This window comes from Lagopus leucura, unplaced genomic scaffold, assembly GCF_019238085.1.
Source record: "Lagopus leucura isolate 7727_CA_CO unplaced genomic scaffold, USGS_WTPT01 Super-Scaffold_100024, whole genome shotgun sequence".
NCBI classification, from domain to species: Eukaryota; Metazoa; Chordata; class Aves; order Galliformes; family Phasianidae; genus Lagopus; species Lagopus leucura.
Genome location: NW_024962276.1, coordinates 3,609,678 through 3,753,856, shown reverse-complemented (window position 1 = coordinate 3,753,856; position 144,179 = coordinate 3,609,678). Strand labels below are relative to the sequence as shown.

At 42.7% G+C, this 144,179-nt stretch overlaps 2 protein-coding genes and 1 long non-coding RNA gene across 3 annotated transcripts in view; 1 reads left to right on the top strand and 2 right to left on the bottom strand.

Annotated features, from left to right (window-relative positions):
* Positions 1-25,500: 25,500 nt before the first annotated feature.
* Positions 25,501-46,005, bottom strand: LOC122184502. The gene is made up of 2 exons (XR_006180572.1): positions 45,733-46,005; positions 25,501-33,371 (listed from the first exon to the last, which is right to left on the bottom strand). It is a non-coding gene; the product is annotated as an uncharacterized LOC122184502 (long non-coding RNA).
* Positions 46,006-63,490: 17,485 nt separating this feature from the next.
* MYL10 (myosin light chain 10) lies at positions 63,491-84,256 on the top strand. The gene is made up of 7 exons (XM_042879756.1): positions 63,491-63,539; positions 70,773-70,859; positions 73,499-73,574; positions 74,961-75,065; positions 78,695-78,773; positions 82,903-82,951; positions 83,692-84,256. The coding sequence occupies exons 1-7, from the start codon at positions 63,537-63,539 to the stop codon at positions 83,788-83,790; spliced, it is 498 nt and encodes a 165-aa protein (XP_042735690.1). The 5' UTR covers positions 63,491-63,536; the 3' UTR covers positions 83,791-84,256.
* Positions 84,257-137,866: 53,610 nt separating this feature from the next.
* HSD3B7 (hydroxy-delta-5-steroid dehydrogenase, 3 beta- and steroid delta-isomerase 7) overlaps positions 137,867-144,179 on the bottom strand; it is a 12,128-nt gene continuing 5,815 nt past the window's right edge. Inside the window, exons 4-6 of the mRNA XM_042879797.1 lie at positions 141,044-141,143; positions 140,336-140,498; positions 137,867-139,103 (exon numbers count right to left, since the gene is read on the bottom strand). Coding sequence (XP_042735731.1) covers positions 138,685-139,103; positions 140,336-140,498; positions 141,044-141,143 — 682 coding nt within the window. The 3' untranslated portion in view covers positions 137,867-138,684. The remainder of the gene's footprint in view (positions 139,104-140,335; positions 140,499-141,043; positions 141,144-144,179) is intronic.

Genomic DNA, 144,179 nt, shown 5'->3' with positions numbered 1-144,179 from the left:
CCTGGTGTTCAGGCTGTTGCTGTACCAGCTTTGCAGTGAATGAAAACACCCTTCCCCCAGGGACTGGAAGCAAGGAGATAAAACAACAGAAGTAAGAAATGAATTGTGTCCTATTTGCGCACTGGATTTTAATATGATCAACTGAAATCAAAGCAGCTAGGATGGAGCATGTTCTGTTCGAACCCAATTTTCTGTATCACGGTAGAAAATTTAGCCCTTCCAAATGCAAGACCCATACAATACTTTAACCATCAAAATAGTCTTTTTGTTATTGTCCAGAGATGTCTACAGTCTAAATGTCTACAGTCTAGAAACATCTGTGGTTAAATGAGGCTTTGCAAAAAATCACACTGGTGAGATGCTGTAGCTTTCTCATACAGTTGGTTTGTGATACATTTCAGTCACGCATTTCATTCATGTGCTATAGCACACAGCTCTTCCCAAGGTGAATTCCTTGCAGACAGAAACACCCCCCACCTTTTCTTTTCCCCTTTGAAGCGTCTCTGTTTCTGTTACTCAAAGCAATCTGCTAATATTAATCTCCCAACTAGATACTGCAGGGCAAATTCTGCCCTTATGCATGTTGCATTTGATTAAAACTGGTTTATATATATATGCATATAAAGCTGGTAATAGCAAAGCTCTTCCAGGCCTCGATACCATATCTGATTCACATCAGAGACAATACGACAATAAAAAATACTCATTGCAAAAATGGCTTCTTCCACTTTGGCTGATATCAGAAAGGAAGAGTTGGCATTTAGTTTCAGTATTTGGATTCAGCCTAAAGATTTATCCAGTGACTCAAACACTACTTCTTCAAACTGTTTGGAAAAGGGTCTTTGGGATCTCAGCAGAATAGGATGATTTCTGCTTTTTCTTGCTTCCTCTCGGGCCATAAATGCAGCAAGAAGGGCCTTTTGCAGAAGACCTTGAACCTCTGTGCAGGAAGTTCAAATCTATGTGCAAGGGAAAAATAGTTTAGCAAATATTCCATATCATTCCTCCCCCCAAAGATGAGAGAAGAGGAGGTATATTTGAGGTAGTATTTTCTCTGGTCTCCTTTCATAATCTCTAGGTATGCCATCACTCCATCATGTATCTTGAAAAATATGTGCATGGAAAGAAGTAGTTTAGATTGTTTTATCCTTTCTGATACTTTTTTCTCTTTTACTCCCCTCTCCCTTTTTCCTTCCTCTGTTCCTCTGCAGCTCCCATTAGGAACAAGTCAGTGACTCATAAAGGCACATTTTCACTCATTCACTACATCACAGCCCTACATGCTCAGCCACGACAGGGTTCCTTGACGCTTGATCTTTGCCACCAGGAGCATCCAATTCTTTGGCCAGTTTTAAGGCCAAAGGGAACTCTACAAACCAGTTGTTCTCTGTTTCCCCCAGGAACAAAACTGTGGCTATGTTACTGCCCTCTAAAGATGTGTGGATCAGCATTAAAGCGCTGACCTGTTCAACGCTTCTAGGACCCTTTGAACCGTGGGTCTTTGAAGCAAAGGCTGTAACAAACTGGTGTATAATAAGCTGCTGCCCCATGCCGGGAAAGGCAGAGGTATCAGGGACTGGTGGAAGCTTTTGAAGGCACAGAATGCTATTAAAAACTGCGAGAGACTGGAGAAAAAGAGACAGTGGAAAACAAATCTCTTTTCCAAGCAGTGGTACATCTAAGTTTGGCAAGTTAAAGCTAGGATCACTAAGCCAGATTTGACTCTGACAGAATTTTGGGGTGGCTGGCTTATGGCTTTGGCTTAGATGCGCTTTTGCTGAAATCGCATCTTTTTACTTTACTTAGTTCAGTTTTGGGCTCTTCTTACCTTTCTGCACCAATAAGATGGTAGGGAGGGGAGAACCGGTCTGCATAGCAATAATTATTATCAATTGTATTGTGTTTTTTTATCTTCAAAGTGCTTTACAGAGACAAACTAATTATTTCTCTGCAACACCCCTGTGAAGAAGATGGTAAGTATCATTATCTCTGTTTTACCAATGGGGAGCCTGAGCCAGAGCATTTAAGTGATTAGCCTGGGGCCACAGGGGCAGTTAGTGTCAGGGCTGGGAATGCAGGAGTGTCTCTGCTCCCAGTCAGCACCAGGCAACATATCTCCTCAGGAGGAACAAAAGGGAACCTTTCTCCAGACTTGGAACCTAAAAGAAGCTTTTTTTTTTTTTTTTTTTTTTTTTTTGGCAGACGATTATAAACTCTTCCTTTAAAATGTAATCATCATTGGAAAAAAAAGTCTGTGGAGTAATGGCACTAGAGAGGGTTGAAAATCGGCACGTCTGCTTTATAGGCAATCCTGGAATTTGAAAAAATGGGGAAATTCCTGGAAAATGTGTGCTTATGAGGGAGGGTGATGTGTTCTATTTCACTGCAAAAAAAGTGACATATTTGAAATTTCCCATGGAAGGGAAAATAAATTACAATGATTTTTAAATATCAAAATGTTTCGTTGCAGACATTTCAAAATGAAACTGAACCTGAAAGTCTGTGCTCTGAAGTTCCTGGTTCAGACATGGCTTCAGGGCTTCTAAATTCCTGCATGCCTATCGGCTCTCAGTGAGGTTCTCAGGGCTTCCACAGGTATGTTAGTCGTCACCTCCCCTGAGCACAATGTGGGCTGTGGAGTGCCTCTGCTCTAGGGAAAAAAAAAAATCATTTAAAACCACCAATAGTTTGGCTGTCTGACTTTGCTCTGGAACAGAAAGAGAGCAGTCATACTAGACCAGATGGGAAGCAAAAAGTACACAAAAGCAAGAGGTCACTTTCTGGGCCAAATCTGCAATGGGAACTTTCCCACTAACATGATATTGCCAGCTGCATAGCTCCCTGACCAGCCTGCTGTCGTGGAGAAGCTGTCACAAGTCCACATCCTGAAACCTGTGCTCCGTGATACCTTATGGGGCAAGCTTACTTGGCCAGGATCAGTCAGGATTCCTTCTGTGTCTAAGAAGCCAGTAAGTTTCTTGAGTTTCAAGGACACTGTCACTTTTGAGACACAAATAATTTTCAGCAGTGAATTCTTATCCAGTTCTGCGAGACATCGCCAGCAGTTGAGTTGTTATCCCTGTGCATTAGATCCTGATCTGTTGATTTTGGAGATCAGTGGGGAATTCTCTTCCTTCCTCTCCTCCATCCCCTTTCCCCATAGTGCTGCTGTGCCAACCCAGCTCAGAGATGTGCTATTAGGTATCAGCCTGGTAATTAAATGCCAAGAGTAGTGTTCTGCAAACATGCCAGAGAGCACAGAGCAGTTGCTGACAGCCTGTCAATGCTTGCAAGGAGCCTTGATGGCTTTTGGCATGAGACAGAAGGACCTCCTAGGCCTCCTCCACAGCCAGATGTTCCTTGGTGCCCTACTGTGGGGTGAAGGAGGGATGGAGCTGAGCAGGCGGTTGGTAGGCAAGTTAGAGCTGTCCTGTCTCATTCAAGGAGAAAGCTGGAGTCCTAAGTGACAATCCATCCTGCTTGCCTTCCTGAGATTAAGATGAGATATTAAGTTGGGACAGTGGAGAGGAAACTGCAGAGCTAGCACTTTTTTTTCTATGGGATTTTCTTTTTCCTGGATATGACCCTTAGAATTCTGAAGCACAATCACTGACCTCGGGTGCTGCCTAAGGACTGGGGCTAGAGAAAAGATGAGATTTCAGGGCAGGAGAACGGGCAAAAAAACCAAACATCTTTCTTCTTCTGGTTTTGTTTGGAATTTTTGTTTGGAATGAACAGATGTTGAAGAACACAACTCTTTTTTACATGGTTTATACTGCAATACTGACAGGAGCTAAAATGCATGAAAAGAAATTAGAATACTCAACATCACATCCAGGAGAGACTTATCACATAGCTCTGGTTCCATTTCATCCTGAAGAGCTGAGCCAGATCCTCAAATGCTCAGAAGCTGCCATGAGGGCTGGATTTGCTAAAGAGTACTGTAGCCCGCCAGCTTGGCAGTTTTGAAAATCTAGATACTGGTTTTGGTTCTTAAATGAGAGCTGAGCTCTTTTGCAAATCCGCTTCTGATCGTGCATGCTGAGCTGTTCTGCAAATTCTGGCTATCATTGCACTGCATTCTTGTACTTCCTGGTTGTGAGTTGTGCTGGGAGCAAAACTATCAAAGCACCGCAAGGAAACCACTCCTGCTCTAATCAGGAAGCACAAGAAATCTCAGGAGCCAAACTTTTCAGCCTTTTATTACCTTTTGGGTGACGGTTGTATGTCTGAGGCTGCTTTATCCTTATATGGATCAGAGCTGTGCCACGGCAGGTGCTATAAAAACCTCTAAAAAGAAACAATCCCAGCACTGATTAGTTTGTAATCAAAATATAAGACAAGGCAGAAAGTGTGCGCAACAGATGGATAGATCTGGCATAAGGAAAACATGGGGTAAGTGTTCTGGTGAATGTCTCCAGCATAGTCTGCACAGCAGAAAAGAGCAGTCAAGGATAAGCTGAGCTGCTTACCTTACATGACCCCCTAAACCTTTTGAGATTTGCCCACAACAATTAATTATTCTTTTGACTGGCCAAGATGACTCACAGCTGCTCATGCCATCCCAAAGCTCAAGATCTAAGTAAATTTATTGAAATTAGTGGTGGCTCCGTTCCAGGAAACTTGCATTTCGTTTTGACTCAAAGAAGATCCGCACCCTTCCCACCTTCCAGTCTTAGCTACACAGCTTCGATCTCCTAGTGATTAAGACTCAGGAATGGGAGTCATGAGGTCTGAGTCCTATTCCTGTTTCTAATACAGGGTGTTTTTCAGTGAGTCACTTCCTCTCTCTCTTCCTCAATATCCTTGTCTGTAAAATGGGGTTAAGAACACTGACCCATCCCACTGAAAAGTCGTGAATTCATTAATAATTGTGAGCAGTCGAGTAGCCTATATTCTAGAGACTTCCTCTGGCTTTAGTTGCTTTGTATCTGGCACTAAACACATGGTTGCATAGAGCAAAGGAAGTTCGGGCTGTCAATTAATGAGAGTGTTATGGTTTGTTAGAGTTTTTATTTCTAAATTGACTTACACCTCCTTAATAATTGATACTTCCAGGAGGGCAGAGAAGAGGGAAAGCATGTAAATGGAAAAAAACCAGTTCTCATTTGGGAAAGACAGTTTACCAGTTTCTTAAAGAGTGAACTTACTCACTTTGGTGTTTACTACTACAGTGCTGTCTGCAGTTTCTGAGATACCTTTCTTCTGTAGGTTTCAAGTACAAGCAGATTCAGGGTTGTGTCACCACCAGACCTAGCTGTTGTGTCCATTTAGTGATGCTAATGCAGAGGTGCAAATAGGTGAAGTCACTTGCGTGTGCGTCCACACTCACTGGGTCAGCTGTGTTGGGAATCATCCTTCCCACAGTGACAGGCATCCATTTCACAAAGTCCAGTCTCTGCTTTCCTTTGATGCCTGGACATCGGAGGAGAACTGCAAATGATCGATGCCAGACCCTAGTGAATTTTGGAAATGGGCATTTCAGACTCAAGTACTCAAATAATATTGTTCTTATAGCCTTGATCTCAGTTCCTCCTTGGTTGGAGATTAACCTACAGCTCTTAGAACAGAGTTCAACCTTTTTCTACCTCCAGCAAGATCTTTCCCAGTAAAAACTGACACTGTATCAATCTCTACTTCTTTTAACTATGTTGTCCCATCTTGGGTCAGTGGGCCAGACAGCTCTGAAGCTTGCCTTGCCTAATTGTACACAGGTCTTCTGAACAGAAAACCTACTGTTAGTGTGCTGGGAGGGCTGCACCACGACTGGGACAAGTGTCTGCCCTACTCCTGTAGGAAGGTGGAGGAAAATCCCTTGGGGCTCTTGAAAAACTGAAAACTTTTGTTTTTACAAGGAAGGTTGTGCCTATTGCACAGCTGGGCAGGCCTTCCTGTGTACTTCTCCTTTCCTCTGAAAGATGCCACCCAGTAACCATGGCTAGCTGGGAGCTCCCTGCAGCTGCACCAACTGCCAGCTTCAGTGTCCCCTCTTGATGGAGGGGTTGATAGACTGCAAGGACAGGAAGGAGAAACCTGCAGAGTCATCGCCTTATGCAGCAGCTGAAGCCACAACTGCCTGCAGAAACAGAAGAATGCAGTGGGGGCCTGGACTTCCTGAAGCAGCCTCCTAGAAACTGTGGGGAGAGAATAATCATAGGGAGGAAAGGCAGGCAGAGGAACTGGAACTAGTGGTTTGGGCCTCCCCCCAGCCCGGAGAAACCATGGTGCTTTTCTTCTGACACTGCCTCCCTCTGCTGAACTGCAGTCCTGAAACAGTAATACTGCAGCCTGGGGTTTTGAAGCACATAGCAGGAAGGAATAGGAGGTACCCCGATGTAATACAACGCGTTTGCTTCTTACTGGAAAAGTGCATAAGCAAAAAAAAAAAAAAAAAAAAAAAAAAAAAAAAAAAAAGGTATGAAAATGATACACAACTTTTTCTTTGATCAGAAATTGCTGTTTTTACCATCTCACTTCTAGACTTGCTGCATACTAGAAATTTTTATCTGTTTTCTGTGTGTATTCAGGAACAGAGCTGCAGTCACTGCTTCATCAAGCAATAGCAGAGAGCTGTTCAAGAGGCTTCACATGCATGGCTGATTTTTTTAGCTGGTGCGGTGAGACACGTGGAGCCATGCTGCAGTAATGTGCATTTGGCACTGCTTTCTCTCACCTGATTACACCATCTTTCCCCTCTAGTGAGACTGGCACAGCTTAGCTTCCTTGCCTGAATTCATGGCTCCCACAAACTGGGCAAGCTTCCAACCCATTATTAATTACCTTATGTCTATGTTCTCGAGATCAACTGCCCCACTCTTTCTTTATCCTTTCTTATTTATCATATGTTATTTGGAAGACAAACTTTTCATGTGAAGGATCATGCTTGCCTTGCATTTCTTCATTCCACAGCGCATAAGAAACATTAATATAAGAGCAATATTGCAATCAATCACAGATCCACAGGAACACTGCAGTTAATGTTCCTTAAGATCCTATGTCAGTTTGTTGAAGTAAAAGCAAACATATTTGGTACACGAACTAAAGGACTCATGATTGCCAAGACTCTAAGCCAGATCACAGGTTCGCATTTCTCTAACACTGCTGCTCTATCTAGACCTCCAACAGAAGTGCATGGTGGGCACTCTTTGCCAAGACCTGCAGCTAGAGATGCTGGAGAATGTAAGAAATACAGATAGACAAACAAAAGAGCTAGGATATGGTTTAAAGGAATCACTGATTTTATGCAAGTTTTGAAGGGTGCATATTTCATGTTTTTAAGATTGACTTTTGGATGTCTGCATATTGGGAACATGAAAAGAGGATATTTAACTAATACTTCATCCACCTATAAACAGAAGACTGTATTCTCAAAGGATCTCAAAGAATTTCTGCTGGTACAAGTTGGTATAGCTCTGCTGACTTGAAAGAGGAAGGAGACAAGAAGGATGTCCTGGCTGGGGGTAGGTTAATCCCCCCAGGGTTGCTAGACTGATGTGTTATTCCTTGTTTTGCTACAGATTTCTTGCGTGACCTTGGGCAAATCACTCTCCCTCTCAGTATCACAGTTTCCCATCTGTAAACTGGTGAGAGCAACAACCGCCCTGCCCCAGAGGGGTGTTTGGAGGATAAATATGTTAGAGGCTTGGAGCCGCGGGAGTACAATAGTGACAAGGCTCCAACAAATACTGAAGATAGATGGAAGCTGACAATCAGGAGACTGCTATTAGCAGCTGATTCATTCTCTCTGGTTAATGCATATTTTTAACAGGCGGTTATTGACTAGACAGGCACACAAGTCTGTCAATTAAGAATGTTATAATGAAGTAAATCTCTGTACTGGTAGCCTTTGGAGGGTGAATTCAAAACTCCCAAACCCTGTGGCACAGCACCTGCACTACTAATAAAGGCTGAAGATTTTCCTGTAAGTCAAGGGGAGATACCATACACTGGGAAGCAAGTGCCCAAGTGCCATTGGCATTTTCACTGTAGAGTCCTGAGCCGCTTCACCATCAGCACAGTGACAAATAAGAAGTCTTAGGTGACCACGGATTTATTACAGTGTGCTCATAAAACCTTGTCAAGGCACCATTTGAGTACAACTCCTGGCCAGGCATTCCAGTGATTGATGCTTAGAGCCCCACTTACGACCTGCCCTGCAATATGATCAGTGAACACTGCTTAATTGTATTTCTTTTACAAAGTGATGAAACGTAAAACTCAGCTCTCGGCATGCTGGCTGGCACAGGAGTCTCAGCAAATATGTGATTCTCACACTGCAGCTGGACTCTAATGACACGAAAGGTGCTAATGCAATGCAACTGGAACCTTTAATTATCCTAGTGACTAATAGGAAATCTCTCAAAGTGTCTGGGAGAAAGAGCCTTACTCTTTAGAGAGAGTTCCTCAAATTGTGCTTAGAAAAGGGGACATGCAAACAGCAAATGTAGGAGCAGATATAAGTCCCAAAGCTGCAGTGTCTGGGAGTGGGTTTCTCTTTCCTCTGACAATTAGGTTGACAGACAAAGTAAAGAGAGGGAGAATAACACTGAGCCTATTATTGACTTATACATGTTGGTACCTAAACTTGTTCTGCATCCTACAGGTAACTGGATGAACCTGCTGATGAAACAAAAAGATTTGGATTGACTTTGAATATGTTTGTGTTCAAGGAAGGGAAAGAGTGACAGGCAACTGTTTCCCACTTGCTAATTGAATGGAGACTGTCAGATCTTAATGCACCTTGGGGATTATTTCTGTTTGATACAGTTTCAGACCCTATTTCTTAATCCTTTTTTTTTTTTAATTTTAAAATAAGCATTATTTTTTCCTCAACCACGCAAGGTATGAAAACCATACAGACCATATTGCCTGGATGTTTTGGAACAGTGTGCAATACATGTAGGGTTAGGTAGTTCATATCATTGCTCTGCTGCCTGGTTTTCAGACTGATACAGATTCAGCCTTGTATCAATCCCTTTTCACTAATTTTGGCAGCCACGGGTAGATAGCGAGCAAGGGCTAATATAACTTACATGATATTACCTAGCAGCTCAGAGGTGCAGATAGTTCCCAGACAAGAGAAAAACTTTGTCTATTTATTTATTCACCCTTTATCTCCAGGCCTTGACAAAACTGATGCTTGGCAATGCAAGATAATGCAACGGCATTTACAGAGGCCCTAAGCTAAACCAAACAAAAAGAATAATTTTGCTGAAAAGTAGCAATCACCCATTACCAGTCAGTTCTAATCACAAGTCCCTCAAATGCAGAAGCAGATTTATCAGTGCCTTTGAAGCATGTAAACTTATTTGTTGCTGCCACCATACAAGCCCAGGCAGTCCCAGGTCTGTTACTTCTTTCTGTTCCTGCTTTTCTGGTTAAATGCACCTGGGAATATGTAATTGTCTTAAAACATTCATCATAAACAAACGGGATGGGCAAGCCAGCTGAGCTAATGCTGGGGAAATGACTTAAAAAACCTTGAGATTGGTGTAATTGGTAGCGTGCTTCTTGTGAGCGGGATGAAAGATGCATGTTTTATATGGAAGTACAGGGGACAGGCGCTCTGTGTGCCTGGAGAGAGAAAGCATTCCATGTGTAACTGTGGCTTGGCAAAAGCTTGGGCACTGTTGTTACAAACACAGAGAACAGATCACTGGCGGAGCAGAGGAGTGATGTGATAAGAAATGTAAAGGCCCGTGTTAAATCTCTTCCAGTGATCTCTGATTTGCATCAGTGCAAACAAGGGCAGAGACATGGCCTAAGTCAGAGCTGTAGGCATTGTTCAACTGTCTTGGTTGTTTTGTTTTTGTTTTGTTTCCTATATAGATAAAAGATAAAGAAAGCATATATTCTTTGTTAAATAATGCTCAGTGCTAAGGGACTTTCCAGGTCTAAAAGTTTGGGCTGAAGAAGTTAGCTTACATGTGGAATTGCAGCTGATCCAAGAGCACAGAAAATAAACAATACCTCCATCCCTTGAACTCTGTGAGCTAGTTTTGTGGTTACTGTTCCCTTTGGTATTGCCTTATCTCTTGCCATGTTTACAGGATTCACCTTGTCTGCTACCCTGAGCCTGCCTGCCAATCACAGAGCATCTGAAAGTACCCAGAAAAGCTGGTTAGTGTGGGAGCAGTGGACACTGCACTGGTAGTGCTGAACAAAGTGGTGAGGAGACCACAATCTGAAATGTCAGTGTGAGTGTGTGGTCGTAAAACAGAAGGCCATTAACAGGAGGAGTTTGTGTAGGGGAGCACCTGTGAGCTATCTGATACTCTGTGCTCCAGCTTTTTTTTTCAGCTGTAGTCAGCTGCAGCATGATTAGATTTAGGCCATTTCTTTGTTGTTCCATTAGTAAGCAATAAAGCACAATGAGTGTGTATAAAGGAAAATAGACCTCTCATCTAAAATGCACAATCATTTTTGCAAAAATAGGCCCTTCCAGAGCAGATAGGGGACTTCAACCCCTCTTTGTTTTTCTTTTCCTTCCTCTCTGGGTCAGATAAAACTTTTGTTACGGATGTTCACTCTTTGCACTGTAGCAGAGCTGCCCACTGGCAGCAGCCTGTTGCAACCTGTTGGCCAGTCCTAGGCTGCTAGGATTCTGTCACACCTGTCTTGGTCCCAAATGGACAGAGATGCACATACAATGCTGTAAACACTTTTCTCAGCAATTAAGCATTCTGGCCAGGAAACAACCCAGTGGCAATATTACATGAACTGAAGTTACGTATGAGACAGTCCAAAATTTACTCTTTGGCCACCTGACATTTTGGATTGAATGGCAAGACGTTGTGTCATTACTGCATGGTACAGTTGTGTAACAGTGAAAAGGCCACAAAAAGCACACTGAGCCTCACTGTCACTTGTGGCTGTTTGCTCACATCGCTCTCCGTGTTATCTCTGCTTTGCTCTGTGCTTCTAATGAACAACATTCTAAACTATCCCAAGTCACTGCAGTGTTGCTCTTACAACACAGCTTTCTGTTGGATTCCAACCTCTTGTGTTAGGTAGTTTCCTTAAGCAGCCAGCTCCTGGACACAAAATGACTAGCTGAAAATGTCCCCTTTCCCAAGAAAAAGGTCCCTCAAAGGCTGTTTAAGTGCTTAAAACCATGGCCTACTTCAAAACCAACAAATAAGCCAGAAAACTTTAATTTAACCTGGAGATTATGATTTTTCCTCAGCCTCTCGGTTGCTGGTGAGCCTGACGCACGATTTTTGAAGGCTTAAGACTTGCAGTGCCACGTGAGGTAGATACAACCGCTACAGGACAGGTCCAAACGGTCCCTTAAAAATCATATACTAGGTCTCTCTTCCGTTGTACTCCCATTCGTTGGGTGCATTTATTTAATTAATTTCACATGCTCTTTTTGCCTGTCATATGAGAAAGAAAAAATACTTGTGGATTCAGGGCGGCAATAGAAAAACCTTTTATTTTAAAATTGAAAGATGAAAACGAGCATAATGAACTTGCCACTTCCTTAGAGTTCTGGTAACTTGGGTGTGATCTGATGGTACAGAATGATTCATGGGATAAAATTATAGACTTATGCAGGTGTGTACAAGAGCCTGGGTGGGGTGTAGGCAAACAGGGAATTTTATATGGCTATAAACATGGGCATGTGGTATAAAGAAACTGCACAGACTTAAAAAAACTTTATTTTAATTTGATAAGGGCAAATTGAATGAACTTTCTGGTCAAAGGTAAGGACACCCCATTGCTCATCTCCTGCCAGATTCCAGCAGAGATAACACAGTGTATCTTTGAGCAGGTGGAAATCTTGTCTGATTCTTAAAACCATGCAAAAGCAAAGGGCTTATGTAGATTCTCCTTATGCTTGAAGTCGGCCTTTGTTGAAATGGGATAACGTGGCATTATTTAAGCTCATGTAAGCCCTGTGCTTTCTTCTGAACAGGGAGGCTTGGGGGCTTTCTCCTTGCAGTCTCCTTTACTGCTCTCTATCAGTGGCGGACAGGGTAGGCCCTGTGTCATCGGGCTGCTGGACAAGTGAGAAAGCCCTGCAGCTCCAAGCAGCGAGCTCCTATCTCACACCTGATCGTAGTGCCAGATACAGTGAAGGTCAGAAGGCCAAAGGTTGAGAAATCTGGTTTGCAAAGCAAACAGAAATGTTTCTGTTTGCAGACAGAAATGCTGACTGTACATAGAGCCACAGGAACTTCCAAACCACAAGAATTGCCTCTCACTGTTTCCCTCTTCATCTTCTGTTCTTCCACCACCAACCTTTTCTCTTTCTTGCCGTTGTTGGCCTGAGATTCTTCTTGCCTGAAGCCCCTGCAGTCTGAGACAGCCTACACAAGTCTGCCTGAACACCTCTGCTGATTTCAGAGCTCGTCAGAAGAAAGATGAAATAAAAAGAGCCTGACTTCGAAGCCGGTGTAAAGTCATGCAGCTCTTCTGAAATCCGGCAAATTAGGCAAATGAGAGTTTTTGAAATGTCACTGACAGATATTTTGTTTTTTTTTTTTTTTTCTCAAGTGATTTCTCCCTCGCTCTGTGGTTTGTTACCATTCAGCTCTACAAGGCTTTGTTTAACTCTGGAAAAGGCCATAGGAGTTGGAATTAGGTCCAATGTTGTTTGCACAGGAGTGTGTGGCTAAGGCTGGGCCTTTGAAAGGGCACATTATACACTCTGAAGGTTTTGGAAGATTGTCGTAACTACTCCTTGAGGGTCAGGCTGTGCCGGGCTCATTCTTCCCTTATAATGTCTTACTCCACAGACAAGTCTGGTTTGCCTGGAGTGAAGGGCACAGTAAGATTCTTCTGAACAAAGATAGCTGTTGCTTCTCCTTTCGCAGCCCTAGCAGAGCGTGCTCTGTGAGATGTGTGGGGCTCTGGCACACAGGTGATTCTAGCACAAGGAACATTATAAATGTAAATGCCAGTATTCCCTAGATCCTGCCTAGAGCTGCATGTAGGTGGGAGTCCGGGGGTCCTTACCAAAGAGAGGACAGCACAATTTGACAAAGCTAGCATGGGTATTAGGTGTGCTCATCTGCAGAGGCTGATGAATGTGATCTACACAAAGAATTTGAGCTGTTCCTGATAGCTGGGCACCTTGTGCCAGGAAGAGAGACGGGTGCCAAAGGGCACAAGTGGTAACATTCAGAAGTACAGATCTCCTGTCATCTCACTGCTACCAGCTCAGCATAAATCCCATCTATTCAAGTGAGCAGTAAAGCCCACCCCAGACTGTCCAGAAAACAAAATCAGAATGCAGTACTTTCTCTGCATAAATAGCTAGCAATTCCTGAGGAAATGGGTCCCAGATTTCCCTGTGAATTGGGGCCTTAAGTTCTGACATAGGGAGCTATTCATGGAGGAAATTCTAATTGAGTCAGGTTGTGCTTTTTCCACAAATTGTTTACCCTCTGTCTGGGTCTTTACTGGGTTCCTAAAGGGACCTGTGTTGCACCCAGATGCTCTGGTGGTTAGGCACATTCAGGTGAGCACTCTTTGTATGCAGAAGTCAAATACTAAGGAAAAGAAATGTGTCCATGGTCCGTAAGAGGGACAGATCATATGGTCACCATCTGGGGCTCAGGGATGGCTCTGTGCACTGAATTAGCAGTTGCTGTGCCTTGCTGTGTTTCCACAACAGAAACCAAAGATGGTGACACGGAGGAAATTAATGCCAACTGCCCACTCATTTCCTGATTCTTTGTTATACATGCTCCAGTTGTTTTAAAAAGAGAGGCTGCAGCATACAGAATCTGGAGTCTCATCTCTGACAGGTGTGGACTGAAGTCAATGGAATTATGCTGGTGTAATCCAGGTTAAAAGGAAGAAACAGGCCCTGCACTCTATGCTAAAATTCTCTCATGAAACGTTTCCCAGAAATATCAAAGAATATTAAAGTTCTTTGGGAGCAGGGACTGTCTCATACTGTGTGTGAACGGTGTCCAACACAATGGGGCTTGCTCTTGGCAGAGACCTCTAGGAGCTGGAGCAGTACATGTAATAACATCTAACTACACCTTCAAGACACGGTGTAGGGAAGTACATTGTGTTAAGGCAGTTGAGTGCCTGCCTAACCTGTGATTTAGAGGTGCCCCTCCCTCAGCGTTCAAAGGAGGAAATGAAATCTTCCCCAGGGAAGCATTCTGACCTTTCAGCAGCAGGGTCTGTGCACACTGGCTCCAAAGGAGGAGCGGGAATTGGGACGCTTAGGATCAGTTCCCCAGTTTGGCTACCTGGCCTTTGGCAAGCCACTTAATTACCCTGTTCTACAATTGCTCAATTGTCATAATTCTTCTTTTCTTTCCCATAGCAGGGTGGGGATGGACGGAAGGGAAGCAAATTCTTCCTATATTTATGATCACAGAGTGCTTTGAGGTGCACTGGTGAAAGGGCAAAGAGACATAATAGATCACGTTCAGCTCTGCTAGCTGGTCCCTAAAAAGCATTTATTTAGAGACTGAGGCTTGCTCGCTGGCCTTAGTGGTAATTCTTTCAGGAAACAATTGCTTAAGGTAATATTTTCCAAAGCATCCAAGTGAGTCTCCCAAATCCCTTTGAAAGTGGAGGAATCTCAGACATTACACTTAAAAAATACTCCTGAGCCCCTACAAAATTTGAAAACATCTGCACCAGTATTTCCCATGTGCAGAACATGAAACTATAGAGCCATCAACTGACCAAAGGAACTTAACATACATTTTAGTAAAACGTAGAAAATACATATCTCATCACTGACATATCACTAAGCAAAACAGATTTCTCTTTATTGTAAAGATCGTATTGAGACCCTCAACAGACTCGCCTGGTTCACTAGCCATGAAATCTTGGTCTTTGATCTTTCTTCAGATACTACTTCATGTAAAATAAGGTAGACTCCCCTGGCTTGCCTCCAGCGGGGAGAGACTGAGGGTTTCTGTGCTTTTTCAGGCTAATTAGCTGCTTGTAGTACCCCGGAGAGGTGCAGTGCACTATTTTCCTTCTCTGCATCCATTCCTGTAGAAGCCTCGATCCTGAGCTTTACTTTGACACTGAATAGTAGGGTTGATAGAGATTTCTAATCCCCAAATTAAAATAAACTTTTGGCAAGGCCCAGTTCTAGTAAAGGAGCTGCACCATTGAGCCAGATTGAGCCAGATAAGTAGTGGCTGAGGAGGTTTGTAGCTACTGAGGTATCAGCTGGTCAGGAGGCACAAAGGGTTAACTTTTTCTTCCTCTCTTTTTTGCAGTCACTCCATAGTCTGCATGTGGATGTTTCAGGGATGGAAGAGGAAAAAGCACAGAAACTGTGGGAAAAGTTGCATTCCATGTCCTGAACCTCCACTATGCAAAGTTTTTTCTGCCTCCCTCGGAGTTATTTTGCTTTCTTGCTGTATATGTAACTCCCAAGGAAAAGACCTTGTCGACTCAGCCTGAATCTTTTTATGTTGAGTCACCCCTCCAGCTTCCAAATTAAACGGCCAGTAATTGCTCATATAGGAAGATTTAGACAACTGCTGTCTTATACCACATCTCACTGTGAACTGCATGTGGAATTTCTCCTCTTGTACGTGAAAAGACAAGCTTAAGTGAGATTTTATTTACAGACTGAGCCATTGGGTGAGCTGTTCTGCCCTGCCCACGTGGTACCAGGGCTCCAGACATCCAGGTCTCTCACTGCAAGATGAACCTTACTGGAATGCTGCATCCTGAACCAAAGACTGCTCGAGAAAGCTAAGATCTAATACAAGTTAAGAGCAGGAATGTATCTAATGGCAGGCAAAGGACAACCTGACTCTCTCCGCTGTGAGCTGTTTGTGCCTCACATTCTCTGCAACGCGTGCTTAGCCAACTTCCCCCAGTTGTGCTACTGGGATCATTGAATAGTGCCTCTTCCCCTTCCCAGGAATCTCAAGCTTTCTTCAGTGATAACTTCCTCCTGCTAAAACCTTATTCCCACTGCTTTTACTCTGCAAGGCAAGATTTATTATTCTCAAGGGACGTTAACGCAGAACACGAACGTCTTCATTCATTTAACCCCTTGACATTGTTTTGCTGCTGCGTTGCATTGGGGCAGGTGATACTGCCATCTACAATATGGAAGTGGGAGGAAGGACATGCTTAAGACAGTGAGCAAAGAAGACTTCCAGTCTGTGTTTGTACTTCAACTTCTTTCTGCTTCTGCTTCCCAACTGTAGGAAAATTATATGACGTTTCTCTTCCTGCCCTCAGTGCTGTGGAAAATAATAAGTAAAGCATGGTGGTGTCTTGAGATAACATCAGGGTGCAGCAGGCATCTGCTGTTCCCAAAGAGACTGGGAGTTGAAGGGATAATGGGTCTCCTACAGGGACTGGAGACTTGGGCTGAGCTTAAATGGGGCTCCTGGGCCCATGGGCAGAAGATGCAAGTTCCAGGTTAGGCTAGTTGGAGCCATTACGTCTGGGCAGAGACCTCACAGATGGGCACTGTATCTGTCACTGATTTCCTATTGATCTTGAACAAATCCTTTCCGCTGTGTTTCTACATCTTCCCTGAGTTTCAATTGAAAGAAGTACCAGAGCTGTGTTCTCTGAATCTTTAAATCAGTAGAAAAGAGCAGTGAACATAACATTAATTTTTAGTACACTTGTGATTGCAAGATGCACACAATAGCTCTTCCACACAATAATCTTTTACTGTTCATGTGCGTAAATACTCTTATTTTCATCTAACAAGCTTCTGAGTATTTCTGACAGAATTCCTGTGAGATTAAACATCATATAAAACGTATTTATCTCACACAAGATATGACTTGCTCTTGAACCCCCAGCAGTTGCTGGGGTGTACAGCTATATTTTTTAGTGTTATTACTGTTTTTCTGCTTTTTGTCCTGGATCTTGTAAGATACCTATCCTATCTCTAATTATGCTAACGAGGTCCTGAGGTTGATTTAGAGGCTCTGTTATAATGCCAGCCTCCCAGTTTATATCTCAAGTATCAGCATGTTTGTTGCAGATGTCAGTTAAGAGAAGCTTCTCTTTCTGTGCTTGCGTGGAGAGTAAGAACAGGAGCTGGAGCTGGAGGGGAGTAGCATAAAGTAACAGAAATGAGATTGAACAGTGATCTCTGCTGTATCTGCATGAGGGCTGACTTTTCAGTGGGGCACAGGCAGCTTGCCTGTATCTTCTTATGGACATGCAACATTTGGTTTCATACGTTCTTTCCCCAGACACACAACAAATTGACTCATGAAACAAAATAGTTCGTTTCTGAAGGCCAGCACCGTGTTAGGTATGTTGATAATTTTCCAGAGCTGATGTGTGTGTTAGTCAGCCTTGCTGGTTCACTGCTGATCTGAAAGAAGTTAAATCATTGCGAAAGCAAAGCTGATGTCATCATGGCGCCTGCTGGACCTGGAGCTTGGGAGCTGGTGAAGGAGGTGCTTCTTCCGTGCTTCTGCTTGGGGAAAGGGTCAGGCTGAGCTGTGGGTGTGCAGTCAAGGGCCCAATGTCTGTGGCTCCCTCCCAAACCCCAGACTCACAAGCTTGTCAAGAGTGCAGACATCTATCCACTATTGCAGTTTTACATGGGTGTGAATGATACTGAAAGCTGGAATGTGGTCAGAATCAAAGAAGATTCAGAGCTCAGAGGGTTGTGATCAGTAGTGCAGAGTCTGGCTGGAGGCCTGTCCCTATCAGTGCTCCCCAGGGATCAGTGCTGGGTCTGGCCTTGTTAAACATCTTCATCAATGACCTGGCTGATGGGATAGAGTCTCAGCAAGTGTGCTGACGATATGAAGCTGGGAGGAGTGGCTGACACACCAGAAGTCGGCTGCCATTCAGCAGCACGGGGCAGGCTCAAGGGCTGGGCAGAGAGGAACCTTACAAGATTTAACAGGAGCAAGTGTAGAGTCCTACACGTGGGGAGGAATAATTGTGTGCATCAGTATACGTTAGAGGCTGACCTGTGGGAAAGGAGCTCTGCAAAGGACCTGAGTGTTCTGGTGGCCACAGTGACCATGAGCAGCAGTGTGCCCTGGTGGCCAGGAATGCCAATGGTACCTGGGACGTGTTAAAAGGAACGTGGCCAGTAGGGAGAAGACTGAGGGGGGATCTTATCAATGCTTCTAAATATCCAAAGGGCAAGGGTCAAGTGGATGAGGCCAGGCTCTTTTCAGTGGGGTCTAGTGACAGAACAAGGGGTAATGAGCACAAATTGGAACGGATCAAGTCCCATCTGAACATGATGAAAAACTTCTTTACTTTGAGGATAGCAGCACTGGAACAGGATGCCCATAGGGGTGGTGGAGTCTCCTTCTCTGGACATACTCAGAACCCACCTGGATACTTTTTCTGTGTAACCTACTTGAGGTAATCTGCGTTAGCTGGGTTGGGCTGGAGGATCTCCAGACGTCATTATCATTTGGTGAGCTTCATGCAGAGGACTCCTGCTGCACACCTTTTTTTGCTCTGCTCTTTGCTATTTCTCCCAATCTGATTGGATCCTGATGGTGCTTTTATAAACGAGAGACATGCATGCACATTTTCAAGGACCTCCTTTATATATATATTGCACCATGTCTGTATGCCCAAGCACGTAAATCAGGATCTGTTTTACTGTGTATGAATAGACGGGTATGTTGCACAGGCCTGTTTTACTGACAATATTGTGTGTATCAGACATAAGCTATCATATATCCTTTAAACTTCTATAGGAGTGTGGGCATTTCCTACTTACTTTTTAACACTGAAACAACGACTTGGCACTGTGTGAGACACTGAAAAATAAAGAGACCCTGCACTGAAGAGTTTGTACTCTAAATGTCAAACAGGATGCGCTGTGGTGAGGAAGATTTCTGATGTGTTTGTAACTTAAATAGGAAAAAAACCTAAATTTGTTTCACAGGAAAAGAGCATGTGCGTGTTTGTTTTGAAAAAGAGCTTAGAAAAGAAGAAGCAACAGCTTTGTGACAGTTTGCTGGGGAGAGGTTTCTCTTACCACCTGCACAGAGGTCCAGAGAAGGAAATGGGTGCACATATCTGTGTGGTCTCAATTGCCTGTGCCTTGTTGTTCCTCTGCTCAGTGAGCGAGGTTCAGCTGTGCCTCTGGAGGTGCAGCTGGCAGCAGGACAGGCTCCGTCAGCACGTGTGCCAGCCCTTGGGCTCCCTGAACTCTTCCTCATGGCTCCGCTGCGATCGCCTGCCTCTGTGTCTAATTCCTATCTTGCGTTGTGCTTTATGCTTTTAATGACAAGGGATAGACAGCAAAGCAAAGCTTCCATGCTGTGATCGTAGGAGAGGAGCTGTTTATGCCCAGTGATGGGCAGCAGGTCAGAGATATTAGAAATAGGTACATTTTTCCAGGTTTAAATCATTTTGAACTCTTACGACTTGTCAGCATTTTTATTACACGTGTGCATATTTGTATTTTAAGAAAAGGAAGTGCCGGGTGTGGATATGTGCAAATACTATAAAGAAGACACAATGATATGAAGCCTCCTAGAGCCTTAAATGTCAGAAGTGTATGACTCCAAAGTGTGGGGCTGAAGAGGTATGTGGAGAAGCTTTGGTCCACTTTGCTGCTAAAGACAGAAACATCTCACAGGTTCAATTCAAGGTGATCAAGACTTACCCAGGAAAACTGTGTGCTCACAACACTTTGATGCCACGGCTGGGAGCCTCTTGTGATGTGATGGGGATATAATGCCATGCCAGGGAGCTGCTGCATGCTGCTGGAGCCCATTAGTTGGCTGATTTCCCTCTGCAGTGTCAAGACAGAGAAGCCCCATATTCCAGTCTATCTAAACAGCCTTCGTGTTGGCATTTTCTCTGGTTTTACTGTGGAGAGAGACTCAGTTTCCCAGCTTAATCTCACACTGCATCCCCAAGGAAAGTGTGAACACAGTGTATGTGACACTGTGACCTCAAAATTCAGCACAGCTTCCCAAAGTGAAGTGTGTTTGTAGGGACTCCAGACCAACCATGCTACAGATTTAATAGTAATGACAGCAACAACATTCTTAGCACTTGCAAAAGAAAGCAATGGTGACAGGAGCTGAAGCAGGTTATTGTCACTTATTCTAGCAAAGCAGCAAAAATACAGAGCTGTTCTGACCACAGCCTTTCTTGTACCTGCAGTGATGGACGACCACCTGCCTGGGAAATGGCTGAGCACTTTAGGGGAGGATGCCACTTTGAAGGGGCAATATAAAGAAATTTTCTTTCTGTTAGTAAATTCTGTTTTTTTTTTCTCCCTGTGTTCACATCTGCTACCCTCGAATATACAATTCAATCCTGTAAAGGTAAATGGGTTACTGAAAATAGTACTTAAGGCCAGTTTTGATTCTTTTCATACATTTTAAAGCAATTCATAAGACTCTTTGCACGAATAACTGAAATTAACCTTCATTTGTGCCTTAATTTGAAGTTCAAACTTAACATAATCGATATTTTGTGGTCTTCTGCAATCTGTTCAGTCTGTTTATCCAAGGAAATTATTTGTTCCACTTCTGCATTTGAGGTAGAAATGGGCATAATTAAATCCATGAGCTGTAAGAAACTGAAAGAACCGGAACTCTGAAGATAGATAAATATACCATGTCCAAATTCCAGGCTTTTGAAGTACATCACACACACTCTCCACTTAACCTTACAGTGTATAATATATCCAATATTTCTCATCAAACTGTCCCAGTTCAGCTTCCTGTAAAATCACAGCTCTTCAGCATCTGTTGTAAAGTCTTTTCTTTTTCTTCCCCAGAGAAAATGATTGTCTAAGGTGAAAATAATCTTATTTGCTGTAATCAGAATGTGAAATCAGAAATGAGAGCAGACGTATACTACCGAATAAAATCCTTCACATTGTTCCTGTAATGATGTGTTTTTGGATGAGCTCCGTTTATAACCAAGTAATTTGCTATCAATGCTTCATTGTAATTTACTCTCTAAAGAATTCATCATGTCATAAACTTCAGTAGGTACAAGATCAGTTTGTTCTAATTTTAAGATCGTATCATAAGAAACATTTAGCACATTGTGAAATAAATTCAAGTAGCATTTAATCACGGCAAGTCTCTCTGTCATGCCCATCTTTGTCATCCTTAACAGACTTAAAAACTGCAACTGGGCAATTCTCAGCTAATGTAAAAAGTAACATCTAATAGCTTTCAACTGCAAGTCAGACAGATAATCATCTTGTGGGGACGTGCCTCAACGTTTCTGTGCATTGAAGGTTGACAAAATGATACAGCTTCCGTAATTCTGAAACTCGTGGCAGCCAAGGAGAAGTGATTGAAAACTTTGGTTACACAGACCTCAAGATCAAATGATTGTTTGATCAAACGCTTCTTTATAAAATACTGCAGTGTTTTACAGGAGATGAGGATGCTTATTTTGCTTCCAGCTAATTGCCCAGCTCATTTTCCATTAATTTATAGATAGCAATGCCTGTGAACGCTAACATTAGTCTTATTAGCTGCATGTGAATAACAAAGTTCAGATCATCTGACTTTTTTCAATACTTCTTCCCATTTCAGATATTGTCCAACAGTTTCACTGGTACCTTGCACTAACAAGAAAACAGATTTTCTTCATTACAGCACGGCAGAGAGGCAAATGACTATCAAGCACACTGTTATTTCTGTGGTTTGAAAGTTGGTGCGTGTGGAGTAATACTAATGCAAATTGTCTAGAGTTATTCAAACTTTTTTTTTTCACTTTTAGTTGTTATTTTCTGTTCATAATTTCAGCGACTTTTTTGAGAGAACAAATTTCCTGGTTGAATGAATGGATGGAATTTGATCTCAAGCAAAGTGAGCAGAAGACAGAAAGATTCCTCATTTTGCTTTTTACATCCAAGGGCTGGAGATAAAATTGAGGTTGTGTACACAAGGCTTTTACCCCAGCAGGGAGCTGGGCCAACAGCATTCCCTCTGGTTATAGGTGGAGAAGCAAGAAATGGGGTGCAGGGGACCTTCACAGTGCTTTGCTCTGCTGGATTCGGGATGTAGAGCTGACATGAGTTTGCTCACATTCCTGATCTTTCAGGAAAATGACACCTGAGTTGTACCCAGCTTCAAAGTTCTGCATTATGCACACCTAAGCAGATTCGTGGTTTTGTGTTTTCTCTTGACTTTTCTCTTGCAGCTGGTAAAAAAAAAAATAAATATCAAAGGATAGTAAAAGGAAACTGCAAGCAGGCAATTCTGTCAGCCCGAAGTGTTCAAAACAGGGCAAACTGGATTTAGGGAAGGATGCAAAATGGGAGCAAATGTGATAATTGTAAGACCTGTACGAGAGAGGCAGGGAAACCCCTTGGGTGCAAGAGTAAAGTCATCATCACATTATGTGAGTATTCTGTTGTGACTGCTCTCTGATATGAGATAGAGTGAAAAGTGGTAGGATATTTTTTCCTTTAATTTACTGGAAATTACAGTGGCTGAGTTTTGCTTTAACATATTTTTTATCTGCTTTGTTTAGAGTGTGCTCTGAACAGGGCTTTCTGTTCTTGTACTTCTGTAGATTTTGCTCCTTGCTCCTCTTATTTTATTTTTAATTTGCTCCTAGAGGTTTGACTGAAAAGCAGCCATAACATTTCTGATACACATTCCTTTAAAGCCAGGGATGGTGGAACTTGAAAACGTGTCAGGGTCACCCAAGACGATGTGCACATGAGAACTAAGCCAGGCTTTTCTTCCAGCCCTCCTGGATGTTACCAGATGGGCAGCCTGGAACCCCAGAGCTCTTTCAGCACCAAACCCATTCCCTCTGCTGGCTTTCTGTCCTGTTGGCTATCGGAGGATCCCACTGCTTGAAAACTAGCATCTGAAATGGCTTCATTGGTGAATAAGCAGCACTCTGGTCAGCTGAGAGCCAGGCTGCTGTGCTTATGGAAGATGAGGAAGGTGGGTGACTCACATTCAGATGGAAGGTGACCTCAGGGCCAGCCCTCACCGCACAGTGAAATGTCATCTTGGTGCCGGATGGGCTGAGCAGCTCAGAGTGAGTTTGTGTCCAGCTCCGAGTGCTTGGGTAGAAATCAGATGACATGCAGCTTAAGGCTGAGTTTGTGTTTAATTAGGAGATTATCTCAAATCTGAAATGGAGCCACTTTGAAGTGTGTGAACTGAAGCTAGAGAGACTCCCACCAACCCCTGCAATCAGTTTCACTCTGCATTTATTTGCCGAGGTGCTCAGTTTGGGGTGAGAGGTGCAGCTTGGCTGCCACAGCTGGACTTCTCTTTTTGGGTCCATGTTTTCTCTCAGTCTGCTGCTCCAGTCTGTAAGCAGATCAGCTGCACTGGAACCGTACTGCTCCGCTCCCCCAGCAGCACGCCAGGTCCGAGAGGTGTCTGGCTGTAATGAAATGAGCTGACTGGCACTTTAGTGCTCCCCTGTGTAGGAGCGTCTTAGGAGTAAGACACTTAATTATTATTAACGTTCTAATTGGCCTGTGCAAGTGCAGATGTGCGTGGAAGTGCTGCCTGGCTCTCTGTACCGTGTGCATCCCGATCCCACTCCAAACCACGCCGAGCCCCATGCTTTTGCAGTCCCTATCTGTTAACCTTCAGCTGTTTCCAGAAGCCAAACCACAAACAGACTAAATGTGAAGGGAGGGGAGAAGAAAGCAACTGTAATAAAGAAACATTAACAGGAAAAGTACATCTTGGTAAGGTCTCCAGATAAGAACGCTAAGAATCGTTGTCTCTGAGCATTGTCTGCAGTACAACATGTCCTCCCTATATGCTGGCACAGCTAAAGCATACAGGACATTAGCTCTTAATGGGAAACATTAGGTGTTTAAATCAAGAACATTTTTCCACCACACGAAATTCTGTCAGGTGACTGCTGCAAGCCTTGAAGGCTCTGCTCCCAGAAGTTCCTTCTTTGTTAGAGGCTTGCCACCTAGTGCTGCGCTTCGGTACTGCTCTCCGCGTCCTATTGCCGGCCTCACTGCTGGAAAAGCTGATTCTTAGAATTGCTTATTTGATGTAAGTGGCAGTTACTGCACGCATGGACTGTTTTGCTTTTAGAACAATATTTGGTCTGAGACAAGCAGCAGTGCTTGCTGTTCCAGCTGCTTGTGCTGACAAACTGCATCCAAACGGGGTTGTTGTGTGTGGTGTCCCTTTACCCCACTTTGCCAGAGAAGCAGCCTAAAAATGGATGGCCATCATTCATAGCAGGGTGCTGCCTTAGCGTGAAACTGCAAATGACAGTCAGTTCTGCAGGGTACAGAGATTTTTTTGATGCGTCCACGATTGTCTGGCAGAGAACAAACATTATTCTAAAAAACTCACACTTTAGAAAAACATAAAAGAAATGGGCAAATTAAAATAGTTTCCTTTGTGCTCAGGCCATCTTTCTGAAAGACATAATCTGATCATTCAACTGTATTTACAGCTGTCCCCTTCTGGTGAGTTATTATAAAAGCAGAAGCAAGATCCTTAGCTTCCTGTATCTGCACTTAATTTAGCATTAACATAAAAACCATCCCATTCTTCTACAGTGATTTCTTCCACCTTTCTCCTGCTTAAGAGCAGCATCTCACACCACGAGTTGTTTTGCCAGAAATCAGTAGGACAGCTGTCCTTACGGTGAAGTTCCTGGTGCCACAACCTGACCCAAAGTTATTTTGCTAATGGAGAGCTCTGCTTTGGCAGTGCCACTTCCCTATGTTGAGCTTGGGCTGCATGGTGCTGAGTGGCTACAGCTCCCAGCAGAGCTGGTTGCTGTTCAATACGCTTTGCATCAGTCCAGGCTCTGCTCATCATGTTTATTTGACAGGCAATAACCTTTTTATTGAACCCAGCACATTACACTGATGATCCACCCTTCAGCAAATACGATTGTAATAATCACTTGGTATTTATTTAACAGCCAATTGCTGTCTTTTGAGAAAGAGTCAATTTACATAGTTCCAAATTACAATTAATACGTTTTCTAATGGTTATTTAATAAAGGCAGACATGGAGGAGTAGCATATTGGTGAGAGGTGAGGACATGAGATGGGACTTCATTCTGCCACTGCCTCGCTTGGTGACCTTGGGCAAATCACTTTGCCGCTACATGCTTTTATTTATTTCCTTGTAAAACTGGTATAATAATAGCCCGGTGCCATGAAGCCTAATTACTGTTTGTGAGGGATTTTGACCTCTCAAGCAAGGAGCTGTGTGAGTTATACTATAGCCAGCCCATTGACCCTGAGTGAAGGAAACGTATGCAGCTGTTTATCTAGAGGAATGTCGAGACAGAAATGCATTTTGGGCCAGTGAAGTATCTTTCATTAAAGAACACCTCCCTCCTACGCGCTCCACCAAATGTCAGAGCTTCCTATTGCTCTGAAGTACAAAGTCTAATTTTCTCTGTATGAATGCATTCAGGAGCCCAGCCAACTCCTGGATATTGGTTTCATTGGCTAATTGATGAGGCGTGGAGGGATTTTCTCTAATGCCGAACTTGGGCCTTCCCCATGTTGTAGCGTCAGACTCTGAATCCTTGTCCTGTTTCTTCCCTCCCCCTCTCCTGCTCCTCCTTAGGAAATTTAAAGCACTTCAGAGAGAGGACTAGATTTGTAATAAGTTACTTTAATTGGATTTCTTTTTTTTTTTGTATTGGTATGCACAGGTTATCTTTAAATGATTTACGGACGTACTGCCAAGCACTGCTCATTTAACCTCCTTCCTTCTCACTTGTATATGGATTCTTCTAACAATACTGGCAAACAATCTCTTAGAGAACATGCAACACATTTCTGCAATGAACATCCCAAACAAAAGCTAGGAGACACTGCCATTTCAAAGACTGTGCTCCATCCTACAGGTTGGGGCACTGAGGCTCAAATCTTGGTGGGCACCCCTCACTGTGGGACACTTACCCACCCCCTTCCTGGGAGGATAAAAGGGAATCCAGGGGTTTCTTTTCTGCCTTTTTCTTTCTTTCTTTCTTTTTTTCCCTGTGATCGTTGAGCCACTCCGACATGAATTTATGTGTGTAATCATCTGTGTTGTAATTGGCAGCCTGGCATATGAGTCACTAACCAAATTAACTGAAGTTTCCTTTGGGGAAAAATGTAATCAGTTACTACACTGAGATACATTGCAAGAAATTAACTCTTACTGTTGGTGGGGGTTGGAGCTGGCTGGCTGAGGGTTTCCTTCCCCAAACCAAATGGGAGCCAATGGGGGAAGGGGACGAGAACAGAGAAGGGGAAAAAGCCCAGAGGGTGGAAGTATCTGGGAAGTCATTTCCAGTATTGTCTACCCGAAGAGTTAAAAAATCACAAATAAGACCCATCTCAAACCATGAGTTTTGTTTTTTTTTTTAAATTAGTAAGATGGGAAAATAATTTTTTGCTTGTTTAGGAGCTATAAGCCTCTGGAGCTCCAGTCTGTGACTGTTTGCAGTCCAGATTATCAGACATTCACTTTCTGTGCTAATGAAGGCTGAGATGTGATCTCGTGATTCAAGAAGCTGGAGCTTTAAGAAAAAATCCACTATTGCAGAACTAAGACTTAATTGGTCATAGTTAGCATTACAGCACTTGATTGTTTTTCCTCTGTACTGAAATCTATTGAGAGCCCAAATATAAGCAGCACTCTGTAAATGACTGATCTTTTTTTTGTTGTGCTGGATGAATCAAAACACTAAGAAAAGTTTTGTTTCAAATCAAATGAAATATTTTATCTGAGCTGAAATGAAAGCTTCATGTTCAAAGCTCATTTGCTTAAAAAATATCAGATATTTTATTTTTGAATAAAATGCCCTCATCTCACTGTGTGTGTTTTTCTACAAGCCTGGTACAGAATTCCATTTGAGCCTGGTTACAGCTGTCTGAAAACAGATGTCTAAAAAGGTCATACTGGCCCACCTGAAAGGCTCCAGTCCTGTGGGTGACTGAGATGGTGAAACTCACAGCTATTAAGTGATAATCCCTATGTATTGGTCACAAGGGCCCAAATATACAACCATGGAGATGCCACGATCTTAATTTTGATCTCTAAGTGTTGATATTGTTTGTTTGTTTGTCTTGCTACTGCCTGAGGACTTTTCCTTGGTGAAATATTGGTAGAAGGTATGTAAAACCAGATGCGCAGTAATGCATCGAGGAAGGAGGAAAATGGTACCTGAGGGACCAAGGCAGCTTTCAGAAGGACTTTCTGGGAAGTCTAAGTGCTCTTGCCTGAACAGGTAAGATTTGTAGTGTCTTCTGTGTAGGACTGAGCTTGGTCAGTTAGAGAAAAATGGTGCATGGTGTCTGGTGGGAGAGAGCAGAGGAAGGCTGTTTGAATATGTTTGAATATGATGGGCAAAATCTGCAATTTAGACATGAAAAACCCATACTGATCAGTGAATGCACTGACACTCCTGGAGGGAAAACAGGAGGTTAAAAACTCTTGGCCCATTCTTTCTCCCTCGGAAGTCAATCACTCAGTGCAGTGTAGATTGTCAGGATAAATTATGACATCTGCTACATGGCAGCCTCTCATTTTAACCTTAAACTGCCTCCACAAAGACTCTCAGAAGAGGGCTGTAGGTGCATATGGTTTTTGTTTCTTTGTTTATTTCTTTGTTTATTTCTTGCATAAATATAGCACAAGTGTCTTAGTACCACTGCAATTCTTTGGCACGACTCTGTGGCTTCTGACTACATTAGCATTTCCTTTTTCTTTTATCTCCTTCATTTTTATTTTTCATATATTTATTTTAATAACTAGAACAATCTATTTCTGCAGCTGGAGGAGTGCAAAATTCAATTTATCTCACAGAACACCTAAAATTAATTCACGCAGAAAGGGGGTGGTGGAAGATTTAGGTCCTGACTGCAAGCTTTTGACTGGAGTCATTTGTCATTTTGCTTCACGGATTGGAGCAATGAAGGTTTTATAGTGTAAGTCTTTAGAGTGACAGAGCTGCATGGGATTTCACACTGCTGTGTCAGGATTTCCTTTTGCGGGCCTTCATAAGCAGCCTATACAAATTCACATCTGCTTGAGCCTGGTGTGGAGAGGAGCTGGATTGGACACAACCCTTCTGTCTTTGATACTTGGCCTCTGCATTGCTTGTGCTCTGCCAGTGGCTAGAAGTTGTTACAGTCCTTGTGCACATGGGATGTTCATGTGAACTTCTCAGTGGTCTGCCTCAGTTCTATGAAATGGTCACTGCTCTGGTATTGCTGCAGAAATCAGAACAAATCGCTGCCTGGAGTTGAGCTTGATGTTGTATTCATTCAGATCTATGATCAGAGGTTGGATAATCCTTTGTAGGAGCTGGATGCTCTCTACCTCCTGCTGGCTGATTGCGCTTTCAGATGCTACAAAGCTTGATAGGGAAAAGCAGTGCTGGGGGCAAGAAGCAGTGTCAGTGGAGTCAGGACTTACTGATGGTAGCAGTGGGCTGGGCATATCTTCAAGGTACGTGCTGTCAGAAAACCTCATGGGCAGAAGGCTTGGAAGGACCAGGCAGTAGGGCTGGCATGCAGAACCTCACCAAAATGCCCTTTCAGTGGAAAGGGTCATGCACAGAATATGAAGGCTGTGATGTGGGGGTGCTTTAAGGCTGCTGAGGCAGTGGGGAGAGCTGTGTGAGCAGGTTCCTGGTCCATCCAGTTACTTTCCACAAGTCCCTGCTTGTCAACACCATTTTTCCAAAGTTATTTATCTTGCTGTCTTCTGCTGAGTTCTTTTGGATCCAAATGAACTGCATTCATTCACACCTGCCATGTAACCCAGCAATACTGTACTGAGTGAGTAGGCTTCACTGCTGAGAGCTGTGTTTCAATGCAGTGCGAATCTATGCTCATCTCTGCTTCTCTCTCAGAGAAAGAGAAAGCAGGGAAGCAAGGCTTTGCAGAGACAATGGGAGAACCAGAGTGGCTTCAGAGACCTTCTTTCTCCCCATCGTTTTCACAGACCTACTGCTCACCTTGGAGCAGTGATGGCAGGGAATGCAGAACAGCAGTTGTTTGCTTCATAACATCACAGAACAGCTGAGCTTGGCAGAATCTCTGGGTCCATCCGAAAGAGCTGGGCAGCAGCCAGGAGATGCTCAGGAATGGTCCCTTACTATTACAGCCTCTGTTGTGTTGCAGCTTTCAGCCTCTCCAGCTCTTTCTAGTGTTTGCTTATCAGGATGTGCTGAGGGGAGAGGGACACACCACTTGACCCTGCATGGAGTGGCTGTCCATAGCCCTGCTGCTTCTATCTCCCAGTGCTGTGTGAAGTTAGTGTTACACCAAAGCTTCGGAAGGATCTTTGAAATGTGTTATAATCGAAGTAAGGCAAAAGTGGCATTTGGTGTGGTATAAATAGTGCATAAATATCCTTCTTGCTGTCTGCATTGAGGTGAGTCTCGTCTCCAGAGCTTCCAGTGTTTTTATTGCTTTTATTTTTCTTCCCAATACTGAATTGTGAAGAATTACCTGGGCACTTTCTGCATCTTGCCAAAGAAACTCAAAATGGCTTTCAGAGGTTCATTTCAGATGGATTTTCAGTGCCAATGAAAGAAGAGATGGTCTTTTTAAAGAATGCAATTTATTTTACCCACTTTCATCCTGAATGGATGAAATGGGCCATTAGCTGCCAACTGAGTGGTAAACACATAACTGGTGATGGTACTGCCTACATCTTGGATCCACTTTCTCCCCTCCAAAAGCTCTTCCCTTCTCTCTAGCTATGGTTATGAGCTAGTAAACCTCTCTTAACTCTTTTTCAGTAGCAGAATTAACTTCCTTCTGTTAATGTTACAAGTGCTTCAGGCAAAAGAGCTTTATTCTGTTGCACCTCCTTTGGGATGCCTCCTTTACAGCCTTGAATAGGTTGAATGACAAAGCAGTCATTAAAACAACTGTTTGAAGATCATTTACCAAGAAAGAGTAGTCACATAGCGAAGTCACTGGGGAAGAGGAAGGCCTAAATTCGTATCTCCACTCTTTAGCAGTTTCTTGGCAAGGCCCTGGAATGTGCAATCTCTGGTTTTCCTGACCTTCATCTTTTTTGTAGCAACTTATTCCTCTCGAAAAGGCTATCAGTGAGCTGTGCTGGGTGAATAGCAGTGGAAAATGTAGTCCTCTATCTCCCTGAACTCTAACTCCTTGTTTGTGAAGTAGGACAGAACACTGCTTCCTTGTGCACTGTCAGCCCCTTGTTCAGAGAGGGAGACCTGATCTCATTTGGGAGTGTAAAATATAATACAAATATATAATATAATATATAATCTGCAAACAGATGTCAGGGCTTTCTAATCTATTGTCCACGGGTCCTTGCAATTTCATAGCTAACTGGTATTGGTAGAGACTGCAATCTCATACTCAGCTCTGTAGGTCACGTTTATGTGGAAGTCTCATTGAATTTCTGCACAGTTAGGAGGTCTTGAGGAATAACCTGAGCCCGTTTTACTTAGCAGTGGAGTAGGTTGCGAATAGGTATGCTGTTGAAGCATTTATTGTTTTTCAACTTAAGTCATGGTTTTGTATAAATAATATATGTAGCTAGTCAATGCTTGGGAAATGCATTCTTTTCCTTGTGAAATATTTATGGACATCAGTGCCTACTTAGTATCCAGTCAACTTGGAGAATACAGTTCGAGTAAGAAGGCTTGGTTGCCTTTAATATCTTGGATGGGACAGACTTTCTAGCTGGAAGGTACTGCATATCTGCCATTTTATCTATCAGCTCCTCCTTCCCTCTCCTGGGACTTCAAATGGACAGCATAGAGAATGAAATCCTCTGCTATGCTGAGGGACAGGCTCTGTATGAACAGTAGTAAGGCTGCTTTCTTTTGTGCCTGCAGACAGCCTCTTGGAGAAGAAGCAAAGAGTCTATTCAGGTCTGACTCAGTCCTGAGCTGGCCAAGGGCAAACCTGGTAATGAGAATAATTCATTCTACAAGTGAGGTCTCTTGGGATTGCCATTTGCAGTCAATCAAAATGATGTGAATAGTTTCTATAACATATTACAACCTCTGAAATACTGTCACTTTCCATACACAGTGCATTTTATCCATTCAGACACAGTGCATTTTGCCCATTGTGGAATTCCCAGCTGTGACTTCTGCATTTTTCAAGTCTGCAGAATGGAAATGATATGGGACAACTGGTATAATAATTCCATGGGGCATACATAGTAGTGCTTACCTGAAGTCTTTCTAGCTTGTTAAGAGGTGGCCTCAGTCTTTACCTTAGATGATATTTCAGTCTTTAGATTCACTGTTGGAAATCTCATCCCTTTTGTCACATTCTTTGACCAGAAAACCAGAAGTCTTTGTATGGGAGGGGTATGTCCACTTCTTTGAAGTCTGATTTTTTTTTCAATAAATCAGCATGCCAGTCTCTGAACATGATTCAGACACATGAGGTGGGCAGGCACATGGGAGAATTTGAGCTTTTTGTTGGCAGCCATAAAGGAGAGGTGGCCAAAAATCTTCTGTGATGGAGTTCTAGTCCTGAAAAATCCACCCAGATTTGCAGATCTGTTTGAACTGACTCAAACCATCTTAACCACTTACCAAGTAATACCATTTTTGTCCAGTTCTGACTCCTACAGGCTGCAGGGAGATGTGCTTTGTGCTGACTGATGGAAAGGAGCTTTTGTGATGCTTGCTGCAGATCCTGCTCTGTTGGCCTATGATAGATGATTTTCTTTTCTTTGCTTAATAACCAACCCGTGTGTATCTGTCTGAAACTCACACCATTAAAGTCTTAACTCAGCAATCTAAAATGGTTTATTTTTTCATTTTCCTTACCTACATGTCAAAACATAAGCATGAGCTTTACTAATAAATATTTCTATTTTATATGCATATTTTTATGCCATTGTCCCAGTTGTATTTTCAAGGCTAAGGGCTTCAGTATGAGATTCTTCCTGCATGTTTAACAAACAAATACTGAAAAATAAGATATGCTGATGTGGAGATTATTATACATAAATCATTGAAAAATGCTCTTTTTAGAGAAGGGAATCGCAAAAGGAGTCATTGACCTGAATAAAAGAAGCTCAGCCATACTCCAGAGGATTTGCCATTTTGATACACGTTAGTGCTTGCTAACAATTGTAATTTATTAATCCTGCTCTCTCTTCTTTTCCCCTCTCCTTGCACATTCGCTTTTTATTGTAAACAAGAATTGTATTTATTTTCTAAGAGTGTAAATTGATCTTGTGGTCACTGATTACCACTAAAAGCTACTTGGTAGTCAAAACAGCCCCTCAAAAGCCCCATAACCAAAATAGGTAGAACAGCTCTCCTCACTGGATCATTCAATTTTAATATTTTGAAGAGAAAAAGCAGCATTTGCATCCTGAAACAGAGCCAAGGATATTCTGGACTGATTTGTGGGTCGTAACTCTCTCATGGTCTGTTTGGAAACAGAAGCTCGCTGCCTAGCGCAAATTGGTGGAGCTCTGCTCCTGCAGATGAAATACTGTTAGCTATGCTGATGGATTCCAGGATATAGATTGGTGATAGCCAGGATTTTTCCTCCTCTCTGGAAAACCAAGATGCCTTGTTTGATTTTAAGTGGCAGTTGAACACTTGGAAACTTCTCCTCATGCTGAGAAACTGGAACTGGAGTCCAGACAGCACAGCGAGGTTGCTGTGTGTTATTGCTTGTTACATCTCTCTTATATCTGCAGTACAGAAGTTTTACTTACAGAGCTGTCAGGTCTCTTATTCTATCCTCAGCATCCCAAAGCTTCCATCCATGTTCAGTATTAGCCAGATGTATTCATATGCATGTACTCACAGATGTTCATGCCTACCTGCACAACAGATGTGATTATTTTTTCTATTACCTCTGCTTTCCAAATGAGGATGCAATAGTTGAGTGTTTTATATCCCAGCAACCAGAACTACATTCTGCAAGAAATCTATAAATAATCCAGGGCTAGGTAATCTTATCAGTAAATATCCAGTTCTAATTTGTAATCACCAGGTGTAGGTCAGAAGCACAAGTTTTCTCTCTCCCAGTACTTCCCGGTTACTGCTAACATTTCCTGGCTTTGCTTCAAACCGAGCTGGAGTCTCAGCACCATGTTTTCTTTCATTTAACAAATGTTGACTTTTTAATAAGATCTGTTTCTTCCTTTGTCAAAATGCTCGGAATTTGTCTAAGGAGTCCTTTTGTACATCGTCCCTGTGGTATGCTGTAAACACACTGGCAGAAGCAATAGAGTACTTAAACCATCCTTACTCCTCAAGTTTCCCCTTCAGCTGCAGCTGTTCTGTTTCTGAAGGTAGATTGCAATATGCCTCTAGCTGCCTTCAAGTTTTAAATCTGACTGAGATGCAGAAGGTGCCATGCAGAGCTGAGTTCTTGCAAAGTCTGGAAATGATTTTTTTCCTCTTTTTTCCCCTCACTTATATTGGTAAGATGAGGTGCCTGTTTGCTAGAATGCTTTTTTCCTTTTCCTCTGCAGTCTATCAATTTTTTTGTGGAAAAAATACTGTCGGGGAAAAAAAGATATGAAATAAGTCATTGTGCAGAGAGAAATAACAAAAAAATATACAGCATATTTGAGTGATACATTTTGGGAAATTCTTACCATGGACACACAAATATCTGACTTTCTAAATAAATTCCTGTATTCTTAGCATTTATTGAATCAGCAGTGCACCCATCTGTTATGTAACGCTAGCAGCTGGTCACCCTTCTCTGTGATGTACAGTTTCCTTTTCTTCTTGTAGTAGTGATAGAATAATGCTATTATTCTTCAGCACCTTTCAGTTAATGTTCCCTTAGGTTGTCATCCAGCTCCCAGTTACTTAAATGTAAATACAGATGGGTTCAGTTCCTAATTTAGAAGAAGAATTAGCTTCGAGCAAAGCATTAATTTATACTGATGGATTAGAAAAGAGCTTCTTTTCCAAATGAAAACTGTTGGACTGGTTAAAGAAACAATTGTCAGCATCGCTCCTCCTATGTGCCCAAGTAATTTCAGGAAGTGGGTTCTCATAATTGGTCTCAGGAAAAGAGAGGAATAGACAAGCCGGGGTTTCACTATCTTCCTCTCCATCACAGGTACGTCTCTGCTCATCTGATAGCTGCAAAGCTGTGGCAAAAGGATCTGTGCAAATATATACACGGGTCCTGTCAGGATATCTCAGAGAGTAGGAATGGAAAAACAAGGTATTAAAGAACAGCCGTGTGCAGAAGGCAAAATGTGAGATCACTGGCACTGCCAGTGTGGTCTCCTGCCATCATTCTTTAAATAATTATTTATTGTAAGGAATATATATATATGTGTGGTTTTTTCTGTCGACAACACACAAGTTTTGGGGGACATATCAAAGAATTTGAGGTCTGGTTTGCAGTCTTGAGGTCAATAGAAAGTATTTCTCATCGTGTATATGTTGGCCATGCTTTTTGAAATGGCTGTGGTGGAAAACCTGAAGTCAGGCAGATGTTAAACATCTGGTATCAAACCAAGGACTCTCTTCTACAGAACGCTGAGTAAAGCTGGCCAGAAAGTGAAACATCTGTTTTAGGAAAAATGTGAAATTTTTAGAATTTTTGTCTGATCGAAATAAAAATAAGACCTCTTGCTATGGAGAGAGCAAGTGAACTTAGAACTTAGAGCTTAGAGTACAGCAAAGCCCAGCTCTGAGGCCATTCCTGTAAGATACGGGAAACCAGGGTTCAATCTATGGTCTACAACATCTCCTTGGCTAGGATCAATGCAAAATTGCTCCCAGTGGATTGGTTTTGACTCAATGAAATCCCATTTCTTGGGGCAGAGGAGAGACTATGCTCCACAACCCAGACATTAGGGCATTCGTAAGGTCTGTGGGAAGACTACGTTAAATCCTTGCCCTGCTTTATTTGGAGTCATCTCAATCTTTCCTGTATCACACAGTATAAATCCACATCACTAGGGAATGTGTTAACCACTGGGCTTCTGGCTGTGCTAGGATCCTTTCCCAATCAGATTTTGACCATCAGCCTTTAGTCAGATTGGAAGATGCTTCCCAGAAGGCATTTTGTTGAAACTGATGTTTCCCACAAAGATTTTTCAGTTCAGAGAGATCAGCATTTTCTGTCCAAAAAAAAAAAAATTGTTGGAAAATTCCTGACTAGCACCACCAGGGCTGAGCACTGTTGAGGTCAACTGACTGCTTGCATCCTTTCTAATGTTTATATCTTTGTATTTCAAAAGAGTTAGAGAGCTGCTCTTCTGGGCAGGAAATTGCAAGAAGGCCAGGGGCTGCATTTAAATAGTGCATTCAACTGTAACTTGCACTGAGTGCAAATTTGAAATAATCTTTATATAGAAGTTGTTGTCTCTACCTACTGAACATGTTGAACCTCCCAGATGCCCAATCTGCCTGCTTTTCACAAAACAGAACATTTCTTTCGTAAGTACCAGAGCCAATACTGTAAAAGAAGAGGTCTGGAAAAAGAAACTTTAGTAATATAGCTCATAAGTTCAGCCCAAATGGACTTTCACTGTCAGATGAAGCCAAACTCGGAATGTATAAGTTAAAAAGGGAGGGGAAGGAGAGATAAGGAGATCAGAGAGTTCTAAACAACTCTTGCATGAGCAGAAGGACAAAGAATGCTAAACAAAGATTTTACTGGCATTAGAAATGTGATGATTACAGGCAGCATGTAGTTGGGGCAGCTCTCTTACTTGGCACATTGCTGCTCGTATTCCTACCTCTGCTGTTGGTCTCTTGAGGGATTCCCAACCAAATAACTTTCCCCTTTCTGCTCCTATTTCCCTTGCAGTAAAATGGTGTCAGTGACGTTTTTGTTGCTTTTGCAAAGTACTTTGAGATCTGGGGACAAAAGGGATATTTTAGTGGTGTTATTCATTCAGCAAGGGATACAGCTGTAAAACTGAAGTTTGAAATCATCCCTACCTTCCTACGCTTCTTTCCTCTTATAGAAGGATTTTTAAAATTATTGTTTCTTTTTCTGTTGGGGAAAACCTACTGATTGTAAACTGATGAACATAGAAAACTCCTCCTACAGTCTTGACTTCTGAGCCAAGTCTCAAACCTTCCCATGGCTTTGTTATCGGATGCAGGTTATGTGCTCTGAAGAGCTGTATTTGGAAAGCAGTGTACAAGTGGCAGATGGTGGTAATCCTCCAGGTGTCCCACTGCAAAATGTTGGGTTAAATGCAAAGCTGGGTCAGAGGCAAGCCATAGGTGCTGGCCTAAGAGCAAGCATCTTTACCCAGCTGGAGCTCCAGTGCACCCAGCACTGACTGCTGCTGGTCACAGTTTATCCTGTCTCTGGCTACCTGTTAACACAACGCAGCATAAAGCCCCAAACTGGTCAGCCATGGGGTAACTCTTACTCACATTGCTCTGTCCTTCAGGTTATCATTGCTTGTGCTTCCTTATGTGGTCTTAGCAGTTAACTATCTCAACACGCAGTGACTGTCCTCAGAAGCTTCTAAGCACAAAATTGTGCTTATTACTATGTTTTGCTCATCAGTACAACAGGACTGAAGTAAATATTCTGTGTGTTAAATAGAAATCATATTTTTTTAAAAGTAGTTTCCTATACACAAGTATCGGCATTCAGGTCACAATAAAAAATCATTTGAATGTCTTTTAGCCCTTATCACCTATTGCATGGGCCTTACAGGCAATCAACAATGCAGTCAAAGCAGCTGTATGTAGTGACTTTGTTTGATTCCTGAAAAGATTTTTCATGACCAAGACAAAGATTGGAACAACTGACTATTCAAGAAATCTCGTTATAGAATGAGATCCATACTCCAGTCCCACAGTTTATTGTCCACATGGATATCCAGCTGAGAAATTCAGCATTGCTTTATCAGCAAAGTTACAAATATTTATGAAGGAACAGAAGTCAAATGGGAAGGATTGTCTAATCCAAGCTATGTATGCTTATAACTGCCCTGAGCATGAAAACAACTGCTTTTTCTCAATTTTTCTTGCTTTATGGGTGGTCTGCAGTGTTATCCATAAATAATCTTTTTTTTTCCTTTTCTTCACTTTGTACAGGATAGAAAGGATAATAACCGTACCAGCTTCACCAACCCATGGAGAGAACAGCTGAAGAGAGCCTGTGAAATTGCTATGATGAATAGCAGAAGAAGGGAAGGTTTCTTGCAGTGAGAGAGATCTGAGCAGCACTTCAGGCTGGAAGGCAAAGTGAGAAAAACCTTTTTTGGATGTAGCTAGGTAGTTTCCTTGGATCATATTAGAAGTCTGTTATTAGAGAATAAGAAACCAAGACGATTTCCCTTCTCTATGCTAGAGAAAAACAAAGAAAAACGAAACGTATTGGGAAACATATCTAGCTTAAGAAAGGCAAACTGAAATGTTATCCCAAAGAAAGAGCTTGAAGTCAATCAAAGAAAAGAAATTCTAAAAAAAAAGCGGTCTGTAGTTTAATACGGACACAGCAGTGAGAATTTTACCTTACAAAATCAATTGCAATTTCTGAAATAGTTCCTCCCTAGCTATATCATAATATCTAATATTCCAACCAGTGTTCTAGTCTGATATGCTAGGCACTATCCATCCTGCCAGCACTGCAGACTGTTATCAATTCCAGATTCAGTCTCCTCAAGACTCACCAAAACAAGCAAACAAACAACAACAACAACAACAAAACAGTTCAAAAGAGTTCAGTCTTCTGACCAATTATGCACCAGACTAGGGCTACAGATTCAATACACAGCAGTCTTTCCTAAATTCAGAGCCACCAGGAACTTCTTTTTCTTCTAGAGATGCATGATCACAGTTCATTAGATTCAAAGGAGCTGCATGAAACTGCTGCATATAAAACTGTCTCAAGTTTTTCCGCAGGAACACTGACACAGAAAATAGTATGTATCTTTCTGTTCAAAATATGTCTTGCCAAGGAGAAGCAAGGCCTGAAACCAGTATTGCTATTTCAAACATGTCAGCATCACTGTTGTTTGGGCTTCATCTCTATGTACAGTAATGGTTACAAATGGTGGCTGGCTGCTTCTTGGGAGCTTAGGAAGCAGTGACCTAGAAATCTCTGCTCCAGAGGCAAGGTTGAGCTGTTCTGTCTGTCAAAGGCATTGATCACATCTATAGCATCCAGGCCTCCATACTGCCTTTAATATCTATAAACACATGATATATAAGTTGACTGACCCTTTTAGCTCCAGATGCCATTGGTAGAAAGGCTTGCTAGGCTTTAATCTATGACTGGTCAGACATCTCGTAAAGACCTCAGGCTGGTTGAACTGTATTTGCTACCAGCAGCAGACTACAGCTCAGCAAATATTAACAGAAGTTCAGTCCAACAGTTCAGCAGTCAAGGCCTGCCATGTGTTGAGATGTTCTTTCCTGATCTATAGCTGTCAATGGTGTGAGTTTACAGTACTGGCCCCCTTCTCCATTTCCCTAATGACAGCTGTGAGCCTCCTATATCAACAAGGTGGCTTAAACCATGACATGATTGGCTTTGCCCATCTCTCTGTACACTTAACAAACTCCTCCTCCAAAGTGTTTTGGCAGCTCACATGCTGTATGGCATGATATTGAATCTATTGCTGGCTTAGTGATGAACAGATGTCAGGGAAAAATGGTAACAGGAGAAAGGCTGAAAAAACTATTTTCCTATGAGGGCTTTCCACCTAGCAGAGGCATTAATAAAATGCAAGAGAGTCTTTCTTCAGGTTTTTCAATGGAGATAAAGTTTGGTGTTTAGGTCATTCTTGAACTGAATTTCCCTAAGGCAACAAATATAAGAAGTTATTCTTTCACCGCAGTGTTGGTGGAGCTTGAGTACATGAGAGCTTGATCAAACTTGGACAAGCATTTAGGTACACTGAATACATAATATCGCAACTCCCTCTGAGGAGAGCCTAGAACTCTAGGGAAATATATTATTAAAAATCGTATTTGTGTATCATTTACCAAAATAATTATATATTTCAGAAGATATTTGATTTTTTAAAAGTAGTTCTTGGATTTCCAGGTGCTTTCCCTCACCATGGACTGGAGTGCTTTTCATTTTCATTACTGGAAATACTGGCTCTTCAATCAGATGCTTTTTCAAGTCGCTTTTCAAGTCAAGATGCTTTTTCTCTGGATTTTTGCCTTATGTTCCTCTTTGGGCACTTAAGTGATTTTATAAAGGCACTGATCAGACGTAGATTGCTTTGAAGTTGCTGACAGTTTGAATAGTTGGCACCTCAGGAGAAGCTGAGAAGTTTGGTGCATCAGCTCGTGTCCCTCTGTTTTAAAACGATGGCCTTTGCATCGACTGACTTTGAGACAGGTGAAGTTAATAAAAGTGAAGGAGTATAAAAAAGCTAAGTGCAGCAAAGGATTAAAAAAGGAGGGAAGATAACGAGAAGAGAGATCGTGGCCTAGATTAAAAGGCAGAATTTCATTGGGATGTTTTCCTTATGTCAAGGCTTCCTTTTTATTGCCCTTTCTTCTTTATACAGAGCTGCTCTGAAAACGCTGCATCCTGACTCTCCCACATCCCTGTATTTTATCTTGGTCAACGATGTACATCCTTGTAAAAAGTAAGTTAAATATTTCTGTGGTTAAATGTCACCTGGCTTGGTGGACACAGAAGGCTCACGTATAGAGCTGGTGGAAGTGAGTCACTTTGTAAGTTGCAGTCCCTGCTGCTCCCCCTCGTCTGGACTTGTTCTCATCCTAACCCTAGCAAGGTCCTGTCACTGAATTCACTTAAAACCTGGAATGGAGAGTTCCTGCTATAGCATCCTGTACTTGTATTCTGCAAACATCAGCTCTGTACTGGGACTGTGTTCCCTGTCTGCAGTTGCTTATTCTCAGACTCCTCTGAGACTTAACAGTGTTTCACATTTAATTTTGGAGGTCTGCACGATCCTACTGCTCAGATCTTGCAAGATAAACAGGGTCAGACCCGCTTAGTTATTGGATGGGGTCACCTCCAAGGAAAACACAGGTGCTAGCCTGCAGGAAGTGTGATGGTGATTCAGAGGCGGCTCCAATCCCTCCGTGCCTCTCGTGTGCCAGAGTGCAGCACTGGCAGGGATGACTTCTTCCAAAGGTCAGGGCAGGATGGAAAACCGCTGCCTCTTTATTTTGTTTACAGGGGCATGAGTGAAAGTTCCTACCCTAGAAATGGGGCACATCTGATGTGGTTAAAAAGTCAGCAGATCTCTACTTCTTTACAACTGGGAACAGACCCTCTGAAAAGATCACACCTATGGTATTCCAGGAGGCCCTTTGTCCTTACTGCACAAAACCCCAATTCTTTCATAGCCCTGCTGCCCACAGAGAGTCAGTTCTGCTCTACAAGCGAGGAATGTTCCTTTTGTCACACTTTCACATGGTAGATTGGCTTAGAATGGAATCCTCTCTCTTTTCACTAAGTTAGAATGTTTGCACTTTAGTTATTTTGGGTCAAAATTCCTTTGAGCTTAGAACTTAAGTTTCCCAATAGCACTGAATGAGAGTTCTTATGACAGGTACATTCCTACCTCTTTGGATTCAGCCACGTATCTTACACCTGGCTCAAAATTTCAGTTCTCTAAATGACGCTGTAGCTCATCCTGCTCTAAAACTAGACAGTGATCTCATGGACATCAAAGTTACTCCTTTGAAACAACATCTTTCTCTGTGCCTTTTTATAATAAAATGCCTTAAGGTGAAATCTATCTTTAGGATAGATTTTGCCTCATAAGAATGGAGAACTCTTTTTTTCAGAAGAATTATTGTTGTTCTCAATTGCATTACTATGGTCTATTGACCAGGAATTTATTGTGTCTTTATTTGGGACTGAACTGAATGCATGTTTCATTATAATGTTGAGGCACTTTTCATCACAGATTTACTGATGTCTGTAGTCTCAACAGAGTGAAACAGTGCTAAGTATTTTCTAAAATGAAGTCAAGTGAATGCAAAGCATATGTTTAATGGAGTGCCTGCTTAAATGGCGTCCCAAAAGAAGGATAGATTTCTCATCCTTAAGCATTTTGCATTAAATCATACGGGATAAAATTCAACATTCATTTCAATGAATCAGTCAACTCAGTATGACTTAGCTCTTTGCTGATCAACCACTGACAGTGCTTTCCATTCAGACCTGCTCTGGGATGCTCCATTTCATTGGCAGCTTGTTTTGGCTAATCCTGGAGTACTTTAAATACACTTTTGCCAATTGCAGTTGGAATTGTCACTTGCTTTTTGAGGGGAGAAGCGAGGAGCAAGTACAATTTCTAGATTTTTGTGGGTTTTGGCATCTTCATGACAGTTTTATTGAGCTTGCACGTATTATGCTCTTGCTGACATTTCCTCCTTTTGAAGTCATTAAAACCAATTTCATATTTATAAATAAAATGTCCTAATGCATCTAGTATTTGATGAGGTCTGGCTGCTGCCTGCTTTTCTTTTTAATGTTTAAACCAGGTGCCTCTTGCTATCAAGGAACCAAGCAATGAATAAATTTAACAGATATTTCTTTTAATTAGCCCCCAAAGAGCTAGCAACGAAAAACACTATCAGAAACATTTACTGCTATAGAAAATACAAGACTTCTTCTCAAAGCCACTACACAGAACTACAGAGCAGCAGTAAAATCATCACTTGGATGCAGACATAGATTGTTTACATAGGGATCTTGTATGAACCATGCATTTATTAGTATTAACTTCTAAGCATGCAAACACTTCCACACATGCATCTGAGTAGAGCTATTGAAGCCAGTGGGATAGCTGTGCTGCCTAGCATTAGGCACATGCATTAAAGTTTGTGGGATTAAGGCTCCATTTATGTATATCCCTAAGAGCTTTACCTTCTCTCAGGAATGGGGAGGAAAACTTCTGTTCCAGATTGGTGTAATTACTGTAACATACAATATTGGCAAACCAGATCCTCTGAAAGTCTGCAACATTTCAAAGTACATTAAGATACAGGCTAAGGCTGACAGCTCCTTATTCTGACTCACAAGCTGCCCCCTCTGCTTTTGATTCTGCATTCAGAACTGCCACACGAGTGTCAGAGCTGCAATCAATATGCATTTATGTAGCACCTTTCTTTTTTTTTTGAACTTTTCTAAACACTTTACAGGCAGCTCTTTTATTTCCACAGATCTCAAAGTTTTCAAAATCTAGCTTTTTTTTTCTTTTTTTTGATAGAGAGAGAAATGGGTGTGTTTCAAGGCAAGTGACTGGGCCAGGAACAATTGCTTTCAAGTGAGATAAATCAGATTTTTCCAGTGGAAATTCTCTCAAAAAGATCTCAAGTGACTCTCTGGGAAAACACAGAATTTTTATTTCCATGTTGCACTTAGTCTTGCATGATCCTGTTTACATCAGCTAATAACCCTTGTGTGTGACAATAGTCAGCCTAGAAAACCCTATGAACCAGATATGCACTAATTATCTCCACTCCATGGCTGGGCTATCACGAAGAAAATACAAGGATCCTGACTTCAGAGTTGTTTGTTGTACACAGTAGATTATGGGGGTTGAATTCTGCACTGAATCTATCTCACAGGTCAGTTTTATACGAGGCCTTAAGGGAGACTGAAATTACATCCAGGGTTCCGTTATTGGTGCCTGGTTTGTCTGGCTTGCGGTTGAATTGTCCCCAAGATGTACAGATAATGCAGCTGACTGTGTGTCCATGCAGCTCTACATTTGAAATAAGCCCCAAGCTTAGAGCAATGGGCAGTGGAGAGCAAACACATCCACATACATGTTCCTGTACTCACCTGCTCTGATACACCTGGTGTAAGTGAACCCTCTGGGATGGCAGCTGACACACTGCTACCAGGTGTCTGACTGTGCCACATCTCTGGCACATTCAGTGGGATCCATAATGTAGGATCACAATCCCTAGATAATGGAGTGTTCTGCCAGGATCGTCCCGTTGCATTGATCCAATCCCTGAAATGGCTGGATGGGGAAGTGAGCGCTCTCTACTCTTCCCCAACTCTATAGGAGTTCCTTAATTAAAAAGCTACAGAAATGTTCTCTGCCAGCAAAATACTTCTCATAACGTTGTTATGGGAAATGTCTTTAAAGTGGCAGTCAATTCTTCTTTGAAGTCATTAACAACTAAAAATGAACAACGCAGGAACTGGTGTGAGAGGGCTGGAAATATGAGAAGATTTAAAGTGTATCTCTTACATGTACTCCAGCAGAGAGAAGGGAAGAGATCCAATTGCTTCCTTACCCTTGGAATTTCTCTGTTGGTTTTAATCGTGTGATGCCCTAATGACAAACTCCACACACACTCTGGGGTATGTTCTCAACTTAATCCATGGGGATACATGTCTGTAATACTCATTAATGTCAAGAAGCGTTAGGAGGAACATAAATCTTTGCTCACTAAGATGTGAATCTAGACTCTGATGTACACCATACTACATCAGCTGCTGACTGAAGAAAAAGAGGAATTCCAGCACCTAAAAAGTCTACTTTAGAGTTCCTAGACTAAACAATCGATCCGGCCAAAAAAAATCAGGGGTGAAATTTCTACTCCACACTTTGGTTCAAAAACACCAGCTGCAATAGAGAAAGATGCATACCCAATGGGCAGCCCCCGGCTCACACAGGAAGTCCATAAAATCCCTATGAATCCCCACTCAGCAAGACAAATTCTTTAGGTCCAAGAGAAACCTCAAAAAGCAGATAAACAATGCGTATCTGAGTAAATCTTCTGTGCCATACAGCTGGGGAAAATATCACACTACACACATACATAAAGAGAAATTCTGATGCCAAGAAATTGGAACTACTCTATAACAGACTTCTGATTTGTGATTTCTTTGGCACTGAGCCTAACAAAAAATCACTGTGATTTCCAACTACAAATATTTTTGGAACCACCAGACTTGCTCCCATGTGTATGTTAAATGAAATGAATGTTCAAAACCCATAATAAAACCCCAGAGGGAAGTCTCCGATCAGAATATTAACATTAATCTTAGGAAGTCACTAGGAACCATTCAAACTATAATAATAAATTGCAATAAAGAAGGAATATAAGGGCTTTTTTTCTATCTGTCCGTTAAGCAGGTGTTACTGTGAATGCTCTAATCTACACAGCACAGAAGTGAAGTGGTTGCCCTTAAATTTTCCAGTTGTGTAAAATAAATAAATGACATTACCATAATATGTACAACAATCCCTCTTATACTAGCTTAAGGGTAGTTCAGGGAATACTGCCGATACCGAGATAACGTAATGCAGCTATGCATGACAAGGCTGGAAAGTTTTCAAAAGTAATCCTTCTATCAACAGCAGGACTGTGAGCTCACTTCAGATTGATGGAGAGAGCCACTGCCAGTCACCTTGCTTGTGACCCAGTCCCTCGTCATTGAGCCTGGGCAATCAGAGGTGTCAGGACTTGGTGCTGTCACATCGCTCCTGCATGAGAGTAAGAGGCTGACCTGCACCACGCTGACCTGCCTCCTGTACCTCACCTTTGAATATGCCTGGATCCAGACTGCAGTGCCTAAGTTCTGGTATCTAAAATGGCAGCACAGTACATTAACAGTAGTGGCTCCATTTTGAAAACCAATGATATTTTTCAAAAGTAGCTTCCTTCGACTTGCAGCAGTCAATCAGGATGGCTCAGCATTATTATTTAGATAACGTGGGTGTATGTGCTCAGTCTTTAACTGTTGAGTTTAAAAATGCTTTGGCCACAGTCTCCAGCACTTCATTAAAACTATGGATCACTGTGCACAATATTCGTAATGTTTAGCAAGAAGAATGATCAAGAAGTGAATCAAATCAAACCAAACCTGCCCTTTATTTTGACTGTTTCTATTTTTTTGAGTTTGGAGTCTTTAAGTAGTCACATGAAAAATTTCTCATTGTCATTAGATAGACTCAGCCAGGACTAGCACACTGTATTACTGGAAAAGACAGAGAATTTTAACAGATAGGTGGGAACAAGGTGTAGAGGAAGTCTTAACTCAGTAAGAGGTTGCTTTCTGGTTCAGGCACTGACTCCTAACGGCAAACCCATTTCTCTTATCACATAGATCATTCATATCACACCTGGTCATTCCATGGTGACTGCTGTCTTTCTGACACAACTCAGATTCCAGGAGGTGTGAGAAGTCCCACAGCACAGCCTCTGCAAATATTTGCACCTCAGCAGCTACAGCAAGCCATTGGAAGCTGATTCACGTTGAACAACACCACTGAACCCATTGGGATTCACCCAGTATTCACTAACAAACAGGTTATATCTCCTGAAATCTAAAGCACCAAGACATGAATTTCTTGTGTGCAGCCTGATAGAATAACAAAATCGTCATTCCAGGTATGAATAGTGCTCTATTAATAATCTACTAAGTCGTCTGCAATAGCATTGAATGACAGACACTTCAGCTGACTCTTGGAAAACGAATTGGTATCAACTGTGAAATTGGACCCCAAGTACGGAGACATACAATAGGACATAGCTGTGAGAGATTAGTTGGGGGCCATGTGGTTTCCCACTCTGCTCCCACCCCCCTCTTCATGAAGCAAACATGCCCCAGCACCCTGCATTTGTTTGAGATCCATATGGGCACGTCTGGGGAGAGCGTTGCGTTGGGCCAATAGGAATTTTGTTCTCTCCTAACAAACAACTGATCTGTTAATGTCTCCTGACCTGACTTAGTGGAAAACACTCATGCAGGCAGAAGCTCTTATGAACAGATGCTCGTCTTCATCCTACAAATAAGTCGCTGTTTTTTCTCTTCACCACTATGCTTTTATCTCTCATCTCTCCTATTTGACACATCTCTCCTGCTGACTGCTGGTGGGGCGAGCCTGTGATTTGTTCCAAGCAAACACATGTGCACAGTTTCCACCATTGTGTGGTCTCATGCTATGAACTTACCTGTGGGTGTTTACTTTGGTGGCATGACCTGGTATTTTGTAGCGCTGTATCTTTTTTCTCCTTCCTTGATATTTTTTCCCCTCAGCCACGATAACTCTTCGTCAGAAGCTGCTTGCATTTCTGCTTTGATCATATAGAACGTAGCATATAGCCTCGGGTAACACAGCGCTGCTTAACACAGATGAAATAGCTACAAACCCTCTTAGAAGTAGGGTTTAAAAAGGGATACCAGTGAAATCAGATCCCTCTAGCTGGACAGCAGTCTGATAGGAGAACAAGGGCTGTTGTGGTATTTGGCAGCCAGACAGTCTTTATTGTTATTAGATGAAACAAAGCCTGTGATCTTTAGTCCTTGACCTTAACTGCAACAGCACACTCTTAATCAGACCTTAATTTAACACCTAACATGGTCACAGAAAGGATCAGACATGGGCTGCTGGTTTAATTACATGTAGCTGATATCATCCAAACCAATTTAACCTCATTGCTGTGAGTTGGGCACTGGATGGGAATCGCCCTTCAGATGCAGAACAGAACAGTTTCCAATATATATATATATATTAGAAAAAAAAAAAAAAAAAGCAAACATACTGTTCGAAGTTTTGTGCATTCACTTGAAAAAGAAAGAAAGAAGTACATCTTTGGATACTTCACAGGTGATGTTACAGCATTTTCAAGAGGAACTGGAACCAACATGATTTGCTAAATCTCTTTGCCCTTTATGCTTTCCCTTCGGCATTTTAAGCATTTCTAATCATAGAATCATAGAATGATTCGGGACCTCATAGAAAGAACCTTCAAGATCTCACAACCCCAACCCTGCTGTGGGCTGCCTGCCCCCACCAGCTCAGGCAGCCCAGCACCCATCCATGGCTTTGGGCACAGCTTTGGGGCACCCACAGATCTGGGCAGCAGTGCCAGGGCCTCACTGCCCTCTGAGTAAAGAATTTCCTCCTAATATCCAATCTAAATCTCCTGACATATGTTGACCTGTTGCTATATTAAAGTGACCGATGACTGAACTAACTCTTCCCTGATAACTTATCAGAGAAGCTGAGTAAAAAGTAATATTTACATGTTTCATGACAAGATTTTCCCATTTTGCTGCTGCTTGCTTTATGCTTAGTTCTTCACAAACTGACACAATATTTATTATTGACATTGAAATATGAACAATCTTTTTTTACATGCTTTGACACAAAATTTAATCTGTCTCTGAGTTAGCATGGAAACATCCCACATCTTCCTTCAGAAAGGAGAGCATTCTGAGTAACCAGATTCTACTTGGAAAAAATCTTATTTTTTCAGCAACATGCCATCAGCAAACCAACCACTGTAAGTGCAATATGCTACTTTTTTTTTAGTGAAATCACAACTTTTCCATGAAATCCTTACTAAGTACACTAAGCTGTCAATGTTGTAGGTTTGCTTGAGTAAGATTGCCTCAAATTTGCTAGAAGGAGATGTTAAACTTCATTGCTCACCTGATGAGCAATCATGAGGGTCAAATTGTGACTGAGTGCTGAGCAAAGCACTCAAACAAAACTACTAATGAAAAAATGTAGCAAAAAATATTAACCAGCAGCAAGAGCTTGGGTTCTGGAACAGAGATTCCATTGTCACCATTTCATAGAATCATAGAATCACAAGGTTGGAAATGATCTACAAGATCATCTAGATAAGATCATTTATTACTGGCTTGCTGAAACCTTGGGCATTTCGCATTTGTTGGGCAGATGGACTCAGCACAAAGAGGCCAGGCCATGGAAAATCTCTGTTGCTTTCACTCTGAATGTGAATTTAAACTGAACTACCCAGTAGTACAAATGGAAGACTTGAATGTGGAATAGGCCCTTCTATGTTTGGTTCTTGAGTTTCTACACAATGACCCGGGGAAATGGTTTCCAACTAACAGAGGGGAGATTTAGATTGGATATAAGGAAGAAGTTGTTTCATGTAAAGGCACTGAGGCACTGCACAGGCTGTCCAGAGAGGAGTGGTGCCCATCCCTGCAGGGTCAGGCTGGAGAGCTCTGAGCACTGATGGGGCTGTGGGTGTCCCTGTGCACTGCAGGCAGTGGGACCAGATGGCCTTTAAGAGTCCCTTCCAACTCAAACTATTCTATGATTCTATATATGTTTTAGTTCCATTACGGACTTCTTGCATTGATTGAGCTTTGAATGAGATGAAAGAAAGGCTTTGTAGTGATATAACCATTGTGATGCCAGTTTAAATCTGTAGCTGATACCACAGAATCAATATGAACAGCAGGTTGTCACTGGAACTGGAAAGAGAATCTCTATTACACACTTATGCATTTTTTAATATTCCAATTTCACATTTGTAGTTCTCTTGTTCACACAAGTCTTTCTGCTGGAGGATCTGCTGAAGCTGTCCCAGGTAAACCTTGCTAGCTTCAAGTCCAGTAACCAGAACAAATGACATTTTTCATGAATCCTTCCAAACTAATTGCTCTGTGACCAACAGAGACTTTTAAGGATGTAAATCATGGGAGTAAAGTGTTGGTAAGGCTTTTCTCAAAGTGCTCTGAACTGCCCTTCTTTCACTGCCCCTGATTGGTTCCAAAGTTCATGCAGTCAGCTCGACACCCAGCATGACTTCCCATCCTCCTGTGAGTTATGTTTCAGCTTGGGGTTTGGGCTTTTTTGTTACTGAAAGTTTTTACTCAGCTCTTTGTGACCTCATGCTAGGGCAGTCACTGTGTTGATTTGAAGGAATGTAGATGGGTCTGCAGAAATGTCAGGGTGTCCCATTAAGATGTTTCTTTCACCTCAGCTGGAGTACTCAGCATTTCAGTGCTGTTGTTACTGAGATGCCCTGTGGTAAGTAATACAGCACAGAGCAAAACTGCTCTGATGTATTCCAGTAACATGGTGTTAATGTGCCATTGCTTCTCTGTATTTCAGCGCCAAGGCATCACTTTTTGGGATTACAATAACATAGGCGAGTAGACTTCTGCTTTAAGAAAACAGTGCAAATCTGTCTTTGCAGCAGTTACGCATGGGGACAGTGGGATGCAATCAGCACTTTTCACTCTGCCTGAATGCAAGACATGATCTCAAATGACTTGTGAGTCCTGCAAGGCTTTCTTCATGTGCTTACCTTTACACTTGATGCAAGGCTGTGGCACGCTGCTTCATTGCCTCTGGATGGCTTTGGATCAGGCTGGGTCAATACGTCTGTTTGAAAGGGGCCCCTCTTTCACAGTGTCCCAATGTATGCACTTACAGCACCAGGGTGCAGTGTACACGGTAACTCATGTAATTCGTTTTGACTAAACTTTTCCATTTGTAATGCTGGCATTTGTACCATCTAATGTGTATTTGCTCTGCCAAGGCTCTCAGCACCTAAAAGTGCAATTACATAGTTCAGAAAGCTCTCATCTCAGAAGTTCTCTTTATGTCTAGGTGTTCATTATCCTAAGGACTGAACTCTTGCAAAGAAAGCAGAGTCTGAGCTTTCTTCATAAGGAAAAACAACACACCTTATTCATAGTTCTCTTATTTTTTTTGTGATTCATATCATGCTTAGTGTTCTTCTTAAGTCTGCAGTCCCTGGAGCTAGTTATGGCTATGGAATCTCAGAATGTGTGGTACTCAGAATGGGAAGTTTTGAGATTGTTCTTGCAGAGAAAAGCTTGGAAATAAAGGCACAAAGGAAGCAAATCTCAAATGCTGAAAAAAAGAAACCAAATTCATAATCTAACTTGGCACAACACTGGGGCAGAGAGGACAATTTAGTTCCAGGTTCTCACAGAGAACTGCTGTTATTAAAGTAAAAAAAATATTTTAAAATTTACTGCCTGAAGGATATATAATCCAACAGCAAAATGTTTTTGTTTAGAGGATGTATTTTCACTGTCACAAATGCTACATTTTGTCTGGAAGTCACAATAGACTAAATGTCCTTAAATAGTGAGTTTGGTGCAGAACTAAGCAGTTTATTCAGGGGTACCTGGATATACATGCGTACCATAGGTGTGAGCTTCTGTCTATATCTTCTCATCATTTTAAGGTTAATATTGGCATTTTCATGCCTGATTCATGATTTTTAAGTGCCTGACCCTGGCAGCACTGAACACCTGCTTTAGATGTGGGCGCTAATCTCTTTTGAAATTCTAACCTAAATTGAAAATTTCTGCCATTAAAAAAATCCTAGACCAGACAAGCCTCTTGCCAAGTGCTAGGCTATAAATTACAGCCATTTCTTTTTATTGCACTGTTATACACTAAAAAAAAAACCAAAAAAAAAAAAAAAAAACCAACAAAAAACCCAAACACCTAAACCCACAAATCTAATTACACCAAATGTGCTCTTCATCCAAAGGCGAGCCGCTGAGCTCGGCTCCAAGCAAACCATACAGCTCAGCTGCAGCCTCAACTTTGGGAAGAACAGAAGCAGAAACAGGAACACAACTGCAACTCTGCATTAGCCCTGTAGGGAAATATCTAAATAAGTAATAAAATTAATGAAATACTATTTATAACCACTGTGCAACAGATGTATTATTTATAAATAAAAGCAAACCAGGTTAGCCACGGTAAACTGACATGGCCCAAATGATTGCAGAAGTGATTTACACAGCAGGGAACCTGGCACAGCTTTTTCCATTGTGGCCATCACAGCTGTGCTGGGGATACATTTTGGGAAGACAAGGCCGTGAAGGACCACACAGGTCCTCATCTACGTGCAGTATGGAACAACCTTCCACCTCCGAGGCCTCAGGCTTGTTCTGCGGTACCTGGACACAAACATCATTACAAGCAAAGCATAACCGGACTCAAAACCACTAGCTAATGTTTCTTAAAACCCTCTGAATGCTGCATCTTCTCAGGAGGATTTTTTTTTTCCTATTCTTTCAGATGGAGATTTTTCCTGACAACTCATTCCTAGTTTGTGGCGCTGGGGGATGTGATTAGTGCTCATGTTGCTGATGGGTTGGCGTTGGTCTTGGTAATCTTAATGGTTTTTCCCAACCTTAATGATTCTATAATTCTATGATTCTACCTAACTTCAAATCTCTCATGTTTCAGTTTAAGCCCATGACTTCCATCTGTCATCAGTAGCCCCTATGGGTAAGAACTGACCCTGTTTTCTGTTTTGTAGCATAGTTTCCAATTTTTTCTCCAGATCTTGTTCCATTCAGGGACCTTGCCTATTCCCAGAAGAACTGCAGATTGCCTCCATAGCTAAGAAGGACAGCACTGCCATTTATATCCATTGTGTGGGTACCATTAGGTGCAAAAATGTATAATTGGCCAGGATCCATGCCTCGAATGTCTGATTATAAACAGAGAAGAGGCATCTTTATTCATTTCAGGAGCTCCCCCGGACCTCAGAGTGGGATTTTTCTACCACATCCATGTCAGATTTTCAATGAAGCTGAATGAGACCTATTGATTATTTCTATAGAGCAGCTCCTGGTGTGAAAACACCTTTTGACACTGTTGCTAATACAGGCTGCTGAGGAGGCAGCTGGGGACGTCAAATGGTCGGTAGTCCCCAGAATCTGTGGAGATAATCTCATACGTGCTTAGCCTAGCTAAAGAGGAAAAACATTGTGAGAGCAGTGATCTGATGCAGATTTTTTTAAGTGCTGAGAGTCTGTGTAAATATTTGAGGTCCTGTAGGCAATGCTGTACACCTCTATTTCAAAACTGCACCTGGCAAAATGGTCTCACAGAACGCACCTGAGCTGTGAGAAGCAGCAGGCCAGCCATGTGCATCATTTAACCCTGGAGGTGTTCAAGGCTAGTTTGGATGGAGCCCTGGGCAACCTGATCTGGTGGGTGGCAGCCTTGCTCATGGCAGGGGGGGTTGAAACTTGATGATCTTTAAAGTTCCTTCCAACCTAAGCCATTCTATGACTCTATGATAAGATGATGAGTGCTTTGCCTTTATTCCTGCTTGGGGACATAGGGAAAGGAGTTTGACTTTTCCAGAACAGGAAAATGAAGCTGTGCACATTTTTGCATTTCTCTGTTAAATGACCCTATGTTTTGAAAAGTTTAGCCAAAGAAGTGTCAGAAAAAAGTCAATTGTTACTGAATTTGTACTTAACGTGTGAATCCTGTTTTAGAGGTGGTCAGCTCAATGCTTTTGCTTGTACTGAATCATGGTATGAGGCAGGAGTTGTGTCTTGTCTGCTATTGACCTGTCATGGCCACAGGGTTAGTTTGCAGGAAGAACAAAGAGGAGGCATTAATTGCTTATTACAAAGAGTGAAAAATTGGAACAAATCATGGTACAGTGCTGCTGCTAATGCATGCGACACCTCCCCCTACTTCACCAATCCATATTGGGGTTTAAAATGTAAATACAATTTGTAATTGAGAGCAGCATTTTATTACTTGCTTTTAAGAGGCACAGGACGCCTGTAACCTTCAATATGAAATTTCCGTTGGCTAGAAATAAATTCAGCTCCATGTTTTGCTTTTATTCCCGCTGCGACACCCGCATGCGAAAGGTAACGGCTGGTCTGCAAGCTTTCACTCTCTCACTCAGCACCAGGGGAGAAGTGGCTGGGAGCTGTGGTTTTCAGAGTCACACTACTGCCTTCCTCACATTGCACACTGGAGGCAAAAGCAAACACGCTGCAGAGTAAATCCTCAGAGATGCTGAGAGCTGCTGAGCTACTACAGCCTGGCTGGAGTCAATGAGAGCTGCACTCAGCCCTTCCCTGGATTCTGCTCTCAGTTGCAGAGGTATGCTGCCTAAAAGCAGCTTGTTTTGCTGATGGCAGTTATTTAATTATCAGTCTTGCAACAGCACCTAGAAAGCGTGGTTTGAGGCTCAGATTCCATCGTATTAGGTGCTGTACAACTACATAACAAGGACCAGTTCCTGCCACAGTAAGCTGGGAATGTATGTGTAAGACAAGTGACAAGAAATATGAGCAGAAAAAGTAGCGTGGGATATTTTTGCTTCTTCTGTGATATGGGACGCATTACTAGGATTTATGATTTATGGTCGGATGAGCTAGGAAGTAAAATATTCAGGCTGTATTTGGCCAAAGGCTTCAAGTTGTGCCAGAGGAGGTACATGTTGGATATTAGGAAAAACTTCTCTGAAGGAGTGGTGGGGCATTGACACAGGGCGCCACCGAGGGATGTGGTTAGTGGGCAATACTGGTACTATGTGGATGGTTGGATTGGATGATTTTAGAGGTCTTTTCCAACCTTAATGACTCTACTATTCTGTAATTCTAAAGAGTGACCCCTAAATGGTACCATAACAGGATTCACCTTTACACTTTGAAGATTTTGTCTGATTTGGGAATGCAAAGTTCCTGTACAGAAATGAAGGCCCGGGAATGCCACCACCAAATAAGTCACTCATGGATAATTCCTTCTTCCTTCTTATATTCAATTTCGTTTTGTTTCATTAGGGACTTCTCTGTCAGCTGTACACCTGGGAAGCAGCATGAGAAGAGTTGCCCATAAACAACAGCAGAGTAACTTGGACCTTTAGTCCTTGCAGGACATCGGTAGGGAAAGGAAAAAGGAAATTATTCACATTTTGGCTGGAAAGACTGTGCTGAAGTCAGGAGAGTCTCAAAAACTTAAGAACAGTGACATAGTAAAGATTTAAAGAAGAATGGAGAAAAACCTCAAGACTTTAAGGACCAGCTCATGTTGTTACTCACCAACAAAGTGAACAGTTCTGGGCAAAGTGGGCAAACTGGGGAGAACTGTAAAGGAATGTATGAGAAATGACCCAACAGTGGGTGTACTTGGGTTGAAGAATTCACAACTCTGTTGGAATTATTAGGGTTTATTTCTCAAAAAGATGTATTCTTGCATATCTCTAGTATAGATGGAAAAATCAATAATCAAAACTGAAAATGGAATAAGTAAGGCTTTGAATGCCTAGGCTGAAATATTTGCCTTCAAGTGCAAGTTGTGAGAGCCTGTCAGGTACCCAGTGCCTTACAGGGTTTAATTCATCATATGCTTATTCATTCACTGAGGAATCAGGAAAGTAACAATGGTAAAACTTAAAATGAAGGCAGCCATTCCAGTGCAGTGCCACTTTGGTGAATAGAAATTCATTCTGCTACTTTGAGACTACTTGGCTGAATTAATGTGTAGGACATAATAATAGCCATGCTGAGAGTGAAATCTTCCTTCTCTCGTTAGAAACCACTTCTGTTCTTGTTGAGCTGTATCCTCCTACCTTCATTTGCTCGGGGTTCTATCCAACATTATTTACAATAATTGTATCCACCTTCACTGCTGGATTTCCTGAAGGAATTGTAGCTAAGAGGGATAAAAGATGTCTGCACACTCAGTGGCTTTTTTCTCAAACAAATCAGGAAGTCAAGCATGGTTTACAATGAGAAAAAGCTACTTGAAGAGCTCTGAGGTGTTTTTTTTATTATTTTTTTTTTGCCTCTTAACATTGCAGGACACCTAGACATCCTGTCTTATGCACAAGAAACTGAAATTGTACATTTTGTCATGTAGATAAGTGAGTTAGTTAAAAAAAATCCTTCAAATTCATGAGCTCCCATTGATGTCTCAGGAGACATTCCTGGACCTATAGGTGGGAGTAGGGTAGCACAAGGATAATCTCCCCATAGTGTCTTTGCCTTTATGGAGTCCTTATCTTCCAAGGTCCATCAGCTTGCTGGTAAGAACTGAGTCTCAAGCATGGGGCAAATCCACTGCTGACTGGGTTTGCTAAAGTTACCTCTTTCTGCACTTCTGTTAACCTTGAGTATTTGAGTGCATATTTCCTTATAAGAAAAAATAATAAATACTAAAAGGGAAATACAAGATGACAGACAGCTGATGCCTCCTTACATATTAACAGTTTTCATGTCACACTGACAAATACCCTAATGCAAATGACATCTTTCCTAACTCATGTTTATGTACACGAGTTTCTGCACAGCACAAATACAATGGCTGAATGAGTGAGCAGGAAGTCAATGTCCGTCATTGGTGAGGGAGCATTACTCAGACTAGAAAACTAAGAGGAGGAAAAAAAAGTGGATTTTCTTTGCTTCCACCTTCTGAGAAGCTTTTAGGTTTTTGGTTTGCTGTAGAAGGTGATGGTAGACCTTCCTCTGCAGTTGCTGTTGTTACCTATGTGTCATTTGTTCCTGGAAGTTAGGCTCAGGGTTGGCTGAGAGCCACTGTTACTCGTGATAAGGGTCCTCCAGTTCAGATTCCTGACATTTTTTCCTTCCCAATGCACTTTTTCCTCACTGCATTGCTCTGTACTTTTTCAACAAGATGGTGTGTGATGTCCACAGTTACTCTGAGCAGAAGTGTCTGACCTAAGTTCATTTTAGGGATAGATTGTATGCTTACTTTCAGCCCTCTGTAGGAACCTGTCCTGAGCTGTCAGAGTAGTTGCCTGAGTTTCATCGTGAATGAAATGAGCTGACAGCAGTCCTCTCCTGCACTTCATTTACCTTAGCAGGGGCAGCTTTCATGTCTGCAGGGATACAGCAGACAGCCTGTAGAGCACTGTCTCCTTATGACCTGCAAAAAACAAGCAAATGAGGTATAAAGAGCACTTTGCTGTTCTTCCTTCCAAGAGATATTTTGGCTTCTTGAAGCCTTAGTCTTGACTTCTGTTGAAAGGCACAACTTGGGTTGAAGTTGTTTCTTCCACATGTTCAGCTCTCTGTCAATTCAGAGCATGTAGGTTTTGGTGGTTCTCACGGTTTGATACCAGACCTTGTGCTGCAGGGAGTCTTTCTTTATGGCCAAGGTGGTGGGTTTGTGGCCCGGATTACTTTCATGTATTTTTAAACCTCAAAAATGCTTGTTAGAGGTATTTCCTTCATAGACTGGTACCTTAAGGAGTGTTTCAGCCCATCTGAGATGCAGTTCCTACAATTAAGGATTATTTTCAAAACTTTTGTCCCAGAGAGCACGGCTCTTGAGGTGTTGACTCATGATTTAAGGGTACTTGGGTGGAGTTTGGAATACAATGATATCACTGAATGTGGCATTTGAATTTCCTCCCATTTGAGTGACTGCATTGTGTATTTTCAAGCCACCATGGGATTTTGTGTTGCACTTCTGAGTACATTGGCTCCTGTGCATACATAAGTATTGAAGTTCTGGGAACATATAATACGGGTTAGCAGGCTAAGTGAGCCAAACAGCAGGTCAGGACATGTCACGACAGAATTCAGCTAACAGAATGATACCGTGGGGGGTCCTCAGTTAAATGCACATGTCTCAGCTAGGAGTAAATAATACTGCTGACTGGCAAAGCCAGCAGGAGACCTTCAGCCATGACTTAGGTCAGGTTCTATCTACTGTCACCAAATGATTTAGGACCTAAGTCCCAAGTGACTTGATCTGAGTTTTCAGGTTGCTTAACCATCACTGTGCATTTGTTTCTTTGCTCATTTTCACAGATCAGTATGTGAGGTTCTCAGCTTGTCTCACAAGTCTTCATCGTAGGGCCAGGCTGGATCTGACCCTGATGTCCTGGGCGGACAGGATGGCACCTTTCATCTGTGCTGCACACCTGTTGCTTTTCTTAATTGTAAGCCTAGGTGCTGAGTTTCTTCAGTGTGAGCAGGAGGGTTTGTTACAATGCCATGAGATGATACTTCTCTAACCATGTTTTTAAAAAGTGCTGAAGTATTGAATTAGGGATGCCTGATATTTACGAAGAGTTGTTAAATCCTTCATGGACCCTAGCTTTTACAGCTATTACGTTGGTGGAGAACAGTTCTATTACCATGTTTCACATTCAACATCGGCAAGGCATTGCCAACCTATTATAATTTTCAGTGAAAGTGACTGGTTCAGATGGCATTTGTCACTGCACTTAAATTCCTGAATTGTTTCTTGTTTGGCAGTGCTTTTTCCAGTGCTGTTGTGGATGGCATGGCCTAAAATCTGTGGTGTATTCTGAGGTAGTATTGCTGCCTGTCTTCCATCCTGATGTGTGTGTTTAAGCCAAAGTGGAACATAAGTGGCTCCAAACCTCAGTATGATGAGATCCAGCATAACTCTGAGAGTCAGCTACAAATACCTGGCAAGAATTTGACCACTGGGTCAATATGAAGTTCCTATTTTCTGTAAACAAAAGTCTCTTATGACCTCGGCTTCTGCTATGCTGGATTTTTGACAGAAGAGGCAAAACCTATTATTTTATTACATCCCGATATAGTTAGGTTTTACTTGAAGAGATCATATTGTTTATCCTGAAATTTTAAGAAGCTCTTGCCAGACATATTAAAAACAATTGTAGAAATGACACTTTGGTATTTGCAAACAGAATTTGCAGATACATTAGATTACATTGATTTAGAAAAGCAAATTTTAGCCTAACAGGAAAAGGCACTGTAGATGCCAGCATTCAGACAAAAGTTGTGACAGGTAGAACCACTTGCCGAGTGATGGGATGGCTCCTTCAGTCCTTGAAATTTTAAATTAAGGTAGCCTGTCTTTCTGTGAATACAATTGGCCAAAACGTGAACATACGTCAAATCCTCACCTGCCTTCCCAGAGCTCTTTAACTTTCCTCCAAACTGCCTCACTTCCTGACTTGTGCTTTGTTAAAACTCGCTTCTTAGAGTTTATCTTCCTGCCAGACAGAACAGGTATTGTTAGCAGAAATTAATTACTATCTCAAATCCTATTTTGCAGCAAAAATGTTGTGATCTGTCCCAGTGCTTCCAGTAGCTCCCAGATCATTCCAGTGCAGGTCACACTTCGCTTGTGACCAGTGGTCTAAGGTGGATGCAGAGAACAAACTGAACTGCAGACATGTGCAGAACAGTGAGGATGAGGCCATTAACCAGTCTAGCACAAAATCAGTGGATTCTGTCACTGAGGATGTTATGGGTTCATTGGCTTGGCCAATTACTAGCAGCATAAAATAACAGTAACTTTAAAAACAGAAAACTGTTAGGCAGAAGAGGCTAGAAATGGTTCTTTGATTATTTCATGTGCAAAACTCTAGTGGAATTAAAAGTAGATTTCATTGGCACAGGCTGCCCAGGGAGGTGGTGGATGGCTATCAAGAAAAGGGTGGATATCACACTGAGTGAAATGGTTTAGTGATGGGGTGGTGATCAGTTGATGGTTGACTAGATGATCTTGCTGGTCTTTCCAACCTTAATGATTCTGTGATTCTATGACTACAGTCCATCAGCTCAATTATTTTGTTACCATTGGTCATAGTCTCTTCTGTTATGGTTCCGTTCAGCAGAGAACAAAGCAGAGATGTTGCACAGAAACAGTGTAGTGCCAGAGCATCACAGCTTCGTTTGTTATTATTGACTGAGGTCTTCATAAATGAAGCTTATGTCTGCTTTTTTCACAGGGGAACCAGGCAGCATGAAGTAGCCAGGGAATGAAAAACAGATTTAATGCAAAAGGTGGGAGTCTGCAGCCTTGCCTATGACAGATTTTTCTGTTGGGCCCAAAGTAAGACACCTGTTTGTGCTTCTGCCCTCTGTCTTTGAAGCACGGAGTAACTGCTTCTAAGTCTCTTGGGTGTGTTGAGAAGACGGGTTTAGCCTCAGTTTTGAAATAGACATGTACTGTGGTAATTAGAAGAGTATTAAAGCAAATAAAAACAGGAAGAAAAGTACCTAACCCACAGAAGGATTTAGTTGATGTGCAACAAATGAGATATGGGACCACAGACTCTGTAATGAAGTTAAAAGAAATACTGAACAGCTGCTTTGCTGCACACTTTCGCAGAATGAAATGACATCCTGCAGGAAAAATGGTACAGGCTCATTTGCTACCCAAGAGGGCAGAGCTAAGGTTACAGGGACTATAACAATGTTGTCATTTTCTTACTCCCAGGAGCTGCACTTTCTATCATGACGGCTTTCGTAATGTAATTGCATTTACGTGCGTGATGATTTTTAGAGCTTGATCCTTACTGCTGCAAATGAGGAGGAAAGTCAATGAAGTGATCCCCCTGCAAAAAGGATGAGAGGCACAGCAGAACCAGGCATGCTCAGTCCACAACCTTCTTCCCCAAGTTCTGCCACAAATGCTCCATTCTGGAATAGCAAGTAGGTGTCAGATGAAAACACAAAACAATGACAACAGTGCATTTTTCAGTAGCCACATCATATTATGTCACTGATGTCATGTTGAGTTATATTAGTCTGCTTTTCATTATGTTGTGTTATGCCTTTTGACATAATGCAACACACTGTAAGTAACATAAAGTGACCTCCAAGTATAAAAGAGAACACAGTTTTTGTCAGATTAGATAGTGGCTATGAATTCTCTAAGAGGGAGGGGGAAGTAAGAAAAGGAGAGAAGGACGGTCGGATTCAGTGTCCTGAACAACAAATCCACAGAACTTAATTAACACTTACAGCAACCCTGGTTGTTTCAGATAGGTCTGTGCATCTCTGCTCAACAGAGAAAAGATTCTCAGCAGGACTTGTGCTGCTTTATTTATTTAAAATTCTGTAGAGGTATCTATAATAGCTTCTTCCTTCCTGTGCCTGAAATGTAGAAGCTCCATGCAGCATGAACATAAGACTTTCCTGAGATTTCTTGTTTTGCTACCCTCTATAATGCAGAAATCAGACCAAGCTTAGCAGATGGACTTTCTGAGCTGCACCCTGTATCAGGAATTTAATCAACTGCTTAGAAGACCACTGGACAAAGGAGAAGGGAATCATCTTGGCTCTGAAAGGGGAGCTCCTCATTACTTTAAGGTAATGAAGTTGCTAATATTCTCTAGAAGGCTTGAAATCTACCCCATCTTGGTAGTTCCTGGTGGCTTAGCTTGAAAAAGCTGGGTGTTCTTGCCCCAGTGCTTACTGAGCAACATGAGAGGTACTGACCAGTGGTTGGCACACTTGCCAAAGCTGGCAAGCCAATGCTTCAATTTACTGCTTTGCTGTTAATTCCTATTTACATTTGGATTAATCACTGAGTATATCTGCTCTCCACCTGTAAAATAAATGCACATCTGTAGCTTAGAGGATGTTAGTAGCATGCAACAATGAGCAAATCGACGTCGTGGCCAGAGAACAGTAAAAGTTGGCAGTCCAGCAAGGTACATTTCGCCAGAGTGCAAAGTGCCAGAAAGGGGCTCATGTGAGTCCTGTCTCTGCCCTTACCTTTAGCCCCAGCACCAAGTTCCACACAGTAATACACACACATACATATAGATGCGGAGATGGTCAGTGCACAGAAAGTGGAATCCTTTGGCATGGAGGCTGAGATGCTTTTTTTCCAAATGTCTGGGAGTTGTCCCTATCTATTGGCAGCACACGGTAGGTTTCAGTTCCCAAACATGATTAGCTGTCACATGTCTTCTTTGGGAGATGTGCCATTGAAACACATGAAAGGAAACTCTTTCTGTGCAGAATAAGAGGAGGAATGTTGTGATATGAAGGTGTTTCAAAACTCAGTCTACAATAGCTGGGATACTGACAAAGGTACTTGTTATATGTTTCCTATGTCACATATTCAGTAGAGGCTTTTTCTGTCCTTGCTGATCTGGGAGAAGAGGTATATTCCACTTGGCTTTGCATCTTACTGCAAGAATTGTCACTATCTTATTAGGAAGGGAATGATATAAGGATCAGAAACATTTTCATGATCAATCTCAAAGACACAAGCGACAGAAGCTTTTGAATACATTTGATGTAGTCTTCCTGAGCAGTAATAAATGGGAAATCTCATTTAAAAAAGGTTTTTTAAGGATAAAAATGTGTGTTGCTGACAGAGTGAGAGTGTTTTGTGTGAAGAAGGCTCACAGGTAAGCATTCCGAACAGCACGTGATATCAGAATCTAATGCCACATGTATTTTCTCTATCATTTCTCCATCTATAAATGTACTGTAAGTTAATATCTACTTAATTTCCAAGCATGCTGCATTCTTTTAAGATATATATAAGATGCTGTCCTTGTTCATTAGGCTGTTAAATATTACAGACTTGGCAGTTATTCCTTGGGAGCAGAGTGCAATAAACCAGCTCTGCTTCCATCCTGAGATGTGTGCAGTCAGACCCCAGTGACACTGCCATCCACAGCGCTCTGTGAGCACTGAGTTACACCTTTAAGTGGCATTTTGCATCAGAGACTCCAGAATGAAACATTCTGGCAAGTGTTGTTCACTTCATAAAGAAAGCTGTTACCCTTTACTCATTAAATTCATACAGAAAGCTGTTACTCTCAGTAGGACACCAAACCTTACGGACACAGACTCTGCACCGGAAAACCTCACTGAGCTTTGCAGCCAGGCTGGATCTCAGGAGACTTCCTGTTATTATTTTCTCTACTAATAAACCATTATGTTGTCTCCTTCACAGCACACAGAGTTTAAATAAGCCCATCCCTGTGACAATCTGATTTTCTAAAGGAGTGTCCTGTTCTGTTGAGTCATGTGAGCAGAAAACACAAAGAAGTAGAGAGACAGATCAAAAAGGGGTAGCAGAAAGGCCCTGGAGGCAGACTTAAGTTTGGTATTTAATATTTCAGGTAAAATATTCACTTAGCATCAATTATCTCGTTGGGTTCTTTTTTTTTTTTTTTTTTTTTTCCTTCCAAACGAAATTGCCTTCTGAATCAGCCAGCTCTCTAATTACCAGATTGAATGATTGAAATTTTTAGGGCAATTAAATTCAAGCCTTTCTTTTTCAGTCCTTACGTTATTCCCCTCTTCTCTCCCTCCCCTCTGCAGTCTGGAGCCTTTCTATAATTTGGAGGCAGTAGCAGAAGCAAGCAGACCTTTAAAGCCAAGATGTACGTCTCCCTTAATTCCTCTGTGGATTTGTTTTATAGACTAAGCAGAGAGGCTCTGCTCTCTCACTGCACCACATTACAAATACATGGTATTGTGTGCGTTTTCTCCTAACATGTCATGTCATTTAAAAAACAGCTTGGAAGAATTCATTTAAAGTAGAAATTCTGTGAAAATACAAGGATCCATGTAGAAAATACATGCACTATCAGAAAATGCCTGTGGATCAAGCTGGAAAACTAAGGAACGAATTGATGACAATAACAATGATTGATGATATAGCAGATAAGAGAAAACAAAACTCCCAAAGAAACAGCACAGAGCATCTGTTAACAGAGCGGTTCGGACAAACTCCTGAAATGGCTGCATGAAAAGACAAGTGTTCTTCCAAAAAAGGGCACAACATTCACAGGATGGATTCCTGGGCCCAGTGAACTCAGTGACAAAGCTGCTGCTCATTTGGCTGTCTTGTTAGGCTTAGAGAAAAAAAACACAAACTCTTATTATTAGATGTCAGTATGTGAGCTTTTAGACTGATTTCAGTGGGTCTGTTTCTTCCTTAAAGTTAAGCACAGCCTTAACAGCCTTGCAGGATCTGAACCTCAATCAGTGGGCATAATAGTCTGTATCTGCTGCTTACACCAGAGCTTTGAAATTCCCTAAGATTTCCTTCCAAAACCTTGCTCTGAATTTTTCAGATTGCCAAACCTGATCTATAATGTACAAAGCTGGCACTGCTAACAGTGGGTATTTGCAGGCAAGTGATGCAAGGGGTTTATTTTTGTGCTGTAGTACACCAGGTAATGGTATTCTGCCACCAAACTCAGAATGAGCACTATGCTGACTTCCACTTTGTATCCCAGACAATTTCACTAAAGCCAGAGGTATTGTATTGTGCTTATTTATTGCTTAATTATCCCTGTAGGTGTTCAGGGTACTTCATAACAGCTAAAACAGTCCTTGCCCTGCAGAGCATGCAGTCAAATCTAAGATTAGAGGTGACAGCACTGCAAGGAGCTGGACCTGGAGGAAGAACAAGGTCTTTGTTCTGCTAAGCATGGATCTGTCCCAAGGTTCAGCTAGTTGGTTAACAACTTTTCTGAGCCAAGGGCAGTGATTGATATACACATGTACTTTGATGCAAGTTCACGTTCCTCTTGTTGCTACTGTTTTTAAGGCACCAGCTGTCCTGTGTAGATATTCTCACAGGCACTTGTTAGACCGTTAGGAAATATGATTTCACTTCTGTGGAATGACACCAGTTTGTACTGGTTAACGTTCTGGACCATTGTCATCTATAAATCAAATACAAATGATTTATGAATTGGATGGAATGTGTATGTATTAATGTCCACGTGCTTTCCCTGGGAGACAGCCCTTGTGGCTCCAGTGCTGCCTTCTGATTCCTCCTGCTCTCAACACCACATTCACTGCTGCACATCCTTCTTTCATACTTCATCACTCTCCATCTGGTTGCAGTAGCTTGAGGTCCAGCTCCTGAATTTCAGACACACATGATAGGTTCAGGGAAAACAGGCCTGATCTGCCCCTCTCTGCTTGCATCTGCAGAGCAGTGTCTGCTCAGCTCTGGCTGCCCCTGTACAGAACCTCAGTCATTTCTCTGAGTGCTGCACTGTGCTCTGCAGCAACCAGACCTCTTATTGCTCAGGATTTACTGCTAGTTTCCTCCGCATGTTTCTCAAGCAGTGTGGTTTTCTTACTACATTTTCAGGGTGCCATCTTCATTTAAGATCTTTCCAGTGCATGACTTGTGCTCATTACTTAGGAGTAGGTGGGAAAGTCCCTTCAGCTGTAGTGCATTGTGAGCGCTGTACAATTGTATCCCAACTGCCTACTCTTATCTCCCGCATTATTTCTGTGAAAGCTAAAGCTGTGCATGGAACAGATGCTTGGAATGGTATTGGGATCCAATTACTGCACTTTTCCAATCTTACATCTATTGTCTAAACTTGGAGCAGGCATATTTTTATTCCTTGGTGACACTATATAAAGAGGCAATTGGCATTGTGTTTGCTAGCTGACTAGTTGGCAGAGAAGGGACAGGAGAAGCAGCAGCATGGTAGGTTTATTCTTTCCATGTCTGTCATTTTATATTTCTCTGTATTTCTCTCTGACCGTGACAGTTCTAACAGAGCAGTAATGATCACACTGGACCCCATGACATCTCTTACTTAATATGGCATCCAAAATGAAGATATATCCCATTGAGTGAGCTGTGAACTTCCAAGGACTTTCTGTGTGTTTAACAATGGGTAAGGTAGGGAACACAGATGCACTTGCTGAAGGGAAGAGCTTGTGCATCTCTTTCCAAGGCTAATTTACTGATGATTGGCATGGCTGGTGTTAATTAGTGCTAAGGTCTGCTATGGCGTGATGGGAAGAGTAAGGGATATCTCTCTAATTTTAATTGAGTTGCTCTTGAGATGGGAAAGAAATAGGAAGTACCGCAGAGATTTCTTTGTCTTATCTTTGCTTTGCTCACTGCTGGCTTTTCGCTCGCACTCAAACAGCTCCTGTGCACCAAAGGTGCATTTGATGTGATTCTGAGGAGCAAAGAATTCCAGCCCGAGGGGTAGTGGGCAGGCAGGGCTCTATCTTCATCTTTTGCAAATTCAGAGAAATGACTCCAAAATTTTAAAAAAGGAAGAAAAGGAAAAGCTGGTGATTTTCTCTTATTTTCTCCATTTTGCAGGTCCTTTTCAGACTGCCTTAGAATAATGCTGCCCAGTGGCTCCCTCTGGCTAAGGAATAGTTGATTCTGGAGAACACTGGAGAGGGAGTTGTATATGAAAACGTTTCTCAAAACTTAGTTCAAACCTGAATCCCATTTAACCAGGTGAAGAATGTGATCTAAGAGCAGTAAAAAACCCCATTCGAAGCCATTTCTAACATCTACACACAGATGTAGGATCTAGATTCAGCCTGTAAGCCCAGTGAAAATGGTAGTGCACTGAGCACACCAGTCACCGGTCACGTCCTTGACCACTATTTCAGAAATGGACAGTGTCCTCCTCTCCAGCTGTGTTCAATCAGATTCAGCGAGGTCTCAGCCAGCCCTTTTGTTGGAGGCAGGAGGGGGGAAGAAGTGCTGGGTCTCCTTCCTCCTTTCTTTCTGTCTTTCTTTATAAAATATATATATATTTACCAGTTCCTTTCTGTTTAGAGGGATGACACACTGCCTGCTTGATGTTCAAGGATATTTCAGGACCTTCTGTGGTGAAAGCAGGAGATGCGACAATATAGCAATAGACTGTTCTGTTTCCTCACTCCCAGTTCAGCTGATGATTCTCTGTGATGGTTCTTTTCATCACGCCTTTTGTTTTGGGAAAATATCTTCTGAGGTACCTTACTGTACAGGGACACATGAAACAGATTTAACATGGGAAGAAAAAAATAGCCTTAAATGAAAGAAAGCTGGAGAATATCTTTACATAAGGAAGTGATCATTTTTTATTAATCAGAGGGAAATGTATATGTAATTATGCTAGATGAACTCTGTGGGGAGGTTTTTTTTCTCTCTTTATGATGTCTTATGGGATTTATAAATATTACAGAGGTTTTATAGCATCATAATATTTCAGATGTGCACTAAAGCTACTTTCAAAGGATTAGTGCAGACAAAGCAGCATAGTAAAAAATAATTACAAGTCAGGCAGTGCTACCAGGCTCTGACATACAGGGCTGATGAGAACAGGAGAGGCAGGGTTCAGGGAGAGCATTTTTTCTAATGCCAGCAGACCACACAAGTGCTATGGAGCGGAGTTCTGAGTGCAATCTGAGGCTCTCCACTAATTCCAGGGAATTTTGGTGATGTTGGGTCAGCGATGTCTGCATGGACTGAAAGGAGGGAAGGGGGAATATGGGAGGAGAGAGGGAAGGGTGTGCAAGATGTTCCTGTGTTCATTCATCTTGGTGACACCTTGTAACAAACCGTATGCTGGAGGCAACCAGTACCCCAAACCTGACGGCCTTCTGATCAAACAGCCTGCTCTGCTGCTGGAATGCACCAGCTGTCCTGAAACAGCAAAGCAGTGCTGATGTCACCCACTGAAAACACAGAGTGTGTTTAGCTGTGTGTGTGTGTGCTTCTGCAGATGCAGCTCCAGTATCTGCGTGTGTCTGCAGGTGGGGAGGGGCTGCAGGGCAATGTGGGGGTGCTGGGAAAGGTTTGTTAGATGGGGAAATGGTTGGTGAGCTCTGGGTCACAGAGGTGGAGAGGTTTGTGGTTGGAGAAGTGCCCTCCTGCTCCTGGGACATGCAACGATCTGTGTGCATCTGCACGAGGGAAGAACGGAGATTGGAAAGTGATCTTATGTGGGGCAAAGGAGAATGCTGCAGCACACGGGAGCGGAGCGGGAAGCAGGGAGGATGCAGGCCAACAGATTTTTGTATCTAGCAGGGATCAAAGGTGTGTGTGTCTGTGCATGTGTGGGAGGCTGGGACTGCATCTGAAACAGAGAGAGGATGGGAAGGGAGGGATCGGTGTAAGTGCAGAGCAGGTAATGAAAAGATCTTGTGTTTCTCAGCTCCGATAACGTGGGTTTTTATTTGAATGATCTGAGGCTGCTGCCTGTTTGAAATGCAAATTGTGCCCTCAGAGCAGGTTATGCTGCTCGCTCCTCTAGACTGCTCCCTGAGGGGCGTGCACTGGGCTGCCCGAATGCTGCTCACCTGCCACAAAAGGAACCTAATCTGTACTGAAATATGATGGCTTTTCCTTAGCTGGGGTGCAGACACAATGTAAATTATTGCAACAGCAACAACAATCCCCAAACCCTTTGGATGGGCCTAAGATGTAACTTTTGGTTCAGAAGCTGGATTTGATGATGAAAGCAACTCAGAGATGGGAAATGTCAGTACTGAGGTCCCAGAGTAGATGAAAACTACAGAGAGAGCATGATGGATGGAGAAGTAATGGTAGCACAGAGTTAGCATCGTACTGCAGATCACAGTAGGGGACGGAGTCGGAGCAAGATGATGGATGTTGCTGTCTGTTCTGTAGTCACAGATGTAGTTGCAAAGGAAGGAAGTGTAAAATGAGAAACAATGCAGTTTAAATCTGTTAGTATCTTATGACTAGTTTGCCCTGGGCAGAATGAGCACATAGTGGTTGTACAGAGGTACAAGACAACAGAATCAGGCTCCTAATAGCATATCTGTTGTGCTTCTCCAAGAGCTCCCTCCCAGGAGACCTACTCAGCCATAGGTGGAAATGGTTGGTGTCCTCCTTGGTAAAAAAAAGAATGGCACAAGACACAGTATGTTGCCAAGAGGGAAGTGTTTCTGCTTGTGTTGTAACTTAGACTGTCAGGAATATCAAACTGTGTCACCTGCACCTATCTAGAGTATTTTCTGAGTGGTTGAGGAGGTGGTGGACCAAAGAGGGAGCTGACCACTCCAAGCCAAATCAAACCAAAGATGTGGATTCTGGCAGAGTGCTGCCCTTCTTATGTGACTGCTCGAGGAGATGCTCCTGCTTGGCACAAACACAGGGCAGGGGTGGCCACTGCCCACAGGTAGAAGAGCAGCTGCGTGCGCCTGAGCACCGTGTGAGGAGCAGCTGTACCTTCTTTATTTTGCAGCCATTAGGCTGTGCTGCCATGCTTTTCTGGGATATGTGGAACATAACCTGATTTCCTGACTGCTTCTCTTTGCAGGTTACTCTGAAATCAGATATTTTGTCACTCTGCTGCACTTAAACCTCACCCTCGCTCCCAACATTGTGTGCAGAATGAAGCCCTCCTCTTCCATCCACAGAGGCAAAGGCAGCATGCACTCGTGGCTTCTGCTGTCCATGTCACTGCCCTATCCCTGTCCTTTCTGTCCCCTGATGCTGCCAAATAGGAGAAATGCAGAGAAGGAAACGCAGCTCAAAGCAAGTGCCTGGTGCAATGGAGTTTTCTTGGGGCCACATTTTGGTATGGCTCAATTGTTGATGCAAAGCTTCTAAAACAATCTGAACCTTACAAGAAAAAAAAAAGAAAGACCCTTTAAAATCCAGGCTAATTGAGTGAGTGCTAACATTAGTAAGACAAATGAGTGATATGCAACAAGCCTGCGGTTTCTCTTCTAAAGTGAAGTGTTGTTTTCTTCACAATGGGATGATTAATACACTCAAGCAGGAATATTAATAGGCTTGTTCAGTTGTTGCAACATTCTTCCCACTGCTGTGCCTTGGAATCTGAGCCCAGGGGACCCCCAGCTCTTCAGTTCCTCATCTGGCATGTTTTGTATGTCAGTCTCAAAGCACACATTGCAAAGATAGAGCAGCAATCATTGCAGAGTGCTGCTCGGTGCACTCTGCATTTTACAAATGGGGAAACCAAGGCAGACAGCAGTCATGTATCAGTCACCCACTTGCTCCTCTGTAGGTCACCTACTAAATTTATGAAACTGTGACATTCAGAAACCATGTTCGCTCAGTTCTGTGTTGCTTTTTGCTGCATAATTCTTTAAGAGTCTGATTCTATTCATTAAAAAAATTGTGGGGTGTTTGGGGTTGTCAGGCAGCAGCAGAGACCTATTTCTTTTCTCCTAGAGCTGCCTTATATTTGATCCACCAGAACAGCAGTGACAGTGTGCTGTTCTCAGTTCCTGTCCACATCCATACCTCTCAGCCTTCCTCTTCATGCCACCTTCCCACCCATCAAGTTGCACTTTCTTTCTGTGATCATGAATTTTCAAGATTTTTAGAGCAGATGAATTACATTTCCAGTACTGCATATCCAAAAAGAGAGGAGATCATCCAAGATAGCAGAATACTTAGCTTGAAGCCATTCCATCTGACAGCTGTTTCTTAGCCCTGTGAATTGTATTGGTGGTCTCAGCCCCATTCCACAAGCGAATAGATCACAAATAGATCTACAGCCAGAGCTTCAAAAGATAGATGGAGCCACATGGACACTGATTTCCTTTATCAACCCTGGAAATGATGAACCAGAGAGAAGCATTGAACAAGTATTGTGCTGAGATTAGTTTCTCTGGATAAATAGTCTTCAGTCTTTTTTTGCCTTGAATAGAACTTCACTAACACAAGAAATTTTGAGGGTGTTTTTGTTTCTGTTGATCTGGTTTTGACAGATAATGAGCTACAGCTTTTGGGTTTGTCTAACTCTTTCCTCCAGCTACAATCCTTGCTTAGATGCTTACATCACATAAGACCAGCTAGATGAGGAATGATGGAGGCATTGCCAATGCTTGGCATTTAAAGTGAACAAAACCTGGAGCTGGAGCCTCCTGTTCCTCACTGTGGTTCCAGTTTAAAGAGATGCAGGTTGCTTGCTAGTGTGGGGTATATTTATCATGCTGAAAATGGATGCTCTGTATTTGGTCACAGCACAGCAGAGCATGAGAGTGGTAAAGCATGTTTTGCTTTTGTAACAACCAGTTACGTGAGTACAGGAGCCCAGGTTTCACTGCCCCATCCCAAAGGCTGAGGCTGTGTGATCAGCTCCCCTAGGCAGTTTGCAATGCATTCTGCTGGGTAGCATCTGCTTTCTTTTTACCTCGGGGAACAAATGCCTTGTAAAAACTTAGGGTTGTCCTTAGTATTTCCAGTCAATCTGGAAGTGCTGAAAACCTCCAGCAGGCACCTCATGTTATGTGGATGATTGCCCATTACTGCTCAAAATAACACTTATTTCATATGGAGGAGGAGGAGGGAATCTATTTATTCCAAAATCAATGTTTCTACATTTATTAAATAATCCACTTATTCACTTTTTCTTTTTTCCATGCCTGTGGTGACATTCTGTCCATATTTTTATCCTCACTACAAACATATTTTTTTTCTTCCATTTCCATTCCTATTTCCAGATTTGACTGCTTTGCATTAGCTGGTTAGAGACTGACAGGTCTGGAGTGTGGACATGTGGGTGAATGTCTACCATAGCCCAAATTTTCAACCTGGAATCTGAAGCAGAATGGCTGAGTGCAGATATCTGCCTGGCAAATTAAATTGATCAGACAACGTACACTTCAAACAGAGTGAGGTGGGAATATTTCCTTGAGCTGTTCTGCTCCTCAGGATATTTGAAATCAGTATTGAATTGGAACTTCCACAGACTTTTTTATTCTGATGAAAAGAGACAGTAGAAGTTCCCTTCTGTTTCATGCAGAATAGCCCAAACTAAGACTAATTTTCCATGACGTGAGAACCAGGTGGGACTGTGATGATGAAATATAAAAGTAGAAATGACAAAGAAAAGAATAATCCATCTGCAAGGGGAGTCAAAAGGTGGTGGTGTGGTTCGTTATCCTGCCCCAAGTAAAGATAATGCTGTGGTTGGAACGTGTCTGTAATCCATAGGAATCACAGGTTTTGTTCTTCACTGGGAAACAAAAACTGTATTGTCTTAGGCAGGTGAGCTGGTTGGGCCCTTGTTCAGACACATGTGAGGATGTCTGGTTCTGACTGATTTCCAGTGGGTGCTGGATTCTTAGTTAACATCACAGCTCTCTCCCAAGTCTTTCTGTGTCTGTCTTCTGACTACAGAACAGTGATAAAAGCAGGCCCTACCTTTTATTGATGATAACTATCTTGAGTATTATAAATGTATGGGCTGGTAAGGCAACACAGTGTGATATCATAGGTCAGTGCAAGAATACAGACTCTTCTCCAAGTATAAAAGGCATCTTCCTACATAGGAAGAATTTGTTTGGTGCTGGTCCAGACAGAGCAGACTTGTAAACTTTTCTAAGTCAGTAGGAAATGATATAATTTCCCTTTGTATTTCACGAGCTCAGTCTTCATGCAGGGCCTAATATTTGAGTCTGTTCTTACATGGGACCTGGGAAGGACTTTGTACGGGGACTCACCTGCACTGCCTGTATTTCTTGAGAATAACAGGTTGGGAATTTAACTTTGTACTCTGAGTGTGACTATTCATTGCTCCTCCCATAGTTCAGAGCTCTGCAAAGCCAGTGCAGGAGGGAAGTTCTGCCCGAGGAACACACAGCTTTGATACCCAGAGTCACACTTTGGGTCCCTCACCTCTTTAACGCAGCACGGAGACAAGACGTCCCTCTTTATACAAGCTGTCAGGTTCTGAGCTAGAGCAGGGGAACGGCAGGAACCCTCAGTGAGAGATTCAGCTGTAACTAAAGCAAGCATATTTTATCCCGCTTTTGTCTGTTTATGTGAATATCTGTTGTGGGTTGAATTAAAAAACACCAAACACAATCATCTTGTATTACGTGCCTGTATATATTTTATCTTCTGTAAAAGAAGGAATTTGTTTTCATGGTAAACAGACAAGGCAATATATTTTTGATCTTCTTATTTGTATTACAGGCTCCAAAAAAGGCAAAGAAGAAGATAGAAGGTGGCTCCAATGTATTCTCTATGTTTGAACAAACCCAGATCCAGGAGTTCAAAGAAGTTGGTCACTATTCTTCTGTTTTCTATAGTCTCCTGTCATTACTAATAAATAACATAGGTTTTGTTTGTAATCCTTATTCAATTCTCCATCTGCTTTAATAGAACACACAGTTGTTTTCTGAATCATCTCTGTGGTTTTGGCTGGTATATCGTTTTCCTTGTGTGTTTGTTTGTTCTTTCCTTCATTCCTTCTTTCATTCATTCTGTCTCTCCTTGCATCTCCTGTTTCAAGTTCCAGACTTGCTTAAAAAAAACTCTGAGCACTGAAAAAATTAATAAAGGAAAATTATCTCATCCACTTTAGCCCCGATTCAGGAAAATACCTGGGCATACATTTAAAGTTAAGTTTAAGTGCTGTTTTAAATAAGAATAATTTTGCATGCTCAAGTGTTATCCTGAATGGAGGTGTTGTATTGAATCAGGTCATTAATTCCTGGACTGTTCCACAGTGGTAACAGAAATATTCTTCTGTGCCCATCTAATACTGCCCACAAACTAGAAACCAAAATACCAGAAAATCCTCAGCCAACTTTCTCCATAAATGCCCATAAAATAAAGCAACATGTTGAGGTTAACAAATTGAGCATCTTTTAGGTCCCAGAGAATTGGTATTCCATGCTTTATGGATACTTTGATCAGTTAGCTGTGATGAGGCAAACCTAATTAGCTGGCTTAAGAGCTGGTGCATAAATAAAAACAAATAATTTTATGAGTTTGGACTTTTTATTTTAATTTTTTTTAAATAGACATTTTAAATATCTGTCACACCATCACATTTTCCACAGATTGGTCACTTTAAATTATTTTTTTCCTAATTTTTTTTGCTAACTCACATCTCCAAAACTGTTTCCAATGTGATAAATAGCTGCTGTTTCATTTGGTGTATGTGGATTTCAACTTTACTTTTCATGAGGATTCTCATCAGTAAAGCTCAGTGGTGAATGAGATCAAAAGGACTGAGAGGATTACAAAGGATTGTAACTACAGGCCAGGTGAAGTTTCCCCAGATTTAATGGGAATATTTTTAGCACTCTTCTCCCACCTCTGTCAGCATCCTATGAACCTCCAGTTTCATTCTGTCTGGGGACGACTGCTCGAAGACCTGCCACCAGAAAGGGCAATTGGTCAGAATGTTATTTCTGAGCTACTCTAAATAAGATGGCATTTAGAACATTTCTGGGAGGATGGTGGTGGAATAATGGCAAAGTCACAAGGCAGTGGAGAGGTGCAGTTAAAAACCAAGGCCACGTGGTGTTTAAAGACTTGGAACAAATGATGCATTTTGGCTGATAAGTCATTTTTTATCAGAACAGTGTTGCATAGAGATTTCAACCAGCTCACTAGAAAATGTATCAGCGTCACTACTTCACATTAATTTCACTCCTCTGGAATGTAGTGATCAAAGAGTGCCTGACACTCTTCCTCTTTTCTGTGATTTTGCTGGGCTGTGCTTTGGTCTTTGCATTTCATTCTTTCTTCCAAACTGTGGGGATGCTTTATCAGCAATAAAGAGTTGAGCTTGATTTTTTATTAGGTGGTGGCTTGGCAGGTAAGTGAAGGGTTGGGAACATGCATGCTGCAAGTTACCACATGGCAAACTGGAATGTGAGCAGTGGAGCTCTGTAAGAAGCTGGAGATCAAACTGGTTGAAGATATGTTGATTATAATGCAGCCGTGGAAAGAAATGCATCCTGTAGAGCAGTGGACTCTGAAAGATACTTGAGTGGACTGTTTGTATTCCAAGGAGAGGGTTGTTTTTCATAATGATCTTGGAATGAAAATAATTCCATCATCAAGATACGCGCTCATATTGATGTGCACATCTGACAGATAACCAGCTTCAGAGATGTGCCTGGTTCTGCTGATACTCCCCATAGTGTATCCAGGGGAATTTTAGGTCATTAAAATCTTTCAAAATCAATGAAACATTAAAAGTGTGATAGCAGCAAATGACAGACATACAGATAGGTAAATAGACGGACAGATAAGCAGTTAGCTGGCTGGATAAGGAATGTTTGATTGTTATCAACAGCTAAATTTTGCCTGACAAGAAGTATGTAAGGTCAAGCATCAAGGTCAGTCAGAGCACAGAATATAGGCTGACGGATGCAATTTATTGAAAAGGGAAATAAACTGCGAATAAACCATACTGTGAATCCTACGTTTCTCAGTGCTTTTGGAAATTCAGCTGTCTGTGTGTGAAGAATCGCCCTGAAGCCAAGAGGAAAAAGACTTTTTCTCCACAGCAGAGAACTACTTACAGTAATTAAATGTTTTACAGAATATGATAGCTGAGCAAAGGAAGGAGATAAGGAAGCAAACAAAACACACAGGAGTAGCTCCTGACCCCAAATTTAATGGATTAAGGCCTGAATGGCAGCAGCTGTCAGCATTGGCTTTGCCCACCCCTATGCTGCCCTGAGCATTAACTTTGTAACAAGTTTGGGTGGGTTTAATTAAGCCCCTTGCCAAGGTACAGTAATGTGTTGAGAGTGAGGAAAGTGCAATGATGTGGCCTGGTGTGGATGAATCAAAGGAAGTTAAATATTCTTTACAGCATAACACTCCTCTGTACTAGTATGTGACTGTAGCACTGTTCTGTGCAATATGACAGTAAGTTGCCTATTTTCTTCCAACAGGCTTTTACCATCATGGATCAGAACAGGGATGGCTTTATTGACAAAGCAGACTTGAGAGACACATTTGCTGCACTAGGTAAGCTGGTAGTAATAATTAAACCTTAAAGAAACGGTGGTTTGTGTTCGAATTAGTTGGGCAAAAGGAAACCTGTTCAGTTTGCTATCTTGACTACGTAGCTCCAGCTGGAAAATCTCCCGAGCAGCCTCTTTCAGACACTGAACGAAGTCTCTCTGGGACTCACTGGCGGGTGCTACAGAGCTGTGCAGCTGGCAGCCCTCCAAAGGCGCTGATCCTTCCCTTGCAACTATTTCATAAAAAGCCCACCCAAGTCGGGGTCCATGCCAGGCATTTCTGATTTGCTTCTGAAGCCAGGCTTCACAAGCTGCACCTTTTTTTTATCTACGAGTCATGCAGTATCTACCAATTAACGTTCTTGTCATGGACTAGCTGCCCCTCTGCCCACACCAAAGCAGGAAGACTTCATGTGAGGTTCTATGCTGTTGTGCGTGGATGTGGGATGGAATGTGCATGTCATGAGATTAGGTACTGTCCATTTCATGTGCATTGCAATCCTGATAACATCAAGCATCTTAAAGAAAAGCTTCTCAAGAAAAGGAAAAATCAGAATGCTCATGAGCCCTAACATGAAGCTGTATCCATGTTGCAACATTTGAGGCTTGAACAGTGATGTAGGCATTTGGGCTTTTGCCATCTGGATCTTATTAAAAAGAGTTTGATAAGAATCTCTAGTGCTCCCCAGGGTGGAATCAGACTGCTGTAGAGTCGGTGCAAAGAGCAGAAGCTCCTGAACTCTTTGTTGTGACAAAGAAGTTTGCAAACTTTGGCCTCTAGCTACTGTTGCTCTGAAATATTTATTTCTTAAGGCCACATTCTGCTATCCTTCACATTCAGTGAAGCCCTGCAATGCTTATAATGTACAGTCACAGCAAATTACCACTCAATTTGAGTAGGGATGCTGGATTCTAAATTCTCAATAGTCCAGTGCAATGATGGGGAAGGAATAGGACTGCTCAACTCATCCATCTGCTCTGTACTCATCTCAACATCTCAATTTACAGGAGGGCAAAGCCTGAGACTTTGGATCCACTTCAGTCACATTTAAACTCTGCTATATTAATATCAACACAGTCTGTTTTTCACCTGAGGTTAAAAGCAAGAACACACAACAACAACAACAAATAAAACGAAAAAGAATTTAATTGAAAGTAGCCCCTTCTTTGGTCTGCTGCTGGCCTGGTCTGTATCATTTATCTTACTCCTTTTTTAATCTTTTGCTCAATATTCCACCTCAGGATGCATTGGAGTGTTCTGGATTTGTGTTCCACCATGTTATTAGTGAAGTTACACAGAGCCCTGAGCTCCCCAGTGGGAGGAGATGAATGGGAATTGTTTTTTAGAACACAATTTGGGATTTATTATGAAAAATGATCTCTGCTGCAGGTCGTCTGAATGTCAAGAATGAAGAGCTAGAAGACATGGTGAAGGAGGCGCCAGGTCCCATTAACTTCACTGTCTTTCTTACAATGTTTGGGGAAAAACTGAAAGGTAAGTACCTTTGGGGGGTTGGACAGGTATCTGTCAAAGATGCTCAGCACTGAAATATCTCAGTACCTTGCAAATTATAATAATATATCCAGGGAACAATGCTTAAAGGCAAGGAGCGATCTCCAGTTTTGCAGACAGAGATGAAGTATGAAAAGGCAGAGGGATGGTCCAGAGGACAAATCAAAGGTGTGATTTCAGCTTGCATAAGCTAACATGGAAGTACCATGCTGAGGTCTAGAAAGCAATGAGATCATGGCTGCCTGGAGCACGCTGCAGAAGAGTTATTCACCATCTGCGAGTTCTAGGCTGAGGTCTGTTGCTCACACTATGCTGGTATTCCTGCCAGTGTTGATGGTTTACAACTATCATCAGCATTTCTCTGAAAAACCTTTCTGCACTCCTTTGGCTCATTATGCACACATGACCTCTGCACCATCTTTGTAGTCACAGGGCATGAAGAAGCATACTGTATCCACCATTTTCTCTTACATCAGTAACTTAGTAGCCCAGGCTTGCTTTTACTTGAGGTCAGTGGCAGTTAAGACACTGGTTTAAGTTGAATGAAGATTTTGCAAAGTAAATCCTAATGAATAAATAAATGGGACTAATTTAATCTCAGTGGATTTAGAATGATAGCAAGAGGAATTTGGCCCATTGCCACAGAATATATAAGAATGACTGTAGTGAGTTTAGAAAAGATGGGTACTGAAATCTGTGTGGAAGGTAGTAATTTAGTCAGATCTTTGATACTGAATGTGTCTGGAAACTATAAAATAGAGTGTGAAACCAAGAGAAGCCTCTGGTCATCTTCCTGTGAGCATTAGATATAGGTCAAAGCCTTGGCTTTCAGAGCGAGGTAGTTGGCTTGCCCAAGCACATTCAAGAAGTCTGTTAAAACAACTAATGCTATTCAGTTCCCTCTTCCTCTTTTTCTCTTTCTTGGGGTAAAAATTATGCAGATAAGAGAAATAAGAAATACTTTAAAAATTGAAAAATCTGATCACATCTTCTTAAGAAAGTTTTATTGTATTGTATAGCTTGCCTCTGGCTTTGTACAGTTGTACAAAAGGACTTTCTACCCTTGGAATAGAAAATAAAGAAATCTAGTAGGAAGTACTGATGTAACCAGTCCTCAAAGAAACACACTATTGCTAAGAAATACAGTATTTCTGGGAACTATAAGGGTGACAGAGGAAGCTGTAGACTGACACTGAGGACTGTGTTACCCAGACGTCACTCTGTCTTCACCACAGTGCTACCCACACCTTTACATTCCGGATACCATCCTACAAAGTCGGCAGTGCCCTGCTCTGTGCTCTTCCTTCTGGATACGCAGCTGTTTCTGATGGTACATTACTGTATATTTGTGTTGCTTATGATCTCACGGAGCATGGAGGCGAGCTGTTCCTCCTTCCCCCCTCTTCCCTCTCATCTCTCATGACTGCTGAGGCTGGCAGATTCTGGCCCTGCCAATTGTGTGGCCTAAAACCAGCGCCAGCACAGGAAGGTGAATGGTAAAGCATGCCCCTCTTGTTTGCAGGTTTCCTGTTGGCTACAAGAAGAGAAGGAAGGTTTTTGTTCTTTCCATTTGGTGAAGGGAAAATCACAGCTGTGCTTGTCATGCCCTTCTGGTTGGGTTTGTCATGCAAAGGAAGCAGAGCCAAAAGACTGCACATTCCCAATCAAAACTAATTGGGATGAAGAGCCTTTGTAGTGCAATTAGAAAGGGAAAAAAGGCTAGAGGAAGTGGATATGGCAATTGTGCAACACTCTTTATTAGCTAAGTACCACTCAGAGAATTTGGTGAAAGGTGCTTTCTAAGTAAAATTTGTTGTGCTATAATTGATTTCTGTCATAAAGGGGAAGCTGGGATTTTTCGGACGAGCTTTAGCTTTGTATATAGAGATTATGATGCCAGATGAACAGCTAACAAAACTCAGTTTATGTTAATGCCAACCACATGGAGCTGTTTCTACAGGGAGTCAGAATAATACAATTTGTACAGAAAACAGAGATGCCGCACATCAAAGAAACCACTTTATTTACCAGCTAATCAATAAAGAATGCCTGCTGCATTGCTTCTCTTCAAAGCCAAAGTCCAAGGATATGACAGAGCAGAAAATGTAAAACACAGTAAGGAGGAAAAAAAAAATAATCCCCCACACAGTGGTGACTACTTTAAATGCAGACTTTTCCTCAGAGGTGGAAAAAGTTTCTGTTCACAGAACAATCAAAGCACTCATTAAATACCAATGCTCGTTATATTGATTATCTGTTCATTGCGGAATGAATACACTGCATCCACGCTGGCAGAAAAATCTATGTGCACAGTGAATGACCAGAAGGAGGCCATATAGTCTTCTGCTCAATGACCATCACATCCACTAAGATTCTACCACTGATCCCTATGATTACAAAGAAAACTCAGGAGATGTCAGAAGTATATACAGTTGAGCTGTTAAATCAGAGAATCATGCCTGGGTTCTGCTCTGGTTCTTTCTCTGTCAAACTTTCTAAAATAAATTTAAATAGTAATGGATTCTTTTTTTTTTTTCTTCTTTTTTTTTTAAATCACACTTTCAACATTTCAGCATCCCAAGTAACTTAATGTGTCAATGTACCAGCCTGTAAATTTGGTTTCCTGAAGTTATGAATAATGATTTATATTATACTACTATAATGTTTTGAAATACTGAGGAACAGTCAAAAACAGAGCATGTAGGATATCTTTTGGTGTGGGTAGAAACTGTCTGTAAATGAGAATACTCAGAATCTACAGTGTTATAGAATAGTCAGAACATCCCAGTCAAGATTAAGGCACTGTGAAAGCTATTCTCTGATGCACCTTTTTTTTTGCAATCTAAATAGATGGGACAGATAAAGAATGAAAGAAAATGAAGACTCTTACTATCATTTTATTGCTGGGAGCAAAGAAGCAGAGAAATTAAAGTCATGCCAAAAGTTTGTGGCCCAGCTATGAGCAGAGGCAAAATCTTGGAGCCACAGTCCAGTGCTTTAAACCATCCTATAAACCATCCCATATTAACCATCCTGTTTACATAAATAACACTTATTGTGTTGCTGTGAAGAAATACTGAAGTGGAAGCGTGCTACAGAACATAAGAGCCAGTCACCATTTTACACTGATCATCCTGCTTCCATTGCGTTCCATTGATATCCAGATTTTATGATGAGCTCCATTTAGTGAGGGAAGTAAGCTCTTCTCTGTATAGTGAAGAACAAGTAACATCAAAAAGTGTTTTTGCAAGGAACATACAGTACAAGATTAAAGGAAACCAGCGAGGGAAACAGTTTGTTATATTTTCATTTCTGAAAGCCACTAATCCTCTGGGTACTGATATTGGAGACCAGTTCCTGGAAGTTTTCTCTCCTGCAGACACAGAATATATATGAGTTATTATTTTAAAGCTTCTGAGCACTGAACTATTCACCTCTATTGTTTATCTGACATGACAAATGCAGCCGACTTAAGGAACCTTTGTCTTCAAACCTGCGACTGCAGAATTCTCCATTTCGCTGTGTTCTCCAGTGAATGCAATCGTTACATAGCAAGTATTCAGCAGATACAGATACACCCAGGCTCCTAAATTATATTCCATTAATTTTAGGCACGGACCCAGAAGAAACCATTCTGAATGCTTTTAAGATTTTCGACCCAGAAGGAAAAGGCCACATAAAGGCAGACTAGTAAGTTTATTTCAAGTTCTTTTAAAATATTATTATGATTAATAATAAATAGCACAAGTTTAAAGAACTCCTTAAGAGCTGTATGTTTTCACAGTATTTTAAGAGACAGGCAGGCTTTGCAAGCCAGAGTTGTAAGACCAGACTATTGTACAAATGTGTTTGTATACCAAAAAGAGATGTTATTGTCTTCAGACATTGCAAGAGGCAACGGAAATATAATCACATGTAGGCCATTAGATAGTCTTTTTTTGAAGGTCTGGATATAAATCAACACATGACTCTTTGTAGATTAACTCCATATGTAAAAATAAAATGAATGTCTGGTGCCTGACTGTCAGAGCTTAACTGAAATGGGAAAGCTAGTCCCCCTTTTTAAAGAAGTGATCAATTTAATTAACTCTGGGACATGGTTTTAGTAAAAACATTTTACTTGTTATATGCTTACTGTTTGAGCCTTCTGCTTCTAGACAAGAATTTGCTGTAAATTTCCACTAGATATGTTGAGAGCCAAAGCAAATAATGCTATTAATAATAGGGCAACTATTATCGATGTAGCTATTATTTAAATTAGGAGGCAGGACCTAATTTGTATTCATAACCTGTTACACCAAGAGAGCAGAGTGAAAGGACTTCAAGTGCTAATTGCACAAATGCAAATTCTCCTTATACCATCCAAATGGTGTAAGCAGGATTCAGGTAAACGAGATAAATGATATCAAATCAGGGCAATGTATGAGGAATTCTGACCCGTGGCTCTGGTGAAATGTTTTATGTGCCTTGATTTATGCGTATGACTAAATTCCATGGTGAATCCGGGCACTATACTGCTACTGCAGTAGCCAGTTCAGGTAAGCTTTCTAATAGATATGTACAAGAAGCTTATTGGGGAACCAAATCCTAGTTTCCTAGGGTAGGAAAATCATGTACAGTATTTCCTCCACTACCAAAATGCTCTTTTTATGACACTGGCACTTAATTCCCAGTGGGCATGAGAGTCCTATTATGGATATTATGGAGTCCTTCTTATGGTAAGCAGTGGGAAAAAACAAAGCCAAGAGACAATATTTTCACTAAAGGACATCCAAATGAATTAAATCAAGATGCAACAAGAGGATGTAGTAAACAACAGGAAGGAACAGAGGGTTAACAGTTGTTCTGATTGCTTTGAGGTTAATGTTATCAAGTAGCATGGGAAGAACACTCTTGGTAACACACCAGAAGTGACTCAAACATTATCAGAATAAAATGTAGCCTGCTGTCCAATAGGCCAGATCACACGGTAGTGAAATCACAACCATGAAATACAACGTTCTGATGATACAAAACCCATGAAATGCTGTATTTCCCACCACTATCTGTAACAATGTGCTGCATACAAAATCTGCAGCTTGCCACCCTGCATCCAGTTCTACATTCCTCAGATGCTGGGAGCCAGTTGGAGTTTGGGGCAAATTAGGAATGCAGTATCACACTCCAAAATGAAGATGAGAGAAAAATCCTTTTTTTTTTATTTTAACTTAATGGAAAAGGTCAACCTTGTTCCCACCCCCATTACACTGCTAACATTAGACAATTGTTTCAGTTCATCACCACAACAGAGCATAATGTTTACTTATTAGACCCGAGGGTATTGTTGATCATTACAGAGCAAACCATTAAATCAATTCCATGAATGTCTTTGAGGTTTAACTTCTATTCATTTGCTTCCAAAATTTAGACATTTGAAGGTTTTGAAATAATTTTTACGTTGGCTCATGCAGCACTTTCAATATGACGTTCAATGCTAATAAATAATATTTCTCCGTATGAAAAAAAATCCTGGAATGTTCCTCTCCTAAACCAGCCACAGTGACCTTTTAATCAGAACTTCTTTTTATGTTCATGGAGTTAACATCCTTCTGGGGATTTTTATGGCTCTTCCCTCTGCGTGTTTTCACCTCTAGTCTGGAAATGACTCACTTAGTCCATTTGATGGTAGCTGGGATGGAGCCTTCTAACCTTTCCAGAAGCTTCGGGAGTTTATAACTTACTTCCAAATTCAGTAACAGAGTTTGTTTGTCTGCATCATTATACCACACATAAAGTCCTTCCTCTAGCATGATGTCAAAAAGAAAAAGTGCTTTAGATCAGATTCTCAACTGGTGTAAACTGGCATTGCTTTTGGAAAGGTTAGATGATTCAGTTCTAAATGCCATTCATTGGACAAAGTGAGTCAGGCCAACAGCAACTGTGTCTAATGCTGATGCCAATAAAACTTTACAGATTTGTACCAGATGAAAATGGACCCAAAGAGCATAAATGCATTCTGGTTCTTTGGAGATTGCTCTGGCTGAGCTGGGAATGTTTCTCATCGTAGCTGTAGAAAACTGCTCACTCTAACTCACCTGCTTTTTCCCTGAGAAAACAATGTATGAAGGGAAATCCCAGGGGAATAACGAAGTGTCCCAGAGCTTTTACAGGGGAAAATGTTTTGAAAATACAAGGAAAATACAACAAAATATTCACAACTGGAGATGGAACTGTTGTCAGGCAGGACAAGAGATAGCATTTAGACAACCACAACAAGGCAAATGGGTCCTTTTTGCCCAGAAGGCTTTGAGGTGGTTGTGATTTATTTTATTTTTTTTAGAAGCAAGTAGTCTTTAAGAAAGAAATCCATATACACAAAGAAAGAAAAAAGTTCATAATCTCTAGCTTTGGAAATGATGAGCATTCATTTCCCTATAAAATAAATAATGGAAAATGTGCATAGATCCTTAACTCAGTCCTTCTTCCTTGTGAGTGTGCCAGAGCCTACTGGGCTATGCATCAGAAGATTATAATTAGATATTTGATCTTTTCCCCTAAATACTTCAAGCATGTAAGTAGAAGATACATCACGCCCAGATCTCTTTTTAATTCAGTGCTGTTTCTGATGAAGTTTATTGTGACTTCTAACAGAACTGCTGTAAGTGCTTCCTTCTATTCACCAAGCTCCTTCCTGGATCACACTTCCTATTTACATTTGCTGATTCTGTTTGCCCCAGTGCACATACATCCAATGATCAATTTACATCGATGAGAATGACCTCTCTGTTCCTCCAACCAGAGATCATTTAGGAATTCCATGTCAAGAAATGCAGTCACATAACAAATACCAGCCCAACAAGACAGAAATGGCAGTATGAGAGGAAGAGATGAAGAAAGACTTTGCTAAGTAAGGAGCATGGGAAAATAGTGCAAAGAAAACATACAGGATAGCTTAAGCTCTCTTGTGACTTTGGAGTATTTCCCAGAACTTGCCAGAGTATTTCCATGCTTGGCCTTGTGGGCAAGGTCCTTATACATTACCCTGAATCTTCCTTTTCCAGTTATCTCTTTCTGTCCTTCCAAATAAGTGATAGTCGTTCTGTCTAAAGGGGTTGGATTGATGTTCCTATTCACCTATACATTTAGGAAAAAAAATGACATGTTTAACTGAGTTCCTACAACAGGTTTGAAAACAGAGGGTAAATCAGGTGAGGATCTGTCCCCAAAATATTCTCTTTGATGTAATTGCATAGAATGCAGATTGTGTGTGGATAAGCTCCTTGTTACAGTTCTGTAACTCCAGATCAAGATCTTGCACTGTGAAATACAACAGATCTCACACAGTTTCACAGTCTCCTCTGGGAATGGCTGCATGCAAATAAAGGGATTCTCAAATGATGATTTGGAATAGCTGTTGGAGTTCTCTTTCAAGTCCTCTTTCTTATTTCATGCTCTGTTCCTTTCATCCTCAGATTTTACAGAAAATATTCTCTCTTTTGGTTTTGTTAAGTGATCCCAACTTTAAAGAGCAAGTGAGAAAACGTACCACTTTATGTTAAGATAGGCACACAAAATTGCTGTATTACAATTAGAGTAATAACCTTAAACAATTTTAAACCTCTATAAAATGCCACAAAAGCAAAATAAGTTGGCAGAGCGAGGTGCTGACACTGATGGGTGCTTGCAGAAAATCTCTTACAATATCATATAAGGATTAACAGCTCTAATTTATGCGGTCACACAGATTTTCTTTCATGTGACTTCAGGAGGGATCTTGCCATCTGAATCGTCATGTGTCATTATCACCCTTTAATCAGGTTATTTCATTTTATTTGCACAGCATCAAAGAAATGCTTATGACACAAGCAGACCGGTTCAGTCAAGAAGAGGTAAGGACCTTTTGCCTTACCCAAAATAGTGATGTTTGTCTAGCAATAAGCATTTGCCCCTCTTTAAATGCATGAATTCAGCTCAAATCCAGTCTGAGAGAAGGCTGATGCCAGCTTTAGCAACTAGGAACAATTCAAAGCTCTCTTCTGAATAGTTCCATGGCTAAACCAAAGTCAAACAGATTCTTTGGACTTCTGTGCAAGTTTAAGCATGGCCTGTCTTTTGCTGTTCTTTCCTATGGTGAGCTGGGCAATGAATTTACCAGAGTATGAATGTGTTTAGGTGGGGACTGTAATCTGCTTTCCATTTCTGCGAGCGTTATTTTGTTTGAAGTCTGAAATGAATTCTGAAAGGAGGTACTGACTTCATGGTTTGTGTGAGATAGAACATGGATTCTGACGGCTGGGAGGAATATAGAGGGACATTCTTTTCAGAAGAAGAGTTTGAATGGAGTTTGTTCATGGTAGATTGGGGTGCAGACTGGAATATGTTACTCAGTCAGGGCTTATCTGTACTTTAGGGAGAGCTATTTGATACAGAACTTTGATTTGAACAGGATTGCATTAACCAGTTTTGTCCTAGCTCCTATTTCAATTTTACTGAAACTGCAGGAATTTTTCCCATAGTAGCTAACAAATCAGGCCAGAAGAGAGCTGAACTGGACTGAAAAGGAAAAGCAGTACTTGTTGCTGTCCTGCAGTCCCATGTTTGTAATACTTATCTCCTGTTTGCTTGGCAGATCAACCAGATGTTTGCTGCTTTCCCTCCAGATGTCTCTGGTAATCTTGACTATAAGAACCTCTGTTACGTTATCACCCATGGTGAGGAGAAAGACTAAACTGAAAGATGAGCTTCTCCTGTGATGATGCACCAAGTCATTTCTTTGTGCTTTTCTGTGCAAGACAAAAGGCTGAACATTCAGTGTGTGAAGCCATGTGGTCATCAGAAGAGAACCAATAAAAGAAGTGAAATTAGATTAAAGTTGTTTAATGCTCCTGTTTTTATAAAAGATGAAAATACCAATTTTTGTGAGTTTTTTCCCATCCTTTTTTTTTTTTCATCAGTGGTTTGAAATGGAATTTTCTTGATGAACTGATGCTGTTGTGATTTATTGACAATCCTAATGTTCACCAGATGGCCCATTGGGCACTGCAATGTTGCTTAACCTCTTGTCTTTTATATATAAGCTCCATGTGTTGATTGAGAAATCCTCTAACTCACTGCATTGGGAAGAGCATTTGGCAAATAAAATTCTTTCTCCTTGCAATGAAAGTGCAAATAAAACAACCTTAAGCTCTTGTGAATGTGCTCAGTGATGTGGCCAGTTTCATAAGCCACTCGATTCTCTTGCTTTGGTGCAAAAGAACAGACATAGTGGAATAGTGGCTATTTTTCTCCTAGCAAAATGTACCGAGGCACTGATAGAAACCAGCAAGAATGAATTTCCCCCTCAGGGGCATCTTTGTATATGTAGGAAGTAACAGTAAGGGCTAGTTCTTTCAGCAGTTGGTCATGATCTTTGTTTTAGGGGTGAAGGACACGTTGAAAGGATGCATTTTGCCAAAGGTCATCTGGAAGTCTAGGGAAAACACAAGAAAAGAACTCAAGAATTGTAGCCCAGGATTACAAATGAAAGCAAACTATCCGTCACTTTCATAATTCAAGATCAGCGTAGCTTCTAAAATGGGCCACAGTTTCTTGTATTTGGACTTCTAGGAACTGGACACATTCTGTCTATGTGTAATACTGCACGAATACTTCCTGTGTGGGAGTCAGAAGAACGCTGCAGCCAAAGCAAAACAAACTTCTGCTTTTTTAACAACTAATGAAAACGGTTTCCTTCTTCATTAGCATTGCTGGCACCAAAGTCCCACAGACATGAAGAGTAGGTAACAAGCTGCTTCTTTTCTGTTTCTTTCATAGATAGAGAACTGGAGGGCAAGGTGGCAAATTCTGCCCTCATCAGGCAAGGCAGAGCTTGGATGAAAAAGTTTTAGCATCTGCATTTAGCATCTGCATCTGCAGTTTTTTAGCACTTTAAGGAAGTGATATTCAGCCCCACCTGCATTTCTGTTGTTCTAACAAATCCCTACAAACAGTGCCTACCAGTAATTGGGAAAACTGGAACGAGAAGTATCCTAGCAAGGACGTGTGCTTGAGCTGCATAATAAATCTCACCCCTTGCACCTACGTTCAGAAGCACTGCACAAATGCCTGTAATAACAGTTTTTCTGGTTTAAGTATGTGAATCCCAGATGCATCTACCATGAATTAGATCAATTCAAAATTTTGGTAGACACAACTAGAAGCAAAATTTGGTCCTTCCTTATGGGAATCTTGCTGAAGGTGTGGAGACAGTTTTGACACTTCCTGGCAGATGCTCTTGCAATGTTTAAAACAATTGCATGATACCCAAACCCCTCCCTCTCTGTGGGCTGTGCAGTTTGACTGGTTTTAGTGCCTAGCAAACTCCACAAAACACAGAAGTCTGCACAACCTCTTTTTCCACCTCCTGGCTTATTTGCCAGAAGCTGAGCTTTGCTGTGCAAGCACAGTTCTCACCCGTTTCACATGACTGCATTTTTACCCCCAAAATATTTATTTGTAGGAGTGGGAGCACTGCTTATGGGATGAGATTGTTGCTAGGAAATGTGAGATCATGGAGGTATTTTCAGTGACACAGCAGAAAATTATTTATAAGCTTCTGCTTTGGACACCTATATGGGCCCAAATTAGTGACAGCACTTCTTAGCAAAGAAAGGAGCTGCTTATATGAGAAACGGATGTTTCACTTGCAGTCTTCATTTGGAAATTGTTTGAGTAGCAGGTCTGGAAAATGCTGTACTGTGACACAAACCAAGTACCAAGTCTAGCACTGCCTTGTATGAGTTGCACAAAATCATAGACCCCACCGAGTGAGTACTGACTGATCCGCGAATAGGAGTTGAAGTCATTCAGGCATCGGATGTCAGATGGTGCTTATGGTTTTTGTTCTGTTTGAATATTTCAGAATGAGATCGAAGATGGATAAAACAGCACGAAGGCTTACCTTCTTCCTTCTGTACAGAGATTTATTTTTCCTTGTGTGAGTAGATAGACAAAAACTTTGAGGATGGTATTCTTGAAAGATGAGGTCACATACTTTTTTCCATCAAAGCATACACACTTTTTGATAGATCCTCTTTCATCTGTTATTGCCTAGTTACATGACTTCTTTGAGTGCAGCTCTGGAGCAGACAGCAGTCTGGGTGTGCAGTTCTGCATTCCACCCCTTCCCTCCCTCGGGTCAGCACTAGAGCTCCCAGGCTCTCCATGTTTACTGCAAAGGAACTTGAGCTACACTGCTGGATCTATGCTTCTCCTTGCACCTCCTCAGAGGGGAAATGACAAACGTTCAGATGAATACAATGCTTGTTCTCAGAATCTTTATCAATCCTGGTTTCATTTCAACTTCCATTTTCACTTGGGGACAGGGAGCTGTGCTTATGGGTTTTGGACGCAGATTCGGCTAACGAAAGGAAACAAAGAGCTGAGGTTATTTCCACAAAAACAAGATTCTCACCAAAGCATCACTAAAATGCTCAGTTGGGAATTGAACTTGTGTGAACTCTGGCAGTCGCTCTTTAGTGTCAGCCTCTTCACAAACAACAGCTGATTCGGATGAGTGAAAAAAGAAGAAAAAAAAGGTGCAGTGTAGAACTGATAATCTGCTTTATTAACACTTAAAATTTTAACCCTGTAAACCTTTCTGAAACTTTCTGAATGGGTGCAGCAGCATCTGAGATATACTGTCATAAACAGGCATGAAAGAAAGAAAAGGTTCTCATGAGTTTCCCCAAGCTCGTTGTTCTCCTTGTAGGCAGAGCTATTGAAACTCTTTTCCTGACCTGTCTAAACTTTCTAGGCAGTCTGAAGTCCAAAGCAAACCTTATTCAAGTGCTGTCCTTATATATATGTGTGTTTTTCCTCCTAACTGAAAACTTTCTGTCTGCAAATGAAGTCAATTTCATCCTTTCCACCTTCTTTGTAATGAACATTGTACACTGAAGGACTGCTTAGTTTTCTGTTTTTCAGCATTCTTCTTACAACTTCTCTCAGTGATCTTGTCTCCATTTCCAGTTCTTGTTCTCTTTAGGATTACCTTTGTGCGTATTTTTTTCTTAAAACATGGTATGCTAAGTTGGACAAAAAATTCTCTGTGAAGCAGCAGCAGTGAAAGTTATATATATGTTTCTAGGCAGTGTGAGGAACAGTTTATTCCAGACTTCTAATTCTTATTAACTGCCAGCCTCTGATCCCCTGTAGTCTGTTCTTCCTATCCCAGAAACTTCCTTAGCTTTGGTTCCCCTCTGCCACTTTACCTTGGTAATGTGCCAGCACACGTTATCTCAGGACACATCTTGAATTTTCACTAATGACACAAAGGTGCACATTGTTTGAAATTTAAGTTTTCAATGTGAAAATACAACACCAATACTGCATTAAAATTTTCTATTAATGAGCTGGAGGTATAACCCTTGCAGCAACACAGACCTGGGCCGATCTTCTTAGATCCCTTCCAATAGAACTGTTCTATTCTATCTAAGAATTAGCTTGGCAGAGAAAAACCCAGTGGTTAACAAGTGGTGAACCAACAGTGTGTCCTTGCAGCAAAGAAGGCCAACAACATCCTGGGCTGCACTGACAGAAGGCTGGGGAAGGTGGGTGTTCCCCTCTACTCAGCACTGGTGAGACACGTTTGGAGAGCTGGGTTCAGTTCTGGGCTCCACCAGACAAGAAGTATGTGGATGTACTAGAGAACATCTACAGAAGAACATGAAGATAATTAAGGGATTGGAACATCTGACATAGAAGGAGGAGTTGTAAGAACTGGCGTTGTTCAGCCTTGGGAAGAGGACTGGGAAAGAACTTCAGTGTGAATAAACATCTGATATTGGGTAGTAAAGATCTGCCACTTGGATTCCTAAACACAAGCCTATGGCTTGCACTAAAAAAGACTTCTCTCCCGCAGCTCTGATTGTGTGGAGGTTGTACACAGTTCACATAGGAACCCTTCTGGATGTGTTGATGCTGTGTGGAGGCATTGGCACAGTTATTGTGTCTGATGTCTCTTGTCTCACAAAATGCTTCACACCTTTTTCCATACTCAAGACATATGAAAGCAAAGATGGATCCTTGAAGCACATTTGGTCACAGTATTTGAAATAACACAGGTTTCCTAAATACAAACCTGCAATTATTTGTTAGAGTTCTGTAACCCGGGAGATGCTCACATGCATTCACTTAAGTTTGGCCACTTAATCTAGCGTATGTTCAAGTAGGCTTGTCTCTGCAGGACTTCTCTTCATTGATTGAAGGGAAAGAGGTCCTTGAATAGGCATTACAGGGCACTTGAGTTCATTTCTGCCCTGATTCAGCCACTGCAAGTGTCTATTTGACTCTTCTAATTATAAAACAAGGGCCTAGGAATGCTAACTCAGGTATTTAAGGTCAAGCATGCCAATACCTCCTTGAGTCCTTATCTGGAGAATTGTTGCCATTTGTTACTGGCCCCTTCAGCTTAAATGATGGCTTAGCATGCCTTTTGACCTGAGGAACATCATTTTTTTGACAAAACCTACTAGCAAGCTCAGCATTTGGTCAGCTGCTTCAGCAGGAGCACAGAGTGCAGATGTTAGGCCAGACAGGAATTTTTCTTTATAATGATTGGAAGATGGTAGCTGCCCTTTCATGGTGCAATAAACATTATGTACAGGTGTGACGAGAGATCCAAATAGACAGAAAGCAGGAAGGAAAACGTGTGATACAAACTGTCGCTGAGATCACAGCAATCATAGAATGGCTTAGGCTGGAGGGGACCTCAAAGACCATCTCGTTCCAGCCCCCCTGTTGTAGGTAGGGTTGCTCCCTACTAGATCAAGCTGCCCAGAATCTCATTTGACCTGACCTTGAATGTCTGCAGGATCAGCCTGCTCCAGGTAGAAAGCAGTCCAGCAAGTGGGTAGTTAGGACCAAACACGTCTCCTGATGACCAGCAGCTGTTAGCTACGTTGCCTTTCCAGATTGAGAGGTGCCTGCTAGCTGATCTCCTGACAGATTGGTAGAATTTTGGTCTATTTCACAAACCTAGCCCACAACACTAAAACTGCTGTTGCTCTCTGCATCACAGGCTCACGTGCCCCCAGAACAAGTTATTTTACTCCACAGTGGGGTATGCTCCTCCAGGATACCAAAAAGTAGATAAATCTCTATAAATTCACTGTAAGCTGGTGCTTTTAAGCTATCGTATGCAAAAAGAACGCAGTTTAAGTAGCATCCAGAAAGTTATTTGTAGAGCAGGAGCTGGCTGGTTTTAGCGAGACTCTCTACCCTCCCAGAGCCTTAAGTGGAGCAGAATTTAACGCTGAAGAAAATAAGACTTGTGTGAATCATGGGCTGAAGGGGTAGAAATATCCATAGTTCGATTAGAAAGGCAAACAAGTCACAGTTTGGCACAGGGAGCAGAGCTTTCCCACAGCTGCAGCCATGCTCTACAAATGGCAGTAGGGCTTTGCTGAGGCTCTCCAGGGCCTTTTGGGAACACCACCAACACCTGGGGCCTCTTCCACACCTGTGTGGAGCCGTGCAGGTGTGGGGGATTAATGCTAATGGGCTCCACTTGGCCTCACAGGAACTGCTGCCATGAAGGACAGCATAAAGAGCTGGGAGGCGTAGTTGTGGGGTTTGCTGGGGAGGCGTCTGTGGTCCTGGTTCCCCTATATTTGCTCTGGCGAAGCTGATACTGAGGCAAGGCCCAGCATACAAAGGTAAGGCAGAGGTTTTATCTGAGTGGTGTGTTCAGTTGGGTGCTGTAAGCCTTGGATCCGCTCTTTGGAGAAGTGGGATGGGGAGCTGTGGGGGTTTTTGTTGTTTTGTTTTACCTGAGCTGTGAATGGGTTGTAGTGCCTTGTTTGGTCAGCTGTGTCTGGTTATACAGAGTAACTCTTTAGGTTTTTTTGTAACATACAAAGCTTACCATGTTTTGTTTTTTTTTTTAAGCTGCTTCAGTACAGCATGCTTGTTAAAGTGCCCCCCAGTCAGTGGGAAAACCACTGCCTGCTTTTGGCATTGGAGATCTGTGTTTGTGCTGTGCATACTGGTGATGCCCCAGTGGCACTGGGCAGTGGGCTCTCCTCTGGGAGCTGCCTGTTGGCATAAAATCTACAGAGCAAGCTGGTTACCCTGTCTTCTCCTGATGGCTCCTTGAGCCCCTATCTATGTGAGGTAGTGACCATGAGGGCTCCTCTCAGGCTGGAAGGTGTAGGCAGGTGGTTGGGACTGGCTAATGGAGAAGTTGTTGAGGCTGAAGCAAAGCTCCTTGCTGCCTTTTGCCAAACCAGGAGCAGATGTTCCCAATAAAGCTCTGACTCCTTAGATGTGGGTGTTCAGCTGATAACAAACATTGTGAATTGGCCCTGTGCTATTAGGCGAGTAATGAAGGCTGGTGTGAATTCTCTTGTATCTAATAAGTGTTTTACTTCAGTTGGTGCTTTTAAGAGCATCTTCATCCCTCACCCAGCTGCCTGTCCTGTGAAGCCCACCAGCATTTTCTATCTTTAAAACCTCTTCCAACTCTGTCAGCCTTGGCTGAAGTCTACTGGTGGTTATTAGAACAGAGGGCAGGCAAGTGTGTGTTTTACTATTCTACATCCCCCCACAGTGAGTGCGTACGTACTGTGACTCCTGAATCAATTTCATGTTGAATCTTCAGCTTAGTTTAAATGAACTGGCAGAGATGGGAACTTGGAGGCTTTCTCTTTTTCTTCTCAGTTGTTTCCATCTTCTGTTATACAAATATTCCATTGCTCAATAATGGGAAGTGGAAAACAAAATTCCAAGTTCATCTTTTAAAGGATGTTAATGGGCATGAATGTAACCAATATAGTTAATAACAGTCCAGGCAGAGATGGAAGACTCCTTGTGAGTAAGGGCCAACATAGCTTTCTGACCATCCCTCCTAGAGAAGGGTCTGGATATTAAGGGATAAGTCGCACTAAGTATTTCCTTCTTAGCCTCTTTATTCATTTATGCCTACTGGTTTTTGTCGTCTTTAAAGGTGTTGTTTAGCCCTGTTTTGAATTACTTTGAAACAAATGTCTTTTAAATGCTGTTGTTTTTTTACTTTAGAAAACATCTTAATGGATTTCTTTTTTATTAAAGATACCACTTCGTTTCTTATTTAAGAAACATTCTCTAATAAAAATAATCCTTAATTGGAAGAGTGAAAGGGAGGAACAACTGCAGACTTCAGGAAGCTCTGCTTGGTGGAAGGAGTAGCATGAATTCAGTTTTCTTGTACTTTTCTGAGTTGAATTTAAAAGTATGGAAGCTCAGCAATGGCATACCATCTTAGTTAGAACTGCTAAGGAAAGGGTATTATTTTGTTTCCATAAGCCAAAAAGCAGAACAAGAATTACTTTAAGCATGAAGCAATGAGAAGATAAGGAAATAATGAAGGGGGGGGAATGGGGACTACAAAGCTCCTAAGGCTAATGAGCCTCTTGCCTCTAGGTTTTACTTCATCTCCCTTTCTCTCCTTTGTCACTGTATTCTCCAGTTTCCTCCTCCAGTCTAGCTGCCTCTTAACCTTGTTAATACTTCACTTTGATGGTCTTAAGTTCTTGACAATTTATTCCAGATGTTTGCTACTTTGAATGAAATAGATTTCCCAAATTTCCTGTTTGCTCTTAATGTCTCTTGTCTCTTTCTTTTTCTTTGAAAGTGTGACCACTTTTTTTAAAAACTTTTTAGCAATCTGAATATGTTGGCCCACTTTCCCACTCCTGCCCTTGCAACCCTGAAGCTCTGAATGCTTTCCTCAGAATGGATGCTGCTTTTCGTTGTCGTCTTACAGCATGATCTTGGTGTTTTTCACCTCCCTCAGCTCTACACATGTTGGGGTCTGAGCTCTCAAGCTCTTTCCCCTTCCTCCATGTGTGTGTGTTTGCACTAAAGTAGAAGGGTATCATGGAAAGAAATATCCCAGACCAAATATTCTTACAACCTGGGGTTGTCCACGTTGTTGGTTCCATCAGGTGCCCTCCATGGATAAGTTATGTGGAGAGATGAGAGTAGAAGCAATGGGTTGGCAGCAATTTGTTCACTCCCACAAGTTCCTGATGTGGGAGCTCTGTTGGGTCACCACAGCCAACCTGGGCACGGCGGTGCTGTTGGAAGCTCCCGTTACACTAATAAAAACGTGTCCACTTCAAGGCGGTTGTATGGCTTTAATTATTCCCTTGTTTTCTTTAAAAACAAAACAAACCTGTAAGTGAACCAGTTCTTCAAGTAAAAAAGCTGTGCCTGGACTAGGCCTTACACCTCAATCTTGCAAATGCTTTCACACGTGTTTAACTTTACTGCTATGAGTAATCCTATTGATTTTAAATTGAGCTACTCAGGCAATAAAGAATGGATTTGTATGATCTGGGACTTACTGTGGGGTATGTCAGAAGTCAGTTTTTTGAAACTAATGATTAAGTGAGTGTAAAAGGAGTGTGCAGCCCAGAATTTCATTAAAACAATGAGTACTTTTGCTTAAAGGCTTCCTTTAAAGTATCTAGCTGTCTTGTCTGCTCTTCTGAGCACTGTCTCTTGAAGGCTGTTTGGGAACTTTTTTTTTTACAGCATTATTTACAATAACCATCTGGTCAGTGCTTGATGTACTGTGGCTTTTACAGCTTTCCATTGAGGCTATCCCATGTGTTGGTGCCTTTACAACGGTGTTCCGTGGTTTCTTACATTCTAACACTGGGTGTACACACACTGAGCTTTCCATGTTTAGGGGCTCTTCCTTCTCTCCAGTTGCCCATTTCCACAAAACTTCTGGTGATGAGACAGCTCTGAATTTCCTGTCGATCAAATTGAGCTGAAAGCAACCAACTCATTCAAAAGTTATTAGGGATGCATGCTCATACATAGCATGATGATATATGCGTTATTTTTGAAGGAAGTAAGGCAGAAAAAATAAGTGATTTGATTAGAGATGGATTTGTTGGAATGCTTCGTGAGCCTGAAAAAATGACTTTGCTTTCATGGCTGGTCTTATAAGTATGTTTAACCCCAACTCATCCCTCCTCCCTACTGAGGAGAGCAGAAGGGAAGGGCTACTTCTTATGCAAGGTATGGATGGACAAGCCTTTTTGGAAGTCACAGAAGGAAAAACTTGCTTCTCAGTATTTCATCAACATGAGCAGGCTTGGTGGTAGGGCTGACAGATCTGTGCCAGTTGCCAACACGGTGGGTGAGTCCCTTCGACTCGGGTGTTTGCTGGAGAAGGAAACTATTGAGTTCTGCTTAGAGGAATATACAGGGGAAACAGCTCTGTTGTGTTAAAGCACTGGCAATCTGACATCATAGCCAACTTTGCCCCAGCTGGCTGTGCTGCAGATCATTAAAGGGAAAGGTGTTTCACACATTCTAGCCTCTTTCTCCTTTCCTTTGGAAAGAGAGATCTTTGCCATTTTAATTGGGGAAAAAAAAATCAAAACAAAAAAAAACCATAAGAAACCCTCTAAGTAACAACAATAAAAACAATCCCCCAAACCAACACGATGATAAACCCCACACCACCAGCAAAACTCCCAAAGAGGAGTCAAGAAGAGACCATTCAGCTTTGATCAGAGTTGATCTGATGAATCCTGTGTTTTCTCATAGGAGGGAATGAGGAAACAAAGTGTGGGGATGTAATGCAGCAGATGAAAATTAAGCCAGCCTAAATCTGTTGCTTGATGAACTATTCAACAAATTGCTCTGTACTTGCCCATCTCATTCTCTTTGGAGCAGTGCTGGCATTTGAAGGTTGACTCTGGGCGGGTGCTTTTTAGAACTCTTCATGGCTTGCAAGAATTACAAGAGTGATTATAATAACTTGCATGTTCATAATTGTTTCCTAGGCTCTGTGAAATGATTTCATTCAGACCTGGTTTGTGTGCTCAGTTCATGAGGAAAATGTCAAAAACCTAAACTTTGGGGATGGGTGTAGGAAACCAGCACCTTTTGTGCTATTGAACAGGACTGTGGGTCCCATCTTCCCTCCTGTTTTTGGGAAATCTGTGATTCTTCAGAAGGGGGTCAAGGCTGTAGCTAGTTTCCTCTCTCCAGGTTGTGAAGCCAGACTGCTGGGTGCTGTTTCACCTTCCTCAGTGACAGGTGGGAATCCTGGCTGCTGAGCAGGCAGTGGGCTGCTGGCTTTACCCTTCCAAAGCACTGCTCCTGGGGCACTGCTGCTGCAACAACTTGAGGCTCACTTCAGCTTTTGCTGCTGCTGCTGGCTTGTGTGCATCCTTTGCACCTTTCTGGCTATGCTGTTGTTAGTTGTGAACCTAGGGTGTGGAAGGTTGGTCACTACATATCATATTGTCATAATTTCTTTTCTCCTCTGTCTTTTTATTTGATCTGTACCAATTCTGAAGGTGAAAGTGAAAGGAGAAATGGTAGAAAAAATGTTGACTTTAGGAGTGAGCTGAAATATAGTTTTTTGATCAGTCTCTGATTGGGATGGAGTTCTATGTGCATGAGGCTGAATCAATGAATTAGAGGGCTGATGCATTCAAATCTAGTGAAACTAGAGCTTGGGTAGAAAAATGTCTTCACCAGGCTGTCAGAAATATAATAGCCTGCAAATTCTTGCCATCTTTGCAAGTCATCTGTGCCAGGTTTTCAATGTTAGGCTACAGAATAGTTAATCTCACTTTTTCTGTCACTCATGCCCTCCAGGTTCTGCTGGCAAGGAATAGCATCAGCTAACACCTTCAGCTTGGGACCTTTCCCTGTTCTGTGTTGTTAGGTGAAACAACATGGTAGAATCTTCCATGATTCTGTTATTTTTATAGCTGGAAAAGATCTCTAAGATCACCTAGTCCAATTGTCTTCTCTCTGGAGATGTCCATAATGGGCATTTAAACTCTGAGTTCTCTAGTACTTTTCAAAATAACTCCTGCATCTGGAATCCCCAGCTATCATCAGGGTCTTGACATGCTAGATGTTATGCAAATGCGCTTTTTGTTCAAACAGGATGATGCAATTGCTTGGAAGACTTAGAATCAAAGCAGAGAGAGGGTGGGGGGGAGGGGGAAGAAAACCACATGGAGTGGAGTGACTCGTTCAGCATCTTGTGACAGGTCACTGGCAAAGGCAGGAACAGCGGTGGGTCTTCTCAGCTCCAGATTGGTGCTCACCCACCGCAGCATTCTGTCTCTTCTGAAGCACTGTGTGCCCTTCCAGTGCTCCCCAACCTCTCTTAAACTCTGTTGCAGAGCTGGAATGCTAAGTGGGTCCAGCTAATTCAATTTAACCTCTGTTTGTTGAGCTGCTCTCCTATCCAGAGCATTGTGGCCAGTCTGTGTTACTGGGAACGGAGCTGGATTTGTTTGGTTTCCTGAGAGGAAATGGAGCATGGCAGGACTGCCCTAGAGCAGAGCTGGGATGCTGCACTGTGAATGTGCCATACCAAGAACAACTTGTGGTCGCAAACCAGGTGACATCCAACACTTCTGAGCCAGGCAGCTAAATATTTCTGAAGCTTATTAAATTAACCAGTTAGACCAAGGCAACACACAAGGTATACAGGCCAAAGAAAGCAATGTGGGTGTAACTTTCTGGAGGAGAATTATAGTTGCTGCTGATGGTGCTGTTACTGTAAATGTCATGTCAGTGTTTCCTTTATTGGTCTGTTTTTTTTCCCCTCCGGTGAGTTCTGGGGCTGCATGAGAAGGTTTGCACATAATGAAAAGGTTTTCACATGCTGCAAAATGCAATGTGAAACCATGAATCTGTTACCCAGAGAATCCCCACAGTTTGGGTTGGGAAGAAGGAACCTCAGAACTGGCATCTGAACCCAACACTGAGTACCCAGAAGTTTTGCAGAGTTCAGTTCGTGCTCTGCTCTGTCATTAAATGCAATTCCCTTGGTTCCAGCATAGTGTATAAAGAAGTGACAAGTCTTTGAGCTGGGTAAGCTTCTGTGGTTCTACTGATAGGAACAAAGCTTTTCAAATTGGTGATATCTTTTACATTTATCTTTATATTTGTGTTACATTGCTGCATAAAGACTCTGTGACTGAGGGTCAGACGCTGTACAAGATGTCAGCCTCACTGCACGGATTTTCTGTTCCTGAGTAAGCTCTGCGTCAGCCCACGCAGCCGTGCTGTACTTGATTCCTCACGTTCACGAGGGCTGCATTTCCAAACTACTAAGAGCAGTTCTGTGCGTAGTGCCCAGCGTAAGAGAAACAACATTTCTTTGTTTCCTGTGCGATGTGCCAACCTGTGTCTCCAGGCCAAACCTGCTTTCTAATTCAAGTGACAAATTGGTGAAAAACTGGTTTGCATCTTGCTCTTCCATCTGCCCAGGCATGTTTGGGAATCCCTTAGAATGACTGAATTCAGTGGTTTAAGCTTTTTTCTTCTTTACTGCACACCTCCCACAGTAACTCTGAAGTAGCTTCATAATGGAAATGCTGACACAATGCTATTGTCTCGGCCCTGGGAGTGTGTTCCACCTTCTACTGTTTGCCTTGGCCTCTGTGTATTGTATACTGCCTCAGTTTAACTGGTTAATTTAATAAACTTCTGAAGCACTGTATCAGTTGCCTGGCTTAGCTTTTATTCACTGGCCTGATGAGGAAAGTATAAGTTTCAAAAGCTTTCCTGTATGAAGTTAATCAAAGAAAAGGTATCTCCTACTGTATGCTGCTTGTATCTCTTGGAAAGGCTTCTTGTGCCGACACATTTTTGCAATTAAAGCATTTAAACAAAGATTTTTTTTTTTAAGGCAGCGTTCCAGATTTGACCTGCTTAGCTTCATTTTAAGAAAAGCAAAAAGAAGTAGAATTTCTTAAAAAATATTTTTAGGGCTGTTCAGGGTTTCAGTAGCCATATCTGAATGATGTGCCAGGTCAGGAGATGGACCCTTGGGGTTGGGAAGGAGGGAGAGAAGAAGTGGGGGAGGGGAAGGGAAATGGGGGGGGACACAATGGGAATGATTTGCAGGTATTATAGGTCTGATGCATGGGTGAGTTGTAAGACCTAGGTGATCTGCTCTGAGGTTCTGGTTCTCTCAGGAGCCTCACGTAACCATGAGCAGATCCTTTAACACTTCTGTGCTCCATTCTCCACTTGGAGGTTATTTTGGTGTTTTTTTTCCATTTCTAGTCTTGTTAATTTAGATCTTGAGATTTGGGGGTTGTATATTACAATGGGGCTCTTTATTGCATGAGCTGTAATAGTAATGAGTTGGAAAGCTTGGTAGATCTTGCAGTACATTCTCACTGTGGGTGCAGTAAAGCCTCTTCCAAGACAATGCAAGGAGCACTTGAGAGGCCCAGTGTGCCACACATGAGGGGGAATTAACCTGCATTCAGCAGAACCTGAGAGTGCAAGGCACATCTGAGTCCACCATTGTCTACTTCAATCTGCAGTCGGTGCATCCCCAGATTTGGGGTATTCATCTATGAAGAATGATTTAGATATACCTGATCATGCCTTGGGACAGGGGAACTGCCTAGGTTACCTCTTGATATCCCTTCCAGCCCCCCTTTTTTCTTTCTTCTTTTGTGACTTTATTAGATCTGACAACAACAGAATCATATACTTTGTTCTGAAGGATTCTTCCATTAATTAGTACTTTGTGGTGCATAGCTGCTTCCCTTGAGGAGCTCTAAGAGGTTGACAAGTGCTAATTAAGTCCTACAAGAACTGGTATGTTGGGTAATTATTATTTTACAGGTAAAAAAACAACTGAGGTGCATGTGTAACCCACAGGAAGTTTTTTGGGACAGTTTCACTCTTAGTGTTTTTAGCTCCTTAAAATTCTCATGTGCCTCCGAACTGCTGTTGCCAATGGAGAATACTGCTGGTGTTCCCCTTCCCCTGCCCACATCTGAGCTGGTTGAGGTTGAATCAGTCTCATCAGCCACATTTGGGCTGCATCAGCATCAGAGAGGGACTGCGAGCAAAATGAATCTGGCCTGCATGCCAAAAATAAGTTTATTTTAATCTCTTGCCACGCTTTCTGTACTTGCAGAATTACACTGACTTTAAAGGGGAGCTGCCCCAGAGCCCTGAATCAGGCCTTTTGTATGGGCAGGGACGTAACCTCTTGTAGTCTATGTCATTTGAGAGTAATTCTCCATCAAACATTTACCTGTGTAATTAATCTGCTTCAGAGTTCTCTGGCATGGAGTGGTATGGGCAAGTGGCATTTGAGAATACTTTAAAAGGAAAAGAGATAATCAGTTTAGCTTTGGGTCAATGGTGCATCAGGAGCCACTGAGCCTGGTTGGCCTCTACCTGGATGACATAGTGCTGTGCTGATGGAGGCAAGCTGTGGTTCCCTTTGCCTTGCAAGAGGGTTGTTATTCACATGCATATTTCTGGACATTGCATTGGAGCCATGTGGCAGAGATCACAGGACAGCTTATCTATCCTAACTGTGTCCCACAGCACCTGTCTGTAAGGTCAAAGGAATTCCAAGGAAAACTGCCTGAGGATCTGAATTTGAACTCCTGTGGATTCTGATGGAGCAAATTTAATCCTGCCACACAGGTTCTCAGGCTGCCATTTGCAAGCTATCCACATTAACTGCACACAGACCAGGACCAACTTCATGAAAGCTTTTGCTGATTCCATCTGAGCCACCCAGTATGTACTGACAGACCAGGACTGTAGACCTGAGAGCACAAACCTGGGTGGTGTTAGATGTGTGCACTTGATGTGATGTAGAGGAGCTGGTTAGGCAAGTTCCACTCTGATTTGCAGCTTTCATGTGATAGAAACCCTTGCCTTGTTTTCACTGTCCAGCTCTGTCATGCTGCTGCACATCAATTCCCTTCCTTCTTTCAGGGTGTGGACCCGATTAATTGTTTGCACACTGTAATTTGTGATGTTGCTCAGTTTAACAGGGTAAAATTTGCCAGTCCAAAGCACGTCTTGGTGAGAGGGTGAGGTGCTAATTAAGATCGGGAGGTTTCTTTTGCGATCAGATATTTGTCTCTTGTTGTCCCACAAGCCAAATTTGTAATGCAGCTTTGCATGGCAGCAGTGCTGTGGGACAGTGGGTTGGTTGTAAGCAGGACAGGGGGAAGTGGTGAGAATGAGCCCCATGGATGTTTCTCAAACAAGAATTTTTTTTCTCCATTATGAAGAGGCTTTCTTAAGAAGCAACAAGTAAGGCCATGCAGATCAGATTTGCAAGGAATGTTGCTCCAAGTTGTGTTAGATGTGCAAACGTTCTTCTGTGCTCTGCCTTGGCTGGTCTGCCCTGGTGGAGATTCTCAATGCCTGCCATGTTGCAGCATCCCTGTTATCTCTGTTTATGGGGAAGACTGTCATAGGGCCACACACCTTAACAAAGCTATTCCTTCAATTCTCAACATCTTTAGCAGTCCCTGTATTTGTTTTAGAGAAGGGCTGCTTTTGTTTCTGTTTGTTTGAGGTGGCTGCTGTGCTATGAGGAAAGAGGACGTGTGTCTTTGAAGAAAACAATCCCAATCTGCTCTGCTGGAGAAGCAGTAACCAGGAAGTGTGCAGGGCTCAAATAGTGCCCTATGTTGTTTCTCATGGATTTTGAGGTGAAAAGGCTTATGAATGGACGTGAGCAGTCCAGCCTTCTGCTCCTTGACTCATTGTGGGCCAAACCTCCTCAAAAGCGCATGGTGCTCTGTTGTGTGTCCAAGTCTGGAGCCGCTGCCCACAAGGAGAGGCTCTGTTTATGGTTGTGCAGAGGGATGGGACTGTGATGGGAAGGTTCTGTGCTGAGCTGCTGCAGTTGTGAAGGGCTGGTTCAGCCAGCGAGCCCAGCTGGGCAGACTGGCCTGCCACCGGGGCTGAGTGGTGAAGCCACTGAGCAGAACTGTTGCAGAGCATTGCTGAGGTGTCCGACGGATCCGTATCACGTCCTAGCTGAGAGCTGGGCATCATCAGCCTGAGTGCTTGTGTGAAATTAAAGATGAGGGGTAGCCAGGGGACAGCAGCTAAACAGTCCCTGGGTGTCTGGGGAGGGGGTTTTAACACCCCTTCAATGCAGCAAGGCCCTCTGAGTGCATTAGCATCCATCTGGTGGTAATTAGCAGGCTCTCTAGTAGAAGAACCAGCAAAGGGATCCCTCTTCCCACATCTCCTTGTAAAGTGCTTGCTCTAATTTTTGTGACATCCAGCTGCAGGGTTTCTCTATCTGTCATTACAGACCATTAAACTGTTTCAGATGCATCTATATATTTTAAGTAGTTTCTGACCCATGGGTGACAGTGGCCAAGGGGGATCTGACCTTTTTTCAGCTAAGGAACATTAGCTTGGGTGTAATGAGTCAAAACCTTCCTGGCTAAGGAGGCTCCTGCCCTGGCAGGCTGGGCATGGGCAAAACCACCTTCCCTGTAGCTCTGTATTGCTGTGCCTTTAGAACGTGGATGATAATGTTAGCAGAAGGATCAGAAAAGGGGATGGGTTGGATGAAATATTTTTTTTCCTCAACTCATAACACCTTTTTTATTGAAGTGCCTGTAATCTTTACTTGCTAATTGAAATTAATTTATTAATGTTGATTTGAAAATGTGTAAGCACTTTCAGCCTGCTGATGCTTATTTTTTCAGCTGAAGCGACAAATCCAATGTTTTTGTTGACCCAAATCTGCCTGTTTTCTTTGGGCAAGGATAAAAGTTTCAGCTGAGAAACTCAGCCTGCCTCTTAATCTGGACGATGTCTTCTGCCTAAGGATACCTTCATATTCACTAACAGACAAATATCTGGGTGGGAATGAAACCCAGGAAGTCAGCACTTGCACTGTCACAGTTGAGAATTTCACACTAACTGGCAAAAAGTGAAAATGAAAGAACCTGGACAACATGATGTTAATTAAAACCTTTGAGTAAGCCAGATTTATGGGGTTGTTTTCATGGAATTAGTGGTAGTGTGTGGAAGAAGTTAGCTGTTCTGATTAGCCTGTCACTATGTAAGGAGTTGTCATGACTTCAGTGATGTTATCCCATCTCTGACATGTCCTTATGAGCAGTGAACTTCTACACATTACCTGAGCTGGAGGTTTGTGTAGCTGAATGTGTGTGGTTGGAGCTGCCACCTCAAAGCACCAGCCTGGAGTCACTGCCAGTGAGTCTGGTGTTACCAGCCAGTCTTCAAACTGAAGCGTGGAAGAATTTTGAGCTTATTCTGTGCTAAAATACAGGTCCTCTATTCTCTGTATGTGTTCAGGGATGAAAATACAGGATTTATTTTAGTAGTTGTCCTTCTGCGAGGAGAAAAGTATTTGTTATAGTCAACAAGAAGAGTTTACAACATTAACTGTTGGAAGAATAAATTTTCTAAAAGGTGAATCCAGTCTCATGTTTACTTGCTGGTGCTTGATTAATAGCTAATTAAACTTTATGTAGCTTGTACAACTGTGAAATCTGCTGTCACTCAAGGTTTAAGCCTACAGTTATTCATCATGCTGATAGTACTACCAATGGTCCAAGGAAGTAGCTGCCATGTACGTAAGCATGGAACTCCCTGGAAGGGATGACTTACTGGGGGGCTATACATGCATGTATAAAGTTTATGTATATGATGTTAGTTAACTGGAGCTGGTATTTCTGCTTTATTGGAAAGTGAGGGTCTCTTCAGAAGGCACGGGGTTTGGTTCTGAAGGAGTTCACAGCTGAATGTGGGCAGCTGAATAACAGATTATCAAAAGAGTGCATACTATCAGGTAGCATTTACTGATGCTGAGCCTCATAAAGCTGTGGTTGTGAGAAGTCCTGCTGCAGAATGAAGCTGTTAGCAATTGGTGCTGGTGCCACTCTGTGTGCAGGTGAGGGGAAGCGCCTGGCCTGGGGCTCTTGCTGGAGCCATCTTCCTGAACATCCCTGCCCAAACAAATTGTGTTGTAAAGCTTTGGTAATGAGTAACCATGCATTTCTGCTACTCTTTAAGGCACTTCCTTGTGTTTGGAAGTCTTCCATTCTGCCCCAAAAGGCACAGAATGGAAAAAAAAGTACACATCTTCCCATGCAGATGGGAAACAGCAGAGGAAATGCTATTCTGTAGGAAAGCAATGTACACCAGCTCCTACAAACTCAGAGGAGATGAACTGTTTACCAGTGAGTGCCCCGTTTAGGAGAACAATATATTTTGAAATAGGTTTCTAAATAAAAAGGCATTTTGTGCAGTTGCAGTAATTAATGGTTGCTCTCTTGCAATAGCCTCCAGAAAACTAACTCATGCGTTTGACAGCAAACATGAATATGCTTGTAAAACTGAGGGGAATCGTTAGGCTTGTGCGAGCTTGATCATCTAAAAACAAACCAAGAAGCTGAGCATGGAAGCGTGTTATGACTTAGGGGGTTGATTGAAGTCAATGGGAGTAGGTCAGCATTAAAAGCACTATGGAAGGGACCTGGGCTCACCTGGGGCACATGGGCTACCCAGACAAACACACTACATGTGTTAAAGCAGCAGACCTGAGGCCTTGAGCTGCCTGAGCAATGAGGAGCTTTTAAAAGAGGAAACATAATGCTGTTATATGGGGTTGCTTTGGAAAATTGGACCTTGTGCTAAGGCAGTGTGAGTAGGCTGTGATGTTCTGAGATCAGTGGATGCTCTTCAAACATTTCCTTTATTGCACAAAGACAACTTAAGGAGTTCCTGCAGGAGGGAATGTGATTGATTTATAAGTGTAAAGAAGGGGAGAATTATGACAAACTGTGCAAATGGTACAAATTTCAAAAAAGCAAGTAGCAGGGTGGTTCAGTTTGCCTCCTTTTCTGCACCTGCTTACCTTGGTTACTCCTTCCAGTGGATCTAAAGGTGTGAATTTGCAGGAACATCCATCAGAAATCTTGTAGGGGCAAATGGCAAAAAATCTGTATTGTGGCACTGCAATTGAGGCTTTTGTGCCTCTGACCAAGGGACGGAATAAGCTCATGACCACCAAGGATTTCTTCTCAGGCAATTTGCGTGTTTTAGATTAGGTCTGTACGTTTGAGAGTTACAAATGGCAAGCGTTGCTTTGCAAGTTATTCTGAACTGTGTGGGGGGGAAAAATTGAAGGTTGAATGATGGGTAAAAAACCCTATTTATTTGCTCTAAGTCTGCTCACCCAAGTGTATGATGGCAGTGACTTGATGAAGATGAGGTGCACAAAGTGAACTGAGAACTACAGTTCATGTTATAGAAATTTAGTTTTTATCTTTCTGTTCCTTATTTGCTTTGTGGTGTGCAAAACATGTGACTTCTATATAGTGCAAGTACCCAAAATGTAAAAATGGCAATCTTAAAATTCTGTTTTCATTTTGGGGGGGGATTTTGCTCTTTCTTTCGGAGACGTTGATCAGACCACTGTTGTTCTGATTTACCCATCTGGGTAGGGAGCAGGCCACATGAGCTGCAAGTGAACACTTTTCTCCATAGCAGGGGCTTAACATAAGCTGTTCAGAGCAGCAGTCACCTTCAACTTGTTTGTGCTTTGTAGTGTTGTTTCAAGTTGTCTCCTGGACCATGTAGGAATACTTAGTCCTTGGCATTACCTCAGTTATGAGTTTGACTATTTCCTGATAGATTCTTTATCAAAGAAAATATTATGTCAATAATATCTAAAAGCTGTAGCAATATTGCTCCCAGCCCAGAGGTGTAAATACTGTGTTATCTCATGGCACAACCTTAAATGACGCCACACATCTTGAAATAACATGTCCGAATGTGTCAGAGGAAGAGATTGTTAAAGCATTTGCCTTATATTACCTGCCTGCTAGCAAATGGGTGGTGAGAGAGACCTAGAGGTTTTCTTTTTTTTTTTTTTTTTTTTTTTTTTTAATTCCTCCCTCTCCATTAGGCAGATCATGCAACTATCTAAATGCAGTTCTGGAAAACCTGTTTGCTAGCTTACTCACAGCCCCAAATGGCTTTGAGTTGCAATAGCACGGTGCCTAACCCTTCGGGGGGGGAAAAGGAAAAACGTGGCAAAACCAACCCTGTGCACCTTCTAGAACAACATCTTCCGAATTTGTGAAGATTTGGGAGGAGGGATGGAGGGGGGAGAAAATGGCCCATGTGTGAAACCACGAATTATATTATGTCTGCCAACCCCCTTTGAGAATTGGACTGGCTGTCGGCTCAAATGATTTGTGCTTATCCAAACTTTACTCATCAAAGGTTTTTATGAGTTCACTTTGGCAATGGCTGTGTTTTTCCATGTGGTGAAATCATACACCTGGAAAACATGCAGCCAAAATGGTGTGGAGGTTGAATAGCCCTCCTTGTTCTCCAAATGCTCTTGAGTTTTAGGCATGATGGTAGTTAAAGTGTTTGTGGTGCTATAAAATTTGTACAACTTTACAGTAAACCTGTGTCTTTGCGTAACCCTCTTGACCAAATGATTGGCAGTTTGATTGTCATCTTGTAACACAAAAAGGACCAAATATTGGCCTTAATTTTTTTTTTTTTTTACTGAAGAGGGAGAATGCTGAAAATCTTTACCCCATACAAGCTGTGCATGGTGGCATGGAAAACATCCTGTAAAGCAGCAGCTTATGAATAACGATATTTTAGTTTGCCTTAGAGTGTGCAGAGTCTTATCCAAAATTGGCCTGCTCTGGGATGAAGAACAAGTAATCAAGATAGTGATTGTGCTTCACAGGAGTGATGGTGAGAAGGGGACAGAAGATTCCGACAGGGAATTTAAGAGAAAGGGTATGCCTGCAGCAGTGTTTGATGTTGACCTTGAATTTACCTTAACTAGTCTGCCTGTGTTATTTCTGGCAGCCTGCACCAAAGCCACTTACCTTGCCCTCCCGATTTGCAGGTTGAGCCCTCCTAAGTCTTGTTTCGAGGCCAGCTTGCCTTTCCCTCTAGGCAGCAAAGAGAAGCTGAACTGGGGAGGTGTGGGAGTGATAGTGCTGTTATGGATTGGCTTCTTAGCCTGTGATGTCTCCAAATGTGGTGCAGGGGAGCATGAGGTTGGAAGACTGGTAGCAGTGGGAATGATCTCTTTTGTGCAATTGACCAGAAGTCCCAGGATGGTGATGGGACTACTGGTAAATGTGGCTTTGGCAACCTTGAGGTTAAAGCTATGGGCTTTCTGGATGTTGGGTGGGTCTGAGTGAGGCTGGAAAGGTGGAACTTCTTAACTGATGAGAGACCTTTCCTTTTCCAGTTACTGCTAAGCTGGAGTTGTCTAGGAAAAATGATGCAGCGTAATTCTTAAAATGGCACCATGAATTAAGAGGCATAAAACTGGTGTAACAGAACTGAAGTTGAAAAGAAATCGAGTATGGCAGACATTAGTTGCCTTGAATGCAATGCGCAGTCACTTGTCTTTCTGTTTACACAACAGAATAGCCTGAAGAGAGTTAATATGTTTAGAGAACGGCACTTGCATGTCTTTCTAATGGGAGAGGAAACTCAACAAATTGATGTGACTCAACAAATTGAGTACACAGCGCAGATCACAGCTCTGATTAGGCCATTTGCAGGATGGTTTGAAGAGTGCTGGCCTCTGGCCAGTGAGCTACTTCTTACTTGCAAGGGAGCATAGCTCATGGTCCTCGTTGTTTGTCTAGTGCTATGCTGGGCTTTGTCTGAAGCAGTGATGATCTTGTACTTAGGCAATACAAATGTCTGTGGCCACACTACAGAGGCTTTACCACAGCATAACTGCAGAGCTCTTCCACTAAGACTTTGTAAATGGCACGGATTAACAATAATATGGGTAACATAAAATGGAACTTAAAGAATACGGATAGCTTAATATGAAAGTCATGAATAACACTGCATAAAATGCTTGAGCTATTAGTTTGCTTATAACGAGTGTACCTGTGCACAGATCTGCATGCTCATTTTGTGTACTGTAATATAAATGCTTTGTTCTTGCCTTTATGTAATGACACCCCACCTAACATCTAGACACCTTTGTATATATTTTATGTATGCGTCTAATTTAGCTGTTAAATATTGCTCCAAAACCCACACATGCACCAGAAGAGCACTATATTGTTGAACTGGTTTGAAATCTATAAAGAAACAGCACTTAGGAAGGGTTGAAAGCTGAAGCATTAATGAGCATTCCTTTTAATTTAGTGGCCTTGTAATATGCTGCTGAGTAGGAGGAGAAAAGAATGAGGCTGGTGGCTGGATTGGGTCTGCATTTCCTGTGTTGACATGGGACAGGTGGAGCAGGGTGACAATGGTGTCCTCTTCCCTGGAAGAAAGAGACTGCTGCTTGCCCTTGATGTGAAGTGACTCCCAGGCTTTAACTCTGAGTAAAGATGTTAGATTCTCTACTCAGGCTGTTGTCTCCCTTTCAAGTAGATGTTAATGCTCCTTCCCCTTGCATTTTAATCTTATGCCTCTGAGGAAACCACTACTTGTCCTGGAATCCATCTGTGTGGTCTTGACTTGGAGGGTCTTTCTACTGCAGGGCACAGGACCTCCCAGCTCCATCCCGTGCTGGAGCCATGGTGAAGCTGCAAGTGCCTGGGACCCTGGGGGCAAACCAGGGAGAGGAAAGAGGCAGCTTTGAATTACCCAGGAATCTCAGAAAAGCCAAAAACAACTTGAGTTGTTGGAAACCAGAGTGATGTTTACGAATTCTGTGTCGGATTGATGTTTTCTGTCATTGCTGCCTTCTTTTCTTGGTGTCCTCTATTGTGGAAGGGCAAGAATCTAAACCCTAAGGAGGCTGTAAACACAGCTAAACAGTTAATACACAAATCTGCCATGAATGAGAGGGGAAGGGGAAGATGTTTTTCATTTTATGATGAGTTGCTGAGATGAACTGAGAACCAGTTTGCCATCTGTGGGAAAGCCCTAGGAGGAGACTTTGACGTACAGCCCAAGGAGTTCCCCACTGCTCCCCCTCCAAACCATTCCTCAGCATGGAAAACTGAGCCTGCTGTGAAAGCACCATGTGCTGGAAGACTGCCACGTTTTATACCGGGGAAGCCTGAGGCAAGATGCTCAGTCTGTGTGCTGTGTCCTTCTCTGCACAGAAGGGACTGCCAGTGCTTCCCTACTGTGCTGGAGTTCTGTGGGGGCAGCTGTTATTACTTGCGAGGTGCTTGGGGTGCTGGAGTGGTGGGAGAGCATCATCAAATCTTGAGTAATGGAAGAACTGGGCGTAGGCAAGTTGCTCCCCAGCAAAGAGTTTATTTTCTGTATGATGTGGGGGTGTTCAAAACTGTAAGCTTGGCACTTGTGATCGCCCATAGGAAGAATCACAGAATCATTAAGGTTGGAAAAGAGCTCTATGATCATCTAGTCCAACCCTGCACCTATCATCAGTATCTTGCCCGCTAGGGTATGTTTATCCATCAGCTGCAGATGAGCTCTGTTTTTCTCACCTACATCCCCTCTCCTTCCAGCCAGTACCCCAAAAAGCTTTTTGCAGAGGCTGCTGGATAGTTACTCCGTGGCTTCATTTCCCAGGTGCCCATTATGGATATGCTAAATGCGTAAATTAAAAACGTCCTCCCCCCGTTGTCTGGAGCAGCCATCACGTGACCTCCTGCTTGGTAAAGCTGATGATGCAAGGCTGGAGATCATTCTGTGTGCGAGAGTTGCATGGCAGTTCCAGCCATGTATTGTAATTCCGTGCTGGTTGGCGCCAGCTGAGTAATCTCTGTGATAGCCTTAGGAGCAGCTTTGCCATGAGATTTCAGAAATGATATGTTGTCTCCCTGTGAAAGTGCTGATTTAAACAAGTATTGGCAGATTGTCATGACAGTGAAATTCCATTCCCTGAACAAAAAACTGGAGAATTTTCTTGAATGTGTGGAAATGAGATACGTAGGGGAATATTCTAGTTAAACAGCATATCTGCTCTTAGAAAGAATTCCACCCTCTGTTGTTCTTGTTTTTCATTTGGGAGTGAGAGCTGTTCTAAATATACTGGCATTATGGTCAGAAATGCTTTATCACAGAGGGGAAGGAATCTGAATCTTTTATTATCATCATCCCAGGAATTGTGCTCTGTATCTTTCCAAAGCTGAGCGCCTGCCCCTTCTTTCATTGAGTGAAGAAGGTGAAGTTTATAGTCTGTCATCTTACTGACTTCATGGCTTTGATGTCCTCCTGATTATCAAATTCTGTGCCATTAGCATATGATAATTCCTAGCTATATTGATAGATAATTACACATGCAACTGCCTTGTATCACGTGACGCTAAACATGTGAGTGATTCATCCTTTGTTCCTTGTGAATCTAAAAAACTGGGTCTCCTGTCTTCCCAGACTGTCTCTAATTTAGAGGCTAGGAGCTTGAGGCGTCAAAATCTGCTGTGCTTATATCTATGGTTTGTAACAAGGAGATGGATTCTTCTCCCAGTTACACCAGTGAGGGGAGCAGAGACTCCCTCAAACCTGGATCTATGCTGGGCAGGTGGAAGGACTGAGTCCTCCTGTACCTTCGGCTCTTTTGAGGACAGTGGCTATGTTCTTCCATTTAATGTATACTTAGAGCATTGCTGCTTTAAGATCAAAAGAATCGCTTGAGATTTATACCAGGGCAGCTAAACATGGAATCATACATAATTCCCAAGCACATTTGTCTTGCAAGAGCCACACCTGATCTGCCTTCCAGCTCTTGCTTACATAAGATGTCCTCATTGTATTGGGAACATCTGAGGTGGGGCTGCTGCCTGTCAGGGTGGGCAGCAGTCAGTGCTCACCATGTCTGTAACCACTTGCAAACCTTCCTCGGCCATCAGGATCATCCCTCTTTGCTGGGTTTGTGCATTGCTGTGGTCTTAATGCTGTAACCTATTTTATCCCTGAACACAATAGGATGAAATCCTACAGAAGACATATCTCAAATGTTTCCAGGATGTGTACATCAGTGATGCATGTGTAGTTTCTAGCAGAGAGGATTAGAATAAATGCATTCTTTGTAGATGCTGTTTTAATCTTTCAAGCTAAACTTAGATCTCGGACACCTGTCTCTGCAGCAGTCTGTCTCTCGAGCTCATGAATTTTGTGCACAGCTGTCAGTGCTGTATGTGGGGTTCTCTCTTTTCAGCTGGCTCTATTCCCAGTTGGCTGAAAAGTGGAGCCTGTCTTAGAAAGAGAATTTCCACTCCTGCATACTTTGATGGAAACAAGAAGATATAAAACAAGATTTAATGACCCAGTTTTTTTTTTTGAACCATTTATTAGCTGTTCTGTACATACTCAGTCTCTGGGGTACTAAGTTACATATTATGATAAGTATAGAGTGCCTGTTCCCTATGGACTTTGTTTCATGATTTATGTGGATAAAATAAAGCACATAAACCAAATAAATTACCTTGGATAGCTGACTTTGAAATAGGACCCTGGGAAGTGCCACAAGGTGGCCAAATGAAATGCTGACCTGAAGCAATGGTGTTAAAATGAGGATAGCATCTCCTGCTCTTGGTTTAACTTGGAGATTGAAGATTGCAAAAGGAGGAAAAAGGCTGTTAGGAAAAACATCCACCTCTGTTGTCTTCATTCCTTTGGGACTGATTAGATGAGGGCAATGTTGGAAACAGAACAGCCTCACCGCAGACTTAACTACAAATGTTGTGTGTGGAGTTCTGTAGAGTAGCTGTCTTCTTTCTAAGAAATGGCCAGCTGAGATGTTGGATCCCATGGTGCTCTATTCCCCCTCTTGGGGTGGGAGCAAGAGCAAAACTGCTTGAAAGGAAGGATGGCTTGCTAGGATTCATGCTCTGTGAGCCTTGATCCTGTATAAATTGGGTATTTTCAGTCTTCTAATCTTGGCTGGCTGAAGTGTAGTTGTTCAGCTCCAGACAAACAGGCAGTTCAGCCTTCCCGAAATAGTAGGAATGGGATGTAGCTCAGGAAGAAATCTTGCCCCTAGATTTTCTACACAGTTTCAGAAGCTTGCTGCCATAAGAGGAAAGCATAGAAATGAGGTCTTGTCCTCTGTGAGCAGTAATGGGGACACGTTTCCAGAGGAAGGCATGTTACCTTACTGTAAGAAAGACACTGAGGCCCTATAGCATGTCCAGAAAAGGGCAATGAATTTGTGAGGGGTCTGAAGCACAAGTCTTATGGGGAAGAAGCTGAGGGAACTGGGATTGTTTAGGCTGGAGAAGAGACTTGGAAGACCTCATTGCTTTCTACAGTTCCCTGGAAAGAGGTTGGGGCAAGGTGCGGATCAGCATCTGCTCCCAGATAACAGCAGTAAGATGAGAGGTGGTGGCCTCCAGTTGCACTGGGGGAGATTCGGGATGGATATTAGGGGAAAAATTTATTCTCTGAAAGAGTGGTGATGCAATGGCACAGGCTGCCCAGGGATGTGGCAGGGTCTCCATCTCTGGAGATGTTCAAGGTGTGTGTTGTACTGAGCGGCATGGCCTGGAGCAGTCAGAACTGTGGGTCGATGGTTGGACTTGGATGTTCATAGTGGCCTTTCCAACCATAATGATTCTATGGTCTTGCTAAGGTCAGTGGTGAAGTGACCCTCAAAAGTAAGATAATGTTTGCAGAGGTGCAATAATTGATTGAAAAATGCTGGAGGGTTTTTTTTTTTGCTTGTTTTGTTATTTCTGTTTTTCAAACACCAGTGTGTCATCTGCTGAGTGGAACAGGGAGGCAGAAAGGGAGTCCGAAAGTTCCAGTGCTGCTACTTGCACAAGTTCTGGCAAAACTGGAGCTATCAGCAGCTTTCCCTGGCTCAGAATGGCAGACTGCTCTTCTCAGGGGTGCAGCAAGCTTGTGTGAACTTAGTGGGCAAAGTAATTCTACTTCTGGGAAGCAAAAGGCATGGTGTCCCTTGGGTGAACACGAGCTGCTCTGCAATTTGTAACAGAGGCTGCTGAGGCCATCAGCCACGTACCATGGGGGAAGGAGCCCTTTGGAGCCATATCCTCTCTAGAAGGGAGAAGAAGCAGCTGAAGGAATTTGGCTCCTGTTAGATGATACACCTACACCGCCAGATAATGATTTGATCAATCGGCATGCTTGTCAGATCGGACCCCAGATAGCGTGGCGGCTCGCCAGACACTGGATCAGAGAGACTTTGTTTGATGTTATCGCAGCACAATTAGGCTACACGCATTGCTTCACGGCCTGGGCCAGGCGTAGGCTATGGGGCGGTGCGTGGGCCTGCTGTGGGACGGCCCGGCTGTGCCTGGCAGCATGGGTCACGGCTGTGGGGCCGGCGGGCGGTGGGCAGCACCCTGCAGTCTGTGCCCTGACTTTGGTTCCCCTCAGCCTCCTTCCTGTCAGCCAGCGGAGGAGAGAACAAGTAGATTTGGTTTCGGGAGGCCTCGGGGCTCAGTAAAAAAGAAAGCTCAAAGGAATTGCTCTGTAGAAGAGTAAAATACCAGGTGTAACATGCAGCTAATTATGCCACTGGTTTACAGGAGGGATTTTAAATGTTTCTTTCTGAAAAGCCTGAAAGGAAAAAAAAAATCAAAGGGGAAAGATTGAAAAACAAGTATGAGAAGATATAAAACAAGATTTATATCTAAATAATTTCCTCTAATTGCTGTTAGAAGACATTAATTTTCCTTTTGATGCTTCACTTTACCTTAGGCTTTGCTGTACCTGCCAGGATGGCAGGGAGTCAAAGAGGATTAGCTCAGCAGCTCTCTATGCCTTGGTAGCCTCTGTGAAAAGATTTAGCAATGGGAAGAGTACATAAGGTTTGAAAAAAAAACAGCGCGCACACCAAGAAAAACAACGCAACTCTAATTTAAACAGGCCGACCTCAGCCTTCATTTATCCTGTGTGATCATGATGACCTCACTAGCAACCCATGGGTACAAATGAGGTAGAATCTGGGTTCAAAGTGCCAGGTGTGTGTGTTGCTTTTTACAGATAGAGAAGTACCTGGTGTATGTGTGACTGCACAGCTGTCAGCAGTGGTTTTCAAAGCATTTCAAGTGGAAAATGTTTTGACCATACAGAGAACTAGCTTAGACCTCATGCACCAATTAGGGTTTACCCAAGCCTTGCTCTGGAAAGGACTTAAATAAAGCTTGGGGTGAGCTATTGCTTTGCCAAGGGGGGATTTTGCCCCCAGGAGGATCCAGACAGAAGCAATATGATATTGAACTTGCTCTGGTTTTGATAAGCATCCTTTCTAGCTTGCACGTGTGTAGGAAGTCTGTCTGCAGCAATGTTTGAGCTGTGATTTCCCTGTTGTCTATTAATGTCTCCTCTTCTGTTGGAAGACTACAACTTCTGGGAGTGCAGAGATTGCAGTTTGCCTGGGAGTTTGTTTGCTGAGAGTAGGTCTGGCAATGATACCAGTTGAATGGGTCAAACACTCTGTTTCACCTCTTTCTTTGTCAGAAATTTTCAGTTTGAATACTTTCTTGATCTCCGATTGCACCTGAAATCCAAAATTGCTTTAGTGGTTGTGGTAGCTGCTTCCCAGCTTGACTCAGAGGTACAGATTCCCATTGAGTTTGACGGGAGTGGGAAAGTCCACATTCCTTAGGCTGCGCTGAATATCTCCGCCTGGAAGTGTTGTTTATCAAAACTTCTCTTAGATGAACCTTGCGGTAATTCTCCATTAATTTATTTCCTCCAGTTATTACAATGAGTTCTGCTCAGGGGTATCCTAGAAAACCACTTGGAAGCATCAGCGGAGAAAAATGAAGTGCGGTTGGCTGTAAGGAGCACCCTACGCCACATCATAAGACTCGATCCCTTATTTTCCCACTGCTTTGATCTATTCTGTTCTCTGTGTAGGGCTTAAACAAAAGTAACCTAAGAAGATACTGTCTCTTTGTTTTTGCCCTGCATATCATTTTGTGTTAGGTAGTGATTCTTAAATACAGCTTGTAGCTCAACAACCGTAAAGGCAAACCTTTGGGGTGAGCAATAAAGCAGATGCAGAAATAGCGAGAATTAAAAGCTGCTTTTAAAGTGGTGGTAGAAGCTAGAAATAAATCCCCTGCTTCAGATGAAAATGTAGGAATGTGTGGGGTGTAATAACTGTCCGGTTTACTGAGGTCATGGATTTCAAGAGTGTCATTCTCATTTAAGCAGTGTAGTAAATAGCCAGGCTGCCCGAAGAAGTCAATGTGTTGAAGACATACGCTAGTTGTTGAGCTCTTCTAAAAAATCTGGTCCTGCTAAATCAAGAGCAGACAGTCTCTCTTATTCATCTCCTTGTCTGGCGGTGGTTAAACAAATGCTTTTGAGTCTGAGGAACATTGAAATTCTGCAGCATTCATAAGTGACTTTGATTTCAAGATGAACAACGAGATTTTTACAATGAAAACCAAAACGCAGCATTGAAGGAAGCTGTGCTAATTTCTTCAGAAACAAACGTAGAAGTTAGTAACGTGAAACAGCTGACCACGGACCAGATGTTTCAATGTGATAACAAGTAGTTCAGGATGCCCCCAGTAGCTTTGGCTTTCCATAGAACTTTGAGATCTGTATGTATACCTTTAGGGTTTGAAAATGGTTTGTTAGACGCAATGCTTCTTCCGACAGTAAAATGTGAGCAAATAGGCAGTGCTCTCAACTGCCAGTGAGTACCTCTTCATGGGGAGGTCAGCGGATTTGTCCTTCTGGACATCAAGTTAGGAATTATGCTTTTGTTCAGGAAGCAGCTATAGTGTAGAAGCTGCCATAACAAGAAGACTTTCAGTTGCCTTAATACTTGAAATCCCATTACCATTGAATTCATAAGAAGCTCACAAATCCATACCTACATTAGAAGCAGATTACAAAACAACTGCTCAAGAAAACATGCATTATTGTTGATTTTTTTTTTTTTTTTTCCCATGCTTGAAAGAGCTGTTCAATGCCCCAAATGTCACTGCTCCCTGTTAAATTCATTGTACGTTGACTATAGCTGGACCTGCTACAACTTTTTAGCTGCAGTTTGGCCAAATGTAGTCCATTTTCTCTACACACACTGAGTAATGGTGCAGACTAAGCTAAATCACAGCAGTATGGATCTTAATACCAGAGTTGCTGTGCCTTTCTAGTATCAGATGTTCTTAAAAGGACGTCCTGTTCTGCTGTCAGACTCTTCATTTTCAAAACAATAGATGAGTGTTTGGGAGTTGGGGGAAGGAAAACCAGTCTCCTGCAGGAGATAAGATCTGATATAGAGGCCTCAGAAAGAAAAATGTGGCTAAATTTATAGTTGCTGGAGTGACTGCTCTGTATCTTATTTATATTTTTTTTTACATCCGTCTGAATGCGTATTTATTGCTTCTTGAATGATTTTCTGTCACTAAAAAACATGTCCAAAGAACTCAAGGAACTCTAAGGGAAAGGAAAGAGGGGAGAAGGAAAAAAGAGTATAAGAACTGAAGTTTCCTTTGTTGGGGACAAAATTTTTAAAGGCAGACAAAGCAGTTGGTTACCTACCACAAGGAGGCTTTCTTGTACTGAAAGGTGATGCATATAAATACCTTTGAGAGGATACTGTAGCAGTGCTGATTGCCATAGACAAAGAAAACCACATCTAAGTATATTGAAGAGGCTTTTTTTCTTATTGTGTGGACATTTGTCATGCTTAGGATCACATACTTAGTCCCTGAGAGGGCAAAGAGCAGAGATCTGCCATTTTCTAGGGGTCCTCCCATATCTTATCTAGCAGATTGATGCACAAACCATATTAAAGTGGCTTCCAGTCATTGCTTTACTTGACACCACATGAATGATCCCTTAGCTGAGGCAGGGATGCTGGGCTGGGAGCTCCGGAAGGAAGGCCTCACATTCCAGCAGAAAGGAATTCGTCACTATCAAATGTTCCTTTTTATCCATTTAGTTTTGGCAACTCTCCTTTTATAGCTGTCAGTCAGGGAGCTGCAGGACTTGGTCTTGCTTTCCAGTTTTGAGGAGGATGTCTATCAGCTGCACTTGTAAAATAACTCTAATGCTGAAACTTCCAGTCATGGTTTCAGGATGCAGTGCCTTCCAATCTCCATTTTCCTGCCCTCTGGGCCTTTCTGGGGGGGCGGGGGGGGTTTATAGCCTGTGCAGCGCTGCGATATCTACGTGTCACTGAGGCCTTCCTTCTCTTTCATAGAGTTATCCCAGCTCCTCTCCACCAGTGACTTTGACCAAAGCCATGAAAATTGATGGCTTTTGAAAGCCAGTTCCAGGCTCTTTGAGTGGCAATAGAAAAGTGTTGGTTTTTATAATTTATTTATTAGCATTGAAGGGCTTGCTGATTTGCCCAGAAACCTGGGGTGTAGCTGAAGAGAGACCCGAAGGTGTTCACAGCCCCAGTTCATACCGGCTGTGCTAAACAGTGCTGCCTTTATTTTAAAGGAGAAAAAAAAAAAAGACAACAAACCAACAAAACAACCCGATGATTAAAAAGAAACAGCTAGATATATCTAATTTAATAAGATACAACCCATGTGGATCATAAAAGGGAGATCATAGCTGATTAAAACTGCATGAATGGTTTTAAGTGCATTCCTCAATTTTTAGACTAGAACAAAGGAGATGACCTGATTTATCCTGGAATATGGAGATAGATAAGAGCAACTACCTCGACTAGACTTTTCCTCTGCCAACTCAGGATTGTATGTTTAAAAACTAGTCTGGACAAACATGAGCAGTGTGCCAAGCAGCAATGTTTCCATCACTTCCCTTGGAAGATTATTCCATACACTAATAGATCTTGTTGTCAGGAGATTTTTTTTTCTTGCAGCCTAATTCACCTCAAAACATGAAGGAACTGAGACAGGAGTCTAATAGCTTGGATTTTTTTTTTTCTCTTGCACCTCTCTCCTCTGCTGTGTCTCTAGGCTGTAGGTACATGGAGCTGCTGCTGAACCAGATTGAGGTTTGGGTAGACTTTGTAGGAAATAGCTTGCTTAGGGCTTATGTTAGGGATTGGTTAAAAATTGGCTAAGAGGATGTCATAGCTAGGAAGCTGCTTGGAATGGGGAGGTGTGGCGAGGGTCAATTTTAGCCATGCCTTTGTTTCCTTCTTACATAAAACAGTCTCTCAATTTGAACAGCAATTTGCTTCAAACTCAGCAAAAAGGAGGCTGAAGAGGGAAGGCCTTTTTGCTGTTGCTGGGGCAGTGCTTGAGTGGGAAATGGAGCCAGTGGGTTTGCATTGCTGTCCTTACCCTGGTCAGTCGGTGCTTACCTCGTGGGCTTTGTGGTGTGGGTCCATCATCCTTATGCGTTGTGGGTCATCTGTAAATGAATTAAAACAATGTAGAAGCAGTAGGAATAGGCTGCCTTAATGTATGGGTCTGATAAGTGATTTATGGGATGCTTTCCACTCGTGAATTGGCACAGCTCCGCTGACTGAATGAGGGCAGTGAGGATTTGCACCAGCTGAGGATGCGGCTCATTGCATTTTATGTACCAGGAACTCTTGGGCCAAAAATAGCTGTAGATACCTTGAAAGGAAATACCACGTGAAATGCTGACCGAGAACAAGGCAGTTGGAAGGAGGAGGAGGGGAGAGCTGGTGGTGACTAATACACCACAGCCATCTGCACAAATTGGCAGCTGTAAAGTAAAAGTAGCGAGGTTATTGCACTATATATATATATATATTGAAGCATTAAGTGTAAGGCGTGTGGATATGCTGTATGGAAGCATTCAGCATTAATCAGTGGGGAATGTGAAATAAAACACGTAGGCTATTGTGTGCAGTTTTAGTTACCTTATTATGGGAAGCGTGCTGCACATTTGAGAATGCAGCAGGAGCAGTGTAGAGCAACCAAAGTTATTCAGGGATTTGGGGAATGAATTATAAAGGAAGATTAGCTAGGCTTGGCCTCTATAACTTTGAAACAGAAATTGTGTTGAGCTGAAAAAGCTTGCTTGGGCAGAGTGATGGTGAATGGGAAGCTCAGGAAAGGAGTACTTCAGCTGAGCTCTTTGACGGGCTTGCTGGAAGAAAGCCGTGAAAGATTTGCAGGGTGCAGCTCTGTAATGCGCTGAAGCTGACCTGAATCTGCACACAGGATGTTGGCACAGGGGCAGATGAGAGCATGGGGAATGGGAACACCTGAATTCAGTCTAGATTTATTGGAGGGTAATCTTGTACTGGAGACGTGCTTTCAATCTACCCTTTGTATCAGTGGGAATTAAATTGGGGCACTTGTCCATAGTATCTCAGATCACGCATCTGTACAACAAGAGCAAAGACAAATCTGCAGTACCTTGGGTGATCTGGATACTCATGTCCATGTCTCTGTGTGTGTGGAATTTGTGGCTTAATGAACGTCTGAGAAGGGATTTGAGGTCTTTGGGTTAAAGGCCCATATCCTGTAAAACACCACATTATGATTATTATATTCCTCTTCATTGATCGGCTGTCAGGGAGACAGACTCCAGTGCCACTCTGCTGATGAAATGGCAGCAATACAGATATCAGTGCTGCTCTGTGGAGCAGCTTGCAGTAATGCTGCAGAGCACAGCTCCTGTAATTGCCTGGCAGCAATGCAGGCAGTAGTGCTGCTCCATTGATGGCCGAGAGTCCAGCGATGCTCTACTGATGGCTGGGCATCATTGAGGGCTGCAAAGCTGCTCCATGGACCCGGCAACACAGATGGCTCCAAGAGATGCTCATCCACATGCAAGGTTGGATATTAGGAAAATCTCCTCTGAAAGAGTGGTTGGGCAGTGGCACAGCTGCCCCAGGGAGGTGGTGGAGTCACCATTCCTGGAGGTGTTGAAGAACTGTGGAAGTGTGATACTGAGAGATATGGTCAATATTGGTGGTAGGTGGACTGTTGAACTAGATGAGCTTGGAGATCTTTCCCAACCTTAATGATTCTTTGATTCTTAGTGTTTAAAAATCATAATGTTGGAAATACAACAGTGACTGCAAGTGAACCATTTCTCAGTGTTTCAAAGGCTGGGGGTGAAATGAAGAAAGGAAGAGGATCTGAATCACGGCCAGAGTGAGCTGGCATTTTAGCGGGGGACTCCTTAAAAATGCGCTCCTTTCACCTGCCTGGCTGCTGCCGAGGAACAGGAAATGTGCTGCTGGGGGAGGCAGACACGGAGCGACGAGCAGGGAGAGAACCTGGCGCAGGCAAGTAGTCCTGCTGTGCTGCTGCAAAAGCTGTAAATGAAAGCGTTGCTCAGTTTGCCGTGGTGGCCAGTCCTGCTCATCCCTGCTGCCCCCTTGGGCTATGCATGTGTTGCAGGGGGTAAACCCCCTTACAGCCCCTACCTCTATTCTTTTGCTGCTTCTTTTCACTTGATGAAGACTATTTCCGAGTTCAGCAAAGCTTATACAAAATGAAGGGAAGCCCACACTACTGGCATTCCCCAAAACCAGCCCTTTTTCTCCTGGCCTTACACTGAGGAGTGAACTTGATGGTTAAATTCAGGTGGTTGGTCTTTAGCTTGTTGCTTTTTTTTTCCTGTTTTGTTTTGATTCTTTTTTCTTTCTTTTTTTTTTTTTTTTAAACCCAGGACAGTTTGAAAGTGTTAATTACCCCGAGGTAAAGAAGACTTCTTTTAATGTGAAGGCTACCCCTGCCTATGTGAAATATTTAACACTTGGTATGCTGAGACTTGCTCTTCAAAGTACTGTTGTTAGCTTCAGGGGTAAATAATGTTTGGCAAGGAAGGTTTAGCAGGTACCAGAGAGAGGGTGCCTTCATGCAAGGAAATCACCCGAGCACCCCTCCAGTTTTCAGACTGATTTCAATATACCTGGTGTGTCTTGTTCTACTGCTGAAGCACAGTGTAATGCAGGGATGGGCACTGTGCTCCATGGGAAGAATCACATCTTATAAAGTTTGTTAGCATCCTTTAACACGTAGCAAATATTCTATTGGCGTTTACAGAAAGAAAACCAGTTGAGTAAGTTGTAGATTCCTGATTTAGGACATGTGCATGGTTCAGCCCTGCGTGTTTTCTTTGCAAACTCATTCCTGGCCAATTTGGCCACATGAGGAAAAGCCTTCAACAAAGCTGTCCAGCACTGAAACTTTGTGGAAAAACTTTAATCTACTTAAAAGGCTGAATCAACAGCACAGGGGGCTTCTGAATCTGTGCTGGTAGATGCACAGTGCTGCATAGTTTGTTTATTTAAGGAGAAAAAGCTTGAATTAATACCATAACAAAGCAGACAATCTAAATGAAAACTACAAGGAAATTCATTCCAGGGAGATTTTTTCATTTGCAGTTCCCAAGGAAACTTTTTCTTTTTCTTTTTTTTTTTTTTTTTTTTTTATGGTTCAGAAATTTGAATGCTGTAAAACTGAGGATTTGGGACAAAATACTTTTTTTTTTTTTTTTTTCTTTTTAAGGCATTTTGTTTTTCAGAGAAAAAATAAGGCAAAAGCTTTCCATGCGAAGCAGCTTTCTTCACATTTCATATTTCACCCTCATATTTCCTGGGAAATTTTCTTTCTAATTTGTTTCTGTTGGAGAACTCTTGTTCCACCACTGCCCCAGGGGAAGGATTGCATCCTACCTGACTCAGGTCCTCAAAAGCAGGCTAATGGGAAGCTAGTGCTCTTCTAGGTGGCTCTGTGGGCAGAGAAGTGTTATCAGTGGCACAAGCATGTGTCTGTTATTCCTGTGTACCCTTAACCTTCCTTTTTCTAACCCTTGCTGTAGCACACTGCTACTTAGCACTCCACAGCTACCAAATGATGGTGACCATGGTGATAAGTATGTCATGGCTTCTGCCTGAAAGCTTGATCTTTGAAGATATAAGGGAAAATTCTGTTGGGAGAGTGGTCAGGCATTAGGATGGGCACCCTGGGGAAGTGGTGGAGTCCCCTTCCCATGAAGTACTTAAGAAATATGTGGGCATAGCACTAAGGATGTGGTTAGTGATGGGCCTTGGTAGATCAGGGTGACCTGGTGATCTTTAAAAGGCCTTTTCCAACTGAAAGGATTCATTAGTTCATAACTCAACATTACTCTTATATTCAAGAAACATGTAAATGTTGTACTGAGGAACATGTTTTAGTGGGAAATATTGATGATAGGTGGATGGTTGGACTAGATGGTCTTAGAGGTCTGTTCCAGCCTTTGTGATTCTATGATTCAGGTGTTCCTGGTTACCAGCAGCCACTAGAATGGTACCTCCCTTTGTCCTGTGCCATGACACAGGCTGTCTCAGTCAATGAGGAATGATTGCAGACTTGCATTTCTGGATGCTGGAGGGTCAAGGAGGAGCCACAAGGAGTACATAGAAAAGAGGACTGCTTTTCTGCTGGGAGAAGTATTTTTACAGGCAAAAATGTTGGCAGTTCCTGAAAGCTGTGGTTTTCCTATAGGAGCACAGACTTAAAGGAGTTTCCGCTTTTAGTTTCAAGGCAGAGAAAGTAGTACATATGAAGCTCTGCAGAAGAATTGCCATCTCTGCATCAGGTCAGTTGCTGAAGCAGGGTTGCAGGGCTTCCATGGTGTCAATCTTCATGATTGACTTAAGAGAGGGGAAGAATTGAGCTGCCCGTGGCCTTCTTCCTAGCTCCCAGATGGAGATCAGCACTCTGCTGGGGCAGAAGTGACCATGTGTTTGCAGATGCCCCTCTCTCCCTGCCACTGTCTTTGTTACAGCTCCATCAGGCTCTGAACGTGAGGCTTAGAGATTTGGATTCCCTCTGTGCTCTTTTGGTTTTATCCTGTTAAGCTCCAATTTCCAAAGTGTATTCAGATGTTAGTCAAGAGCACCAAGATGTCCCATTTTTTTCACAGAAAATCAATGGGTTTAGCTATTAAGTGCTTTCACCTGAGTCTTTTGAAAACATCCCCAGTAAATAACAAAAAACAAAAGCAATAGCTGCGGTGAGCGGCGGGTTTGCAAACTGACTTTGCCCATAGGCCTAGCAGCAAGATGTCAAAAGGTGCATGAGGACATGTCTCACAGCAACGTGCTGCATTAACGGCTGTAAGGGATTATCTTTGAGCTGTAATTTCCATGGAGGAAAGTTCACACTGGTCTTAAAACGTTTATTCTCACAAAGCGAGTGTGCTGCAGAAGCAAAACACTCAGCCTTTTAATGTCTTGTATAATTAAGGACCACTTTATTTTCTCTTTTTATTAATGACTTACCTTTAATGTTAGCCCAATGACACAGTTGTGTAATTTAATGTGAAATGTATTATTCAGCTAGCTGCCGCCTTGCAGAAAGGTTTTGACAGGCTCTAATGGTTTTGGTTTCAGGACAATAAACCATCTTTTCTATAAACCATGGGAAGAAACTTGAAGGAAGTGAGGTGGCTCTTGTAGTTGTGTGAGAGGTTTTTAAATTAAAAAAAAAAAAAGTGTAATTAAAGAAAAAAAATACAGCAAAGGTCCTATCATAGCAAAGGGAAATCAGTTTTCAGCCCCAAATCCACAGAAAGCATTTAAACTTATGTCAAAGTCTCACTGGGGACTTGCTGCAATGAAGCTTGTGCTCTCTTGACTAAAGGCTGAGTTTAAGCAATTATTTACCCTTTGAGTAGTGAAATTTGTAGAAAGAGATATAGCATCCTTTATTAAATCAAGCATTTATTTTAATTCAGCACATCCTTTATCTTATAAAATGTGGGTTTGGGGGTCCATGGATGAGTTGAGATTGCTTTAAGTTTAAATATATAACTCACGGTTTTGTTGAACTGGGGGCAGAAAGATGAATAATTAAATGGGTTGCATGAGGAGCTTTCCTATGGGAGGGCAGGGTTTGATTCAGTGACCCAGTCCTAAATTCCTTTTGCTGAAGCAAAAACAAAAGGGGGGGGGGAAAGAATGCAAGAAAGTTTGTTGCAGTCCTACAGTCAATACTTTCTACCAACTGTGTGGAAAGGTGGGATCTCTTTTCAGTGCTGTTTTCATAGAATCATAGAATGGCTTTAGTTGGAGGGAACCTTGAAGACCATCCAATTCCAACCCCTCTGCCATGGGCTGGCTGCTCCCCAGCTCAGGATGCCCAGGACCCATCCATGCCCTTGGGCACCTCCAGGGATGGGGCGCCCACAACTATCTGGGCAGTGCCAGGGCTTCACCTCCCTGAAGCACAGAGGGCAACCAGAACCATGGCCCAGCACTGCTGGGAGCTCAGGCATGTGCCTGGTGGCCATGAGGCTCTCCTGGATGGATCCATGATCTCTATTTTTCTCTCAATTACAATGATTTCCAATTTTGTATAAGCAAGAGACTTGTGCCTCTGTAAAATGAGATTCTGATACCCATCCCCACCTGTGTTATGGGGCAATTTCCCAAAACAGAGTACCTAGAATTGGCTTTGAGCAGTGTTGACGCATTATTACCTCTTCTTCCAAATCCAAGTCTGCAGCACTGCACACCACTCCTCCCAGCACACCATCCCTGATGGAGTGATTTGTTATCCTAGACCTGGGTCTGCAGTGCTGCCCACCTCCATCCCAGCAGCCTCACCCCAGGGATGCACTCTTGCTCTTATGGACAGATTAAAGAAGCACCCAAGAGTGTGCAGAGATATTTGGGGCTGAGCTATCAGCTGAACCCTCATGATCTTTTCTTCCTTTCCTTCCCATAAAAAGCAAATAATCTGAAGGCAAGCTGATAAAGGAGGGGAACAGAGACTGTGGTGTTTGCCCCTTCCCTGCCTCTCAGCTGCCCTTCCAGCATTCCTCCCATCGCTATGCAGTGGGTACAGGGCAATGGAGAGGAGTTGTTCTCGCATCCCCTCTACATTAGGCAGCACTGATGCGCTAAAAATTATGATCTTGCAATTAAAAACTGTATTAAAATCTTCTGCTGGTTCTGGAGTGGGAAGCTGTAGTAAATCAGATAGCTACATGGAGACTCTTAGACAAGTTACGAATTATTCATAACCAATTATGTAAATTCCTCTGGAGTTGTAATAGTGGAAAAAAAAAAAAAAAAAGCATCCCAAAGCCCTGTGCAAAAAGTGGGTTGGTTTGGTTACCCCCAGAGAAGGAGAAGCGCTATTATTGTTTAAGTCTGGTCTGTAAATGTGTTAATGGAGCCACTCTGAAGGATCTGAAGGGAGAAAGAACAGACGCAACCTATTAACTGCCCATGTCCTAGTAATCATTGGATAAATTGACTTTTATTGTATCCAAAAGTAAGAAATCTTCTGGGATAAAAAACCTTTTGCTACTTGGCTGCTGATAATTGGAATCAACAACTCAAGGAATTAAGGAGGCTAGATCAGCTACATGCTTTTAAAATGATTTGTAGCTGACGTATTGCCAGTTATGCACTCTATGGGCTAATCTCTAATTGTATTTTCATGTATGGTTCTGGACTGAGTGGGTGATTTATTTGACACACGTTTTGATCTGCTCATCACCAGCCCTTAATAGATGGGATTTGCCATTCCTCATAGAGCTATTTGTCCAACAAATCCAATCGTCTGCGCTCGGTAGTAGCTAAAATTGAGCTTTCAAGGAAGAAACCTTTGGTGACATAGGTGGTCAGGCAGTGGGGTTGCTGGGAGCAGTGGCTGTGGCATGGCTGCTGGTGGTTCTGGCTGCTTTCCCCATGGAGCTCCAACTAGCACTGCTTGGGAACCGACTTCTCTCTCAGTGTAAGCAATAGAGGCCGGAGGTGCTTTCAAGGATGCCTCAAAGCTGGTGCCTTCCCCAGCTGCTGGAGGGCCTGGAGGCAGAAGGCAGCACACAGCATGAGGACCCCCGAGTCTGAGGAGTCGGTGTGACTTCAGCCCTGGGTCAAACTCCAGGGAGCTGTTAGCTCTGCCTGGGGAGCTATCAGATCAGTTACTCTATCTCGCTGAGCATGTTTCCACCCACTCCTCTTGCATAATGAGACTGTAAGCTCTCCAGGGCAGGGGCCATCTCTTTATGATCTGTTATGTGTAACACCTCGCACAATGGGGTGCCAGTCTCACCCCAGGCCTGCAGGCACAGCTCTCTGACAGATAATTAGTATTTTTTAGGTACTGGTGCAGTACAAATAACCCAGGTGGTTTGTGTTGTTGTTTACTCCTGGCCAAACCCTGCTTGCAGGCTGAAAGTGCGTGGAAGTGCAGCGGATGCTTTGTGGCAGGGGCTGAGCTAAGGGCAAATCCATGCATGGGTTCACAGTGAATTAAATTGAGCCACTTAATTATTTTTCACCAAAGCTTCCTTCCAAAGGAAAGTGGGATTCATGACTGGTTGCTTTATAAAGGGCTTTGGAGGCTTCAGCTACGAGCAATGAACTTGAGCAGAAACAGCAAGGAATGAGATTGGATAAAATCTGCTCCTTTTGCTTGCATGGGGTTCGTAGAGCACCTGTAGAGCATCTGTAACATGCCATGTCCTGGCAGGGCAGAACCAGGGAGAAATATCACTCAAGTGCATGCATTCATCTGTCCTGATGTGTGTAAATATGCGCATGTGTGAGAAATTGATCTTTTTTCTAATTTTTTATAAATTCACAGAACTGTTCTTTGCTTCCTTAATCTCACTGTGGATGGTTTCCTCTTTGCATGCCCGTTCTGTAATTCCTTCAGCAGACATCTGTCAGGAATACACAAAAACTAGCACAGCTTTGATGCAACAACAGAATCCTGGAAACTAATCAAGAAAAAAAAAAAAAATTGCCCTTGTAAAACTGGGTCTGTAATTATTATGGGAGCCAAGATATCAAGATAATAAGGAGACAGCCCTAAATAACTTGGGGGAATTACAGAAGGTAATAATGTACTGCACCACTGCCAGACGGAGTTAGACAGACAGAGTGGCTATGGGTTTTGGCGTGGGTTCTGCATTGTGTTGGGCTGCTCTGCTGCTGCCAGCATGAGGAAGGTGAGCAGGGAGAGGCGTTGGCCAGAGCTGTGCTCCCTTGCCTTGCATTGCCAATGAGAGCCCATCATAGAGCTGCCTGAAACTCGTTGGCGTTTCAGGGTCTGCCTTCTCCTTGCTGGTTTGGGGCCCTGTGATGGCCTATAGCCATGAGGTGATACACTGTGTGCACTCAGTGATAGCAAGCCTGCCTTGAGTCCCTGCAGTGTGGTAGCAGCATGGTGAAAGAGGGAAAGGGTTACCAAAAACGAGCAAAACTGTTGCTGTCTCTGAGGGAGGGAGTGTCAGCTCGGCTTTGCTGGTTATGGTAAACTGTTGTACTCATATCCTCAAACAGGAGTCTCTGTGCCAGAAAGTCCGTGTAGCTTTGGAGAAACAGATGGTGTGGGAGAGAGCTCATCAAGAGTGGTTGCCCCATTGCATGTGTGCATTGCCAGGACAGCCAAGCCAAGCTCATGCTGCTCTCTTTTGCAGCCACCTTCAGTGGGGTGAGAGCAGCCAGCTGCATGAATCATAGAATCATTAAGGTTGGGAAGTCCTCTAAGAACATCTCGTCCCCAACCATGCACTTACCACTGATGTTGCCCACTAGGCCACGTTCTTTAGTACTACATCTACCCTTTATTTAAACGCCTCTAGGGATGGTGATCCACCCGTGCAGTCTGTGCCACTGCATCACCACCCTTTTGGAGAAGAAATTCTGTATATCCAAGCTGAACTTCCCCTGGCACAACTTGAGGCCATTCCCTCTTGTCCTATCCCCCTATGAGCCTGCAGAGGATCTGTGCTGGGTGTTGCTGCAGTGAGCCTGCTCCTGCCAGAGTGAGCTTGCTGGGAGCTGGCAGGGGCAGTGCAGCACTGCGGTGTAGACATATCCTTTGGGTGTAATAACAATAGAAAGATGAGATATGCCGTTTTCAGAGGTTTTGGAGCAATAGAGTGTTAAGATAATACAGGCAATAAAGCTCAAAAATATATCTGGTGGTGGTTTCTAACCCTGCTGGAATTTCTCCTCGGGGTTCAATGTGTTAGAGGAGGCCAAGGGCACGTTTTAAGTACTCAGAACCCACAACCAGGAGTAAAGGCTTCCAAGGATCTTAGTGTTCATTTAGACAAACACAAACCAGTCTGAGGCACAAAGCTGCTCTGCAAACTGGAGGCTGAACTCATTTGGAAGTTCAGCTTTTAAGTGCTGCCACTTCACTGTTCAGCAAGACAAGATCTTTGCATCCTTTTCAGCAAAGCAAATGCCTATTTAAAGGCACTAAAACAGATTCATGTTATTAAACATGTTTCTAGTTTGCCAGGGTAGGGTATCATAGAATCATGCAATTGAGTTTGAAGGGACCCCCAGAGGCCATCTGGTTCCACTGTCTGCAGTGTACAGGGGCACCCACAGCTCCATCAGTGCTTGGATCCCTCCAGCCTGACCCTGGGGTCTGCAGGGATGGGCACCACTCCTTTCTGAGCAGCCTGTGCAATGTTTCACCAAACTTAATGTAAACAGCTTCTTTATATCCAACCTAAATCTCCACTCTGTTAGTCTGAAACCATTTCCCCTTGTCCTATCCCAGTTCTGGTATGAGGACATAGAGCTGCTATCCCTACAGATATGGTCCTGTGAATCCTAAGCAACAACCTCTTCACTCTTCCCTTTAATCTTGGAGATGCATTAAAATGCTCTATGCCATCCTTCTCAAACAGAAAAATACCACATGAGTGTTTCACGTGTGAGCACCAGGAATCCCAGAGAAGCCCAAATCCCCCCATACAGCAGCACTTCCCAGGGCCACTCATTACCTCTCCTCTAATGTCCTTGTACTCAGTAACTGTAGGAGCATAGCATGCTACTGCTGAGTGATTTTAAATTAGGATTTAAAAACTTCTCCTGTGGCTACCCCTGTTGATTACAAACTGTTTTTTTTTTTCCCTACCACGACCCAGAGTTTTGGCTCCAGCACCCTCATCAGTTGTAATTACTGTGCCATTTTACATGGAAAATGTGATCAACTTCAGCTCGTCTGAGCTGCTTCATCCATCTGCACCTGTGGCTATGGAGGGAATGGCTCATGCTGGAAATTCTGACTTTATCAGGATGGCAATTATTAATCATAAGGAACTGCATTTAAAAATATCTACCTTTTTATTAGTATTATTAAGAGAATTCATCCTATTAATCATTATCTTGCTAATTCTAATGTAAGGAATAAAATCCCTTTAGACTGAAACAAAATCATGTGTAAAGACATAAGAATATAGCAGATGAATGACTGTATTTCTCTGAGGGTAAACGCGGTCTAGCTAAATCCTTTCAGTCCCTGCTCTCTTTGAATCCTGTTTAATTCATAAAGAAAATATACATCCTTACACATTTTTGGGGTTGAACTTGATCTGAAGTTGGATTTGATGATCTCTAGTCCCTTCCAACCCCGGGTTTCAGTGGACCTTCTGACTGTGCTCATCACAAATGGTCTTTGCAGATCTGAGGGCTCAGGAGGAGCTTGATGGGTTCTTATGTGGTACATCAGGAGCATCAGCTGACATCAGGTGTCCTGCATCCTGCTGCAGCTCAGACCAGGGTTTGGGTTCTTTTGCGCCTTTGGTTTCCACACACAAATTTCTCCCAGTGGGTCTAGAGATCTGCCATTTTAGGTGGCTTCAAGTTGCCTGTTTAACTGAGGGTAAAAAGACAAGTTCACAGTCTCAATGCACATGGGTGCAAATATGGAGAGAGAGCAGGAGGGCAGTGAGGTGCTGGCACAGGCAGCTTGGAGAGCTGGGGGTGCCCCATCCCTGGAGGCAGTCAAAGCCAGGCTGGATGGGCCCTGGGTGTTGGAACTAAATGATCTGCAAGGTCCCCTCCAACCCCAGCTGTTCTATGACCAGAATCAGCTCCCAGTCCCCGCAACAGAACGCACAGGCACTGGTTGTCCCCTATTCTGCAGCCTGTGTCCTCCTGGCCTAAGGCCTTTGCTCAGGTGGGAAGGCCAAGGAGCTGAGCTGTCTGCATGCGAGGGTTAGATCAGGCAGTACTGCTGGTCCTTAATGCAGCTCCCACCCCTCTGCCCGCATCTGTGCGGTCTTCCTGTATTTGCAAGCCTCAGAAATCCGCTTGCACAGTGGAGAGGTGTGGCACGTTTGCTCCTTTTGCAATAACAACTTGTCTCTCCACCACTTCTGCCTGGGTGGCACAGCAACCACAAGCTCTCATCATTAGCAGCAATTGGTGGGTCCCGGATTTAGCTCTGTCACCACAAACCCTGTCTTTTGCACGAGCGGTCTCCAGCTTTAGCAAGTGGCAACTCCCTTAATTATACATTTTTATCTCCTCCATTCCAACTACTGTGCTCGGGGCTGGGGGAAGGGAGGAAAGAGCAGAATGAAGAAATCTAAGAGGAAAGATAATTTAAGTACCTGGGTGCAAAGAGCATTGTGGTCCATCTCAGTGGCTACAGCATAACTCCATACTCTGCTGCACGATTTGAGTAGGAACCTTGGCCTAATGATTTTTCCTTTCCATCTGTGCAGCTTGCAGCTGTATTGTGGGGCTTTTTTCTGCTTTCTCCTCCAGTTCAGGAAGGCTGTTTGTGTGGCTCCCCTTCTCTGACTTGGTTTGGGGTGAGCTCCTTTTTGTCCTCTGCCCCTCCTCGGGCATCCTCCTGGCTCTCCAGGTCTCTCATCCTTCTCTGCTCCTCTTTCTTTTTCTTTTGCTGCCCCCTATCCCCCAGCCTTGCTCAGCTGTCTATCACATGAAGCTATAACTTGCTGCATAGGCATAAAATACTGTAAACTGCTGCACCTTTTGCACATGGATAGGTCAAAAAGAAGTGTAGCAATTTGCTTGAACATGTGCACGGGCAGTATTAATGCAGATCAGTTGCAAGAAATAACGTAATACAGATTTGCCAACGTATGTATTGCATAAATGCTGACAGGTGCTGACAGAAGTGTGTGCGTAAACATTTAATAGCACTGTTAATTCATAGCACAACAGTTGCTGTTGGCATGGTTTGGAATTCATTATATTTTGCTATTTATTCCTAGTCAGCTTGTTGTCCATCATCCTTCCAGATGGCATGTCTACCGCCATTCCTTCCTCCTCAGATTTGCATGATGCTTTTTCTGGGAGCGAGGCAGGGTGGCTGATAGCTCGAGTCATGCTTGCAGACTCCAAAGCCTCCTTTCTTGTTCCATACAAACACACTGTGTGTCTGCGAAGAATTCCCCTAATCTCTTTATATCTTAATTGCTCTCTGTGAATAGAGGGAAATAAATATTTCATTCCCTTGTAGATGCGTTTCCCTTTTCTGTTCTTCTTTTCTCATCTATTCAGATTGTCGTGGTGAAAACCTGGCCCCACCAAAGGCAAAGCCGAAACCACCACAGATTTCAGCTCAACAAAGATTCACCTTACCTGACTCTGCCTGAAAGTTAGGTGTCTCATCCAAGATAATCATCTGGATTCCTTTTATAGTCCTTGTCGAAAGGTACTGGCACCTCCAGCATCCATTCACTCTCTCTGTCTCAGATAGCTATCTCAGGATGGGATGAATAGCCCTCTGGAGCTGCCAGTTTCTCTCTCCATTCAATATAGGCTGAAAGCTTGAACTTTTGAATGACTGTCTTTCTGCTGTCGGTAGCAGGGGTGACTTCTTGCAGTGTGGTGGTGCTCCCCCCATCCCAGTGTGACAATCATAGAATTACAAAGGGGACCCTTAAAGGCCATCTGGTCCCACTCCCCTGCAATGAACAGGGACGCCTACATCTCACCAGGTGCTCAGAGCCCCATCCATCCTACAGCAGCGTTGCACATCCTTCTAGCTGGACCACAGCTTGTGTGTGAGTTCAGGTATTCCCTTGCAAACTGAGCTCAGGTACCACCTGCCTCCATCACTCTGTTAAATAGCAAATTTGGGAAGCAGCACCAAGAAGCGTGTGTGTAGAGAGAGAGATAAAATACATACATGCTGAGCAATGCTTTGCTGGGTTTTGTCAAGGGGAAAAACTGAAGCAGAAAACTGAAGTGTGGGTTTCAGGTTTTGCTTTTCTCAGTGGAAAAACTGGACACGATCAAATGACGCCAACAGCTTTCCAAAAATATTTTCTTTCCAGCAGTGGGTGAGAATGGGGCATTTCCACCATTACTCTGGAAAGGCGTACAGTTATAGGGTCATGTTTCAGGCTGGAGAGATGGTAAATGTCTGCTCAGGCTGGTCATGGCAGTTCTGAATGGACAAAGGTGTGTGGCAAACACGTAGGTACTTCTGATTGTTTTCACCCCAAATTGAGGATTTCAGTTAGGTGCCACTAATAAGAACAGCCTCTGAGGGGGGCATTGCCTTAAGGGATTCATTCATTCCTTTCCTTTCAGCAGGTGCCCCATAGGAACAGAAGCGTGGCCTTTGGGTTGCAGAGTGGGGATTGCCACCTGCAGGGTCAGAGTGGCCCTGTGTGCTGATTTATGGCCTTACAAGCCAATGGGATGTCCCACGGGCAAAGGAGAGGGAGGGAAGTTTCTTGGCTCTCACAGTGTTGTCACATAGGAAAGGTCAGTATGGGAAAAAAAAAAAGAAATCAAACCTTTGTTATTCTGAATTGTGAAAATGATTACCTCTGTGGGTGTAAACTGGGGAGGGATATTCTGATTTATCAGGTAAGGAGCTGGTCTCCTGGGCAGTCAAATCTTCAGGTTTGGCAGTAACTCAGGGTTAGACCTCTAGGTAGTCACACAGGAGGTTTTGCGAGGGGGTCAGAAAGTAGGGCTCTTGGGAACCCCAGGAAAAATAAACACAGCCCAAAAAGCTGTGAGAGATCGTGTGACAGCCTCTAGTGAATGAAAAGTGGCTGAACACCAGGTTTTTCTCTTTCGCAGCAATAAAATCCAGGCTAAGGAGGCTGCCCATTACATCTCTTCTATGGTATCGCTCCCCGTGTTTGACATAGCTCAGATGATCTATGAACTGAGGCCTGGTTTTGATTTAGCACTGTTTATTAACCTAATGGTGCTGACATATTTTAGTGCAACATATAAAATCTAAGGCTTTTTCTTAAGCTGAGGAAATGAGGTTATGTGACATTGATCCAAAATGGAGGGGAGCATTTTAGGTTTCGCTTTAACAGACAAGGGAAACGAGGCAACCTTCCTGTCCTCCCTGCCAAGTGCTCTGCAAATGGGGCAGAAATAAAGGTTTCCCCAAGTCCTGCACGCATTTAAAACCAGCTATAAATGACTGTTAGAATCAGCTTGAAATTTTAATCGAGGCAGTAAGAAGGTTGAAATAACAGGTGGTGCTTCAGGTACTCATGTCCTGGTCTGAAAAGAGCTGGGGACTTGTTTTATGGCTACGGTGGAAGTGCAAGACCTTGTCCCCCATTTATAAAAGAAACTGAGGCCATAAGGTGATGGTAGGAATGGTGGGTCTGATATTATGGGTAGAAAAGAGGGTGACCCTCCTGATTTTAGGCTTTTGTGGGTCCTTGTGGAATCCCATCAGTGCTTGAAGTGTCAGCTAAGGATAGCATTGTTAGAATTAGGGGAATGTAGAGCTTACTGGCACAAAATGGTGATCTGCAGACAGGCAATGACAGGCCATTAATAGACCCAGTAATATGGATTTGCATTAACTGTTTGGAGGTATTTTGTAAGCACCTTGGCCGTGTGTCAAATCACTAAGCCGGTACATTGTTCCGACATCGGAGCTACTGTTGTTGGTGTGAGTCCAGAGCTGCTGTGCTTGAGCAATACCACCAACTCCTTGCTTTTCTCCTGGTTAACTTTTGAATGGAAGTCCTTTCCTTGATTTTGATAGCAGCTATTAAATTTGGCTGCACCCACTCAACATTGCCTTGCTTCTCGGAAATAGGTCAGCAGTTGTGTAACTTCCATTCATCCGTCCATACAGAGCAGTTAATTTCCATTATTGAGGTTTCCCAACATCATAACAGGGTTGCATTAACGTGGCTTATCTGTGATAACCAGTGCAAACTAGCGCAGGAAAATCCATGAACAGAGCCAGTCCTGTTTAATTCAGTCTAGTGACTGAACATTACACCACTGCACTCCGCCAGCGCCGCTTCGGGGTGTAGCTGTGCCTTCTCTCAGCTTCCTGCTCCTTCTCACACCGCTCCCTTCTGACCTGTGCTGCAGTGCTCAGCCTCTGCTTGGATGCCCTGAGCTGTAATTTCACCAGGTTCCTTCTATTCCTGCTGTCACCCAGAAGCCCTCTGGTACAGTCTTTCCTCTCCCATCGCTCCAGTCAGCCATAACGAAGGGCTGAAGCCCTTTGCCTTGTGTGATCTTGCTACTAGCTGGTGTTCCTCCTCCAGTCATTTATCCCAAATCCTTTCCTTGCCAGATCCCTTCATTTCCTCCTGCTCTGTTTTTAAGCCTTCTCTTATGTGACTTATTGTCTAGTGCATCTTCCCCCTGTGCTTCTCTCCTCTTTCAAAACCTTCATTAAACCGCAGCTGCTTCAGCAAGTCCTCCTTTTCAGAGGCAATAATCCCCATTTATGCCATAGCCCACAAATATTTTCTGGTGTCATGTCAAGCACGTGTGCAGCCTCTAAGGTAGTCGGGTGAGGTCACTGAAGGAGAGCAGAGCTTCTAAATCCCTTTGAAATGTAATAGAAATCAAGCACCTCAGTCTATTTGGTTTAAAAATCTCAAGTCCTCCCCTGGGACAAGACGTGTGTATTGATCTTAGTGATGATCTTAGTGATCTCTTTGATGTGCTACGGTATCACTGTACAACGCTATGTGAGTTCTGTATTGAACCATTCATCATTTGATGAATGCACAGTGATGCGCCAGTTAAGAGCATGTGCCTAACATTAAGATGGGCTGGTTTGGATGTGTCTCGTGGGGCTGGTTCTTGCTCAATTGCTCATTTCCAGATGTGAGTTTTGAGAAAGAAAACTTTGCAAGTGCTGTGTCTGTCTTGTGTTAAGGATCTCCATTGTATGCATCCATTGGATGTATGTATCTATTGGATGCCCATGTAAGTGAGGCTACTCCCAGCAGTATCAGCACCAGCACTTGGCTTCTCACTTTCTTTGAAGCAGATTTGCTACCATCAGACACCATGCAGATGAATGCCCTCTTCCCACTGAGACTTTTGCTTTCAAATTTGATGTTGGAAATGTCTGGAATATTTAGTTGGATTTGTTTCTCAGAGGAAAGGAGAATGTGAGCTGGAATTTAGGAGGAATGTGGTGCAGTCATAAATGGATGTAGGGCTAGGACTAGGCTGGAGTGTGCCTGGAAGGGGTCAGATGAATTGCTGTGCAGTGGGCAGAGCACAGGGGAATGCTTTTGGTGATCTGTGGGGAGCCCACCAGGTCTTCAGCCCTACGTACTTCTGGGAATTTGCAGCCTCCTGATTTTTGATCCATTTGTCCCTGTTGTTAGCAGCCAAATCGCCTGGAGCATCGTGAGGAGCAGTGTGGGTAGGTGGGACTGTGCCTCCTCCTGGTGCAGCTCTTGGGTGACCTCAGGCCTGAGAAGAAGCGCTATCCAAGTACACTGAAACCACCAGTCATAGTCAACCCTTAAGGAGAGCTGTACTAGATTCAGCTCCATTAGAAAACCACTCTGGGCAAAGCACCTCCCGTGTTGCAGCAGACTCATGCTGGGCTTGGTGCCCCCGTAGCCACAGCTGCCAGCAGGTCCAGCACAGCACGTTTGCAGGATGCATCCTCCTCCATTAAAAAAAGATTAAAGGCAGGAGAAGGAGACTAATTTTGATCAATTGCCAAAATTGTAAAATGTGGAGTTAGAGGAAGAACCCTGAGTAAATGAACCCATGAGTCCATGCTGGAGCTGGGGATTAAGCCCAGGTCTGCAAAATTGCAGCCAATTACTGCAAGCATGAGGACACTTGCATCTGCTGACTCCCTGCTCTGGGTACTCCTGAAGCAGTGAAGCTACTTGCAAAGCATGAGTGGCAAAATTTGGAGCAGTCAGCAATGCTTTTCTGGGCAATGCAAGTCAGGCGAGCCTGTGAGTAAGGAAGGGATGGGATGGCAGGATGGACAAGCTTTCCATTCCAGAAGATCTGGATTTATTTCCGTTCAGTTGCTGCAAGGTAGAATCCTTTCTCTTCGTTTTATTCTTCCATGCTGTGACACTTTTAAAACCCATGGCCCATTTGAGTTTTGATTTTTTGTTCAATACCTTTTAAAGTGATCTCATGCAGACAGATGATGGGCAGTTAGGGATACTGGTCTTTAGTGGAAATAGTCTGTTTTGTGGATATCAAACACTTTGGCTTGCTTGGGTGACGTTGGGTGAGGACAAATTGGGCTATGTATATGTAGGCTGTTCCAAAAGTAATGCCTCCTATTTATTTCCATGGAAGCCACAACAGCTACAAAGAGCATAACAGCGCTCTTTGATCGAGCAAATACTCTTTTGCAACACAATCACCACCATTAGCTCTGTACTTTTATCAGTGATGGATAAGAGCCTACTCTATTTAATAGAATACTGGAGGAGAGGCTGTGGATGCCCCATCCCTGGAAGCACTCCAGGCCTGGCTGGATGGGACTGTGAGCAACCTGGGCTAGAGGGAGGTGTCCCTGCCTGTAGCAGGGCTTTGAAGCTGGATGATTTAAAGATCCCTTCCAGTCTAAACCATTCTATGGTTCTAAGACAGATTAGCTACTCGGTACATTAAATATATTTATATCTCCTAACCTCGGATGCTATAGCAGTAGAACTTTACAGGCCTATGAATTGTGGACAGTCAGAGCTACCTGAAGTTTTGAAATCACTTTACAAAGGTAGCAAGCTCTCCTGGTTTTGAAATCAGAAATAGTTGTTGATGCAGTTTGGAGCACTTAATGGAGATCTATGTAAATTGTCAGGGGAGGGGGAGGAGAACAGTTTGATCTTAAAACATAATTTGGACTGTTCTCATGTTTTCTTGTAAAGGCTGTTTTGATCATTAGTTGCCACCTCCCAGTTCTCAGCCATCTCAAGTCTCTCAAAAAGTTCTGATACTTTTAAAGATAAGGATCAAATTTTATGTATTTTTTGTCTCTTAGTTCTCATGCCTTTGACATTCAGGTTTGCAAACTTTTCCCCCTATCAAAGGGCTTTAACATCTTTCTTTTTTTTTTTTTTAAATTTTTAAATGAAAACTGACATTCTCATTTGATAATGTGACTCTGGGAGCCAAGACTTTAAGAAAAATGCCAAATCCCACAATACATATGGGAATTTGCACCCTTATTATTAATAATGGGCCTCTCTCTCTCTTCTCTTTAAGACTTCCTGAGATTTTGGTGTTTCATCTAAATCCACCCAGATACTCCTGAACTTTGAAGGTGGGGAGACGGTGGAGAAGTACTTCCTTGGGAGAAGTGATTACAAAACATGTTTCCATTCTGAACCTCTTTAAGCATGAAATGTTTTCAGGTCTAAGGTTTTGCAGCCTGCAGTCTGGTTTTTCCCCCACCCCTTTTTGCTTGGCTGGTAGAATTAAGAATTTGATTTAACGTTATATGCCTAGAAAAATAAAGCATTTAATTTACATTTTACAAGGCAGTTATTGCAGGTTAATTAAATATCAATTGAGTGTTATAGGCCATATTAAGATTTATTAATAACCTAGGAGATAAATCTCCTTGGAATTCAATTAAATGAAAATCACATAAAAATATATGTGCAATTTTATTCATATAATACATAAAACTTGTGAATTACAGTGAAGCATTGTATGGTAACTTAATTAATGGGAATTAATTGGTGAAATGGAGAAAAATCAATTTGAAGTTTCCATAGCAGATATAAGAAGCAAGGTGTGCTCCCATATCCTCAGAAAGCTGAGTTTGTCTGCACCCACGGTGCACCTTGGACACAGAATCATAGAATGCTTTGGGTTGGAGGGGACTTTGAAGATCATTCAGCTCCAACTGCATGTCATGGCCATGGTCTCTATGCGAGGGGAGGCGTGCATGATTGTGCCGATGGACCTCGGAGCCTTTTGCCCTCAATACTTTTTCAGATCTCTCTAAGCATTTGTGAGATAGTTAGCAATGGAAAGGCTGCTAGCCAAGTGGTCTGCGAGCTCTGAAGGACATGGATGTGCTGGGCTTTCTGCAGGGTCAGTGAGCATATCTGGTCCTGTTTGGGTCACAGCAGCTTCCCATATCGGAGATGAGGCTCAGAAGCTGGACTTGGAAAATATCTTTCCAATGTTTGCTGAACGATTGAGGCCTGGCGTGCTGCCATCTGTTCCCTGTGCATCCTGTGTTAAATACTGTCAATATGAGATTATGTTCCAATTATGGTACCAGACTGACTGGTTTAACTCCGACCATGAATATATTTTCCTTTATTACTATGCGCTAACTATGTGACTGATGTACCAGACACCAAAAGAGATGGTCTCTGCCCAGAGGGCTTTGTCTAAAGGAAACATGCCTGGAGAAGACAGAATGCAATAGAAAATGCAGATGAATGAGTAATTCGCTTAAGATTTTCTTTTTAATTTGGGGATTCTTTGCCTGTTTGTGTGTTTGGCTGGAGTTTTAATATTACTAAATTTGCTTCTTTCAGACGTTGCACAAGAACAGAGACTTCCATAGAAACTCAAGCAGGGTTAGGCATGAGGCTCTTTGAACTGTGTGTGTGTTGAGAGGGGATCAGTGCTCAGCGCACACATGGGAGCACTATAGGGTGGAAAATGAAGGGAAAGCCACTTTCCAGCCCAAACAGCTCCTCCAGCAGACGCCATGGATCGCACTGGGGAAGTACAGCTAGCTCTTAAAAATAGCAGGTGTCTTTGTCAGTGCTCATCCTTCCTCTCCTCCGGTAGGGACACTCGCATCTGTCTCCTCTGTGCTTCGTCTCTGCTTCTCTCTGCAATAGTTGTTAAGGATATTAGCATTAAATACTTACTGCCTGGCTTAACTAAGGGGTAAGATAGGATTTAATTTGTATGGCTGAAATCCAATTATATAATGGAGCCCCTGGGGGAAGCAGTTATACCTGCTGAATCTCTTGGATGAGTAATTGTGCACAAAGGCTCCTCTCCAGAAGCAGAAACAGATCTGAAATATTCCCCCCCACTCCTTTTTTTTTTTTTTTTTTTGTGTTTAAAAAAAAGGGCTGGGACACAACAAAAAAAAGCCAATGACAACCCAGAGCAGTAGAAAGAATGAAAGCGCTGCCAGGAGAAAACAAGTTACAATCTGATAAAATCAAGGATCAAGCAGGAAGTCTGCAGCAGCACAACCCGGGGGGAGCCAAGTTGCAGCGCAGCCAAAGGAAGCTTACTCATCTTTTTGGAAAGCAGTACAGAGGCTTTGCTGTCTAACTTTTTCCCCCCAACTTCTGCTAAATGTGCAGGGAAGGGGAATCCTCCACTTGCTTTTGTCAAAGCTTGGGAGGTGGGGTAGGTATGGAAAGAGTTAAGGCAGTGAATGATTCAGGTCCTTTTGAAAAATGCCTGCTCCTTATCCTTCATGTCATCTGTGTCCTGATAAACATCAAAACCCTGGGTGATGATGGGCAGGACAGGAAGAGGAGATTCCCAGTAAGGTTTCTGAAAGGAGGCAAGCATGTAAGGTTGGTTGCTGGAGTAGGATTGGGGTTTGACAGTTACACCTCTTGGTACCGTCAGCAGCTCTATAGCCCACAAAGGAATGTGCCAGAGGCTCTGAGTGGGACTGCAAGCATCAGCTCTTGTACTTAGTTCTCTCAAAGGTCAGAGTGCCATATTTCAATATATTTTGCTAAGTTAAAAGCAAACTTTGATTCTTTTCTGAGAAGTTATGAGTGGAAAAAATAATTTCCTTGGTCACTTTGATGGCACAACTACATGAGGATAAAGATGAGTGTGTCCATGCAGCTGAGGGATGAGCTCCAAGTACTGCAGACTGAAGACAGACCCAGACCCCCGGACCATCAGCATTGCTGTCTGGGCAGGTCTTGGAGCTCTCGTCAGAAACTGCTCCAGTAAATACTGCTCCAGTAAATACTGCTGCTATGCTAGAACTCAAGTTACCTGTCTGACAGACTTGCAGCTCCACCCAGTGGCTCTTTTTTGGCAAGATAAAACCAAGGTTTCAAAAGCATTGAAACCTGTTGAGGTCAAAGTAGTCATACTGTGGTGAAGCTCTGGCAGCATGCGTATGAAATAGGGTATATATTACTCTGTCACAGTCTCAGCAAGCCATCATTTAGCATTTAACTTATAGCAGAAAACTGCAAAGACAATTGTTAATGAAACCAAGTCCAGCAACCTTACTAATCACTTTATTTAAAAACTCTCTGCACAAAGGATTAGAGTAAAAAAGTGAGGAACTGAGAGCTGTGGGCATCCCTGTGCATTGCAGGGAGTGGGACCAGGTGGCACTGAAGGGTCCTTCAACTCCATGCGTTCTGTGATTCCATAACTTGCACGGTTCACCTTCCCAAATTCTCTGTGGACAGATTGTAATAGTTTGCCCCAGATTTATTTGTCATATGAAATTATTCACGAATTACCTGAGCAAATTATTTTTGGTTTGGAAGCTCATTTTGCAAAGAACTCTCCTGTGAGTGAATTTCCATGGAGTTCACTTGGCAGCTCCCAGCGTATTCCTTCACTTCCTTTCCAGGGTAATTACTATGACTAACAAGAAGCAAATCTCGATCATTTCTATCAAAGATGCCACGCTGAAACTTGCTTCTATTTCTTTTTTTTTTTTTTTTCCAGGAGGATTAGGGAAGTAATTAAAATGAGCTTTTATTTGTGCACACATACACTTCAACTGTAGGAAAACTCAAGAGATGATTATATGTTCACAGAACACAGGAGTACTTAAGCAGTCTCAAACTGACAGAATTAATTTTGGATGTTAACCACTGCTGTAAAAACAGCCCATTTCTTCGAACTCCAGTGAAAACTGCCTGAACTTGTAGGCATCCAACCATGGGGCTTGAATGCAAGTCAGCTCCTGTGCCGTCAGTGCAAGAGAGTAGGAGTTTATTTTTATAGGGTAATATTTCAAAACAGATGTAATAAGCCACGTATGAAGGGTAACAGGATCTTTAGGAAGGGTTCTTTCCATCACTGAGAGGACAGGTTCCCCACGGCCACTTCCAGCCACCGCGCCGTCCGCACCTTGCTCTCCTGCCAGCTGTAGAGGGGCTTGTACCCAAAGTGCCTGAAGGCTTTGTCTGTCTCGTAGGAGAAGGTGGTGACTATCGTGTGCAGCAAAGGGAGGTTTAGGAAAGGCTGTGGCTTCCAGAAAGGGGACAGGATGACCTCGATTATCCTGTGCAGGTGTATCAGTAACCACATCTTCCAGTATGGGATGTGTGAGCCCAGTCTTATTGAGGGGTCCATACAGGACAAGAGCTGATACCTGATCAGAAAAGCTTTTGTTGTCGGAGTGTCATCATAGGAATAATACACCTGCCCAGCAAGTATGTCTGGTTTCTGCTGCAGGTGCCTGGCTGCGAGAACATGCATCCATGCGACATTCCCTGGAGAAATAAGAGGAGCAGAGAAACAGGTGCTCAGGAGGAGCAATGTTTGCCTATTTACTATGGGAGTGAGAGCATGGGATCCCAACTGCAGTGCTACGATGTAGGGATGGCGCTCATCGTGTGCTCAGCTGTACTGAGGAGGGGTGGAGTAGTTAATTCAGGCCTCAAAGGTCCTTTCAACCCTTGGTTTCCCCTTTGAGCAGGACATTTAACATTCCTTGTGACACGGGTTCACTCGACGCGAAAGGGCACTGTTTTGTAGTGTGATCAGGATGAATGGCAGGCAGAGCTTGGGGGTTTTATTCCTGGCTCTGCTGAGAAGCCTTTGAAGAAGTCATTTGATTTATCCAGGCCTGATTCCACTGCAACAGCAATTTCAAAGCACTGTTATCTGCACTTTTGGAAAAGGACATGTGAGCTTCACAGAAATAACTAAAGCTCCACATGATTGAGTGGTGAATTGTACTCTTCCTGTAATGCACTCAATGCAACAACAAACTACTTCAGATGTGGTACCTCAGATGGTCAGTGGGCAATATTGGTGGTAGGTGGATAGTTGAGTTGGATGATCTTAGAAGTCTTTTCCAATCTCAAGGATTCTGTGATTTTGAGAGGCTTTGGGAGCAGCCTGTCGTGCTCACAAAACTCAGTTATGAAGTACAATCTTTTCTACAATGAATGCCTTTTCTAATTTTATAAGTAGCTGGCTTAATTTCTTGTAAGTAAACCAGTCTTTTCAAACAAACAAAAAAATTTTTAAAGATGTTCCCTCAATTTCTCTGTTTTCCTCCATAGATTTCTAGAAACATTGCCTTAGAAAAAGAAACAAACGGGACTCTTGTACTCTTTTCTGCTATTTTTCAGTTTTCGAAACAACATTTTTCCTTATGTTGAGGAGAATTTAAAAAAAGAAAACCTTTTTGCTAGTGATTTTCAAGGAAAGGTTGAACGTTGCACTGAGTGCCATGGTCTGGAGTGGTCACAGCCATTGGGTTGATGGTTGGACAGGATGGTCTTGGTGGCCTTTGCAACCTTAATGGTTCTATGAAAACAATAAAATGTAAACAAGTGCTTTATAAATTCTTTTAGCCAGACTGAGTTTTGTGCTTGTAGAATTGTTTCCACTCAGTCACTATACTCATTTTTCTGTGTTCAAGGATTACGAGTAAGCCAACATGCAAAATCTCCTGTGGTAGCACTGCATGCAAAGAGATCCATCACTCACTCACCCACGTACGTGGAATTGCGCTCTGTGTGTTCAGGCTCCAGGTAGTTCAACACACCGTTATGGGCTTTGGCAGACAAATACAAGTCGTGAAGGAACATTGCTTTCTCCCCATATACTGTGTTTGCACGGATGATGCAGGTCGTGAGTTTACCACCATTGCTGAGCTGAAAAATCAGGGAGGAGTATTGGCAAGTGATGGATTTGTAGGCAGAATCTTCCACAGTGATCTTTGGTGCGGAAGATGGAACCAGAATACTTGGGGAAATTGGAGGAAATCAAACTTTTGATTCTTAACTCACGCTGTCTGAAAATACACCTTTTGTGCACCAGGTGAGCCTGGTTTTGCAAACCATAATTTAATACAGTGCTTTCCAAAGCTTCACTCCTTTGGTGGAGTTTGAGAATAGGTACAGAGGGTAGAGCAACTTGATCCTGCAAATACATGGCAGCTCTGTGATGCTGTGGGAGTATTGGCTCTTGGTGAGCTTGGGGCAATGTGGTGAATACATATCAGAGAAGCCATTGGAGAAATAGTTAGGTACAAACTCTGGGGTCTTGGTGGTAGATGGACAGTTGGACTGGAAGATCTCAGAGGTCTTTTGCAATCTTAATGATTCTATGATTCTATTCCATGATTCTTTCTAACCAGCTTTCTCCTTCTGCTCATCCTGTGCTGAAACCCCATGGATACCACCATTGACTTTTTTACCTTTTTCCCATTGGCTTCTAATACAAGTCTTTCTGCCATGGCCTTCGTCTTCCCATAAGGCAGCTCCACTTCCCCGCTGTATTTGGTGTCCTCATTTCCTCTGAAATAGATTGAGATGTGAGTAACCCTGGAGTCCAGACCTGGGAGACATTTATCTCTGTGTGATTTACTTTAACCCCTACTTTGCAGTGTATAAGTTTTGACGGTGCGTCATGCAGGGCTTAAGAAAGATCCTTACTGCAGCTCAGGTGAAATAAAGCCTCGAATACCAAGTGATTCTGTGGTGTTAGGCAAAAGCAGGTTTGCATGAGAGCAATGGTTTCATCTCTGAGAGGTGAATTTGCTTTTGTGTGATTGAAGCAAACAATATTCTGGCAGGGAAATTAGAAGGCAGTGCCGTTACCCTTCTAAGAACTCTCAAGTGGCTGAACAAGGTGGAAAGAGCACAAGATGATGGAGGGCAGGAAAACGAGAGCAGTCCTGTTTTGTTTTTTTCATTAGAGGTAGTGAGAAGCCTCTTGTGAGCTTTAAACTAAAAGAAGCTGCACCTTAATTTTCTCATATTGTTGATTAGAGTTGGGAGGCGTTTGCTGGTGATGAGAAAGAGCTCCTGGAAGATGTACAATCACCAGATTTGTGCTGAGGTTTTCTTTATCTGCCCCAGCAGGCTATGTTTGAGGGAACGAGCAGAAAACCAGGTCCCTGAATTAGGTCAACAGGGCTTGGAGCTGTGCTTGGGACCCCTGGTTGCCACTGTGGAGGAAGACAACATGCTCCTCAACTGGATGTGACTCCTAAGTCAATGGGGCTCAACACATAACTGCCCTCACAGGTCCTGAAATAATTCCAAGGAGAACCAAGAAAGCAGCATTCCCCACAAAGGCATGGGTGTTCCTGTCCCACTGATTCTATCTCAGTATTCCAGGATTTGGTTAGGAAGATTAGGGGGCTGTGGATTTGTCAGAGAGCAAAGAAGCCTTGCTTGGAACACTGGAGGGACCATAAATGCAGACCATGTGTCCATTTGCTCCCTGTTGCATGAGAAGGCTCTCTCCCCATTCAGTGTGCTGCAGGAGATCTCAAAGACTTCCTTCACGTTTTCACATCTATTTGCTGACTATTTCGCTGTCCTACAGAAATTCACCCTAGGCAAACACTGAACTGTGCCAGGTGTAGAGCACCCAAAGCAGTGTGATGCAGACAGGGTTCAGCTGTGCTTTAAGGACAGGCTAAGTGGCCTTTGATAAGGTCAGGCAGCAATTCTGCAGCAGAGGTCTTTTTGTTAAGCTCTGGGCCACAGGAGAGCGAGCTCTGACTCAGGCTCCTGCTTTGACCTTGGACAACTCACTTGCTCTTTTCTGCGCTCACATCACCGCCTGTAAAACATGGATAATGCTATTGCCTTTCTTCAGTCAGTAGCTTGTGCATCAGATATCCCAGCTGGGAGCAACAGAAATAAATGAGGAGCCTCAAAAACTCAGCATCCCCAAGCACACAGGCTTGTAGCACAAACCCTCCTCCCCTCCCCGTGTTTACGGCTGATGAACAGGAGACAAACCAGCAAACAAGCACAGCAAAAGATTGATTGTGCACAGTTTGCTGAGAGCCCAAGAGAGGCCCAAGACAATTAGGGGGGTTATCTAGAAGTTCTTGTTTTAATTGCATTCTTTTTTTCTATCTGAATTTCTTTTTTTGCCTTGTGAAGCTTCACAAAGGGGCAGCCTGCCTGCCGTTTTAGCTGCAGAGCTCTGCTCCTGTTTGCCTTCCCCCACCCCTTTTGAAGCTTGGTCGTAACAAAGAGCTCAGCATAATGCTCTTGCTTTTCAAAACGATCACAGATAACTGAACGCTAATAAGACTGGAGCAGCATTGTCAGAAGGTATCTCAGCGGCGGCTGTCTCAGAGGGATTGAGACTGACAGAGGCATTTTCTATTATTGTAGGATGCTGAGGTGTGAGCATTATCCCTGCACCCATCACCCTGTCCAGAGACTAATCATGCTTTGTCTGTGTCAGTTCCCCAGCACCTAAAAGTGAATTAAATGAAATTATATAAGGAGTGATAGAGAAAGGGGACAGAGCAGAAAAGTAAGGCAAGTTTGATCATTGGCTGCAAACAAGAGCAGAACAAATTGGGTGGGGATAGGGAAACTACATCACCTTTGCTTTCAGCCTTAGAATCATAAGGTCATTAGGGTTGGACAAACCTCTATCATCAAGTCCAACCATCAGCTCACCCCCACCATGCTCACTAAACCATGTCCCTGCATGGACACACAGAATCATTAAGGTTGGAGAAGATCCCCGAGGCCCCCAAATCCAACCCCAGCCCACCCCACCATGCCCACTGACCACATCCCTCAGTGCCACATCTCCACGGTTGTGGAACACCTCCATGAATGATCACCCCCCCGCTTCCCTGGGCAGCTGTGCCAAGCAGAGCCATGTTACATTGCCTTCCAGTACGCACTAGGCTCCCTAGTAAGACAAGCTGTGTAATTATTTTACTCTTCTCTCACTTTAATTCCAGGAATTAAAAGTGAAAATCTATGGAGAAGAACCACTCTGACAAACAGGCTTTCTTCTCACAACGTGATGGCAGAACGTGAGTATGTTTTTGAAAAGCAACTTACAGGCTCTAGTTGGTGGTTTTATTAGCATTTGTGGCAGGAAAGGGTTGTGAGTTGGTGGGGAGAGGATGCTCATTTGTGTATACGTTCTGTGAGCAGCAGGATGGGCTTTTGCTTGTGCCCACAAGGGCATGACTCTAAGGCAAGGAACTGTCCTCTCAAGCAACATTTGGGATATCCACCACAAATCTTTATCAAAACACCTATTTACATGCATCTCAAGTTACAGGACTATAATTCTAAGAAAGACGAACACATACATCTGTTTTTAGAAGTGATTTAGATATGTTAATAACCAAATTTCATAGCCTTTCATTGATACTAGAACTTCTAGTGCTCATGCTCCCGAGTGGGTTGAGGTTTTTTGTTCTCACAGACTTTTTCATATGAGACATTTATTTCTATGGACTTGGGTATTTAAATGCTCTTCAGAACAACTGTGCTTAGCTTACTTGTGAGTATGAAATTTAGGCTTGTTGGTCATTTTAAGTTATGCCTTAAGCAGCC

Excerpts from the sequence above, each read along its gene's own strand:
- MYL10 (XM_042879756.1), top strand. Across the intron at positions 70,860-73,498 it reads AGATCCAGGAGTTCAAAGAA|GCTTTTACCATCATGGATCA; the intron begins GTTGGTCACTAT and ends TTCTTCCAACAG. Across the intron at positions 78,774-82,902 it reads GGCCACATAAAGGCAGACTA|CATCAAAGAAATGCTTATGA; the intron begins GTAAGTTTATTT and ends TTATTTGCACAG.